At 49.4% G+C, this 140,510-nt stretch overlaps 1 protein-coding gene, 1 long non-coding RNA gene and 1 other non-coding gene across 8 annotated transcripts; 2 read left to right on the top strand and 1 right to left on the bottom strand.

Annotated features, from left to right (window-relative positions):
• The first annotated feature begins 26,451 nt into the window (after window positions 1-26,451).
• Window positions 26,452-37,438, top strand: LOC143821897 (uncharacterized). Of its 2 annotated transcripts, XR_013225957.1 has the most exons (5): window positions 26,452-28,343; window positions 31,716-32,613; window positions 33,353-33,536; window positions 34,136-34,196; window positions 37,055-37,438. It is a non-coding gene; the product is annotated as an uncharacterized LOC143821897 (long non-coding RNA). The 2 variants fall into 2 exon arrangements; XR_013225956.1 differs by lacking the exon at window positions 26,452-28,343 and having other exon boundaries at window positions 30,745-32,613.
• Window positions 37,439-55,877: 18,439 nt separating this feature from the next.
• Window positions 55,878-140,297, bottom strand: SORL1 (sortilin related receptor 1). Of its 5 annotated transcripts, XM_077305149.1 has the most exons (50): window positions 139,686-140,147; window positions 122,368-122,484; window positions 120,424-120,549; window positions 119,519-119,680; window positions 117,926-117,993; window positions 116,094-116,274; window positions 113,452-113,553; window positions 112,246-112,415; window positions 111,942-112,134; window positions 111,295-111,412; window positions 110,294-110,367; window positions 106,499-106,587; window positions 104,310-104,488; window positions 100,846-101,032; window positions 99,722-99,850; window positions 99,202-99,287; window positions 98,182-98,354; window positions 97,223-97,354; window positions 94,662-94,753; window positions 93,522-93,768; window positions 91,484-91,622; window positions 90,975-91,148; window positions 89,413-89,526; window positions 88,244-88,366; window positions 87,230-87,349; window positions 84,811-84,936; window positions 84,234-84,341; window positions 83,486-83,617; window positions 83,143-83,274; window positions 82,229-82,363; window positions 81,561-81,716; window positions 80,560-80,709; window positions 79,716-79,844; window positions 77,761-77,887; window positions 77,098-77,267; window positions 76,418-76,530; window positions 75,644-75,748; window positions 74,234-74,306; window positions 73,678-73,760; window positions 72,513-72,609; window positions 71,572-71,756; window positions 70,752-70,871; window positions 69,918-70,082; window positions 69,575-69,749; window positions 68,454-68,560; window positions 67,286-67,478; window positions 65,765-65,977; window positions 64,291-64,390; window positions 61,587-62,428; window positions 59,703-61,469 (listed from the first exon to the last, which is right to left on the bottom strand). In XM_077305149.1, exons 1-48 carry the CDS (start codon window positions 139,959-139,961, stop codon window positions 64,323-64,325), a joined length of 6,633 nt encoding a protein of 2,210 aa, XP_077161264.1. In that variant the 5' UTR covers window positions 139,962-140,147; the 3' UTR covers window positions 59,703-61,469; window positions 61,587-62,428; window positions 64,291-64,322. The 5 variants fall into 5 exon arrangements, with proteins under 5 accessions (XP_077161266.1, XP_077161264.1, XP_077161267.1 ...); XM_077305151.1 differs by lacking the exons at window positions 59,703-61,469; window positions 61,587-62,428 and adding an exon at window positions 55,878-55,895; XM_077305152.1 differs by having other exon boundaries at window positions 61,587-64,390; window positions 84,811-84,933; window positions 139,686-140,297.
• On the top strand, window positions 135,153-135,225 carry TRNAA-AGC (transfer RNA alanine (anticodon AGC)). Its single transcript has one exon. It is a non-coding gene; the product is annotated as a tRNA-Ala (tRNA).
• Window positions 140,298-140,510: the final 213 nt, after the last annotated feature.

Below are 140,510 nucleotides of genomic sequence, written 5' to 3'. Positions count from 1 at the left end.
GTCCCTTCCCTTCCCAAACCCTGCCATCCCCAGGCTCCAACCCCAAAATATAAAGCAAGGCCTTCAGGACATGGATTTCCCTGCCTTTTTCTCTCTTCTCCCTCCATCCCGAGGGACCTTAAAGCCTTCTGCCTGGTTTTTAAAAGTCATGGGGAACCTCAGATCTTCCATGCTGTTCTGTACCATCTAGGCTGTCCTGATAAAAGGCTATTATGTGGCTTTTGTGTTTGGATTTTGGAGAAGCACCGTACCTTCCCAAAATATCTGATCCAAACTGCCCTCTCTTAAGAGCCAATTTGTTCTCTTGCCAGATCGATATGCTTATCTGTAATTGCTCCGGCCACCTGTGGCAACTCAATAACGAATTAACATTCAGTCTGATCTCTGCGGAGGAGCAGAACAGGGAAGGCAGCCAGGGCGAAAACAGTCCCAATTTAACCATTTACCCTGCGGAAGCAAAATACAAACAGGAGTAGCTTGTGTGTGAATGCCAACCAAAAGATGCATGCCCCGCCAGGAACCCCGTGGAGAATTTCAGTGAGGGTTGCCAGCTCTGGATTGGGAGAAACACGGGGGGGGGGGGGGCTTTGGGGGTGGAGCCTGCAGTGGGCAGGGTTTGGAGAGGGGAGGAGCTTCTATGGGTTTTAACACAGCCTTTTTCAACCTTGGAGGAACTGCTGAAATATTTCCCAGGCTTCGAGGACATGCCTCTTCCTTGATTCCCTTTCTCCCCATTTTATCCTCACAACGACCTTTTGAGGGAACAGGCTGAGAGAAAGTAAAAGGGATTTTAATCCTATTCTTCCCAGCCTTGTATCACATCTCAGTACTGTCCTGGCTGATCACATGAAGTCTGTAATTGATTGTGTGTTTGTTTCTTTGAAAATAGCAATCCCAAAGTCGGAGTTCGGTAAGATCTGAGCAAGGCAATTGCAGAGCTGTCTTGGCAGGAACTGGTCTAAATGAAGAAAAAGAGGAGGAGACGGGTTTTTATACGCCACTTTTCACTACCCGAAGGAGTCCCAAAGCAGCTTACAAACACCCTCCTCTCCCCACAACAGGCCCCCTGTAAAGGGGGAGGGGGCCGAGAGAGATCTAAGAGAACTGTTCTGTATGGAGAGCTCTAAGAGAACTGTGACTGGCCCAAGGTCACCCAGCTGGCCGCACGTGGAGGAGGAGTGGGGAATCAAACCCGTTTCTCCAGATTAGAGTCAGCCACTCTTCAACCACCACACCATGCTGTCTCTCAAGGCTAGAGCTGTCTGCTCCGGATGGGTACATTCTTGGAGATTTGGGAGGTGGAGCCGGGGAATGTGTGGTTTGCGGAGAGGAAGGGTCTCCGCAGAGTAGGGCCCCATACACTCCACCCTCCAAAGCAGCCATTTTCTCCAGGGGAACAGATCTCTGTCGCCTGATTGGCCGTAGGAGTGGGAGGTCTCCGTGCTGGCCACCCTAATCAAGGCTTTGCTCTCAAATGAAAGAAAAGTGAAGGGACGTACCCCAGTCCAGATCCCGGCTTCCTGGTAAACGGCGCTGGCTGTCAAATTGCATTTTTTAAAAGACGTACCAGCGCAGTAGGAGAGCCTACTGGCTGGCGATAGGCAGCGGTTGACCCCCAAATTCCTTTTGATGCCGCAAACGCCCAGACAATTGCTTTTTCTTCTTCTGACACTGCTGCAGCTCCCGCAAACCGTTATCCGTGTCCTAAGTCGTTTGTTCTTTTTTGGGGGGGCGGGGGGGGGAATAACATCTCTCCTTCCATTAACGTTTTAATTAATCCCTTTTAGTTATGAAATGTAACTTTACATTACATTAAAAAAAAATTACATGCAGCCCCTTAAATCAGCTAATCCTTTCTCCAGACAAACTGGTTCTTTTTAAATCAGCTGCCATTTTATCAAGCCAATGGAGCAGAGATCCGGATGGGATGCTGTTGAACAATGCATTCTTTTCACGAGGGGCCGGCCGGACTAATATGACACCACAAAGGGACTGAGGAACTCCAAACACGCCAGCTCTTTGGATTAAAAGCGTAATAATCCCATGCCGGTTTTTGTTCTGAACTGATAGAATGGTTGTCAAGGGAGTCACACTTGTTTGAACTTATCAAAGCGACAATATATCAAGGCAAAGGCTCCAGCCGATGGTACTTCTCCTCTCAAGTCAATCCGGTTTCTTTTAATGGGTTTGTCCCCCCTCCCTCTTTCCCCCCCCCTTCTTCTCAAGTATGTATTTCATATCATTACCGTGCTGCTAGAAAGACAGGCAATTAGCCCGGACGGCTAAATATCTGTTTACTTTACTCCGATCCGGGTTTTTTGTCTGTGTGATGCTGCTGAAGTTCATTTGATGTTCATTTCCTCGCGGTCACGAATAATCACAACTGGCCCATCCTCTTTTAAGGGGAGATCTTAGCATATGCCTTCTCTGCATTCCATGCCCTTTCGCTCTGCCGCATCTACAAACACGCAGCTTGACAACCGCTGCCCGCAAGACGTACATGACCCCCTGGTACATGGATACCGCATTCACACAAAGACTCTAACAGGTGAGGGCGGCGTGCGGTCCCTGCTGAGCCCCTGTCTCCTCGCCGATGGCACGCAGCTTGTGCGCTGGAAGTTTGTGTGTTAACTCCTGAGCAGTTGGAATGTTCATAAAAATTCCGTAACACCTCAGTAGCTAAGCCAATAGCACAGGAGGGTTCATTAACAGACTGAAACCAGAGCTCTAACGGCTAATCACTAGGGAAGGATTTAAGACTGCAGCTGGCATTGATCTCATTCTGTTCTTCTCGCAGATTTAACTGATTTGGGAATAAATTGGGGGTTGGGGGAGGGATTCCGTTTTTCCGATAAACAATTCATTCAATACCTTATTTACCTTTCTGCAGCCGTAATAAGCACTCTGATAGATTGCCCGGAGATAATTAATCTTTTCTAAGAATCATTGCCGGTCAGAGTGAAGTCCTGTTTCAGGTCCCGTTGATTCCAATAGAACAATGAAGCAACAGGATTAATTCACACCCATATAAATCCATGGGCCTTTTTTATTTTACGGTCCACTAATAATTCCTGATAATTCTTGCATCTGGGTACCCTTCCGGTCAGTCTGTGCTCTCATAGCAGCTTTGAACTTGTGCTGTTCAAACAGGAGGCTTCCTCTGTGTTGTGCGTTAAACTCTTTTTTTGTGTGACCTAAAACACAGAAAGAACTGGCGGTCAAAGGCCAGAGGCTGTTGATCAGCGGTCAAGAGAAGAAAGAAGAGCTGAGGGGGGGGGGTGTTGTACCCTGCTTTTCACTACCCAAAGGAGTCTCAAAGCGATTTACAATCACCTACCCTTCCTCTCCTCACAAGAGGTACACTGTGAGGTAGATGAGACTGAGAGAGCTCAGAGAGAACTGGGATTGGCAGCCCAAGGTCACCCAGCTGGCTGCATGTGGAGGGGGAGTGGGGAATCAAACCCGGTTCTCCAGATTAAAAGCTGCCGTTCTTAACCACTGTGCTGAACTGGCTCTCAAGCAGGAAATCCCAGGTTCAATTTCCTGAACCTGGGACTTGGAAGAGCGGCTGCCGGTCAGAGTAAGCCATAGTGGTGCTGAAAGACCAACGTTCTGACTCTACAGGAAGCATCCATTCAGAGGAAAGAACAAGCCCTCTCTCTCTTTGCTTGCGTGAACTGGATGAGTAGCCCATAGCTCACTGGTAGAGCCCAGGTCCACCCTGTCAAAAAGATCTGTGCTAACTAGTGTTGGAAAATAGAACCAAGTGGGTAGCTCGATAGAGGAGATGGAACACCCCCTTTTTTTGCTGGGGGTCCGACATCATGCAGTAGCTTGATCAGAAGGTTCAACAGAGCATAAAACCTTCTGGGGAAATCTGAACATTTTTCTCCTTAAAGAAAACCTTTCATTTTTGCTAAAGGGTAGGTTCCTTGCGCCTTCCTTTCTATGCCAGTGTGACTTCTCTGCCATTGAGTACTGGGAATCTACTGTTGTTAGACCCGCTTGAGCCGTAGAAAGGCAGGGCATCAGGGCATCTGCCAAGGCTTCCTCGGGAAGGCTGCCCTGCCTGTGAAATGTCCACCCGCAGTGGCAGCCCGGATGAGAGACGCAAGAAGAGCAGCAGATGCACCACAATGCTTCTCGTTGGCTCCTGGGTGACACAGAACAGCCCAAAGACAGCTGGCTCTTTGTCATCTCCTGGAGCCCTCTGGGGCATTCTCTTTCCCTCCACCAGAAGCTGGGAGACATCACGGGGGAATCAGCCGGGACTTGAAAGGATTAGGAGGCCTTCAAGACGATGCGTTGAGACTCACGGTGGGCGATGCCACCAGCAGCAGCCCTGTGATCTCTGGAAGCCTGAGAAAGGCGCAAGGGGAGGAGGGAGGGAGGGAGCGGAGCAGGCCGCCCTGGCTCGGAATGTGGCAGGAGGCTGTGGGTGCTGCTGGGCACCGCCAGAGAATGCAGACGTGCCCAGGTGGGTGCAGGGGTGCAGAGGTGAGGCAGCAGAAAGCAAAGGGCATACATGCTGGAGCGGTTGGGGCAGTGCGTGAGAAAGAGGAACCCTGGAACGAAATTGCAGATTAAACCTTCAGCCTGGCTCCGGGTTCTGTCTCAAGCTGTTCTCCTCTTCATCAGTCAGGTAGAGTTCACAGCCCGGTTCTTTAATGAGGGATCCAGAGCACTCGCAGGGAACTGCAGGTAAAATTTAGAGCAGGTCTCCTGAGGAACGAGCCCTGCGCCCACTCGAATTCCACGGTGTCCCTGCCTATTTGCTCGGGCCCAGCAGGGAAGTGAGAAGAGAGATTGTTTGGCATCAGCACCCTCCTCTCTGCCCACCTCTGCTTCTTCTCCTCACCTCCCCCAGGCTGGGAATCTGAGGCATGCCGCAGCGTGTAATTTCAGGTGCCACCGTCCACAGCTAGCATGTGGGGGGGGGAGAGGGGGAGTGTTGCCTCCTACGGCTGCCGGAGAGATATCAGCTCTCATCTCTGGTTGTCTTCAGTCCAGTGCGAGGATAAGAATTGGCCGAAAAGAAAATGAGAAGAGAAGCGGCAGGAGTGGCTTGGCGGTAGTGCCATGTCCAAGTGGAGAAACGGCGTGGAGAAAGGCATCCTCCAGAGGTGGGGAAGCCAGAATGGCAGGCCAGAGGTCTCCTTGCGGGCCAGAAGGATGCTTTCCAGAGCTTTGGGGACTTCAACTGGGAAAAGTGCAGTGCAAGCTAATGAGCCTGTGGGATCTCCTACCTCGGAACCCCCTTGAGACAGAAAGAGAGCAACATCGGTCCCTGCAATTGGCTGGCAGCACGAAGGCACTGGATTGGCCAGGCGTAATTTCAAGAAGCCATCTTGTTGTTCTTGCACAGTCAGCAGAGTGCCCTGACCTGGCTGGCCCAGGCTAGCGTGATCTCATCAGATCTCAGAAGCTAAGCAGGGTCATCCCTGGTCAGTACTTGGATGGGAGACCACCAAGGAAGCTCAGAGTTGCTGGGCTGAGGCAGGCCATGGCAGGCACCTCTGCTCATCTCTTGCCTTAAGAACATCAGAAGAGCCCTGCTGGACCAAGACCCAGGGTCCCTCTAGCCCAGCATCCTGTCTCCCACAGTGGCTATCCAGTTCCTCTGGAGGGCCAACAACAGGAAATAGAGGCTGGGACCTTCTTCTCAACCAATCCTGCAGTCTGGAGATGACCTCATATTCCAGGGGATCTCCAGGTCCCACCTGGAGGCTGGCATTCTTGCAAGGAGGTTATTTTTGGCAGTTCATACCTCCAAGTTCTTAAGAACAGGAAGTGGCTGCTCATGGCACTCCCTGGTTAGTAGGTACCGCGTGAGCCGTATCTCAGCAGGACGGCCATGTAAAACCCTCATTCTTGCCAAGATTTTCTCTGGTAATTGCTGAGGCAAGGCTATAAAAAAGGAAGTTTTAATACAGTGTGGCATGGGGGTTCTGCTTTTTATGGGCCCAGAGGGGCATGTGGGACTATATAGCTTTCAAGCACAAGGTTGCCGACTCTGGATATTGTTAACTCTGCATGCGAGAGGATCTGGAAGGAAAAGGATTATGAGAATTCTCTCTCATTGGGGTAGAGTTGGCATCGGTTAGATGCTGGGCCTTTTTGACCCTTGCTTGCCTTCTGTGTTTCATCTTATATATAGGATCTCTCTGCAGCAAGTTTGTCTTTCTGAAGCCGATCTCTTCCCAATACGTTCCAACTACTCGCGTGAATATACCAGGTAAAATGTGCTTCTTCTCTCTGTTTTTTGTAAGTAAAGTTTCTTTCTCCTGTTCCCACCGGAGTCAGATCTTCTTTGTAAATTGTTGGAACAGCATTTCCCCCTTAACCTGGAAGCGTGGAGCATCCTGGGATACTGCCTGAGGCTTCTGTGCCTCCTAAGCAAATGATTTTTTTTAATACCTGGAAATTTGAGAATAGAGTTTAGGTATGGCAGGGTTCAGGGATGGAAAGAGATTTCAGCAGGACATAATGCCTGGCATAATGCCTTCCCAAGCAGCCATTTTCTCCAGGCCCCACCTGGAGATCTCCAGGCCCCACCTGAAGACTGGCTCCCCTATTCCAGCAGTCCATTCTGACCCTTTGCTTGCCCCGTCACAACCTCCACCCCACCATCTCAGTAAAGCACCTCAGGGTCCCCCCCCCCAGAGCGACGTTCAAAGCAAGGTGCAGCTGGCTTCTCTGCCTGCCGTTTTTTGGCGTGAGCCAAGGTGGAGGGGGGAGGGAAACGAAGGGGAAGGTTCATTACAACCTCAAAATTCGGAACAGCTTCCCTGAAAAGATCAAGGGCCTTTCCGAGCCCACGAGGACTGGTTTCCATTTTCTCGCCAAGACGCTTTGCATTCTTTCGACATGAAATCAGGTAGAACTTGGGTGGTTTACATGGAGAGGGTTTTTTTTTTTTTTTTTAAACAAAACTCCCAAGAGTCCCTCAAATCCCTCCCTCATACCGGACCAGAAAAACTCTGCTGCATTGGCTGTGCTCAGCAATGCAGCCATTAACGGAGCAAAGAGGCGTGCTGTTACGAAGCAGGCCGCGCTGGCCAATCAAAGGTCAGATGTGAGCTGTGAGATGGACACACGGTCAGCATCCAGTAGGGCTGGTGACCACCAGGGGGGAGAAACAGGGATGCCATCCTCCAGGTGGGACCTTGTGCTCCACTGAAACTGCAGCTCATCTCTGGATTTAAGAGATCAGTTCCCCTGCAGAATACCACTGCTTTCGCAGGGGTAGACAACCTGTGGTCCTCCAGATGTCCATGGACTACAATTCCCACGAGCCCCTGCCAGCAAGCGCTGGCAGGGGCTCGTGGGAATTGTAGTCCATGGACATCTGGAGGACCACAGGTTGACTACCCCTACTTTAGAAGGTGGGAATCAATGGCATTACACCCTCCTGTGGTTCTTCTCCTCTCTAAACCCTCTCCTCTTCCTACTCAAGACACTCCAGCCTCAAAGCTCCGGGAATCCCCCAGTCCAGAGCTGGCAAGACTAGCAGGGAGAGGTCTGGGGATAGCGCACCAATTGCAGAAAATGAGGAATGCCGATTTTATGTTTCATGAGGTTAACCAAAGAGGGAACAAAATATCCCAACCTGTGTCTACAAGCTAGGTGCCTTAGAGACTGAACGGCAGAATATGCTAAATGTTAAAATACAAATGTTTATTACGATTCGTGTGCACATTTAAGATTTTAGAAACACCAATATTAATCATGTAGAAGGGACTATCAGGTAGTGAAGAAGAAAATCGAAGCAGAGATTCCTACTAGTAGAACCTCCAGGTATCTCTCTCTAGCAGCCCCCTGTGCAAAATATTTATTTCCCAAAATTCCACTCTTATTACGGACAAAAATCAGCCAATTGCATGTGCAAGGTGGAAATCCGAACAGGAAAATTCATTTATAATTTTGCTAGCAAGACTAGACAAGTCAGTCAACGCTCCTAAGTGGAATCTTCCAGAGTTTCTCTGTTTTGTCTTGGATGCTGCAAAATTGCTTCCCTGGTGAGCAAATGCTCTGGGAAACTGTGGATTTAATCATCCTTTTGCTATCGGGAACCTTTCGATTCTCTCCCAGTGGATGTAGATCTTCTATTGCTGACTTTCCCCCCTATTGAAGTAAAGGTTTGGGCTGTGTGCCGATTGATCCTAATTGCTTTCTGCAAACATTGAATGGCCAATACCTCAGGCATTTGACTTTGCAGCAAAAACAGAGAAAGTGACCGATGGTCCTCAGTGTAGGGAGTTCCGAAAATAGTTTCCCGTCAGAACCATCGGAGATTTTGAGTGGCCAATGTGCTATGATTCGCCCTGCTCTTCTACTTTTAATGATCTCCTGACCATGAAAAGTTAGTTAAGAAGCTGAAGGTTTTATTGGCTGTGAAGCAGAGTGATACAAAGAACAATGGCTACTTAACTGATGCACACCCTGACCTGAGGCTATGATGCACATACTGGATAATGCACTTTCAATGTACTTTGGCAGCTGGATTTCCCTGTGCGGAACAGGATCATCTACTTCTAAAGTCCATTGAAAGTGCATTATGCAAGTTTTGTCTAGCCCAGGCTAGCTTGCACTCATTAGATCTTGGAAGCTAAGCAGGGTAACCTCTGGTTAGGACTTAGATGGGAGACCACCAAAGTTATCAGTGCCGGGCAATAGCAAATCACCCGCTGAGTGTCTTTTGCCTGGAAAACCCTGTGGGATCACCATAAATTGGCGGCAACTTCACAGGACTCTTCACCATCAGTTGATGCACACTAAACTGCTGGTTTATACGAGCAGAGCAGTGGGGCCAGCTCTGGATTGGGAAGTACTGGGGGACTTTGGGGGTGGGCTTTGAGGAGGACAGGGACCTCAGCAGGGTATCATCCCATAGAGGTGACCTTCCCATGAAGCCATTTTCTCCAGGGAACTGACCTCTGTAGTCTGGAGATCAATTGTGTAAGTGGGAGGTCCCCAGGCCCCACCTGGAGGTTGGCAACCCTGGAGCAGAGCCAGGAGGCTCACTGGCAAATCCTCTGAGAGCACAAGCAGGGGGATCTAGTGATCCGCGGAGAAGCCCCTCGAGCCATGTCGAATGACGGCTCTAAAAGGTGCTTTCTCTCCCGACCACCTCAGGAGGCGGGCTAGAGGGGAAGTGGTTTACAAGGCCTTAAAGACGCTTTAAATAAACAGCAGGTGTGAACGCTCCTTGGTTTTACGGCCCTTTAAATGGCTTATGGGACTGTTTTGGCGGCTGGGAAGTCGCTCTCTAAGGGCTAGCTTAGAGGAACAGTCCCCATAGCAGAGAAATCAACTGGCAGAAGGGCTGAACATCGGCCTGCTAAGGGAAGGAAACAAGCTTCCCCCCCTCCCCCGACCCTTCCCGGGCACTAATTTGCTCCACCTACATGGCAACCACCATTTAAATAATTTAGAGCAGGGGTAGTCAACCTGCGGACCTCCAGATGTTCATGGACTACAATTCCCATGAGCCCCTGCCAGCATTTGCTGGCAGGGGCTCATGGGAATTGTAGTCCATGAACACCCGGAGGCCCACAGGTTGACTACCCCTGATTTAGAGGCTCTTTTCATAACCAAGCCAGGATCAAGGAGACCCAGGTTCAAATCCCCCCTCCGCCAAGGGAAGTTGCTGGCCCATCACACACTCTGAGCCTGGCCTCCCTCACAGGTTTGTTATTGCAAGGACACATTGGAAGAGAGGGAGACAGTGTTAGCCGCTTTGGGTCCTCCTCAGGGAGGAAGGTAGCACAGATATAAAGGATGGAACAGCGGGGAATCAAACCCCATTCTCCAAATTAGAGTCCGCCGCTCTTTGACCACTACACCACGATGAGCCACAGCCCCTCCCCAGAGTGACACCCTAGTAGGTGCACGGGAGTCAGTGGGTTTAGAAGGGTGTAACTCTGACCCGGCTAGCCTGATCGCCTCAGATTATGGAAGCTAAACAGGGTCAGCTCTGGTCAGTAGTTGGATGGACTTCTGAGAGATACCAGGGTTGTGATACAGAGAATCATAGAATCCTAGAATCATAGAGTTGGAAGGGGCCATACAGGCCATCTAGTCCAACCCCCTGCTCAACGCAGGATTAGCCCTAAGCATCCTAAAGCAAGAAGCAGGCAATGAGAAACCACCTCTGTACATTGCTTGCATTGGAAAACCTAGGAGGTCTCCATCATTGGGCTGTGACTTGGCTGTGCTTTCTGCCACCCCCTCTGCTTAGGCAGGTACAGCCAGCCTCTGGCCAGATTTAGGCAGGGTGCTTCCCTGGGTTCCTTTCCCATCCCGATCCTCCAGAAAAGATACTTCAGCAACTTTCCGAGTGCTGCCATATTCTCTGATAAATTGAACACAGAGCGCCATCTAATTATCCATTATGCATGGCAGAGAGGATAAAGGAAGAAGGATGGGAGAGCACCGGGGCCATATATGCTATGAATAGATTAGAGTCGTCTGTTATAACTCCATTAAAAATTGAGTGCACAGTAATGCTGAGCTATTCTGAGAGCTGATAAATTTTTAGAGAAAGGTTAAGTGCAGCACATTTGATTGCTGACAGCAGAGCTCCCGGTTCTAATGCGGTACGGAGGGGACGACTTTCTGCGAGTTGCGGCAAATGATTGGAAATGGGAAGACTGTAATTCTTGGAACTTTTAAGGTTATCGATCGGTTAAGTAAATCATCGGTTAAATGGCAATCTAATTTGAATGGTATACAGTGAATCAAATTAACAAGTCGACCTAATTAGGCTCGGGGGCGAACCGAACTTCTCTTGCCCCAGCTCGCTTATACCTGTAGACCTGGAAGCTGGAAACGTACTAATACCTTTTCCTTTCAGGGCAGGCAAATATTCATTCTTAATAAAGCGACAATGGCCAGAGCGAATGAGAGGCAATGGCAAACCACCTCTGGCCTTGAAAGCCCTGCATTTGCTGGCAGGGGCTCATGGGAATTGTAGTCCATGAACATCTGGAGGACCACAGGTTGACTACCCCAATCTCATCAGATCTTGGAAGCCAGGTAGGGTTGGCCCTGGCAAAGAATATCGGGGTTGTGATGGAGCCAGGAAATGGCAAACCACTTCTGAACATCTCAAAAGATATTCCTTATGAAAGCTAATGCTGCAGGAGGTCTTCCCTCTCTGTAGGAATTGCAAAGCAAAAGGTCTTCAAAGGTAATTTGTCATTCCCTGCCTCTGCATAGCGACCGTCTTATTCCGTGGTGCTCTCCCACCTAGCTTGGCACTCTCCACACCTCCCCACCGCAGGGTCCATCTTTCAGGGATCAAAATGATATCAATTATGTACAAGTTGGCCATTTTTTTAATTTGGCACTTAGCATAGACCCAGATGACGTTGTAATATGACTGATCCCGAGAATTCTTTTCAGCGCTGGAGTCTAGACGTTGTAATTTGGGTAATTGGTCACGTTCTCTGTCTCCGCCTGGATAGGACACATTGATTGGTAGCCCTAAAGTGGTGTTTCTGCTCTGAGAAACCTGCGAAAGGATTGACTTTGGCTTGCCCTTTTGGCAGCTTTACTCGTAGCTATTAGAAATCACCTTTTGTCAACATATTTATATTGATAGAAGAAATATTCATAGGGTTGGAGGATGCCCAGTCAAGCAGATTTCTGCACCCACGTTTGGGGTTACTTGCTCTTTTAGGGATGGGGGAGGAGGGAAAAGAGAGAGTGAACAAAAACACAGATCTTTACATATTCTAGGAAAGATTTGGGGTTGGGAACGGAGAAAGAGAGAAAGGGGAGAAACTCAGCAACATTATTTCAGCACAGAGGGGGAGGAAAGATGAAAGCTCCGCAAACGAATCCGTTGTGACAACCTTTGTGGAGAGTCTTAGCATTTGATCTCAAAAGGTTTCATAATTCTTTTGATAGATTAAAGATTGAGCTGAACAGGGGGGAGGACAAAGTTAACTTCCTCCCCTCCCCACTTCTAGCAGAAGAGTAAATAAAATTAAAGCAAGCCAAAATCGGATTGTGAGCTATACGCCCACCCCCAACTTGACACATGCCCAACTGGGCTTCCTTCACGTCGTGACAAAGACTGAGTTACATCGAGAGCATTCAACAAGAGTTTGTTCATTTCTGAGCCCCTTCCTGGTGCAAACATCACAGGGTAACTGTCTTCGGGGCTCCTGCCCCCCTCGCCCCGTGCCAAATCAAATACTCAGATGAATTAAATATCTTTGCAGCTGACATGTATATTTATGTCTCTGAAAGCAGCCCTTCTCAACTCTTTTACCCTTGAGAAACCCCTGAAGCATTCTTCAGGCTTCCGGAAACCCCAGAAGTGGCACAATCGTGCAGAATACGGTTAGAAGGCATAATCGTGAACAGGCCACCCAGGGCCCCTCCCGTTCCCACCCCCTCCAGGCCCATCATTGGCCATGGAGGTGTGTGGCATGACCATATATGCTCATATTACCTGACAAATGTTTTAACAAATTTAAAAATATATGAACAATTAGTCAACTCCCATTCATTCAGGAAACCCTTCCAGAGCTGTCAAAAAATCTCATGGCTTAAGTGCCACTCGGCGCTTAACACCCATTCAGGGTGGCTGTCCCACCTCTGAGTGCCTCCTCCTCCAACCAGCTTGCCTGTCTGTCCAACGGCCAGCCAATCGCCTTCCATCCTCCACCCCTGACCACCCCCTCCTCCTTCCACTTCCCACTGAGGCTCGGAGGCTGCAGATCTTCGCTGCATGGGACCTGCCTCTGCCGGTGGTTCCCTCACCACCTACAACCGGTGGTTGTAGGGTCCTGGTGGGAGGCTGTCCACAGAGATCTTCCCCCAGACTTGCAGCTCACCTCCAGACTGCAGAGATCAGTTCCCCTGGAGAAAGGGGATGAAGGAGGATTCTATGGCAATGTACCCCACTGAAATGCCTCACTGTCCCAAATCAGAGCTTGGGGAACCTAGCAGAAACTACCTATCCTTGGAAAGTCCGGGCTTATTCTTTTTATGTGAAAAATCTCCTTTCTCCAACTATTGAAAATTCGTGGAAGTATCCTAATCACAGCCAGCTAATAGCCTGTTTAAATATTTAGACTGGTAACAGCTGCTGAGTGAATTGAGTAGAAGCCCAGGAACAAAAAAAAATTATAATCATTTCCTCATCAGATGTTGAATAGTCCTCCATACTATAAGACCCCAGGGTCTTGTCGAATGAGCTAAGGGGGCCCATCTGGACCAAACTTATACAGGAAATACATGAGTCTGTAGGCACTTTTGAAGCTTCCCCCCTCCAACATAATGAAGATTAATTGGAGTTTCTCCACCTATCAAAAGTTAAACCTACTGAGAAGGTCTCTGCTTTCCTCCTTCCCATCACAGGGGTAGCCAGTCACGAAAAGCCAAGACAATTAACAAAGGGAAAGACCGTGCGAGTTTTGCAAGTGAGTTGATAATAATACCAGGAAATGGAGTGCATAAACAACATATCCAAGCCGACTTCTGACATCCCATCATACTCAAGAGCAGCATTTCTCAACTTTTGACCATTGAGAAACCCCTGAAACATTCTTCAGGCTTTGAGAACCCCCAGAAGTGGCGCAATCGTGCAGAATAGGGTTGCGAAGCAGAGCTGGGTATATGTCCATCCACTGAGCGTCTTAACTGGAAAGTTCTCAGCAAACCTAGAAATATCCTGAAAATAGTCACCATCTCCAGTTCACAGAGGAATATCTGGGGCAGCCCACTTGTTGCACTTCTAGAAGCATTTGTTTCATCCTGCGCTGATCCTGCGTTGAGCAGGAGGTTGGACTAGATGGCCTGTATGGCCCCTTCCAACTCTATGATTCTATGATTCATTTGGCAACAAACAGATATGCGTAGCTTGTCTTCCGTGCGTCAGCCACAACTAATGGTAAACATCAGGGACGACGTCAGCGTGTAAAAGCGGGGGTGGACTGCAGAGGAGCCAGATGCATATGACATGAAAAGATAAATTGAGAGCAGAGGATTAAAAGTAGGAGGACTGAAGTCCGAGGAACCATCACCAAGAGAATTCGTTCCAATCACCCAAAGTAGACATAGACAAAAACATCAAGGCTGTCAGCCTCCAAGAAGAGCCTGTAGACCTCTCTGCATTACAGCTGATCTCTATTCCCCTGGAGATAGTGGCTGCCCTGGAGGGTGGAGCCTGTGACTTTATACTCTGCTAGGGACACTTCCTCAGACCTCGCCCCTCCCAAGGCTCCACCCTCCAATCACAAACATGAAACCACTGTGAACAAGGCCATCTACTGCCTGGAACCTGGGCACCAGGGCCTAGTCTGCACACAATGGATAATGCACATTCAATGTGCTTTGGCAGCTGGATTTTCTTGTGCAGAACAGGAAAATCAACTTCTAAAGTGCATTGAAAGTGCATTATCCATTGTGTGCAGAATAGGCCCAGGAAAGACCAATTACGGAGGTCCTGTTTCACTTTTGTAGGGTGCGACAGCATCAGAGAACATGGCCTCCTTGGTTGTGGCACCCTGGTTCAGGAATGCCCTCCCACCCTTATTTACCTGGCATCAAGTCAGTGTAATGGTTGAAAACGACAACCTCTAACCTGGGGAACCAGGTTTAATTCCACACTTTCACATGCAGCCAGATGGATGGCCTTGGGCAACTCGGAGTTCTCTCAGAGCAATCTCAGCCTCACTTAGCTCAGAGATAGGGATACTGGTCCCCAAGTGGGATCTGGGGACCCCCCAGTTTTTCAGCACATCTCCAGGCAACAGGGATCAGTTCTACTGGTGAAATGGCTGTGACGTACTTCTTCTTTGGGTTCTGGGCGTCAGTTCTTGACTTTTTTTCCAAAACATATTGCTCATTTGTTACGCATGTTTCTATCTGTCTGTGGATATGTCTGTCTGTCAATCCATATATGAAGGTGGAGCTGGACCGGATCCATATTCCTTCTCCATGTTTCCTGGTCCATTCTTCTCAGCCTGATATGGCTGCCAGCTGGTGCCAGCCGTGCTCACAGCAGTGACAAAAAGTGACCTCGTATCATGGGTGAAACCAGCCTTGGGTAGAAGAATGCACTGTAAGCTCAGTCATCCAATGACACTGCAGTGTATTATTGATACCACTAGGGGCAAAGTGTGTTGAATTCAGGAATACAATGGGCGCTAGATTGGGGTATGTGTGTGGAAGAACTCTGTGGATGGCCTTTCCCTCCCCCCCAGGACCCGTAAAGGCTACAGGCTACAGGGGACTCATTGGCAAGGGCAGCTCACACACAGCAGGGATCTGCAGCCTCTGAGCCTCGGCAGGAAGTAGAAGGAGGAGGGGGTGGTCAGGAGATACAGAAGGTGATTGGCTGGCTGCTAGACAGACAGGCGAGCCGGTTGGAGGAGGAAGCACTCAGGGGCGGGACAGCCGCCCTGAGTAGGTGTTAAGTGCTGAGTGGCACTTAAGCCATGAGACCAGCTCCTCCTCCAAGGCCTTACCAGAAATATTAAGTAGAACAGATACCTACTATGGGAGCAGATGGCCCATCAAGGCCATGCATACTGGGCGTGTGTTAAGTGCCATGAACCGTCAAATGCTTGTGACTGATGGAGACCCAAAGAATTAGCAACCTCCAGAACGTCGTATTGTTAACAGCCTTGTCCAGGTCTTGCAAACCGAGGGCCGCGGCTTCCTTGACAGAGTCCGTCGTCCATCTCCTGCTGGGTCTCCCTCTTTCCCTGCTGCCGTCAGCCGTCCCTAACACACTTGTCTTTTCCGTATGGATCCTAGAGGCCTTATGCAGAGAGGAGAATGGGGAAATGACAGGCGCTGACGGAACCAGGCAGACTAAAGCGTGCAAAGCGTCATTGTTGTGCGAGGTTCTTGAAAGCACTTTTAAGGAGAAGCAGAACGCGGCACAGACTCCTTAACCCCGAAATGTGCACAGGGGACATCAGCGCCAAGCAGTTGAGCAATCGACGATTTCTTTTCTACGGAGGAAGCGCAAACTCTGAAGAGGCTGAGGAGATCTTCATGGAAAGCAGCTCCGAGGAAGTGTCTTCGCACTTTTCCGCCTCCCAGAAAACTCAGGACGAAAGTAAGAACGGAAGAAAGGAGAGGAGCTGAGAGCTGGCAGAGTCTACAGAAGAAACGGGTGGCAGTTTAGTTTGAAAGGTGCCGGTTCCAAAATAAAACACCACATGACCCTCAAAACTAAGCTTAGGAATTTGGCAGCAGAACAGAAGTGAATGCGTAGGGGGACTTAAATTCAGTCAGCGTGCCCTGGAAGAGAGAATTAAGAATCTGGGAGCGTTAAGAAGAAGAGCTGGGGGGTTTTATACCCTGCTTTTCACTACCGGAAGGAGTTCCTTCCTTTCCTCACCACAGATACGCTGTGAGGTAGGTGAGGCGGAGAGAGCCCAAAGAGAACTGCTCTGTGAGAACAGCTCTAAGAGAACTATGACTGGCCCAAGGTCACCCAGCCAGCTGCATGTGGAGGTGTGGGAAAATCAAAACCTCCAGATTAGAGTCCGCTGCTCTTTAACCACTATGCTACACTGGTTCTTAAGAGGATTAAAAGAGTAGAATTCAATATCTGGGGCCCTTTCTCATTCCATTCTCTTCAAGGTGTCCTATTTGTATCCACCTTTCTTTAAAACAATTGCTGGTGGCTTTTGTTTAAAAACCTTCACACTTTTCCAGTGTGGAAGATTAGGCTCAGAGAGCGAGGACCATCATGCTTAGCACAGACAATGAAGTACACGAGACAAGAGTCTGCAGAATCATAGCGGTCAGTTCCATCTCTGCGTAGATGCACAAAGGTCTTTGCGGAATTCTCATTTTCCTTGCTCATATGGGCCTGTTGCTTTGAGGCAGGGGAGGGGGTGTTTTGCTCCCTCTAGAGGTCGATTTGGTATTACCTCAGTGTATATCCAGCATGTCTCTCTGCAGATTTAAACACTTTCTCTAGTCCAGCCTTTTTCAATCTTTTGCCCGTGGAGGAGCCCATGAAATAATTTCTCAGACTTTGAGGAGCTCTGGAAGTGAGGTCAGCTGGCCACATCCCCTGCCACACGCCTGGAAGTGACATCACTGCCTGTACCTTTAGCTCCCCTCCCCGTCTTTACTACTACTATGGCAATTCTGCCACATGTAGTTTGGAAAGAATAGGAGCCAAGAAGACAGCCCAGACCCCAAATGCCATGCCACTTCAGAGGTCCTGTGGATCTCCTTCAGAACTCCTGTGGACCCTCAGGTGTCCACAGACCTCTGGTTGGGAATCCCTGCTCTAATCAAACATCCGTGGCCAGGATGGCCCACGCTAGTCTGTTGGCATCCAATTTTGGCTGCTAAGCAAGGTTGACCCCAGTTAGTACTTGGATGGGGGACAATCAAAGAATTCCAGGGTTGCTGCACAGAGCCAGACAATGGCAAATGGACCCTGAGCATCTCTTCTCTTGAAAACCTTATGGGGTCTCCATAAGTCCGCTGCAAACCTGCAGAACTTTCCCCCACCAATCAAATATCCATGGGGAAAAAATGTTTTAATCGCCTGTTCACATATAGACATGTGCATGCCCATAGGGGTCAATGTGAGCAACCCTTTGGCTACCTTGAAGCAGTGCTTCAGTCCTCAAACTTGTTCTTGGCTGCCAAGTTCTACAGAAGCCTAGAGAATATTGAAAGGTCTTTGTCCAAGAATGGATCCAGGATTGTTCTTAGTGCGTTGCAGAAATTGGTCGTTGAAACTTTGTTTTTAAAATAAATAAATGGTCTGTTTTTGCAAACCCTAAATACATGCGCCACGGTTTATTTCTGCAGTATTCTGTGGTTCAGTTTCAGCTTTCTAGGAAGCTATAAATCAAACGCAAACAGTATCAAGTAATGTTAATAGAGGCTGGCAGTGACCCAGAGTCACTTTACACCATGTGCAAGGAGTGGTTATTATCTTCTATATAGCTCATTTGCTGGATGGGGAAGCACGGAACGTGAGACAAAGACGTGAAATAATTTTACATTGCTTATACACAGAAGGCGAGTTGCACAGTGTGTGAAGCTACTTTCCCTCCCTTTCTTCTAAGAGAGAAATCTAAATAAGATGGTGTTTCCTTTTTTAAAAATGTGTACTAAAAAATCTTTATCTAGGAGAAGCCCAGCTAGTTTCTGAATCCCAGATCCAGATCGGTGTGGAGAGGGCTTGTGGCTCAGGGGAAGAACCTCTGCTTTGTGTGCAGAAGGTCCCAGGGTTCAGTCCCCGGCATCTCCCAACCAAAGGACCAGACAGGAGGTGATGGAGAAGACCTGAGATGCTGGAGAGCCACTGCCAGTCCGAGCAGACAGTATAGACCAGGGGTAGTCAAACTGCGGCCCTCCAGATGTCCATGGACTACAATTCCCACGAGCCCCTGCCAGCGAATGCTGGCAGGGGCTCCTGGGAATTGTAGTCCATGGACATCTGGAGGGCCGCAGTTTGACTACCCCTGGTATAGACCAATGGTCTGATTCAATACAAAGCAGCCTCGTGTGTTTATATGTGTCTCTACCAATGATTGGGTGGCCAGCTGTGAGACTAGAGTGGGGTGCAGGGAGCCCCAAAGTGTCTGGTGCCATTTCCAGATTCTGGGGGACAGAGCAGTTCAAAGGGCTGGGGAAAGGAGAGGGGGGAGCTTAGAAAAGAGGGCTAGAAGACAGAGGGGTCTGGAGGAATGGGAGAAATAGAAGCATGGGCAGGTTTCTTGATCTAAGCCTTGAATTCTGCATGTTTTTCTAAGGTCCCTTCAAAGGGAAGAGAGGCCGGAGGACACCCTAGCCGAGCAATCCCTTAAGCGCCAAAACACTCCAACACATGTGTAATCCCATAAAAGTTAATGGAAATAAACACACGTGTGCAGAGTCGCACACAATCTTAAGTGCTTTTCTGGATCCCGGCCACGGCCAGTGGGAGGAAATCCAAGCCTTCTCTGCCGAGCTCCGCCAGTCACCTGTGCGGTGATTCTAGCTAAAGGAAGAGGAACCTTTTTTTTGCCCTGGTGGTGGGGTTGATTCATATCCTTGTTAGGTTCGGGGTCAACATTGCCATCTTACAAGTTACATCTGATGTCAAAAACTTGCAAAACTAAAAAAGACGTAGAAACTGTGATGAAATACCCTTCTCGAAAACCACGTTATCAGTTTGGCAATGACAACAAACTATTCCTTTAAAAGCAACATAATATGCAAACTAATGTAGTTCTGGAAGAGTACTGCAAGTCTGGCCTTCTCGCTGGAGCTGTCTGGCCACCAGAAGAGGGTGATGCAACCCCGTCCTGTCACAGACAAGCACAAAGGTTCCCCAATTGCACTCCTCTGCTCTTTCTCGGGAGGGGCAGAGTCCTGTTTGACTCTTGCGCTTTGTTTTCAACAACCAGGCTCCCAATAAATGGTACTCCCCCACCCCCCCAAAATAAAACCCCAGTTTCTTTCAAATGAAGAGACTAGAAATGAAAGCGACATGATGCTTTATGGACCGCTTGAAAGAATTCTCTGGAGGCCCCCCTTAAAACAATGTGTTAACAGAGGCCAAATGACTTTGTTTTATTAGCAAACAAAATGTTAAACATGTCCCGAGCCAGGTTTGCAACGTGTTCCATAGAAAGATGAAAGGGTCAGTCCTTTAAACCCGCAGGACAAAAACATTAATTTCCAGGCTCAGGAGTTTTCAGCACAGCCTCCAAATCTAACAAGCTTTCTCCTTAACTTTTTTTTTCTAGGAGGGAGCGTGTATTCCCAGCCCCCAGCCCCCAGCCCCCAAATGCCACAAACAAACTGTTTTGAGTTTTGTTTGTTTGTTTGTTTGTTTAGTTGGTTGGTTGGCTTCTCTCTTGTCCAATACTTGATGTCATCTCCTTGGGAGCTGTATAAACATCCCCTTCAGTGAAAGATAGAGGGATGGTATTGCTGTGTTAAGACTCTACTTCATCGGAGATTTTGCCCTTGGGTGATCTTACGGCTTCAGATTAAGCAGTCAGTTCATTCGATGTCCAATTTGCATCTTGCAAAACCCCAGTGATTCTGGGAGATTCTGGAGGAAAGGAGCAGTTTCACCTTGCGATTAGAAGGTCAAATGTGCCATCAAGTTACAGACAAAGTACAAGGTAAGAGAGGAGCAGAGGTAGTTTGCTGTGATATTCCCCTCCATTGCAACCCCAGTCTTTCTTGATGACGTCCCATCCAGAACCAATTCTCACCCATCCCGGGCTGACCCTGATTGGCCTCTGATATGAAGAAGAAGACCAAGAAAAGTTGTCTTTTTTTATACCCCGCTTTTCTCTACTAGAAGGAGTCTCCAAGCGGCTTACAATCACCTTCCTTTCCTCTCTCCACAACAGGCATCTTGTGAGGTAGGTGAGGAAGCCCTGATATTACTGCCCAAGGACACCCGGCTGGCTGCATGTGGAGGAGCAGGGAATCAAACCCAGATCAGAAGCCACAGCTGTTAACCACTATACCACAGTGGATCTCTGGGTATCAAATCTGAACCAGTGGTTTCCTCGGGCATCCCTTAGAAGGAGCAAGAAACTATTGTGTCTATGCAGCCTTCATCATGACTGATCCTATGAGTTATGGGTTAGGAAATATCTGGAGATTTGGGGAGTGGAGGCTGGAGAGGGAAATGTTCAGGGTGGGGAGGGACCTCAACAGGTCACAGCACCCTATGATCCAGCCTCCAAAGCAACCATTTTCTCCAGGGGAACGGATTTTCATTGTCTGGAGGTCATTAAGGAGGCTGACAACCCAGTGCAAGACCTTGGATTCTCAGCATTGCTGCTGATTAATCAGGGGCCAAATTTTAACCTGTCGTTAAAGGTGGAGTCCATAACAGCTCTGACTATATGGAAGTCCATAGCCTTAGGTACACTGCAGAGCTTCTGTACTCCTTTATCTCCTTCTCCTTTGCCTCGTATGTGCAGTCCCTTCCTGCTTTGTTTATTTTCCCTTTTCAATAATGGGGGAGAAGCAGTTCAAAGGGCAGAAGGGAAGGAAATGAGATGCCATTAAAGCACAGCCTACGGCAAGGATGTTCTGTGCAGAAGAGAAGGATAAAGGTGGTTTCAGGACATCTGACCGCTCCTCTCTGTTCTACCAGCCAGTGGCTGAAATGCCCGATTCAGGACCCGTCACAAATCGCCCTGAAATTCTTTCCCAGAACTTGCCATATTAAAGACCTCACTTGCTTGTCATTTAAAGTCTTCGCCTCCATACATTTCTTGTGCTGGTGACCTGCTGGTTGTCCACCGGGGGACAGCGCTTTTTAGGTTGGTGAATCCACTTTTTGGGATTCACCAACCCGTGCTTTAAAATGGCAGATGTAGCAAGCAGTTTGCTGTCCAGACACAAGAGGTTGGCAACGTCGTGCGGAGCGGTCAAAATATAGCGCCTTCAGATGGTAAGCATGACGCTAAATTCATGGAACGCAGGAAAGCCGTTAGTTTCCAAGTTCAGGGTAGTCTGGGCTATTTTTTCATCATTTCTGACCTCCCACTTGCCATTTCGTGCTGGGGAAGGGCAGAAGATGGCCTCTGTAATAAACCAGGACTAATAATGGTCATTCATGTGCTCAGTGACCAATTCAAACTTGTGTCTCTATTGAAAATCCATCTTGCAGAAATCCCTATGATGCACACTGGGAGAGAATCATAAAAACATAGAGTTGGAAGGGGACATGAAGGCCATGTAGTCCAACCCCCTGCTCAATGCAGCCTCAAGCATCCAAGAATCTCTCTATAAGGTTGCCAGCTGTGGGGGTCTAGTCTGTGGAGGTCTGAGAAGAGGAAGGACTCACGGTAAATTCCACAGAATTAACTCTCCAAAACACCCATTTTTCTCCAAGGAGACTAATGGTTGTCTGTAAATCGGTTGTAATTCCAGGAGATTTCCAGGGCTCCTTTGGAAGTTGGCAACTTGAGCTATATCACTGTGGCATTTTTTGTCCTTGAAAAAAAACCATAAACTGCTTCAGAGCTTCAGCCACTTTAGAATAAATAACTAAATTTTTCGAAAAGGAGCGCTCGAGGACTCCAATTTCATGGAGGTTAGAGAAGACTTTCCCTCTGCGGTTACAATATTCAGGGGGAGTCCGATAGATCAAGAGAATCTTTAGAATATTTTGGAAGCTTGCCAGGGCCCAGAGAAATTCCTTTCTTGTTCCAAAAAACGAGGGTTAAAAGGATAGAATGAAACCACCACGGTCCCCTGCCTAATTCTGATTTAAGCTTTCTTTTGTTACAATGAACGTTTTCTGAGGAAGGTGCCTGTACGCCAGCTAATACAGAAGCAAAACTGTACTCTTTTTTTCTAAAACTCTTGACAGAAAAACCTTTCTTGGGCCTCCCATCTGCCTGCCAGATTCTGTTTCTGTACCAGCCCCACAGCTGTCCACAGCTGTATGCCTTCCAGCTTCGCACAACTGGCTTTTTCACACAGAAACGGTGGTGTGTGTGTGTGTGTGTGTGTGTGTTTTAAAATTGTATTCTCTCAAACAGATTGCTCCAGTCTGACAACGTGTAAACCTGGTACTTCAGGCGGGGTTACAGTTTTGTTGTGGGGTCACGGGGTGTGCTCTGCTTCTTTCTCCGCTGTTCTTTGTGCCCTCCGAAGCAGAAAACCTTCCCCAAGTCTTCTCCCGCCGCCCCCAACGGCACCTCAGCCTTTCCCAAGAACGGCCTCTCCAGCCTCAGCTCAGTTCCAGGAGATGGTTGAACAGGACTGTGGGTTTTGTTTTTTTGTGTGTTTTTTTTCACTTCCCCCAAAAGGACTCCCTCGCCACCAAAAGTCTGGCTTCTCTCGGAAATCCCCCGGGCTTCCTTTTCCGACTGAAATATTTCACGAGAATATCCGATTTGCAAGTGGTTTGACGGATCAGTTATATCTCAGCATTTCCCACAGAGCGCTCTTTCATGCCTTGGTGGTGGAAACGGCCATCAAGTCCAACCCAATATGGCCAAGTCAAGTCAAGTCAGATTTCATTGCATGTCGCCATAGGCCATAACGATACAAAAGGAAGATATAAAAGGATTTTACCTCCGTGCGATTTCAAACAATGCCAACAGCTGTACCGAGTGGGCGATACCATAAAACCCAATATGGAGGCGCCAACGGGGTTTTCAAGCCAAGAGACGTTAAGGGGCGGTAAGCCATGGCCTGCTTTCTGTGCAGTGACTCAATGACTTTGGTGCTTCCCCATCCAGGTGCTAACCAGGGCCAACCTCACTTTAGCTGACAAGATGGGCCATCCAGGTCACAGCTTCCTCCCCTTCCCCGTCCCAGTTTCTTCGACTTCTTCCTAACAAATTCTATATTAAATCCCCTGCAAAATACCCCGCAGTCTAAAGGGATCTCATATCTCGTGTCACCTTGAACCGTCTCTGCACCCTGAAGCAGTGTGATGGAGGGTGTTATCCTGTGAACTGGAGGAATACATCAAATGTGTTGTGTGACACATACGATTCTGTGAGCTTAGGCAGATGGTGAGTGGGTGGGCAGAAGAGATTGCGTCTGAGCTCGGCTTTTGTGGCTCTTTCTTGCATGCCCAGAGAAATGCCGATCAGGAAGTGAATTTCTTCCAGGCCAGACTGGCCAGGGATCCTGGTTTTGGGGAAGGAGCATCAACTGGGCATTGAACTGGGATCCTGTGAGTGGACAGATAGTCATCATAGCCTTGGATGAGACCAGAGGTCCCCAAGGCGATTCCTGTGGGCACCCAATGGCACCCACCAAGTGTTTTTATAAATTGGGTGGGGCCAGGGGAGGTTCACACCTAGTAAGGGCTTTTTTGATTGGCCATCAGGGATCTGATTGATTGCACAGATCAAAATATCATTGTTAGCCCAGCAGCTACCGACAGCGTGTTAGTTAGATTCTCTCTCACGCTCCTCTTTCTTAGTGCACCTCCAGGAATTTCTCAAGCTGGAGTTGGCATCCCTCGGCATAACGATAGCCTTCTTTCACACCTCACCATTAGCTTGAACTTCGCGAGGAATCCACGTCTCCAAATCTTCTTTCCCCCAAAAAAGCCTTGCAAAGTAAGTACAATGGCGTGTGGATTATTTTAAATGTATAACCCCTTAGCCTTCAGGTTCCATACAGTGCCGGATTCCTAATTAACGCAGCTTCGGTTTTCCCCCAGAACCCCCCCCCCCCCAAAAAAAAAAAGAACCGACATCGCCTTGCACATGTAAGACGGGGAACCAGAATTTGACTCCTGAATGGCCCACCTGTTACCAATTACTTTTTATTCAATTAAGACTGGCAGTATATTGCACGCATACCATACCAGGGCATACCAGAGCACGTTGATAAAAGGGGGCCTCTGAATTTAGGGACGTTGCATTATTATAAGCCCTGACTGAAGGGGTCTTTTGAATGGCAAGCTGCCCAGCTCTTCAATGAACTCTTATGAAAAGCTTCTAGGAGGTCTCATAAGAATACAGCTGTTCAGGATTATTTAAAAAAAAAAACACATCTTTTTAACACTAACCCCCAAACCCCTGCCTTCCCCAGCCACTGGGATTCTTGTACCACCTTGAAACTGGGCATGGAACAGACCTTCAGCAACTAAAGCTGACAGAGTAGGGTTTCTAAACGTGGCTGGTCTTATAGTGAGCGAGATCGTGGGGCACCCGAGGTCCCAAGCTGAATCTTTTTCTGCTCCGGCTGGCACAAATTCTCCAAGAACCGTTCCAATATTCAAGCTCCTTCTTTACTGGTTCCCACTGAGATCTCCCCTCCATTTGGCTTCTAAATCAATGCCACGGTGAAAAAGGTAAAGGTATCCCCTGGGCAAGCACTGGGTCATGTCTGACCCTTGCGGTGACGCCCTCTAGTGTTTTCATGGCAGACTCAATACGGGGTGGTTTGCCAGTGCCTTCCTCAGTCATTACCGTTTAACCCCTAGCAAGCAAGCTGGGTACTCATTTTACCGACCTCAGAAGGATGGAAGGCTGAGTCAACCTTGAGCCGGCTGCTGGGATCGAACTCCCAGCCTCATGGGCAGAGCTTTCAGACTGCATGTCTGCTGCCTTAAACTCTCGAACATTTTGTTTATTCTCATCCCCCCCCTGCCCCCTTCTCAATCCATATATTCCTAAAGCTGGAATGCAGAATTCATTCTGATTATGCAAGAAGATGAAAACATAACCTAGAATAGGGACACTTCCATCATAGCTAATAGTCGTTTACATAAAATTCTAATTGTTCATATAACTCTTCACCTTGTCCTCATTTTCTCTCTCTCTCTCTCTCTCTCTCTCTCTCTCTCTGTAATCTAATTAACTGGGTTAAGCATAAATAACATATTGTGATTTTGTAAATCCATTTTCCAACTGGAGGACCACTTAGGGTTGTCTGTTCTTATGAAAGGTCAATTCTGAACTCCTGGGTTATTATTTGTTGTATGTATTTCTTGCTTTTGAGGTCTTGTTTTCTCGTTTTGCAGGCCATTTTCTGCGCTTTCTGGTGGGGGAAGGGGTGCCTGCAAGGTCTTCTAATTTTGTAATTCTAGTCCTGACTAGCCCAGAAAGGTCCAGCTTAGATCCCAGAAGCTAAGCAGAGTTGACCCTGGCTAGTATTGGGATGAGAGACCACTAAGTAACTCCAGGGTCGTGATATAGAGGAAGGCAAGAGAAAACCACCTTTGCATGTCTCTTGATTTAAAAACCCAAAGAGGTGGCTAGAAGATGAAGAAGAAGAGCTCGAATGTGGCAAGCTGGGTAACCTTGGTCTAGTCACAGTCCTTTTAGAGCTGTTCTCATATAGCAGTTCCTCTCAGAGCTCTCTCAGCCTCACCTACCTCACAGGCTGTCTGTTGTAGGGAGAGGAAGGGGAAGAGATTGTAAGCCACTTTGAGTCTCCTTCAGACAGTGAAAAACGGGTATAAAAACCAACTCTTCTTCTTCTGACTTAACACAGCAATGACACCAAGAAGTAGATATAGAAGCTTGCTGCATTGATCCTCAGTGCAATCCTGTACAGAATTACTCCGCTGCAAACCTGTTCCTTTCAGCAGGCTCAGACTGGAGCAACTGTGCATGGGATTGCCCTGGTGTGTGTATGTACAGCAAAGGAAAGGGCTCTCGTAGCCTGCTGTTTTAACACTTATTAACAACTGGTTCAATTAAAGATTCAGTTTGATGTCTTGTAAGATGCACGCTCCTTATTTTATCATACATCACGGAAAAGGGAACAATTATTAAACATTAAAGGGCAGAGCGATTAAAGATTCAAGAGCATTTCCAGATGACTAAAGAAACCCAGATTTATTATCTGTGCTGCAGTACCCTGGCACCAGCATGGTGGACTCTCTCTCTCTCTCTCTCTCTCTCTCTCTCTCTCTCTCTCTCTCTCTCTCTCTCTCTCAAGGCAGGTTACACAGGGGGAGTCAATACAACTCATAGGATGGGTCCTTCAATAAACGGTGCAACAGTGGGGTCGACCCCACCAGAAGTCTCAAAAAGAACGGAAGTGAATCCATAGGAACAATCGACATTAGACCAGCCTTTTTCAACCTTTTGACCATGGAGGAGCCCCTGAAATAATTTTTCAGGCATCGAGGAGCCCCGGAAGTGATGTCAGCTGGCCACACCCCTGGAAGTGACGTGTCACTGGAAGTGACATCACCACCTGCATTAACAGGCAGGCTCAAGGAGGGCTGAAGGGAGCTAGGGTTGTCAGATCCAGGTAAGGAAACTCCTGGAGGTTTGGGGGTGGAGCCTGGGGAGGACAGTGGGGTGTATGCCATAGAGTTCACCTTCCAAAGCATCCCTTTTCCCCAGGGGGACTGATCTCTGTATCTTGCAGGTGAGATGTAAGTCTGGGGGATCCCCAGATCTCACCTGGAGGCTGACATCCCTACTTCTATCCACCTGGATTAGGCTTTCACCCTTTGCCAGGTAGGAGCAGTTCTTTGTACGAGTGTCTTAATCTCATCTAGTTGTAACCCGCTTACAAGAACAATGATAATGTAAACATCCTTTCAATGTTGTTTTGTTTTGTTTTATTGGCTAAGGAGGAGTTGTCCTAGCCAGAAGCGCACATATTACATGACAAATCAAATCCTTTCAAGACATGTTTAAACAAAGCAGTGCAACCTTCGCACTTTCGATCGAGGAAAAAAAAATTATATCTTCCCCTTTTATTTATACAAAGTAGTAGAGGGAGCAGATATAAATCTTGTTTCCTTCTGGCCCTTTCGTCACTCAGTGAGAGATGCAGAAACAAGATGAAGCATTGTACAAACAATGTGTAAATTTAAGGCACACGCCCTGCCTGGCAGAATGCCATGCGCATGCAGTAAGAACACAAGAAGAGCCCTGCTGGATCAAACCAGTAGTCCATCTAAGCCAGCCTCCTGTCCCATATACTGGTCAACCAGTTCCTCTGGATGGCCAACAAGGCCTTCCACACTGTTGCCTCCCGGCTCTAGGATTCATCTTTCTCAACTTTTTTAACATCAAGAAACTCCTGAAACATTCTTCAGGCTTTGAGAAATTCCAGAAGTGATGTGGCCATGCAGAATATGGTTGGGAAGCAGAGCTGTGGACATGCCTACCTGGGGCCCTTCCCCTTCCCCTTGGCACCTCCAGGCCCATCATCGGCCAGTTTGGGAGGGGGAAAGCAGATTGACATGACAATATATGGTCATATCACCCAATAAATGTTTAACAAATTAAAAAATATATATTACAAATTAAGTAATTCCCACCCATTTGGGAAACCCTTCCAGGGCCATTCAAGAAACCCCAGGGTTTCACGAAGCACTAGTTGAGAAAGCTAGCTCCAGATGTTTAGTACTCTTAAAATTGGAGGTTCATCTCATTCACCATGGCTAGTAGCCATGAATTTAACCTCAATGAATCTATCTAATCCCCATCTGACGCTGTTTGTTCCTGTAGCCATCAGATTTCTAGAAAGCAGCAGGACGCTGCATTCATGTCCTCTGAGGACAGTCGTATATTGCGGGAGGGAGGGACTCACTCTGTTAAGGATGTGTCTGTTGAATTGTTGGAGGCTTTCATGGCCGGAATCAACTGGTTGTTTTGCATTTTCCAGGCTGTGTTGAGTGGTCTCTAGTTCAATCCCTGATGGACCACCTGGCCCAGAAAACCCACAGAAGGAGAAGGAAAAGAAGAGTTGGTTTTTAAACCGTTTTTTACTACCCAAAGGATAGAATCATGGAATCATAAAATCATAGAGTTGGAAGGGGCCATACAGGCCATCTAGTCCAACCCCCTGCTCAACGCAGGATCAGCCCTAAGCATCCTAAAAGAGTCTCAAAATGGCTTATGGTTGCCTTCCTCTCATCACAACAGACAACCTGTGAGGTAAGTGGGGCTGAGAGAGCTCTGTCAGAACTGTTCTGCTAAAGCAGCCCCAAGAGAACTGTGACAGACCCAAAGTCACCCAGCTGGCTGCATGTGGAGGAGTGGGGAATCAAACCTGGGGCTCCAGATTAGAGGTCGCCACCCCTAACCACACCACACTGGCTCTGTTGGGTCTGGCTTGCTTGCCGACGTCTCCTGCACTGTTCTTCACACACTTGCTGTTTGAGCAAACCTGTGTGATTTGAGCATGGGGTGCATACCTGTGCCATTGGGAACTGAAATTACATTTTTGTTTCCCTTTAAGAAATACTCAGTAGGTACACAGGTAATCACGTATCCCAATAGCTTTGCTAAGATGCAAAAATCAGAAAATTGGAAAGCTAAGGAAGGGGGTGAATAGGAGTGTCATGTCTCTATGGGGTTTTCGGACAGACTCGTTTAAGCAAGGCAGAAAACTATTTGTGGGGTTTCATTTGGTGGATACACACAAGAGAGGAAGAGGCGTTGACAACATCCTGTGTGTTTGTGCACCTGAGCTGTAGGCAGACGTATTTTTAAAGATCTCACCCTTTTTCTCTAATACTTGGTACACAGAAAACCCTTGAGCTATGATACATTTGTCTTTGGGAGACAGATCATTTGTCTGTACGCCAGCTGCTTAGCCTGGTTTCCCATGCTTGAAAATTTAGATTTATTAGATGCCACAAATAGAAGTGGACACCATTTAATCGGCTCATGTTCCATGAAGGGGAGATGTTGGTTAAACAACGGAAGAGTCAAGGGGACGGGGGAGGACCAAGGTCTCTGGAGATGGAGAGATGGAGAGAAGATGGCCTTGCCTATCGTTGCCATATTGGGACCGGTGTGTCAATAAAAGGATATCGTATCCTAGTCCTATGCTGGTGGAAGAACTCTGTGGATGGCCTCCCATTCCCCACAGGACCGTGAAATGCTGCAGGCAGCTATTAGGGAACTCACCAGCAGGGGCAGCTCTCACGCCACAAGGATCTGCAGCCTCCGAGCCTCAGAGGGAAGTGGAAGGAGGAGGGGGTGGTCGGGGGAGGCGGAAGGCGATTGGCTAGCTACTGCACAGACTGGGCAAGCCCATTGGAGGAGGAGGCACTCAGGAGCGGGACAGCCGCCCCAAGTAGGTGATAAATGCTGTGGCACTTAAGCTCCTCCTCCAAGGCCTTACCGGTAATATATTACGTGGAACAGATTCGGGCAGGCAGTCAGCTCACTGCTGGGGAATCAGGGGCTGGGAAAGGAAGGAGCTCAGGAAAATGTGATTCCACAACGTCCAACCTCCAAAGCAGACTTTTTCTCCAGAGGAACCGACCTCTGTGATCTGGAAATCAGCTGGGAATCCAGGAGACCTTCAGGAATCCCCCCTCCCAGAGTTGGCCACCCTAGGGAAAGGCGAGAGAGCTTTGCAGCTTGCATGCACACACCCACCCACTCGGTCTTGCCGTGATGTGGACCAAGGGCCTCCGAGCAGCATTAATAAAAGGGGAAGCAAGCCTTGTGAAAGGGTGACCTCATATCAAGATGTGATGCCAGAAATGGGCGGGCCGGAGCGATTGTAGTTCGGCTCCTCCAGCTTGCTGTGGAAGGTATAAAATAAACAACCTGACAGCAGCTTTGAGGTTTTTGCGGCAAGATCACGTGGGGGTCTTTCAGCTGCAAGAAATAATAAACAGGCGAAAGAAAAGAATAGGCTTGCTTAAAAAAAAAAAAACCCTCACCCATTGAATTATATTTGTATTTGTTTTATAAACGCTCCGTTCCCACTTCTATTTTTTTTTTTTGAAGAACAAAAAAATCAGCAGAGCATTTCAGCGTGTAAGTAGGAATGCGTGTGAGAGACCGGTAAAGGGTGTCTGTTGGAATCTTTAACACGGCCTGTTTCTGTGCCTTGAAGTTGGGTTGTCAACTTTGGGCTGGGGAATTCGAGAAACCCCAGAAGTGATGCAATCATGATGAATATGGCCCCTCCCCTTCCCACCCCCTCCAGGCCCATCACTGGCCATTTGGGGAGGGGGAAAGGCGGATCAACATGGCCATATATGGTCATATCACCGGATAAATGTTTAACACATTTTAAAAACTATATCAAAAATGAATCAGCTCCCACCCATTTGGGCAAGCCTTCCAGGGCCGTGAAGAAACCCCAAGGCGTCACAAACCCCTGGTTGAGAAAGCCAGGTTCAGATGGTCCTGGCATCGTGGCTGCAGAGCATGAACTATGAGCAAACTCATCAGGAAGTCTTTAGAACAGGGGTAGTCAAACTGTGGCCCTCCAGATGTCCATGGACTACAATTCCCAGGAGCCCCCTGCCAGCGAATGCTGGCAGGGGGCTCCTGGGAATTGTAGTCCATGGACATCTGGAGGGCCGCAGTTTGACTACCCCTGCTTTAGAAACGCAGCTTGTCCTCTTCGCCTAGACATGCCCTCTGTAACACGGGGCTATCAAAAGGCAGCATCTCTTTCAGAGATGCCGAAACGATTACCAAGAGCTTCTCCTGCATCACCTTCAACAAAACCCCCAGTGATTTGATCCCCTCCCTCCTTTCTGATTTTAACTCCTCTGTTTAAAAAAAAATTGGGGGGGGGGGGAAGAGATCCTTTTCAGGGAAGCTGAACTGGCTTCATACGAGGCCGAGGCCGCGACAATGCCATCCCATAATACACGCCAGACTGTGGGTAGTCGGCATTCCTTGCTGAACCTTTTCCACCACGATGCTGTTATCTCTGGCGCCTTTGTTTTCATTCCTGAGATTTCGTCCATCAGCACTTTCTCTCCTTGCTACTTGCTGTTCTTTCATCGGGGCTGTTTGCAAACAGGTTTGCCACGCTCTCTTTCGCGTTTTCGTTGCCGCGGATCATTTCCCCGATGGCTCAAGGGAAGCTGCATAGGTGAGGCCCTTTCTGCACTGAGAACCGTTCCAGTTATTCCGTCACGGTGTTACTGGTTCTCTTCTGCACATCTTGAGGTGTTGGAGAGGAGGTGATATATCAGAATGTCTGTGGCTAAGGGCAATGGGACAATTAAACGTAAAAGAAGAGTTGGTTTTATATACACCGCTTTTTACTACCCAAAAGAGTCTCAAAGTTGGGAAACTCCTGAAGATTAGGGGGTAGACCCTAGGGAGGTTGAGGCTGGGGAGAGGAGAGACCTCAGTTTCATGACATAGTTCCTCCTCCAAAGTAGCTATTTCCTCCAGGGAAACCTCTCTCTTTAAACTGGAGATCAGTTGTAATTTCTTGAGCTCTCCAGCTGCCACCTGGAGGTTGGCAGCCACGCCATCAAAGACATCAAGTCCAACCTCCTGCATGCATATGGACAGAGGTTGACTTTGGCCATTTTGCAGGTTGGCACCTCGCTTGGAGAAGAGAAGCTGCTGTGGTAGAATGCGGGGGAGAGGCGGTTTTACAGGTATGCAATACTATGCAATAGCGAGAATTGCAAAGGGCAGAAAGAGGGAGAGTCAATGCAAAAATGAAAATAAACCAGTTCATCAATATGCACAGCAAAAATATTGAGGGATCCCCCACCCACCCAACAGTGTTGAGAGATCCTCAAAGTGTCTCTGAGGCTACACAACTTTTGTTGATGATGCGCAATTTGTAGATACATGAAACTAGTCTGGAAACATTTTACATGCCCAGCTGAAAATCCCCCTCAGACATTTTTGTTTCCCTCAAAAATTCTTCACTGCTTTGACTCAAAGATTCTCCAGATTCGCTTTCAGTTTCTTACGAAAGAGAAAAATAATTCCGGCAACAAGTTAGAAATGTGAAAAAATGGCCCAGTAAATTTTGCCCCGTCTTATTGCAATTCTTTGGTTTCCCTTTTCTTCCAACGTTTTGTTTGAAGAACATCTCCAACATTTTATTTACATTTTGCTCGAAATCTGGAAACATGTTAGACGGTCACATGGTAATAGTTTGTCACCACTCAGATGGCATATATCTCAGAGGGAAAAAATCTACAGAATTTTCTCAGTCCATTCTGCATTGCTGACTGAAGATGCGGGACATGATCCAAGAAATCTAAAAAATGTTATTAGTAATTGTAAATGGTTATGTCGCTTGGTCCTTTCTTTCTCAAGTATGCTTTACAAATTTAGCTCCCTTCAAAACCTCCAGAGCTGACCCAGTAATGGCCTTGACTTGTCATATTTGGTCTCATCCATCACTCGCAGCAACATGATCTATCAGCCATGAAAATGCAAAAAGAAGCAGCTTTCTGTCTCCTCTGATTTGCTGGTAAGAGGAAAGCAACGCTTTTGGGCAGAAAATACCCATATCTTACAATCTTTGTATTGCATGCTGCCAGTATATTCTTATTCACCAAAGAAAAAATAATTTCTGCCTGAAATGTAATCCAAGATGAAATTTACAGTTCTGTTAATGTACAGTTGAAAGTCCTTTCATTAAGAAGATAAGAAGAGCCCTACTGGCTCAGACCACTGGTCCATTTAGTGATCCAGCAACCTGTCTCTCACAGTGGCCAACCTGAAGGGCCATAGAGGTCGAGGCCTTCCCTGCAATTTGCTTCCTGGCTCTGAGATTCAGAGTTTTCGTGCCTCTGAATGTAAAGGTCCTTCTCAGTCACCATGTCTAGTAGCCATCAATAGACTCAATCTCCCGAAATCTGTCAGGTTTTATGTAGTTCATAGGACATATGAACATCCACCAGGAAGGCTTATATATTGTACGGTCTGATATTTAGACTGATAAAGTTTTTAATGTTATAGGTGCATGTTATATAATAAATATTTCATTTGTTCTAGAATTTGCTGAGAATCATAGAGTTTTGCCCACAAACCAGAGAGTCCAACGACCCTTACGTGCTGATGTCACTTCCGGGTGATGTCAGCATGTTGTGTTAATTTGTGGCATTCTTTTTTGGGGGTGGGGCTTGGGGGGATGTGCCAGCCTGGTCCCGTTCAAATATGTTCATTGCTATGTTTTTTTTTAAATAAAAAAACACCATCCTTTTTAGATGGTTTCATGTTCCTCACACGCTTTCCAAAGCAAACGACTGTGGCCAACAAATATCACAGGAAATGAAAAGCTGACAATTGGATTGACAGAAAGTGCGAGACGATTTCATTAACCAGCAATTCTGGGTTTTGAAAAATAATGCCATTTCACCCTGCTTGGAGCCAGGCCAAGAGCTGCTGCTGGTAACTTGGATTTCCTCATTTTATTTCAGAGGGTTATGCACATGTACCTGAAGCCTCTTTGTGGTGGTTTGTAAGAAGGAGCAAATGTTTGTTTTCTTTTTATATTCCTTTTGAGGGTTTTTTTTTTTTGCTAATGTTTTCACATCATTGCTTTTCACTGTTAGATTTGAAGATCTGTTTGTATATCTCAATTTGTTTACTATTTCTATGGTGTTTTTGTTTACTGGGTGTACCATTTATACACAGAATCGATGTATAACGTTTATGGATCCCCTCCCCCATGTACCATTGAATAAGGCAGGGGTAGTCAAACTGCGGCCCTCCAGATGTCCATGGACTACAATTCCCAGGAGCCCCTGCCAGCGAATTCCTGGGAATTGTAGTCCATGGACATCTGGAGGGCCGCAGTTTGACTACCCCTGGAATAAGGTGTACATTTTATAGAAGGTGGGGAGTTGGGCGATGAAACAGGAAATAAGCACCAAAATGGCTTCCATGTGCACAGAAGCGAAACTGGGATTTTCAGGCCAAAATAACAGATGAGAAATTGGAACCCCTCTTTGGCTCCTTCCCAAATGATGTCTGTTCTTCCTTTGCAGTGAATAGATATTGAATCCACCGCTCGTTCCACCTCCTTGGGAGGCAGCAAGTATCTCTGCGGTAAGCACATGACCAGATTCTGCTTTAAAAAAAACAACCAAAAAACGGGTGCTCATTGGGTTTACGCTTTCCTTCGGCTACACAAAACATGGTCTCCTCTGCCACCTCCTAAGCCAGGCCAAGCGCTCCGAATTTTTATTGGGAAAGTATAAAAGAGTGCTGCATTTTCACCTCCCTTTCAAGACCTCCTACATGCAATGGGAAAGGTAAACATAAAAAGCATTGCTTCCTTTCAATGAGTTGTGGGGAGGGCCATTTTCTCTCTACCCCCCACAAGCTTCACTGTCGTGAAATCGCTGTTTTCAGAAGGCTCACAAAGACTTGAATCTCAATACACTCGGAATAACAGGCACATGGTTTTAATTTACAGTCGTGGGTCCCCCCCTCTCTCGCCTTCACCCCTCCCCTCCCCCTCCCTTTACCACTGCATACGAATCCTATAAGCAAAATGTGTTGCTACAACGAATCCCACCGGGAGAGCCCAGACCAAAGTTGAAGAGCAGCTGGAGTGCTACAGTCCACCAAAGTCAGCTCCTGACACGGGTATGAATTATTATTGGGTTAGTCGGAGAAATACGTCACTTTTCCTCCCGACAGGCAGTCACAGACAGCACTTGGAAAGAATTAAAACCTTCCCTTCACCTCTGGCCAGGAATGATTAAATGAAGATTAGTGTGTTCTTCCTTTCCTATTCTTTCCCGGCTTCCCCCCGCCTGCCCATCCATCCTTATTTTAATTTCCCTTCCAAGCTGAACAGTCAAATCCCTTCCTCTCAAAAGAACCTCGCCCTCCTCCTCGTTTCCATTCTAGGTAGCCACCACAATGGGACATAATCCACATGGCCAGGGTCAGGGGGTGGCCAGCCGGTGGCTCGCCAGATGTCCATGGACTGCAATTACCATGAGCCCCTGCGCGACAAACTAAGTTTTGCTATTGGCGCTGGAACACCCACACGTCCAAATTGGAGGGATGGTGATCCCAGACTTATTCTTCTGAGATCCCCTGCCTGCAAACGAAAACAATGTACTTGTGGTTCTTCACGGCTGCTTAGGGGCAGAAAGCTTCTAGAACCTTTCACAACAATGTCAAGTGAATTAATCAGGTGCCAATATTCTCGTTCTCGACCCAAGCTGCCTCTTCTGGTGGTGGGAAGTGCCATCGAGTCACAGCTGATTTGTGGTGACCCAGTAGGGTTTTCAAAGCAAGAGATGCTGAGAGGTTTGTTGGCCATTGCCTGCCTCTCCATCAGAACCCTGGGCTTCCTTGGTGGTCTCCCATCCAACTACTAGCCAGAGCTGACTTTGCTTAGCTTGCAAGATCTGACAATGTGACACTAGCCTGGGGCCATCCAGACCGAGGCAGGAGATAAGCAGAGGTGGTCTGCCATTGCCTGCCTCTTCATCACAACCCTGGACTTTCTAGGTGGTCTCCCATCCAAGTTCTAACCAGGACTGACCCTACTTGGCTTCAAAGATTCAACGAGATCCAGCCATCCTGGACCATCTTCTACACCAAGCTCCAAGGTCCTTTGGGATGGATCCAACTCCTTTCAGCTGGACCCCCCATGTCCTCGGGATTTTCTCAGGAGCAGTATTTTGTGGAAATCAATGGGCTGCAATGTAGGGGGGGGGAGGGACAGGACAGGAAAGTCCTGTTCTGCCATGGGAACGTGCATTGTTGGTGGAGATGTCTGTTTCAAAAATAGCAAATGGATATGGTTTCTGATCCCCTTTAAGAAGTCCACTTAATACTCCCCCTTCCAGCCACTTTGGGGCTCTTTTGAGAACAACCACCACCACCCCAATCCGGGACCGGCAGCCAATGCTGCTTTATCTCATTATCTCCTGCTTTGCATTTTAATGTGCCTTGGTCTGAAAAAGACCTAATTGGTATTCTGTTCCAGCATGTGTTTGTTTGTATCTCTCGGGGAAATTTGCTACAGTTATTACTAAGTCAAAAGCACATCCAGCTTTCTCCACTTCTTTGTAATTTCTCTAACGGAACACAATGAGATATTTCATCCCAGGGCGGAGGGGGGGAGGGGAGCCCTTTGGGTGTAGGATGTTGGGCTCCCCCCAGGATATGTACATCGCGTGATCATTTGCAGCAGCAGCAGATTCCATCTTATAACATGTCAGAGACATAGGAAGGGAGTGCCCATGGGCAGATATAGCACCTGTTATGCACACGTTGGATAATGCACTTCAGAAGTAGATTATCCTGTTCCGCACAGAGAAATCCAGCTGCAAAAGCGCCTTGGAAATGCATGATCCAATGCTTGCCAAATTGGGATTTCTATAGGATGGATTTGGAATGGAGCTGCAAGTTTGAATTGCTCCCTGAACATGACCATTGTGAGTCATGCCTTATTGCAGAGGTCAATTGGCAGTTTCAGTACCAGCTCTGACCCAGGTTAGCCCAATGTCATCAGATCTCGGAATCTAAGTAGAAATGGCCCTGATTACTACTTGGATGGGATATCTCCAAGGACGTTGAGGGTTCTGAGGCAGAGGCAGGCAATAGAAAGCCACCTCTGAAGGTCTTGAAAACCTGAAGGCCTTGAAAACCCGACCGGGTCACTGTAAGTCAGTGTGTGATTCGATGGCACTTTCATAGAATCATAGAGTGGGAAGGGGCCATACAGGCCATCTAGCCAACCCCTTGCTCAATGCAGGATCAGCCCACATCACCCAGGATAAGTATCTGTCCAGCTGCTTAAAGACCGCCAGTGAGAGGGGGCTCCCCACCTCCTTAGACAGACCATTCCACTGTTGAACTACTCTCTGTGATATCTAGTTTGTATGTTCTACACATTGTTTAAAGTCATTATTGTGAGTCCTCTCCTCTGCTGCCAACAGGAACCTTTCCCTGCCCTCCTCCAAGTGACCACCTTCCAAAGACTTCAAGAGAGCCCTCCTGTCCCCTCTCCGCCTCCTCTTCTCCAGGCTGAACTTTCCCAAGTCCCTCAGCCTTTCCTCCTGGGGCATGGGTTCTCTCTCTTCTTTCGACCTTTGTAACGTTTTCCTAGTTCAAGCTTTGCCTTGGCAGGCGAACTGAAACACAGAACCGCGGTTGGGCAAGCAGAACTTCAAGCTTTTTGGCAATGCTTATCTTGATTGTCTTAAGCAAACTTCAAATCCCTCTGATTACCTGGCTTAAAACAACGTAAATACACGCCATGCCTGTTTGGGAGTGTTTAAAGTTTAAATTCGAAGCACATTGAAGTGTGTTTTCTCGTTCACGTCCTGTCGCTCTTCACGCCAGTCTGGACCACCGCATGCGTTTTGAGATTCACGCAGAGTTCTTGCGCGCAGACATGGTTCTTCCTTCACAGTGTATGTCGATGACCCAGCTGATGCGTTCAAGGCAGATTGCACCTCCAAACAATATGCTTACAGGTGCTGTTACCTTCTCCAAGCCCTGCGGATGGTGCAGGCTAAAATCTTGCCATATTGATCCCCGGGTGTTAAATCCATGGTTTCAGAGGCGGACACAGGCACCAGAAGCGATTTGAGCTCTTTATTAGGACCCAGAATGGTAAAGAAGAGCTGAAATGACAACCCCCCGCCCCCGACCCCCCCAAAAAAACACAACTTAGATACACAAGCAAGAAGTAGATCTTCCTGCCTTTGCCTGCCATTATAATATGCTGCCTACCTTGTATTTTATCTTTTATCTGAGAGACAGCCAGAAGAACACTCTGTTCTTTTAATACTAACCAGTTGGGGGTCCCTGGCCCCAAGGAGGTACATCTGGCCTCAACCAGGGCCAGGACATCTTCTTTCCTGGTCCCTGCCTGATGGAATGAGCTCCCATAGCACCTCTGGGCCCTACTGGAGTTGCCACAATTCCACAGCGCCTGCAAGATAGAGCTCATCTGCCAGGCTTTTGGTTGGGACCAAAAGGAACACCTGTCTCTGACCCCACCCGTTCCACCTGTCCATTATCTATCTATGCATGCCTGGACCAGCCTGACCTGTTTGGAATAACCTCGATAGCTGCTATGGAGAAACTGTTGCTCTTAGTTTTAAAACTAATTTTAAACTTTAATTTTATTTTATTCTCTAGGGGAACTGATCTTTGTTTTTTATGCTTTCATTTGTGGGGGGGAGGAGAATACTGCAAACAGGGGAAGGGGGGGCTTCAATGTCAAGGAATGAGCTTAGAAAGTTTTGCATTTTGTGCACTTGGCAGATTCCTGCTTTGGAGCCAAGTGTCAAAAGAGAGATGGATTATTTAATTCTTCCTGTCACGCAGCAAAAACACCAGCCAGAATCTGTATTCCTCTTGAGTGACTTTAGAAAGGACGCAGATGAAGTTTCTTTCTTTCTTTCTTTCTTTCTTTCTTTCTTTCTTTCTTTCTTTCTTTCTTTCTTTCTTTCTTTCTTTCTTTCTTTCTTTCACCTGGCCTATGGTGCCAAAGGAAAACTGCAGCGAGGGTCTATTTCCAGAGGCCTTGGTGAAGGAATGTGGTGCTCTTTTTTTCCTTAACTGCAGATACAATGACCGTCATCCTGCGGACCGCAGTTCCCATGTGGGAGCTGCCAGAACCTTATGAAAGCCAGCTTTATGAGCTGCGCTCGCAGGTGTCTACAGGAGGTGGGGGGGCGTGTGTATGGTGTGCGCGCGCATGTAATCGTTAATGAATAGCTGAGAGAGACAGAAACTCTAGGCAGGCCCTGGCACACAGAGCTAGGCTGGGCCTTTATCTTTCTGTGAGAAAAGCTGCATTTCTCTCTCTTTCCCTTTCTCTGCATACGGTCATGCCCGGAGCGCGGCCGACCTTGGCTTTGTGCTGGTCAGTCACCAGCTCCTGCTAGCATTATGCGCACCAAGGGATGTTTTGCTGCTGAAAAGGATGTGGAGGTTTGTGGCTGAAAGCAAATGGCAGAACAGTGGCAGTGCCTGTGAAAAGCACTGAAGGGCGTATTTGTGCTAGAGACATTGTGAGCACTGCTCCTTCTGACTGTCTCTCATACTAGCATGTTTCTCAGAAGGCAACTGGAAAAGCGCCGAGGAAAGGTTGCCATTTGAACTTCCATAGCAGGCAAGTCTTTACCACAGAGACTTGGGAGATTGCTAGAGTGCCACTTCCTGTGGTGACGTCACTTCCAGGTCTTCACTCCTCTCCATGCCCCCAAATCTCCTCCTATTGCCAGGCACAGACCAGGCAACCGTATGCAGAGGTGGTCCTACACATGACTATGGAGAGTCCCGTATCCCCTGGTCTTGTTACCTGCCACCGTTAGAAGTGGTGGTACAGAAAAATTACCGAAGAAAAATAAGACCTGTTTATAGGAAGTTCTTATGATAAAGTTCCTGAAAATTCCTAGAGCTACCCAGAAGTGAAAAGTGATAGAAGTGACCTCTATGGTAAAAACATTCGACTTTATCATAGAGTTTTTGACAATGTCTAGACTAGTAGCTTTTCTCAAGCCAGAGTTCCATGAAACCCTGGGGTTTCTTGATGGCCCTGGAAGGGTTCCCAAATAGGTAGGAGGGGACAGGTCAACATAACCATATATGATCATATCACCTGGTAAATGTTTAACAAATCTGAAAAATAAATACATTTATTTATTTATTCACCTGGTAAACGTTTAACAAATTTGAAAAATAAATTTAAAATTAATGTATTTTTCAAATTTGTTAAACATCTCCCAGGTGATATGATTATATATGGTCATGTTGACCTGTCCCCCCCCTAAATGGCCAATGATAGGCCTGGGGGGTGGAAAAGGGAGGGGAGTTATGTTTCCCAACCATATTATGTTTCCCAACCATATTCTGCACAATTGGGCCTCTTCTGGGGTTTCTTGAAGCCTGAAGAATGTTTCAGGGGTTTCTCAATGGTAAAAAAAAAAAAAAGTTGAGAAAGGCCAGTCTAGAACTTTTCATTTCTGAGTAGTTCTAGGAATTGCCTGGAAGTCCCCTGCTGGGAGACCCTGGCAAACAACTGCCAATCGGAGCAAATTGCATTAGGCTAGATAGACCAATGGTGATACCTGATCCAAGGCAGCCTCATGTGTACCCTTACTCATTAATATATTAAAAGTTTTCTAAACTACCTTTCCCTGTTAAAATGTGAGCTCATTATACAATATAAAAATCAACGTGAGCCATAAAACACTATATAAAATCCAATAACCATATACTACATTTCCACATCAAAAAAAAACTTTAAAACAGCAGTAAAACAGCAATAAAGTCTACCTGCTCTTAGAAATTCGGCGATATTGACTGCACTTAAATAAAGGACACTTTCATGAGCAACTTCAAGAGGTTATAGGAATCCCGGTAGAGCTGTGTGTTTGGGGGTGGGTGGGTGTTGATGTCAAAAACTTACAAAAAAACAATGCCTCCACCCGCCTGCATTCTTCTTAGCCCTCCTAGAAGCTGTGCATTATAGGTCAATGAGAAAAGGGGAAATTGCCATTATGTTAGTCCCCATGCATTTTTTTTTCCAAATCCTGATCAATTTAGAGACCGGGTCAGATCCATCCAGCTTTTCCAGGGATTAGTAACCGGCTCTGCAGATCCTGGATATCTCCAGTGGGAAGCAAATATGGATTCAACCAAGGCCACATGACCACATGAAACTGCCCTGTAGCTAATTAGCCCATCAGTCCATCAAGGTCTGTGTTGCCTTCTCAGTCTAGCAATGGCTGTCTGGGCTCTCAGGTGGCGGCCTTTCACATCACCTAATATTTGATCCTTTTAACTGGAGATACCGGGGATTGAACCTGGAACCTTCTGCATGCCAAGCAGAGGCTCTACCTTTCAGCCACGTCCGCTCCTCTAGCTCTGCTTTTCCGCTGAAAGACCCTAGCAAGGAGTGGCCATTGCCAGCACCATGTCCCTCAAGAATTGCTGAACAGGGCATTTGAGCTGGCAGATTTGCCTAGCTGCTACAAATTGTTAGGTGACTATTAATTTATCTATTGTGTGGCAGAATTACACACAGGAAGCATATAACAGAATCATATAAAATATGTAACCAAGCAGGTACAACCGTTATGCAGACGGATTGGGCAATCCTCCTAAATGCTAATATCTAAATTTTCAATCCACTACCTCGCAGCCAGTGGGAGTTCAGAGGGCATTTCCGCACATTGGTAAAAATAGCGTTACGCCAGCTGAATGGCATAGCGCTAAATATTATCGCATCTCCCGGCCACCCCACTGAGATCACTCCCTGCTCCAAATCGCACCCACTCCCACCTCCACTTCTAATGTCTCCAGGTATTGCCCAACCCAGAGATGGCCACCCTAGGGACAAGTTACAACACAGACTTCTGCCTTTTGGGGCATTTCCACACATCAGAAAAACAGCTTTCGATGGGGGATGAACCAATTCAGTGATCTCATCCAAAACAACCAAGTTGCTCTTTCTTATGACCGGAGTTTGTCCACTTCCTCCTCGGCGAAATCACCCTCAGATTTTAAAATCTGGCTGTTTGGAGATTATGAGACGCTCACAGGCAAATGATCCGGGCAGGCCCAGGGTAGAGGCAATAATTTCCTGCTTGCAATCTCGTTAGCAATCTCTCCTCTCGCAGTGTTGTTTTTCCGTCAAACAAATAAACAGAGCATCACATCTTTTTATTTAATAAAGGACTTTATTGAAGCCAGATGGCACGAAGACAACAACGGTCTCGGTATATTATGGGATAAACCTTCGTGCAACGGCTCGATGTGAACGGAACTTCCCTGGCCTCTTGATCGAAAGGTTGCTTCTGCTTCTCAGTCCTGTGTCTCCATGCTCTCTTTGCTACTTCTGTGTGGTGGGAAATGATGTCAAGTCACAGCCACCTTACAATTACCCCATAGAGCAGCGATGCCCAACCAGGGGTCCGTGGACTCCTGGGGGTCTGCGGGAGCTTTGGAGGGGGTCCGTGGCCTTTCCCCTCCTGCCTTAACTGACTCAGCCACAACAAAGGAAAATGCCCAATTCCATTGCTCCCCTCCCCCTCTCAAGCATGAGCGAGTTCTTTTGTGGTTTCTGCATCTGGGAGGGGGTGGAGCCTGCAAGCTTGCCCCCACCTTAAACCGCCTCCTCTTCTCTCCTCCCTCCCTCAGTCCTTGAACCTGCCTGTTAGCACCAGTGGTGATCTCACTTCCAGGAGCATGGCAAGAGGCGTGGCCACTTCTGGGGCTTCTTGAAGCCTGAAAAATTATTTCAGAGGCTCTGCCATGATCAAAAGGTTGAAAAAGGCTGCCGTAGCGTGTTCAAGACAAGAGACACGCAGAGGAAGTTGGCTGTTGCCGGCCTCTGGGTAGAAAACCTGGACTTCCTTGGTGGTTTTCCTTGGCCATGTGGGCTTTCCAATTCTTTGGTGATCCACAATTAAGAGAGCAGCATAACCCTCAGAGCGAAGGCCTCCAATGGACTGAAAAGCAAGGGGGAGGAGGAATCTTGACTTTCATACCTACCTTAAAAGAAAAAAAACTTGGATAATGCATTACCTAAAAATGACAACAGAGCTCCAAGAAATCAATTTATTGGCTTTATTGACTTCTTTAGAACATTTCCGTGCTGCCTTGCCACCCAAGCAGGGTCCCACAAGGTAGAGAATATTGAAACACTAAAACATCAAGAAATAAAAACAGCACTTAAGTGTATATAAAATCTTGAAACGATTCAATAAAACACACAAATGCACGTAACAACACAACCGGGGAGGAAGGCCAATAACAGTTATTAGGGGAACACCAAACCAAACAAAGAAGCCCTCACCCGCCGGTGGAAGTCGGCAATAATGAGAGACAGACATGTCTCCCTGGGGAGGGAATTCCAGCATTTTAGTACATGCCACCCATGTCGCTTCAGATAAGAGGAACATACAAAGCAGGGTCTCTAAAGATGACCAAGGTGGAATGTAAGCTCATATAGAAGAAGGTGGTTCTTAACGAAAGCTGGGCCTTACTCCTATAGGGCTTTAGAAGTCAATGCCAGCACCTTGAATTGGTCCCCAAAACAAATTAGGAGCCAGCATAGAAGGAAGAAGACTGGGAGTGATAAGGACCCTACAACCCACTCCTCAACATTTTGTGTGCAGCAGAACCTGCAGTAGCAACTGTATATTTTGGACAGTCTCCAAGGGCAGCTCCACAGAGAGCACACTGCAGTAATCTAATCTAGAAGCTACTAGGGCACTTGCTGCAGCGACAAGATCTTCCCCATCCAGAAAGTGTCAAAGCACCCTTGGCCACGGACACCAACAGAAAGCCAGGGCCCAGCAGCACCTCGCTGCTCTGAAGCCCATCCAGAATTGGAAATGTCTCTACTCCATTTCATTGGGATTAATTTTTGCAGTTGATTCTTGAAAAATCTCAAAAACAGGGTCATTAAAACATGCTGAAGACTCTACTGAAATATGAAGCAATGCCCCCAATTTCCTTCCTGCTGTCTTGATCTGCTCCCAGGCAAAAATCATCCATGCCCACTCGGGAGGTTTGGATGACTGCTCCATGGTCTGCTCGGAGCTCCAGTTTCACTGTGTTCTGTACTACATCCTGTCCGTGGTCTCCTGTGAACCAGTGTGTGTGTGTGTGTGCGTGCATACCGTGCGCATTTAAACCCATTTGGGATACTTGTTTTACATGGATTCACTTGTGTTCTGCGATCTGAGTTTTCACAGTCCTTCCACCTTATTCCTTGGGTCGTCTTGTGATACGCGACTGCACTTTCAAAAATTCTGTAAAACAGTTTGATCCGAATCTAGAAGGACCTTGGACACCGGCAAGAATTTCAGGGTACAGGCCTTTGAAGGTCAAAGCGCCCTTCGTCAGATACTAGTGGGAATGCATATCCCAGTCCTTTTATCCCAGGCAGAAGGTGGGAGGGGAGCTGTAAAGCATGCTCGTAAAGGAGGCAGAGCTACAAACGCAACTTGTAATCGGCTTGATTAGAGCAGAAGGGAAATGCCTGGAGGCAAATTCTGTAAAGTGCCTCTCAAGTCTCAGTGAAGAAGTCGGGGCTATAAATGACGTCGCAATAAATAAAGGATGTCCAAATGGGTCCCCCTTTCAAAATAAAAATCTGGACCACTCCACCAGAAAATGGTGCTTAATTCCACGGGAGTTTAATTCCACGGAACAGATTACTTGGGCTGGATTGGAGAATTCTAGGACCGGTACCTATTGGGCTGGACTTCTGAAGCACTCCTTCAACAGAAGGCATTTCTGGTGACGCAGAAGTTCTTATCAACAGCTGCTGGGAATGCACTGCAGTGTACAATCATGTATGACTAAGTGTTCTGTTCCTGTGGACCTGTAGTGGCCATGGCTTGCATCACAAAAGCCTAAGAGAAGGAGGGGGAAAAGAAGAGCTCGTGTTTGTACCCTGCTTTTTACTACCTGAAGGAGTCTCAAAGTGGCTGACAATCGCCTATCCTTCCTCTCCCCACACCCTATGGGATAAGTAGTCCTAAGTCAGAGAACTGTGACCGCAACAAGGGCACCTAGCCCTCATGGGTCTCTGCTTTAGCTTACAAATCACCTTACAGTCACCTCTCCCCACAACAGAAAACTTTGAGGTCGATGAAGCAGAGAGAGCTCTGAGAGAAATGTGACTGGCCCAAGGTCACTCAGCTGGCTGTATGTGGAGGAGGAGGAGGGAATCTCCAGATTAGAGGCTGCCATGCGCAACCACTATAGCAAGCTGGTTCTCATCTGCTCCCAGATGCTGAAAGTGGAATACATGATTCCCTGCCGAGACTTGTGGCACTTGGAGTGTACATCTTTCTCCAGGAGACGAGCTAGCCTAGTGGCAAAGCGGCTGGCCACAGTGTCATGTTCAGACAAATCTTCCCTATTCCAGAATGCTGCTATACGCTTCCACTACTGGTTTCTGCAAGTATCGCATTCCTCTGGAACGCAAACGAGGCCACAGCCAAAGCCAAAGGCATGCGCTGAAAATGGAGCCAGCCTTCTGTCTTGATAATCTGTGAACAGGACGCTGTGAATGAAAGGATTCGCATGATGATGGGCCGAAGGTAACTTGAGAGTCAAACAGATCTTTGCTTCTTCTTCTTCTTCTTCTTTTTAAGAATGAGAAGCATTCTGCTGCTGTTGCATGGAGGTTGGCCGTCCGTAACTGCATCCTTGGAGTTGAAATCCCATGTTAAAAAGATAGCTCCTTGCTGTTTCCTGGGGAGAGTCAACAGGTCTCATGCTGTCCACTTGGCATAATTTAAGAAACCGCTCCATACACATTGCATTTCAGATTGTACTCCTTGGGGCTACGTTCTTTCCCCCTTGAACCATATCTTCTTCAGCAATAAAGCACCCTTTTATATCAACCAGTCTCAAGTCCTGAGCAAAGCCACTGAACAGGCAGTGGTTGGACAAGTTCAAGCTTTTTTGCACGAGACAAATGGTTTAGATCTGGCTTTACGCCTGGTTATGGGACTGAAGCAGCCTGGGATGGGATGGGGGACCACCAAGGAGAAGCAGGCAGTGGCAACTCACCTTTGACAGTCTCTTGTCATGAGAACCCCACAGGGTCATCGTGAAGTGAGCTGTGACTTGGTGGCAAAAGGGAGAAAGGCCGGGAGAGAGCCTGCAGCCTCCCCCATATCGCTAGCTCCCGTTGCCCCCCAGAGCTGTAAATAAAGTTGGAACTGAGATGCTCAGGGAAGTATTTTGATGGATCAGGAGGGTGTAAACCCTTGGCACAATGAATGAATGAATGAATGAATGAATGAATGAATGAATGAATGAATGAATGAATGAATGAATGAATGAATGGACTTGAAGGAGACCCATGGCTAAGATGGATCTATAACTCAAAATACCCAGGGCACTGCAGACTCCAATGAAGACCTAAAAATACAAATCTTTTTGCACAAGGCCCAGCTGTGTGTGTGTTAGAGAGAGAGAGAGAGAGAGAGAGAGAGAGAGAGAGAGAGAGAGAGAGAGAGAGAGAGAGAGAGCACAAGGCCTAGCACTTTCTCCTCCCCGCACACTGAAAGATCAGAGCGATGTCAGGGGCCCTCCAGAGGTCATAGCGGGTACTGGCACCCGTTTCCTTTCTACGGCAACCATTCTTTGTATCTTGCTTTCTGCAGCGGTTCCCCCCTCCCCTTTCCGTCAGAAAAACCACCACAAGATGGCAAACCCAGTTCAAATGAGAGAACAATGCCGCAAGGGTTCTGATCGTGTTGCGACGACGGGAATCAAATCCAAATAGATTTTCCCCTTCCCCTTCCCGTGTGCATAACGTCTCTTTGCAATGAACAACGTTTAGAAACCTCCCTCCCTCCGGCAATGCAGCCTTTGTGCCAGCTGACGCCTTTGCAGTCGGGCTGCCACCCGCAGGGTGTCTCGCCCGCTGATTTACCCTAAGTCCTAAGCTCCAGAATGATGTACGGTCGCCTGAAACGGTCCCCCTTTGAAAGAGGGAGAGGACAACGATGCTCCCTCTCGTCCCCTTGGCATGGCTACAATAACATCCTTGCCCATTCCCCACTCCTCTCTGAAAGTACAATGCAAATGGGGAGGAGGAGGGATAGCGATTCTCTGCAGCTCCACCGGCAGTCCTCCCATCATGAATAAAAAATGATAGCCAAGAAAGAACAGGGAAGGGTTTGATCTGAGCCTCCAGGAGCCATGCGCAACCCGTGTCAAGCCTCCCGGGGGCCTGATTGAAGACACTGCTGTGCTCACAGCGCCGCCCTTCCCGATCAATTCCTCCTTCCGCCAGAGGTTCCTCGGAGCTGGAGCCAACAAGAAGACAGAAACAAGAGCCATAAATAAAGTGCTTTTGTGATTTTTTAAAAAAAGACCTTGGATCTTCTTCCCCGTCCCGCCCCTGATCGATCAGCATTTAACCATTCCTGTGTCTCATTTGATCCATCCTTCTCCTAGAAAGATCTAGATAGAATCATAGAATCATAGAATCATAGAATCATAGAGTTGGAAGGGGCCATACAGGCCATCTAGTCCAACCCCCTGCTCAACGCAGGATCAGCCCTAAGCATCCTAAGATGTGCCTGGGAATGGTTTTGCAGAATGCACACGGCATGGATTCAGATTCTGCTGCGAGCAAAAGTGAGAGACGGACCAGGATTTAAGGGCTATGTAGCTTTAAGAATCTAGACTGAAACACCTTAAATGAACTCTGCAGCAGACAGATTCCCCCCCCCTAATGTCTTGGCCCTTGTTGCTTGGCTTTTATTCATGATGTAATTTTTCAGGTGTCAGTTAGCTGGAGAAGGATTGGAACAGGGCTTGTTGCTAGGACATGAATGGCAAAGACCGTCCCGATTGGTTCGCGGGGGTTTCTGGCGAGCCAATGGCAGAGGCCAGGTTGGAATAGAAATGAGAAGCAGAGCCGCTGGCTGGCTCTTGCAATTAGTGCTTTTTGCAGCGTCAAAAGCAAATTGTAGAACAAAGTGATGGATGTTTTTTAAAAATCCCTTTTAAAAAAGGGGGGGGGAGAAAAAGAACCGTCTTTGCCCAATGTCAATAGATGATGAAACCTTTACTGGAAAAGAAGTAATTAAAAGATGTACAGTCAGATGTTGAAGCACACGATCGGTGGAAAAGACAAGTGCAAGGAAAAAAATTAAACCACCGAGCATTATATAACACGGGCTGGTGTGTGTGTGTGTCTTTTTTTACCTCTTTATTTTTGCTCTGGTACAGCAGATTCGTTTAATGCCGGCTGTCTTGTAATTCACGCATGCGGCTTTCTTCTTTCCTTTTCGGTCCCCTCCGGGAAACCGTGAAAATACTAAGAAGCAGCCACCGGTATAATCTCCCTCCGGTTCTAAAATGGTGCTTGCAAAAAGCATTCGTTCACCACGGTTTGATTTCTCGTTGCATTGTGACCGTACGGGTTGACCAGGGTGGTGGCGACGAACATCACGGAGGGGCAGAAGGTTGGAGGACAATCTAGGACGAGTCTGAAAGGGGAAGCCAATGGGACTTCCCCCCCCGTAAAGATCCAGTGACTGGTGCACAAAAGCGTTGTGTTTTATCAAGAGATGTGCTATTTCTGTTTCCGAGGGCTATAAAAAGCTCTGGCACTTCAGCTGGTATACAAAGGAGGCTGCCTTGACAGACGAATGACACCAAGGTACGCCTATCCTCCTTAATTGTTTGATTTCAGTGAGTCTGTCTCATAATATACAAGGGGAAATGGTGGATTTAGCGACACAGATGTGAGTGGACAAGGATAATCTTTTACAAGGGAAGAACTTAAACAACAGCGTATCCCTTGGGGGGACCATTTTTTTCATGCTAAAAAGGTAAAGGTAAAGGTATCCCCTGTGCAAGCACTGAGTCATGTCTGACCCTTGGGGTGACGCCCTCTAGCGTTTTCATGGCAGACTCAATACGGGGTGGTTTGCCAGTGCCTTCCCCAGTCATGACCGTTTACCCCCCAGCAAGCTGGGTCCTCATTTTACCGACCTCGGAAGGATGGAAAGCTGAGTCAACCTTGAGCCGGCTGCTGGGATTGAACTCCCAGCCTCATGGGCAAAGCTTTCAGGCGGCTGCCTTACCACTCTGCGCCACAAGAGGCTCTTTTTTCATGCTACATGGAAGATTTTGCCACCTTTCTGCTCTCGATCAGGGTAAATACAGGAAAAGTATCTCACACAACAGCTGGCCCAACAGTTTGAGGGGAAGAGCTTGGTCATCCAGTAGTAAGGAGGTGGTTACCACACATGGACGACAAATGTACGGTAGATCATTGTGTAAAATGATCAACTGAGTAGCCATTTACTGCAGTGTGCAGGTAGCCAGCTGGTCAAGGTGGCTGATTGTGCAAATATAGATGATCGTTTCTCACACATTCAAAACCATGTGGTTCACCACCCATCTGGCACATGATACATTGCAAAGTTCTCCTTGTCTCTTGGTAGAGCAGTAGAGATTTTTAAGATGACTTAGAAAGGGAACGCTCACTTTTCAGAGAGAGCCAGCTGGGTGTAGTGGTTAGGAGTGTGGATTTCCGATCTAGTGAGCCAGGTTTGATTCCCCACATGCAACAAGCTGGGTGACCTTGGGTTCGCCACAGCACTGATAAAGCTGTTCTGACCGAGCAGTAATATCAGGACTCTCTCAGCCCTACCTACCTCACAGGGTGTCTGTTGTGGGGAGAGGAAAGGGAAGGGGATTGGAAGCCGCTTGGAGACTCCTTCTGGTAGTGAAAAGTGGCATATAAGAACCAACTCTTTTTCTTCTTCATTGGGTGTTCACCTGCATGGCATTCCTGCATTGTCATGACAAGAGGCGAGAAGAATTTTTTACCGACATCCTTGCCTGTTCAGAAACCTACAAGAGCCAGAGGTCAAATTCCACCCAGGTTAAAAATCTGATGTATTTACTAAAGAAATACGAAGACGCAGGACAATGATAAAATTCTGCTTGTGCCTTGGCAAAAGATGGCCCTGTTAAGCAATTGGTGCTACAGTTCAGTAGACTCAGGGCCCCTGACCATTTTCCCACACATTCTGCCAAGCATATTCTCATTGGACACTGATGAATATATGGTACCTTTCCTTATCACTTGGGAAGGATAATATCAAAAAACAGCCTGCCATTATCAGCCCCCCCCCCCACTTTCTGTGGGCATTCTTTAAAATTGGAGTAAGGGTAGTGAGTGCCACTACAAAATAGCCACTGAGGAAGTAAGAAAACGGGATAAGAGGCCACTCCAGGGTAGCTTGGTCATCAGTAGTAGTTTAGAAGAAGAAGAAGAAGAAGAGTTGGTTCTTATATGCCGCTTTTCCCTACCCGAAGGAGGCTCAAAGCAGCTTACAGTCGCCTTCCCATTCCTCTCCCCACAACAGACACCCTGTGGGGTGGGTGAGGCTGAGAGAGCCCTGATATCACTGCTCGGTCAGAACAGTTTTATCAGTGCCGTGGCGAGCCCAAGGTCACCCAGCTGGCTGCATGTGGGGGAGTGAAGAATCGAACCCGGCATGCCAGATTAGAAGTCCGCACTCCTAACCACTACACCAAACTGGCTCTCACTACACCAAACCACTACACCAAACCACTACACCAAACTGGCTCTTTACTGAAAGATACCACTTGATAAGGGGTCCTTTTGTTTGCTCTCAAGTGCTGTACCACCTGTTGGGGGGGGGGAGAGCCATCAAGTCTCTTCTGAGTGGTGACCCTACGAATTAATGTTCTCCAAAATGTCTTATTATTAACAGTCATCCTCAGATCTTGGAAACAGAGGGTCATGGCTTCTTTCATAGAGCCGATCCGTCTCATGTTGGGTCTGAGAGAGCCAGAATGGGACAGTGGTTAAGAGGGGCAGCCTCGAATCTGGAGAACTGGGTTGGATTCCCCGCTGTTCCACATGCAGGCAGCTGGGTGACCTTGGGCAAGTCACAGTTCTCTCAGGGCTGTTCTCACCAGGCAGTTCTCTTAGAGCTCTCTCAGCCCCAACTACCTCACGGGGTGCCTATTGTGGGGAGAAGAAAGGGAAGGTGTTTGTAAGCTGTTTTGGGCCACCTTTGGGTAGTGAAAAGCAGGGTATAAAACACGCTCTTCTTCCTCCTCTTTCACTCACATTACTACCTTTTGCAGGGACTCAGTTTAGTCACTCTAGAGCAGGGGTAGTCAAACTGTGGCCCTCCAGATGTCCGTGGACTACAATTCCCAGGAGCCCCTGCCAGCGACTGCTGGCAGGGGCTCCTGGGAATTGTAGTCCGCGGACATCTGGAGGGCCGCAGTTTGACTACCCCTGCTCTAGAGCCTGCAATGAAAGCTGTTGGGCCTGTATAATTTTTGTCCCCCTGTGTACAATGCCTGATGTTGATTTTGGTCAACGCAATCCTTTAGGCCCCTTAGAAAACCAGCCTGTATCGCCACATTGAACAGGCAGAGTGGGGCCCTGAGCTGATACAAATCCAAGATTCAGATTCCTTGGTTGGGTGGCTTGGTGCCAACAAAATTCATTCCTCCCTGTAACTAGAGCACAGCCTCCAACCCCAGGCAGGCGAGTATTTTTACGGTCCCTTCTCCGGACAGAAGACGCACGGCGCCGTCAGGGCGTTTATGTAAAGATCCCCAAAGGACCCAGAGAATCAGGAGACCCTGTCTGCCAGGGGCCTACTGAGGGCCAGATGAAGCCTTTTTCTGGGCAACCCTCCCAACCTGCAGCCTTTCCTCCCTAGTTCAGACTGCACTGCCTTCCAAGTTGTATAAGCAACAGGTCCTCCTGCTACTGCCAAGTAGAGAAATAGCCATGCAATGCACTTCAAGACAGTGCAATTATCTCCAGTGCACTGGAATGAACTTTTATATAAGGCTAAGACGGTGGCAAGAGTCCATGGAAAAGAAAATCATGCTAGGAAAAGTTGGAGGTAGCAGAGAAAGTAGATGATCCAACGTGAGATGGATGGACTTGCCAAAAGAAACAACGGTTCTCAGCTTATGAGACCCAGCAATAGGATGTTTTAGAGCAGGGATAGTCAATCTGTGGTCCTCCAGATGTTCATGGACTACAATACCATGAGCCCCTGCCAGCAAGTCCATGAACATCTGAAGGGCCACAAGTTGACTACCCCTGTTTTAGAGGACATCTGGAGGAATAAAACACGATACATACCTAGCAACATTTAAAAGACAGCCATGCCTCACAACTACTGGTCATGCGATCTCAAAAAAGTGTTGTGGATTTAAATCAAGGATTCCCAGCCAGGGGTCCGTGGATCTCTGGGGGTCTGCGGGAGCTCCGGAGGGAGGCCGTGGCTTTTCCCCTTCTGCCTAAATGGAATTGGACAAAAGTTTGGGAATTGGCTGCCTGCAGCCAGAGGGTTCGGTGAGCAGGTTGTGGGTGTAAAAATCAAAGGGGGGGGGAAGGGAGTTGCTTTAAAGCAGGGGTAGTCAACCTGTGGTCCTCCAGATGTCCATGGACTACAATTCCCATGAGCCCCTGCCAGCATACGCGAATGCTGGCAGGGGCTCATGGGAATTGTAGTCCACGGACATCTGGAGGACCACAGGTTGTCTACCCCTGCTTTAAACTAACAAAATTATATCCTAGCTTAATCCACAGAACTTTCGGCCGGCATAAAGTTTGTTAAGTCTTTCAGGCACCACGACTCCTGCTTTCCCTTATTTATTTGTTTCTTTTGGTGTCGGGAGATTTGTGCAGTGAAGCCCATGGGCCAGTTACCGGCAACTTCGTCCGCCATGAAAGGCACACCTGACAGAAGTTCACTGCGAACACAATTCCCCCGAGCACGAAGGCGGGAGAGAGGAGTTCCATTCGGCTGCCTTCTGCCTGTTTAAGTGAGGGTAGGATTATAATGTGTGTGTGTGTGTGGCTTGTAGACGCACATCTACCAGCAGTAGCCCCGGGGCTGTGTTGCACGCTGATAGCAAATCGATGCCAAGCAGTGGAACAAAGGAGATTGTAAAGGAGCCGGGGGAAGGAACACGCAAAGTGGGGAGATGGAAACCTAATCAAGCAGGAAAGGCAAAAACAATGTTGGGAAAGGAAGCAAAAATGAGCACGGCCGCTGCTTGTGAGGCTGCTGGCGTTGTCCAAAAGGAGATGGGGCAGAAGGTCCCACTGCATTCGCTTAGAAGCGCAGGGGTGGCTGACAGCTCTGCTTTGCACACAGAAGGTCCCAGGTTCGATCTTCGGCATCCCTAGGAGAACTGATGCAGAGGTCAGTCGTAATTCCACGAGATCTCCAGGCCCCATCTGGAGGGTGACCAGACATTCACGCCGAGGAAGGTAGTAGTGCACATTTGTGCAAAATGTGCACAAATTTGCACATTTGTGCAAATAATCTCTCTTTCTTGAAGCTTCAATTAATGTGTGAGGCTGTCATGTGTCCTCGGCCTAGAGTTGTTGGATTTTTTTGCCTAAAGTTACATTTGAAGGTGATTTGAACATCCCTGCTCAGGAGAAACATCTGAGAGCTAAAAGACATGTGATCCAGGCCAAGGACAAAGCACTTTCCCTTACATACATGATCCCAGTTCTTCAGAGCCTCTTATTTTGTATGTTGGCCTGTGTACATGTCGTGCTACTGTGCTGCTAACAAGAAGAAGATGAAGAAAAGTTTGTTTTCATACCTCACTCTTCACTACCCGAAGGAATCTCAAAGTGGCTTACAATCATCTTCCCTTCTCCTCCCCACAAGAGTTGTTTTTTATACCCTGCTTTTCACTGCCCGAAGGAGTCTCACAGCACTTACAATCCACTTCTCTTCTTGTGAAGTAGGTGGGTCCGAGAGAGCTCTGCGAGAACAGCTCTAACAGAACTGTGACTAGCCCAAGGTCACCCAGGCGGCTCCATGTAGAGGCGTAGGGAATCAAACCCAGTTCACCAGATGAGAAGTCGCCGCTCTTAACCACTACACCAAGCTGGCTTTCTTAAACTCCACACCAGCAACTTGTGTGAGTCTCCTACAGCAGGGGTAGTCAAACCTGTGGTCCTCCAGATGTTCATGGACTACAATTCCCATGAGCCCCTGACAGCAAACGCTGTCAGGGGCTCATGGGAATTGTAGTCCATGAACATCTGGAGGACCACAGGTTGACTACCCCTGTCCTACAGGATCCTAGTGCTGCATTAAAACCAGCTAGCTGCCAAGAAATGCATTTCAGCATATCAGGGTGGTCCGAGTAAGATCACCATTTGTCGTCCAGAAGCTGCCTATTTCAGGGGATAGCGAAAGAAGATTTTAAAAGATAAGCATGTTTCTCCAGGAGGCCTCCTTGTCCTATCCTTCGTCAACCTTACCCACTCCGATCCCTCTAACCTGCAATCCCTTTATTACAGAATGCATCAAATTCTCTGACCGGGGAATCCCACTGTTTTTAGAGCTCGTACAAGAACCAATGATTGCTACCAAACCAATATATATATAAAATAAAACTCGAGAGAACAGAGGAGCCGAAACGGCACAAATGCACGTTGCAAACGGGCTCGAATGCTGCCCGCTTGTGTTTCCGCCCTGCGTGTCTCGGGGAGCCCCAAGAAAGGAGTTCTTGAAAAGAGCATAAAGAGAAAGGTGAACTCGGCGAAAGCCAAGTGTGTGGTCACAGTCGAAAGGCAGCGGCACAATAGCGGCGGACGTGACTCCCCGCATCCTGTCCTCCTAAGACAGACCGCCCCCCGCTTGGACTTAATAGCACTAATCTTCAAAGGGAAACCCAAGCCGGGGAATCCTGGTTCAATATGTACAGTCAGTTCCACTCCGATAATATTCCTGCCACAAAGTGCCATTGTTAGCCCTGGCTACACCTCCTCCGCGTTCAAAAAGCCGGGTAGCTTTCCCCCCATCCGAGGGCAAACAGAGCACATGTGGCCCTTTAAGAACCGAGGCGCTAGTCTATGAAAAGCACAATATTTATCCTGGTGCCGGCTTCGCTCGGAGCAGGTCGGGTTAAACCAAATATTACAATAGCAAGAACTCATCTGGAACAAATAATTTGCAGAGGCCCCCCGAAGTAGGACCGAAGGAGAAAGGAAGGATGCTGAATTTCGGGCCCGCCCGCCTGTCGCAAGGTCAGGTCGACACTGCCACCTGCCGAACTTGAGGGGTACTGCAGCAAAAGGGATGTCACATTTAGGATTTTTATTTGGGGCGGATGGTGTAGCAGCCCAATAGCCCAGGCTATGCTAATCTGATTAAAGCATGGAAGTTAAGTAGGGTTGGCACTCGAATGGGGGAACACCAAGGGGCTGGGGTAGAGGGGGAAACAATGGCAAGCCATCTTGGGCCTCAGAAAGCCCATGAGGGACGACTTAGAATCCTAGAGTTGGAAGGGACCTCTTGGGTCATCTAGTCCAACCCCCTGCACTATGCAGGACACTCACAACCCTCTTGCTCATCCACTGTCACCTGCCACCCACTTAAACCTTCACAGAATCAGATGGCTTTCTGGCCTCTGTTTAAAGATTTCCAAAGATGGAGAACCCACCACCTCCCGAGGAAGCCTGTTCCACTGAGAAACCGCAATTCTTCTGGAGGTTGAGACGGAATTTAGACTCATAGAATCCTAGAGTTGGAAGGTAACTCATGGGTCATCTAGTCCAACCCCCTGCACTGTGCAGGACACTCACAACCCTCTCGCTCATCCCCTGTAACCTGCCACCCCCTTGAACCTTCACAGAATCAGCCTCTCCGTCAGATGGCTATCTGGCCTCTGTTTAAAGATTTCCAAAGATGGAGAACCCACCACCTCCCAAGGAAGTCTGTTCCACTGAGAAACCGCTCTAACTGCCAGGAACTTCTTCCTGAAGTTTGGACAGAATTTCTTTGCAATTAATTTCATCCCATTGGCTCTAGTCCATCTCTCCAGGGCTTCGTGGGTTGAACTTCATGGATTGCTTGATATGTGAAGGCACTTGGCCTTATTTTGGGGGAGCAGATAGTTCAATTTAGCTCCTGACCTGGCCCCAAAGTATCATCTACCACCTGGTTTATTCTCCCCTTAATCCGTCACACATGATCCGTCTATTTGCTGCTTGCCCGACTGCAACAAAGAAAGTTCCCAAGGGTTTCCTTTTTATTTCAGAGGATCTTCAGCGTGGACAGCTTTGTTCTTGGTGTCGTAGTTAAGAGCGGCAGCCTTTTACCTGGTGAGCTGGGTTTGATTCCTCACTCCTCCTCCACATGTAGCTAGCTGGATGACCTTGAGCTAGTCGCAGTCCTGTTGGAGGTGTTCTTGCAGAGCTCACTCAGCCTCACCTGCCTCACAGGGTGTCTGTTGTGGGGAGAGGAAGGGAAGGGGATTGTAAGCCGCTTAGGGTCTCCATTGGGTAGTCAAAAGCGAGGTTCAAACCCAACTCTTCTACTGCTGTAACGTTTGAGCGAGTCTGGGTTTGACATGTTGGGTCCTTCTTAAAAACCTTGGTGGAGCCCTAATGCAGACTGTCGGTTTCATAAAGGACAAAATGACTTGTTCCAGACTGTTTGTTTATTGATCGCTATTATCATTTACCTTGCTCTACCCATGCACGAGCGTGTGCAGCATTTCAACGAAAGTCATGCGCACAGCAGAGACAAGTTCCTCGTCTCAACCGGTTTGCAATCCAAATTTCAGCAGGGTGCGAGAGGGTGGGAGGGGAATCCACGGGAGGAGAAAGAGTAACAGTCCGCAGAAAAGGGCCAGACGGGGGGGGGGGGGGCGGGGAGGAGGAGAAAGTAGGGGGGGGAAAGAACGAGACTAAATAAAGTTAGGCGTATTGAGGCTTCGTTTCAGATGGGGATAAGCATAAAAATGAGGAGGACAAGGGCGTTGTCCTTTTCAGGGGGGCACTTCTTGCAGCCCCCCCCTCCCCCAGCACCAGGGAGAGCTGGGACTTTAATTTAGGAAATGCAAACCAAAGCTTTAGGCGACTGGCACAGAGCTGATGGGGGGGGGGGGACATCTGTTTTTTGTCATTCGCAGTGCAGGCTGCACAGCTTCGCTTGCTCTCTGGCGCCACCTGCTGCAAGACCCTCCCTAACACATCAACCAAACAATGAAACCAGCCTGGCTCTTTTGTGAGGATGCCGTTGTGTTTGGTGTGTGTGTGTGTGTGGGGGGCGGGGGGAGGTTGCATTTCTCGCTCCCTGCAGTCAATAGAACTGGTATTATCATCATGGCCATTCATTCGGTTTTGGCCATGGCTTGCTGCAGTAGACTCAGTGGAAAAGGAGATGCATACCAAGTGCATTTCCATGGATCGGTACATGTGGCAGGTAAAGAGACCTTTCGGTCAGCATCTTCTTTTTGATCAATGCTTGCAGGACGTCTTTCCTTTCATCTCCCAGCTGGAAACTGCTTCCTCGTGATCTAACCATCAGACTTTCCTTATACATGTAGGGTCTGGTATGGGGTTGCCAGCTTCCTGGTGGAACCTGGAGATATCCAGAAATCACAACTTATCTCCAGAGCAGTCCCCCTGGAGGAAGTGAATGCTTTGGCGGGTGAACTTGAAGGCATTATACCCCGCTGAGCCCGTTCCCCAAATCCCACTTTCCCCAGGCTTACCACCAAATCTCCAGCGGGGTGTAGTGGTTAAGACTGGCGGCTTCTAATCCGACAAGCCGGGTTTGATTCCCCATTCCTCCACTTGCAGCCAGCTGGGTGACCTTGGGCCAGTCACAGTCCTGATAGGGCTGTTCTTACACAGCAGTACTGTCAGGGCTCTCTCAGCCTCACCTATCTCACAGAGTATCTGTTGTGGGGAGAGCATTAAAATCTTCTAAATAAACAACACTGGGAAATTCTCCTCCTTGCCACATAAACATATCGGAGACGGTTAAACAAGTTACTCTTCCAATCATGCATCTTGCTTGACAATATGGGCCCAATTCAGACTTCTGGAAGATGCAAGCAGGCCATGCACGTTCGGTGAAATCCCTCGGCCAGAGAGAAATCCCAGGCAGGTAAAAAGCTGTGATTATCCAGGGGCTCTTTCCCACCGGAATTAAGCAACTGTGTAAATGAATCCACAATTCCAGGGAATCAAAAGATAGCACAAAGTAAATAAAGTCTGCACGCAAACCCAAAGGGCCCAGGAATCGTACCCATGCGTCTGCGCAACTGGGATTTTCAAACCCAAGGCCACGAGCCTGCTGCAATGCTGATAGAGAACATAACAAAGTCTTTGTTCAGGAAGTAGAGTGTGTTTTTTTTTAAGGGTTCTTTTTATACGTAGCCCCAAGCCAAACATTAATGAACCACAGCATCCAATTCAGGATGCCTGCCTGGCGGAATTAGTTATATCTACCTTGCTCGTGTTGCCTTCCCAATTATGTTGGCTGTGAACACACATTCATGAAGTTTGCTCCCTCCTCATTATCTCGGATCTGTGGGGAATCCCTCGGTGCACTTCCCCCAAACTGCGTGGGTGTCTGGCGCATTTGCATACAGTAAATTACATTTCAAGCGCCAGCAACAAGGACCCCGATGCCAGGCAGAAGCTAGAGGCTGGATGTTGGCTGCAGAACGCAGCGAAAACTCATTAGGAAGGAAGGAAGGAAGGAAGGAAACCCACAACTGACAGCCCGGTTGGGCATGCTCCGGCACCAGCCACGGCGTCTTTGTCTGCAGACATGATGGGCAGGAGCAGAAGCAGCAGTGTTGGGGCCCCTGCACAGTGCGTGGTGATCGACTTTGCCAAATGTGCAGGGCTAAGAATGCACAAAGGTGCAGCATTTGACAGACACAAAGCAGCTTTGCAGGTTGCTGGGGAAGGGGGAGGTCTTTTGCATTACCTGCTACCTAATCCTTGAGCATGGAGAGGCCAGGGATTGAGGCCAGGCCCTTCTGCATGCCAAGCAGAGGCTCTTCCACTGAGCCACAGCCCCTCCTTCTGGGGATTTGGATTTGGGACTCAGCAGATTGTGCCTGGAGCATATTCAGGAGGGTGGTCCGCAACACACTGCGTTGGGCGTCTTGGAGCCCACGGTACTGAGAGCGCCTTCCACCTGCAAGGAAGGCCATGCTGGGGGGGTCCCTTGTAGCCACCTGCCCGTTACCAGTCAGCTCAGGGTAGTGGTTAACAGCCTCTAATCTGGAGAGCTGGGTTTGAGTCCCGTTCCTGCTCCACATGCAGCCAGCTAGATAACCTCTGGGCCAGTCATGGTTCTTCCAGAGCTCTCCCCGCCCCACCTACCTCACAGGGTGCCTGTTGTGAGGAGATGCACCGTGCACAGTCCCTGGAAGTGCAGGGCCCATAACCTGTGCTGCATAGATAAACCAGACCTGCCCCACCTGAGGGGATGCTGGCACCAGCTTTGTTCCCATCCTTGCCCGGAGGGGATCTCGCCCACCCATCAGTTTGAACGTTTCCAAAAAGGTAAGGGAAGCAACTCCGTTACCTGCAAGGTCTCCTGAGATGCTCCTATCTGGTCCCTGCGCCAATCCTCCCAGCAGCTCCTCCTTGATGCCCTTCACCGAGGCAGGTAAAATCTGCCATGGCATAGCCTCCCCCCCCCCCCCCGGGACTGAGTTGTAACTGAAAATCCAATTCTCATAATAACCCCTCAGAAAATCCTATACCCGCACCCTTTTATTAAGACTAAAAAGGAGTGTGTTTTTATACCCTGCTTTTCCCTACCCGAAGGAGCCTCAAAGCAGTTTACAAAGTCAAAACGCTAGCCAATTTAATGTCAAGGAAGTGAAACCGTGGCGCTGAAAACAGAACAGACACCATTTCTATGGCGAAGGGGAAGGTTTAGCAGGCATCAGAAAACAAAAAAATGAAGCATCCTAGAGCAGGGGTAGTCAACCTGCGGCCCTCCAGATGCCCATGGACTACAATTCCCATGAGCCCCTGCCAGCGTTCGCTGGCAGGGGCTCATGGGAATTGTAGTCCATGGACATCTGGAGGGCCGCAGTTTGTCTACCCCTGTCCTAGAGGAAGGTGTTTACCTTCCCCCCTCGCCCCCAGAATGACATGGGACCAGCTGTTGTTTCAAGCAAGGCAGAACCAATCTTAACATTCCCCTAAGATGTTCCGGAAGTCTTTCAGCTTGAGATTTGCGCACTACAAAATAAATGGACGGGGGCACACATTCATTCATTTGGGGTTGTTTTATAGCAGATTCCATTAGTTGATCATCAGGTGACCACAGATGACGACGACATTTCGACAGGAACACGTCCCCTCCCCACATTTTATTAAACGTTTCCTCCGCCCAACGTTCTAGTTTGCCCCCGGATCTTGTCGGGATTCGATCCAAAGTCTTTTCGGCAGTCCTTGGGAAAGAGCGAAGAGTGACTTGGCCATCTCACACATTTCTGATTTTGTTCCGAGGCGGAACGACAGTCTGGCAAGGGATTTTTCCCCTGCTCCAGTCCAGGGCGTTAAGATGAAGGCGGACGACAGAGAAACAGCGCCGGGGTGCGGATATCCTGCAGCGGTCTTTCTTCTTGGACTCAAGCTCTTCCCGAGTCCGAAAGAGACGGCAGATGCCACGGCTGGGAAGAAACTCGCTGGGCTGCAACCCAAGCAAAGCGAGAGACGGCACTGGAGTTCGGCTACCACAGGACTGAAATGGGGCTGCAGTCCTCTGGCTGGCCTCCAAAGGAAAAATGGCGCACGGGACTTGCACACTGGACCATCTCCTTCTGTACATCCCTGGGAGCCAGCTACGATTTTGGGCCCGGCGGCCCGGCTGGCATCAACCTGAGCCTGGGCGTTTTCCATCATGGCCTCCTGCTGGGTGGAATGGGCTCCCTGAAGAGGCGAGGGAGATCCCCCCCTTGGAGATCTTCAAGAGGCGCCACCAGGCTAGGTTGTTTGCTAGGGCTTTTCAACGGCAGGCATCTTTTAGAGGGGAAAGGGAGGCAGAGATTTGGGGGGGGGAGGGGTTGAAATTTTATTGTTCTTTGAACCGGAAATTATTCCCCCCCTCTCATTATTATCGTAATCAGCCTGGAAACACGATGAAGAAGGCAGAGGGTAAGCGTTTCAATGCTGCCGTTCTACACGGCCTGTTCCCTGGGCAGCCGTGGCCAGCAATCCAATGCTGATTTTATGAATTTAGGCAGGGAGGGATGTGCCAGTGTTTGTCTTGTGGCCCTTCCTTGCATCCCCAGGGAATTGCTGATTGCCACTGTGGGATGGTAGGTGAATTTCCTCCAGGCCAGGCTGGATTCTGGAGATTTTTGACTGGGGTAGGAGAGATCACTTGGGCCTAGAATTGAGGTCACTGCAGATAGGCAGCTAGTAGTGAGTTCCTGCATTGGGCAGGGGGTTGGACTAAATGACCCTGGAGGCCCCTTCCAACTCTATGATTCTATGATCACCACATTACTGTCTGGCCTGCCAACACCTTTACTCATTCCTTGTCCTCTTACAGGCTTTGGGTTTGGAGCTATGCTAGTGCTTAGACCAAATTGCTTTTACTCCCTAGGTCAGGCTTTCTTAACCAGGGTTTTGTGAAATCCCGGGGTTTCTTGGCCTTCTAGGAAGGGTTTCCAGAATGGCTGCGAGCACATTATATTTCACCGTCAACATTTATCAGGTAATATGACCATATAGGGTCAACACTGACCCCCCCCCTCCAAAATGACCAATGATAGGCCTGGAGGGCGTGGGAAGGGGAGGGGCCCTGGGTGGGTGGGCGTGTCCACAGCTGTACTTCCCAACCATATTCTGCACAATTGTGCTACATCTGGGCTTCCTCAATGCCTGAAGAACGTTTCAGGGGGTTCTCAGCGTTGTAAAAGTTGAGAAAGACCGCCCTAGCTGGACTTGGTGTTGGATCCCACTGGTGTCACTTTTTTCTAGATCTCAGATCCTGCTGTATGAATGTCTTCCCCATGGCAGGGGTAGTCAACCTGTGGTCCTCCAGATGTTCATGGACTCCAATCCCCATGAGCCCCTGCCAGCAAACGCTGGCAGGGGCTCATGGGAATTGGAGTCCATGAACATCTGGAGGACCACAGGTTGACTACCCCTGCCCCATGGGACTGGCTCCTAACTGGAAGTGAATTTAGCCGTTTTCTGATGCCCTGGCTGCTTGAGTCCGGGGTGGGGAACGCCGTCTGCCAGAGCTACCACCTCCTACTTTGGGAAGGAATTTAAAACTGGTCATTTCTACACGAGAACATCCGACTTCCCGTGGAACATTCCCGAAGGCTTGTCTCCTGTTTCCAAAACTACAGACATGGCAGAGAAACAGGCATCTGGTATATTTACAAAAAACAAAACACACACAAACCCCCAACGGGGATGCTCTTCATTCAGTTTTGTGCTTCAGACTTCCGTGAAAATATACAATTTACTCAAAATAGCCATCCCGCCCACATGTCAGAAGTCAAGAATGCCAGTCTTTATATAAAAATGCCCTAGCCCTGCAAAGAATCTTCTCACAGTGGTCTTTTTAATCTTCTTTTTTTTTTTTTTTTTTTGCATAAAGAAAAGTGTGTGCATGTACATGCTTAACAGGTTCAGGGAGTCTGGGGAGTGGAACTGGGAGTCGATGCTGAGACTCTCCCTCTAGCCAAGTAGTTCTTAGGTTCTGGGACTCTGCAAGACCACTATTTCCAGCCACGGGATCTGAAGAAGTGAGCAGTGATTCACGATAGCTCTTCCCCTGACACAAATTTTGATAGCCTTCAAGGTGCTCCTGGACACTTGCTCTTTTCTACGGGCACGGTGTGTGTGTGTGCGCACATGTGTGCATTGCTCAAGGGTGGCCAAACTGTGGCTCTCCAGGTGTCCATGGACTAAAGAGAGACGTGTCTGGTAGCCTGCTGATTTTCTGCGTTTGCAATATACCTGCCATGAAATAAAACTGGAGGGGAACAAAAGCAAACCAACAGTCTTGTGGGTGGAGAAGAGAGAGCCCTAGCATCTGAAGTGGGTCAGATGTTAGCAGCTGGCAAGACTATGAACATGTTGTAAGAAGCCCGTTGTATGCCACCCTGGCATGCCTTGAGATGAGGCCAGCACCACAAAAGGAGCCCTCGATTTTACTCACAAGATACAGGGGATTCTGGACCACGTGGCTCGTGAATTCGTCACAACAAACCGCGGCTAGCGCCAACCGAGGTTAGCAAACGGGCGACAAACCTGAATTTGAAAGCCCAGTTCTATGCCAAGCAACCAACTCAACTTTGTTGTGACACTGCACTTGAATGTTGCAATTCACTCAGTTTTTCCTTTTAATCCACTCATGAAAACAATCCATCCCTGGTGCTGCTCTTTTTATCTAAATCAGGAGTAGTCAACCTGCGGCCCTCCAGATGTCCACGGACTACAATTCCCATGAGCCCCTGCCAGCGTTTGCTGGCAGGGGCTCATGGGAATTGTAGTCCATGAACATCTGGAGGACCACAGGTTGACTACCCCTGATCTAAATGAATGGGGGAACTACTCATGTTCAATGATCTTGGACTGATGAATAGATGCTTCTTGCTCTCCGGGATCCAACACTGCAATCGGATGACTGCGCTGAAATCTCTGAAATCGTGTCCCTGCGCTTGTTTGCAAATATGCATTCCAAGAGCTCTGCCAAACACATTCCAGCCCTCAGCTTAGCAAACTGATGACCATCATGCCACTCTTGTTTTGTTGTTTGCTCCCTTGGAACACAAAATTATATAAGAATTTTTCAAAACCCTGACGTTATTTGCTTTGCTTTGCTTTTTACTATATCAGTACCTAATTTGATGACAGGATGAGGAAGGGGGAAGAAACATCCACTGGCCCGTGTCACAAAAAGATAAAAGTGGTACACCTTCCCACACAACTGGGACTGCTGGAATTCTGACCCAAAGCAGACTTCCCAATAAATTAATCAAACAAAAGCAGGGAGGTGGGGGAAGATCCTCACAGGAACAAAGTCCAAAGAATCCTTTAAGTTGCTGTAAAACCTTCAGGAACAATTCTCTCTTTCCATATATATATATATATATATTTGTTATTTCCTGAATATTTTTTAAATAAAATTTTCTCTTAGAAAAAATTTTTAAAAAGATGTGCCAGTTCAGACTCCGATCTTGAGAGAACAGGTCCTTTCAGTGACTGGTCCCAGGGGCCGCTGCACACAAGGACCCTGGAAGTGAGAGCGTCATTGCAACAATGCTGGGGCAGGGAGGGGAACTCTGCTGGGGAAAAACTTGGCCTAGCATTTTCCCCTCCTCCTTCCCTTTTGAACCCCTCCTCCACTCGACACCTTCATATAATGAAGGTGGCAAAAGGACCGCTTGGCTTTCTCGCACCTTGCCGCTATCTCTGGATAGAATGCACCACAGGGCTGCCACAGAAATTGGCAGCTTGTGTCGACTTCCATCTCCCCTACCCCTGATGCAAGTTCTCCGAAGAGCGGAGTCGCAGTCTACCAAAGACATCTCACAGACTTAAAAGCATGCCCAGCAAGCACGGCCTTGTAAGACTAAATTAAAAACTTCCAAAAACAAAACAGGGGGGGGGATTTGTTTTTTGTTTTTTTTAACAGGAATTGGAACTAAATCAACCTGGTTTGAAAGTTCACAGCTGTGTACTACAAAGGGTAATAATTGTGTCTTCTTTTTTTTTTTTTTATCGGCCCATACAAAAATAATATGTTGCAACTCAAAAGTGCATATTTTTTTTTCCTGGTTTTCGTTTCTTTAAAATAAACCGTTGGCTATTTTTATCAAATGAAATATTTACACCGTTTTGGTTTCCAGAGTTGGGCGCGCTCTTCAAGCTATCACCATGGGGACGTCGTCGGAAAAACCCGTGATCATGGCGGCTTCGTCGTCCTCATCCCCTGGGGAGGAAACATACACAGGCTAAAGATACGCGGCCTTAGCAGGGCTGGCCCCTTGTTCTGGGAGATCATCCACAGGCCAAAACCCGCTTGAGTTTTGCTGCACTTTTCAAATCAGGGGTTTCAGTTCAACGAGGTCTTTACTTAACCCTGTTTTATTTAATTCGATATAATATCGTATTTCTATCCTGCCTAGGGTTATGCGCTTTGGTGCAGTTCGACCGCAGGGGTAGTCAAACTGCGGCCCTCCAGATGTCCACGGACTACAATTCCCATGAGCCCCTGCCAGCGAATGCTGGCAGGGGCTCATGGGAATTGTAGTCCATGGACATCTGGAGGGCCGCAGTTTGACTACCCCTGGCCTTGGCGATCACTGAAGCCTACAGGCACCAGAGCTCCTACGCGTGGCTTCGGGCTCTGGGTGGGTCACAACGTACCAAAGTAAAAACGTTTTAAAATACTACAAAAAAAAAACAATTAAAACCCACAGATAATTAAATTCGAATCCCTTAAGCAGTTTCTCTTAAAAACATTTTTTTAATTAAAAAAAAAATTTTTTTTAAACAGTTTAATTTTTATAGATGTCTCTGTATCAAGGATAAGGAGAAGCTATGAAATCCTCTTGTAATTTTTCTGTACATTTTTAAGGCAAAGCCCTACTTTCTCTTCTTTCATTAGGGTATTGATGCAGGGCCAAAGCTCATACTGTTCTACAAGAAATGTTTAATGTTAAGCATTTAACTTAAACCTAGAAATATCTGTTAGGACAGCGCTTAGATTGTGTTAGGCAGTTAACGTGAGGTCTACGTTCTCTTAAGTAAGTTGATTATTAACAACTTTTCTTTTGTATATCTAAATAGGCCTCTTTTCTTAAATGCAGTGGAAATGTGGATGGCTCTTAGACTCAAACGTTTATAAGCGTTGGGCAAACGTTTATATCATTGTGTAGTTAATGTGGGGCAGTACATTTTCAAATGATGACTATATTTTACTATTCTTTGTATTAATAACCCATACTGTATCCTATATTTCTATCTTTATGAAAATAAAAAACTTGTATATATATATTAAAAAAAAAATTTTTTTTAAGGAGAGAAAAGAGAAAAAAAACTCTCCCCCTCCCCACAGCCAACAGCTGGATAACAAACAGGAGGGAAAAATCACTCCGGCCAACCAAAGCCAGCCTCCTCAGAAGGAAAAGGAACTTGACTTTTTCAGGCTGCACGAAACCGTAACACGTTACGGAACGAGAAAAGAAAAAGAGAGCCATTTTGAAGCTAAATGACAGTTAAAAGGAACAAATCCCCTCAGAGCGGAGTTCGGCATCTGCTCGGAAATTTAAAGCAAAAGACCACCCGCGTCTTGGATACGTACCTAAATCATCACCTGAGGAGAATATGGCTGACCCCAGCCGGGAGTTGTAATGGCTGTTGGCAAAGGCCGTGAAGCTGTTCTGCAGACGCCTGTGCCTCATGTACAAAACGACAAAGCCCGCGCCCACCGTCACCAGCAGCACAAACAGGATGGGGACCACGATGGCAGCAACATCCGTGGACCTGCCCCTTTCGAAAGCGCCAGGGTCTTCATCTACGGGAGCAGAGGGAGGCCAAGGAAAAGGAAGAGACTCAATCAGCAGAGAACAAGAAGTTCTCCACAAAAAGTGCCCTGTTCCAGTGGAAAAACTGATCTAGATCCAGCTTGTGTACTGCAATTCTTAAAACATTGATACGCATTCAGTGGCCTAGGAGCTACGTGGGGGTGGCTCTTTAGAACACCATTCCCTAATGTGGCACCTGCCCCATGTTCCAGGGAAGTCAGCAAGGACCTTGTCCAGTGGGGCTTGTGGCTGGTAGGCAGTTCTCCTCTTGCTGGACGAACAGGCAAGATGCAATCCACCCGGAGCAGAAGGCCTCCTGCCCAGGATGGAAGTCAACGTGCCTCCTTATATTGATGGAAACTGGCAATATGGCTCTTCCCAAGCTGCACAAGGACTGCCACCAGCTTATTTTTATCATCCACTCCAGGGGTAGTCAAACTGCGGCCCTCCAGATGTCCATGCACTACAATTCCCAGGAGCCCCCTGCCAGCGAACGCTGGCAGGGGGCTCCTGGGAATTGTAGTCCATGGACATCTGGAGGGCCGCAGTTTGACTACCCCTGATCCACTCCTTCACCTGGACTGCGTTTTCTCAGAACAGCCAGTTTCGAGACCAGTGATACCGTAGCAACAGACAAGTTTTGGCAGGAAAGGTTTGAGCGTTTGAGAGTACCCTGAAAATCTTGTTGGTCTTTAAGCTGCTACTGTCTTGAAACTGTGAACGGGCAAGGAAAACATGATCTCCTTTCCAGCAAAAACAGAGTCCAGTCAGGCACCCTTAAGACCAACAAAGATTTATTCAAGGCGTGAGCTTTCGAGTGCAGGCCCTCTTCCTCAGACGAAATGGAACAAGGATCATAAGCGTGCAGATACAAGGCAAAGTAAATTGTGGCAAATTAGTAAACTATGTCCAAATTAAGCCATGGGATGCCATATAATTCTTTGCAAAAACAGCTAAGCAGTCCTTTTGAGTTCAGTTGTCGTTCACAAAAACATTGGAGAAATAAAACTGTCCATGTTAGTAATTAAGGGCAGGCACTTTCCCAGTTGCCAGTTCTCCTTCCCAGTTCAGGATCTTCTTGAAGGATCCCTCTGCTTCCCCATGGCATTGAACCTCCCTTTTGACTGGTCTCCTTCCCTTCTGGCCAACTGACCATTAAGAGGGAAGGCCCATTGATTATTTCGGACCTTCCCAGAGTTGCTAACTCAGTATAGGAAAAAGCCAGAGATAAGTGACTCTACTATTACTACAGAAGGTGCGTGAAGGGAGTGTTCTACTGCGAGACCTACAGGCCTTACCCATTCCTAGTTCATCGTACAGCAGCGTAGCAGGCTCCCCGCACATCTGCCCGCTGTAGAGACATCTGGCCTGGACAGTGAAGGAGTAATTGTGGCCTATTTTCAGGTTGGAAACTTTGAAGACCGTCTCTGTCGTATTCCCTAGATAGGCAGTGACGTTCATCATCCGGTCAAACATGTGTATTTCATACCCCTGAAATCAGAAAGAGAGCAAGTCGTTTCAGCTGTGCGTTATTTTTAACTCAGTTATTTAAAACATTGGTACAAAGACCTTTCCGCTTTCTCAAAATAGTTCGTAACGGCACTACCTAAAAGGTAGCTTCCTGTCCAGACCACAGGGAGACCTCTTGACTGTTCCATCAATCAAAGTTGTACATCTGGTGAGTACACGAGAGAGGGTCTTTTTCAGGAGCCGCCCTTCGTCTCTGGAACAACCTTCCCAAGGGGGTGTGCCTGGCCCCCTCACTTTCAAGACTTAGGAACATAAGAGAAGCCATGCTGGACCAGGCCAATGGCCTATCCAGTCCAGCATTCTGTGTCACCTAATGGCCCAAACCATCAGGAAGTCCATCAGTGGGGCCAGATCGACAGAAGCCCTCCTCCTGGTGCACCCAAGAACACACAGTACCTCTGCCCCAGGCATAGCGTTCTATCTACACCTTGTGGCTAATAGCCTCTGATGCGCCTCTGTCCCATCTGTTTCTTCAACCCCCTTTTGAAGTTGTCTGTGATTGTAGCCACCACCATTTCCTGCGGCAGTGAATTCCACGTGTTAATCAAGTAGTGAGCCTGGGATATTAAATGCTGGTTTTATGTATTTGTATGCATGATGTATTCTATGCATACGGTAAGCCGCCTGGAGCTCCATAAGGAAGAAAAGTAGCTAGTGAATGTTTGCAATAAATGAATAAAACAGCAAGAACAGTAAAGGCCCCAATGACACACACTGATTGGTTGTGTTTTTGGGCTCTTGCTATTTTCACGGCTCTCTTCACCCTCTGTTTTGTTCTGTTTGCTGCTGGGGCGAGCCAGAAACAGAAAAGGAAAGGACAACTGTAAGCAAATGAAGTTACATGCATGTAGGCCGGCATGTGTAGTGTGTGCGTGGGTCATCCATATTGAAGAAAAAAGAGAGGAAAAACAGCATCCAAGCAAGATGCGAACTCACCCGACTTTCGCTGAAATGACTCTCCTTTAAGGCTAAGCTCTTCCAAAACAGCAAAATGTGATCATTTTCTGGTATAATCTTTAAGGCTTCTGGAGCAGCCAAGGAAGCTGCAAAAAGAGAGTGAGGGGAACAGTAGAACAGTAAATCTATTCCTTCCTCTCTATATTATCCCACCCTCCTTCTGTAGAGTTCGGAGTGGCAAGCACGGTTCTCCACCCTCCTTCTCAATGTTGCCTTTCACCAGGCATGTGAGGCGGAGAGCTGAGCAACCAACATCCACTGAGCTGCACAGGACTTGGTGGAGAATCAAACCCAGATCTCCCCAATCCTAGACAAGCTACACCACACAGGCTATCTCACTATGTTTTCAGTGGCACATTGTGGAAAGGGATGCACAGGTGGGGTAAGAGCCAGCTTGGTGCGGTTGGTTAGGAGTGCAGGTTTCTAATCGGGACTTGCCACAGCACTGATAAAAGGCAGAAGAGTTGGTTTTATACACCACTTTTCACTGCTTGAAGGAGTTCCAAAGCAGCCTTCCCTTCCTCCAGACTCAACATGCAATGGGCTGATTCAATCAAGGAAGCCACGAGGGCCCTCTGTTTGTAAGACCTGCAAGAGGGCTCTTAAGGACTGGACTTTTGAAGGTCATCAATTCATAGGGTCACTGTAAGTGACTTGATTGTCATTTCACACACATACCCCAAGGAACAGAAATGGACAAACTGCAGCCTGGTAGCCCCATTGGGCACTCAGAAGATTTCCCACTGTCTTTCGAGCTGCGTAACAATTTGCCTGGGGCATCCGTCCGCTAAACTGCAACATTAGGTCCTAGGCCAACACTCCCCCTGCACAGGCCAAAGCCACTAAGAACTGCATACTGGAAGAGAAAGACCAAGTTTGGGCCCCACATGCTTTTGAGGCTTCCAGGTGGGATGCCAGCTCCTCCGGTATCCAGCACTGGCCGCAGGAAGAGCTGGCTCAGAGTCCTCAAAAGTGGGCGGGGGCCCTTCTCTGGTCCTTGGGCTGAAAGATTTGCCCAGCCACATTCCCGAGGCTTTTCTGCAATGGACCCCCCACCCCCCGCCCACACACACCCATGCCTCCCAATGCGACAGACTTACCTGTGCTAACCTTCAAGCTAGCTTCTTTGCTCATGTTTACAAGCTGGACGATGATGTGGTACTTCCCACCTGGTTCCAGCTTCTTGATGGTGTACTCCACGGTGCTGTTTCGTGTTTTCACCTTGTAGTTCCTATCTGTTTTCCTTATTAAATCTTTCACTGAAACAGCGTATAGCTAAGAAAGGAGGGGGGGGGAAATCAGACAGAGAGACAGAAAAATTATTTTTAGAAAAATCACGCAAAGAGATCTTCCCCTCTCATTAGGAGCTTTTGAACTCTTCCTGAGTAGCTGGGACTGTGCTTTTCAGCCCCAGAAACTCATGGAGTGGCAGGGTGATCTTACCAAATCTTGGTCAGGGGAATCATAGGGTGACTCCCATTTAATGACAGCAAACGTTTTCCCCGTGTGCACCGTGTGGAGATGTCTTGGGGGCAGACGGTTGTCAGGGATCATCTTCACAACGATGTAGTCAGAAGGTGGGCCTTGGTACGGGGACACCACGCGCACCTGGAGAAGGACAGAGAGCAAGACGGGGAGCTGCGTTACGTCTGTCTGTGGCTGTAGAAGACAACAACCATTCTGCTCCCACTCTAGGTAAAGGTAAAGGTATCCCCTGTGCAAGCACCGGGTCATGTCTGACCCTTGGGGTGACGCCCTCCTGCTCCCACTCTAGAACAGGCAAAAAAAAATTTCAGATTTATTAATTAATCAGACCAATGGTACTAAAGAATGGGGACGACGTGCAACAGAGAGAATTGATTTGGCAATAGAAAATATATATCTTGCGAAGCAGGGCCATTATTCTGTATACATTTTGTATCGCTTTCTTTTTTGATTGTGTTGAACCACTTCTTAGAATGCGCAGCTTTCGACGATTTTTTCTTTTAATTTAAAGGAAATATTATCGACCCGAATATAAAACTCCAGATGTAAGATAATTGCTCCGGTATAAAAGCTGATTTGGAAGCCAATTCCCTAAGGAGGGGGCCACAAATGGTCGTATAACTCAACAAATATTTAACAATGTATATTAAAAAACTAATTAACCCCCACCCACTCAAGAACCCCTTCTGCGGCTGTAAAGAAACCACAAAGGTTTCCCAAATCCCTGGTTGTGAAAGCCTGGCCTCGGCTGTCTTTGTTGGGGGGAAAGGAAATGAAAAGTCACACTCCTACCAAAAACAAGTATTGCTCGTCTCTGCTGACAATGACTGTGAAGTTGTGTAGCATGGTGTTCGCGCTGCTGGGGTTCCTGTACAACTCCTGGAAGGACGTGGCATAGAATACACCATACATCTGCAGAGGAAAAAAAACGAGAGAGAAAGGCAAGCCAATTGTTAGGCTCGGGTTTTTTAAATTTATTCCCTGCCTATCTCCCTAAGAGGGACCCAAAGTAGCTCATCGATTGCTCTCTCCTCTTTCATCTTAGCCTCGAAAAAACCAGCCTTGGAGGTAGGTTAGGCTGAAAGCATCAGAGGTCCGGGGTTTATCAGTGAGCTCCTATGGCAGAATGGAGATTCAAACCCGGTTCTCCTGGATCCTAAGTGGTGTCTACACAGAGATGGGATTTTGTGGATTTCCTTTTGCAGGGGCTCATAAGAGCAAAGAGACAACGGGCCTCCATCTGACCAGTTTCTACACAGTTTCTCTGCCTCAGTTTCCAAGCAGTGTCTACTCCCCCCCCCTTTCCCTGGGGACATCTGCAGGTTTGTTTTTTAAAAATCACAACTAGAAGTTAATTATATCAACATATTAAAACAATAAGTGTAACAGGTTCTCTGAATTCCCGGCTTTCTTTTCTTTAAAAAGTCTTCCATCCAAGATTTAGTTTCCCTTATCAATTATTATTATCAGCCTTTTTTACAATGAAGAAACCATAATAACCGAATTTCTGGCATCCTTCCCCCACAATTACGTTGCCACAGGCAGAACGAATTCCCAGAATGAATATCCTTTGGCACGCTTTGCAAAGGGAAGACCAGGAAAGAATCCTTACGACGTTCCTCGGGCCGGTCCAGTTGCATTCGACGGCAGTTTGATTGACAGGTTTGGCTTTCAGACTGGGAGGGGGTGGCCTGGTGCCGCTGGTCACCACGTGTGCAAACGTCAGAGGACTATCTCCCAGTTCGGTCTTGGCCCAAGCGGAAATCTCGTACGGTGTCTGAGCAGTCAAGTTACTCACTGAAGAAGAAGAAATTGTTTTGGGGCTAAGCAGGAGTGTCTGGAACTCCCTTCCCCACAAAGGTTTTGTTATGAATCTACTCAGCGACAAAAATTCTTCATTTCTATTTTAAAGACTAGACCACGGTTGGCCAAACTGTGGCTCTGCGGATGTTTGTGGACTACAATTACCATGAGTCCCTGCCAGTATGGTGCTGCCAGGGGCTCATGGTAATTGTAGTCCGTGGACATCTGGAGTGCCATGGTTTGGCCATCCCTGGATTAGACCAACTGTCTTGAGCTTCATGATCGGTTGCAATTCAGCAGTCTCTCTTTATAACCTTGCTTTGAAATCCCTTTGTAAGAGAACTGCTACTCTTTGGACCAGGGGTAGTCAAACTGCGGCCCTCCAGATGTCCATGGACTACAATTCCCAGGAGCCCCTGCCAGCGAATGCTGGCAGGGGCTCCTGGGAATTGTAGTCCATGGACATCTAGAGGGCCGCAGTTTGACTACCCCTGCTTTGGACAGTAACTGAATCTCCTGGAAGGTTCAAATGTTCCTTCACTGGTTTTTGAAAAATCGTGGTTTCTAAAGTCAGACTTCTGTCCATTTGTTTTCTGTTCTACGGCCTTGTGGCAATGCAGAAATGCCTGACTCAGTGGGAAAAAAGTCTCAGCAAAGCCCTCCTGAAACTCAGACACTTACACCTCTTCAAACTACAGTCATTATGTGGGCTTCTCTTAGGCAAAAGGTTATTCTGCTGAATGGACTCACCGGTTTGGGCAGACTTTTCCCCCTCGATGAACAACACCCTTTTTTCTTGTCTGTGCGTGTCGAAGGTCCAGAAAATGTTCACCACGAAGCCATACACCTGTAAGCAAAGAAATAATGTTAATAGCGATCACAACAACAACAATAGCGCTAAGAGGAAGAAGAGATGAGCTCTGCCCACAGATGTTGTGTGGAGAGAAAGGGCAAAGAAGGAAGGAAGGAAGGAAGGAAGGAAGGAAGGAAGGAAGGAAGGAAGGAAGGAAGGAAGGAAGGAAGGAAGGAAGGAAGGAAGGAAGGAAGGAAGGAAGGAAGGAAAAGGGAGAGGCAGAAATCAAGGGTCAGAACCTCAGTTGAAGAGGGATGTTTTCAGGCAACATCAAGAGAAAAAGGATGGCAAAACACAAGTCAATCACCCGATAAATGTTTAACAAATTAAAAATATATATTTCAAAATTAATTAACTCACACCCATTAGGGAAACTCTCCCAGGACCATCAAGAAACCCCAAGGTTTCACAAAACCCTGGTTGAGGAAGTATGCTCTATGAGCACACATGAGATTTCTAAAGAAAAAACTTTCTAAAAGAAGACATTTGACCAATGGAGCTAAGTAAATAGCAATATTTGGAAATAATAAGTACAAATAAATCATGCATATTCCTGAGACCCCGAATATTCTCAGAGAGGAAACTACCTTGCTCTATATTTATTAATCTGCTTGTTCAAATATTTATATGCAGACTTTCCAGTTGACCCCTAGCAGTCCTCACATTTGCCGTTCACAGGATTCAGCTCAAAGCAATTGCCTGTAAGGTTTTGTTGGAAATTCTAAATGTAAAACATCTCAGAATATAATCGTCTAAACTGGGGACTGCATCTTGTTTAGTTTCCGCACTGGTGGAAAACCTTTCCAATGTTTCAGTTTTATACTGTTGGTCACATTGATATGTTATCATTCTTTGGGAACTGTGATTGATTTGGGTTGTTTCGGAGGGTTAGCTACGTCAGTCTGCAGGACAACGATTAGTTTTGGTGGGGGGTATGAATTTTTGAGAGCTCTTGAAAGCTCACACCTCGAAAGTCTTGTTGGTCTACGGTGCAGCCAGACACAAATCAAAATGCATTTGACTGGGTTTTCCAAGAACACACTGACAAAGATGCCAAGCTACCTGAATATCCGCTTCCATTTTTAGCGTGAAAGTTACGGAATCTTCATTGTAACTCTCGATATGGACCGCGGGTGGTGGGATCACTGAGATGGGAGAAGAAAGAAAGAAAGAAAAAAGGCATCACGCAAATCAGGTTAAATACACTTGAAGCTGCCTTATACTCAGTAAGACTCTTGGTCCATTGAAGTCTATATCGGGGTAGTCAAACTGTGGCCCTCCAGATGTCCATGGACTACAATTCCCATGAGCCCCTGCCAGCATTCGCTGGCAGGGGCTCATGGCAATTGTAGTCCATGGACATCTGGAGGGCCGCAGTTTGACTATCCCTGGTCTATATTGTCTACCCAGACAGGCCTCTGCTCTCCAGGGTCTTTGGTGGAAGTCTCCCACATCACTTGCAGCCAGGTCCTTTCAGCTGGAATTACCAAGGATTGAACTCTGGATCTTCCGCGTGCTCGGCCACCGAGCTGCAGGTCTCATTTGCCTAGATTCACCAGGATTGGGGATTTCTTGCATTGAAGCAACAACGCCGAAAGCAATGAATGACCCGTCTTACCTTTGCCTCGTATGGTTTGTATAGATTTGGAGTCGCTCCAATTTCCCACTCCCCGGCTGGTTACTGCCGCGACCTTTTGAAATTAGCAGAGGAGAAGGGTGTCAAAATGGCTTTGTAAGAAAATGAAAATTAAGTGGGTTTAAAAGGGAAGGAGTCATGCAAAGCGTCATCACTTTACAGGGACAGGCCTCTGGCATACACTGATGCCTGATCCAACTTGGCTTCTCTTATCTTCTTAAACAAGGAAGCTGACGCTTGTGAAATCACCAGGGCAAACTGGCCTTTGAAGCTCGGGGGTGGGGGTGGGACAGGAGGGGGGTCCCAAGCACTTTACTTATGGTTGGAAACCCAAGAAGCAAGTCACCCTGGGAGCACACATTCAGCTGGGCAGCTGACAGGCACTCAGGTCTAAATATGGGCACGCTGTAGACGTTCCAGACAGGCCCAACGTTGGTGCTGCAGAGGGAAAACCTAATGGCCCCATAAGAAACAAGGTGGTCCAAGGCAGTGGTCCCCAACCTTTTTATCACCGGGGACCGGTCAACGCTTGACAATTTTACTGAGGCCCGAACGGGGGGTAGTCTTTTTGCCAAGGGATGTCGCCGCCGCCTGAGTCCCTGCTCCGCTTGCTTTTCCGCCGTCCGCTGGGGGGCTCTGCCAGCAGCAGCTGCGCAGTGCCATGCCAAGGGGGAGCCCCAGCCATGGCGGCCGACGGAGAGCACCAAAGGTGAGCTAGTGGCAGGGCAGCCCCTGAGGCAGCAGCCAGAAAGGAGAACGAGGAGGAGTTGCGGACCGGTACCAGCTGATCCACAGGCCAGCACCGGTCCCCGGACCGGGAGTTGGGGACCACTGCTCCAAGGGAAGGCAGATGGAGGAGTTTTTGCATTGGCCAAAGGCACCAGGCAGGTCTTCCGAAGACAGCTGACCTCTCTCCGGCCAGGATGTGCAAGGGAATGTCCCAGGTAGAAGTGCTGAGAGCTGCTTCCTGTGACCGGCAGACCTGGTGGCCCCAGAGTGGAGTCTGATGTACAAGCAGGGTTGCCATGTCTGGGTTAGGGAATTCCTGGCGATTTGGGTGTGGAGACTAGAGACAGCAGGGATTGGATAGGGCAGGGGTAGTCAAACTGCGGCCCTCCAGATGTCCATGGACTACAATTCCCAGAAGCCCCTGCCAGTGAATGCTGGCAGGGGCTTCTGGGAATTGTAGTCCATGGACATCTGGAGGGCCGCAGTTTGACTACCCCTGGTATAGGGTATAATAATTGGATAGGGCAGGCATGCTCAACCAGGGTTTCATGAAGGGTTTCCCAAATGGATAGGAATTATTTTTTTAATATGTGTTTTTAAAACTTGTTCAATGTTTATTGTGTGCTACATCCACGAGAAAGCAAGCTTGAAAAACATACTCACTCTGAAAGTGTACAGCGTGTTGACCTCCAACCTCTCGATTTCCGAATAGTTGGTAGGGGCTCTCACGGACGACCACTCCTTGGAACCGGCTCTGCTGTACTCCACCTGACGGGGCGGAAAAGGAGGGGCCCAAGCTCACGACTGAAGGCATTAAACAGCCGGGGGTTGTGGAAAGTGTCGTCAGGCTACAACAGGCTTACGGAGACCCCCTAGGCCAGGGATCCTCAACCTGTGGTCCTCCAGATGTTCGTGGACTACAATTCCCATGAGCCCCTGCCAGCAAGGCTGAGGATACCTGCCCTAAGCAAGTGTCACTCAGAGGTAGTTTGCCAGGGCCTGTGCCTCTGCACAGCTACCCTGCGTTTCTTCGTTGGCTTCCCCTCGGAGTACTCCCCAGGGCCCACCCGGCTTAGCTTCCGCGATCTGATGAGATCGGGGTAACGTGGGCCACCTAGCTGCTAAGCCCCTCCAAAGTGGAAAGAGAAGGAGAACTCCTCCAGCCTGTGCTTGGGCCAAGCAAAGGCCCGGCTCTTGGGCACCTACGTAAACAAGCTAAGGAAGATGAAGTACACAGCTGGCTCTCTCAATAAATAATGGACACCATTGGTGGAGGAAGGGGGCTCAACAGTGGGTGGAAGAAACTTGCACTGAGACCAAAAGAGGGGCCCAAGAGCCCACCGCATAACTTGAGGACACGGATCTGTGCTTAGCGGCTACTCTAGCATCGCCCCCTCTGCTTAGGCTGGCCACAGAAAGCGGCTTAGCGACACCTACGATGTATTCTCTTATCAGGCCGTGGGTGTTGGCTGGAGGTGCCCACTGGCAGATCAAGACATCTTCCGCTTCTTTCTTTGGCGACAGTTGAAGGTGCTGGGGAGGATCCGGCACTGGCCAAGAGAGAAAGGGTTTGGGAGAGAGAAGGGGCAAATTAGGCCCAGAGCCTCGCTTGTCAGGATTAGGCAGTGGCTGCACAGGGGATATCTTTACCTTTACCTTTTACAAGCACAGACAGCTTTAAGAGGGCCCTGCATCAACAGAAGGAGCTGAGATGCATCAGATGCATCCAGCTCTTCATTCTGGGGGCTTGGGAGGACACAGGAGGGAGGGCTTCTGGTTCTGGCCCTCTTGTCCACCTTTTTCACTTAGGCTCAAGAAGGATTACACAGGCGGAGTCAATGCAATCAATAGGATGGGATATCCTCAAGAAGAGTTGGGTTTTGTACCCCATTACCCAAAGGAGCTTACAATCACCTTACCTTCTGGGAAGGTGGTATATAAATATAATAAATAAATAAACAAACAAACAGAACTGAAGTATTAACGTGACACATCAAATGATGCAAAATTTCCCTACTGGGATCCTGGTTTCAGCCAGCCGTGCCCAGTAGTAACTCCGGAACATTCTATCCCGTGCAACTCAGCCATCTTTGTTGCAGAAAAGGTTTGTGACTTACGTCCTTCCGGGGTGCGCAGGGTGATGATGTCATTGGTGTTGTACCCCTTGGTGAGACACTGCACCTGCACTTTGACTTGATAGGTGCAGTCCGGTTTCAGGACTCTCAAGACGCTGCTGGTTTTGTTGCTGTGCGTCTCCAGCGACTTCCACACCCCCTCTCCAACCATCCTGGGTTGAGAGATTCAAATAAAAATAAATAAGAACCAGGCTCTGCAGTCTGGACACCCAAGTCCCGCCTGCTCTGTAATCTGCCACCTGCATTTATGGTGCCACGGCTAATAAAACTGACACCTGCCACTCAGCCACAGGCAGCCCCAGGAGTGGTTTAAGGATTTGTGGGGCCTGCAGCACCAGAGCCCGTTTAAAGATTCGCGGAGCCCTAGCTGAGTACGATCGTGGCTGGAGCAGCAAGACTAGGGGCAGAGGGGCTCCCCACAGCGGAAAGGGGGTGTCACTCTGAGTGCTCTTAAGGAGGGAAAAGGGGACAGGCTGTGGCTCTGATCCATGGGGGAAAGGAGCCATCTTATGGGGCTCCTGAAAGCATGGGGCTCGTAGCGCTTGCTACCTGGATAAACCGGCCCTGTTGGATCCTGTTTAGATACCAGACCGGTCCCTGCAGGAATCAGGGCCGCCACCACCGTGCTAAAGCTGGCCAGGGTACCTGTAATGGATGTTGTAGACACAGGATCCAACCGGCATCTTTTTAGGTCGAGTCCAGGTTAGAGTGATATCCCCAGAGAAGTCGGCTGCCCATTGGAGGTTCTGCACTTTATAGACCAAGGTATCGTCTAGGGAACAGAATGCAAAACACGATGAGTTGGGGGAGCAGATTTTTTCGCTTTGGGGACAGTCAAAAGACACGTCGCTTTATTATTCAAAGGAACGGTCACATGGAGTGAAACAGTGGATCTGTGAATGCAGATAAATCACCGGGTACAGGTGAGAGAAGGCAAGTTTGATTACTCAGCCACAGCCTGCATGGAGAAAATTAAGCACGCCAGGGACTGAGGTACACAAATCTTCCCCTCACACGCTACTTTTCCATGAACACGGGGGGGGGGGGGGTTGATGTGGGGAATGGCAGAAGCATGCAAACATGTGTTGTATGATATCGCCGATATGCAGATCAGAGAGGAGTTAGTTTTTTGTACTCCGCTTTTCACTACCCGAAGGTGCCCCAAAGCGGCTTACAAATACCTTTCAAACATCTTTCCCTTCCTCTCCCCACGACAGATACCCTGTGAGGCAAGTGGGTCTGAGAGAGCTCTAGAAGAACTGCTCTGCAAGAGCAGCCCTAAGAGAACTGTGACTGGCCTGAGGTCAGCCAGCTGGCTGCATTAGCTGTATCTAAACCTCAAGGAAGGTGACGAAGTGCCACAAGGGCTATGCATCCCTGCACCCTGAAAAAGCCCCACGTCTCTTTAGAATTCCGGCCAGGACGGCAAGAAGGGGGGTGGTCTGGAGGAGCACAATGTGGGCAGTCTCCCTCAGATCAATATTTAATTAAAGAACTGCAAACTGATGGATGCTCTGCAGCCTCTGGGCTTGAGAAGCAAATGGCTGACTCCCAAGGCGCCCAGGGGAGGAGCGATCGATCGATGGCTATTAGCGTTGTCATTATCTAAGCCGGAATGAATCAAGGGCCGGGAATTTCGCTGACAAAACAGCATTTGGTCTGTGCGGGCGATCCAGGGAGGAGGGGAGGAAGATAAAGTTGGAGAAATGGTGTCCAAACACATCCCTCTGAGAGGCCCATAACTCACTGTGCAATCCTTGAATGGAGGGGACGGGGGACCCAATGCAGCTCCCCTGCAACGTGTCACTGCGGGGATCTGGAGAAAAGTGCCAGTTCTGCTGCTTACCTGGGACTACGTATGCAGGGCAGCTGAAAAGCACTTACGTGGGGGGTCACGTGCTGTGGAAGCCCCCTTCGGGAACATTTCTTTGACCCTGTTCTTCAGACTCTCCTTTGTGTATATCTAATCAGGCTGGTTACTTCTTGCTCTCTCCCTCTGCATCCTGGCTCCCACTGGCTTTTCTTGATCACAACCCCCCCCCCTGCCCCTCAACTTCTGACCTGGATATAAGGGTTCACGAGTCTTTGTTCCTATTTGAACCTGATGAAGCGAGCCTTAACTTATGGACAGGGGTAGTCAAACTGCGGCCCTCCAGATGTCCATGGACTACAATTCCCATGAGCCCCTGCCAGCGAATGCTGGCAGGGGCTCATGGGAATTGTAGTCCATGGACATCTGGAGGGCCGCAGTTTGACTACCTCCTGCTTATGGAAGTTAATGCCCTGGGAAAAAAGTTTACGTTGCTAGTGGGCTTGAATTTTGCACAACTGCTACAGGCTAACCCAGCCTGTAGCACACCTGAAACTCAATAGGGGAAGAAAAACATGGCATGAGATGAAACGGACTGGAGAGGCGGGATATACCTTTTCACAGAAATGTGAACAGGAAACGTTAAAACTACTAGATGAAGAAACAAGATCCTCCGAGCGTGGAAGAAAACAGGCATTTATGGATGCCGATTCTCTGCCCACAAGGAATACAACCGCACCTGAACGCAGAAGATGATACGGAGAGATCCTGCGGCCGCACACTGACTCACCGGTACAGTTTCTTTCGTCGCTGCTGTCTGAGCAATCCAGGAATCCATCACACCGCTCTGCCACCTTGAAGCAAGACTCCCCGTCTTCGCATTTAAGCCCACTAGGGCAGGTCAAGGTACTGTGCGTAGCTGGAGGACAATGAGGAAACACAGTGCTTCCTGATACTGTCACCCTGCTGGTCCCTCCAACCCCAGCAGTCCCCCAAGAAGAAGAAGAAGAAGAAGAAGAAGAAGAAGAAGAAGAAGAAGAAGAAGAAGAAGAAGAAGAAGAAGAAGAAGAAGAAGAAGAAGAGTTGGTACTTATATGCCGCTTTTCTCTACCCGAACGAGGCTCAAAGCGGCTTACAGTCGCCTTCCCTTTCCTCTCCCCACAACAGACACCCTGTGAGGGAGGTGAGGCTGAGAGAGCCCTGAGATTACTGAAGAAGAAGAAGAAGAGTTGGTACTTATATGCCGCTTTTCTCTACCCGAACGAGGCTCAAAGCGGCTTACAGTCGCCTTCCCTTTCCTCACCCCACAGCAGACACCCTGTGAGGTGGGTGAGGCTGAGAGAGCCCTGATATCAGCAGCTCTCTATTTCTCCGGCAGAGGTCTTCTCCATCACCTACAGCTCTGAGATGCTGGGGATTGAACCTGGGACTTGCTGCGTGTAAAGCAGACCCAATGAGCCGCAGCCCCTCCCCCAAAGGGGACAATTGTATCAACTGCCGCTTAAGAGACCTGCAAATGACTACAGGAAGGCGTGAACAGCCAGAGAAATAACGTGACGGGGGACACCTCTTGCGGGGTCTTGCTCGCTTATCCGATAAACCGGACAGGCCCAGCTGCCTGGAGTTCCACTTACGGCAGTTCTGTTCGTCCGTGCCGTCCTGGCAGTCTCGCGAGCCATCGCAGCGCTTCCAGTTGGGGACGCACTTCTTCATCTGCTGGCATTCGAACTCAAAGCGGCTGCAGCGGCCGACGGAGCTGGCCGACGTCGAGGAAGTGCCGGCTGCTGGGCGACGGGAAGGAAGAGCCGTTACACGAGGATCCGTTGTGGGGGGCAAAGCTGGACGGGCAGCGTTTGCACGGAGCTGTACCCTGGCCCCCTTTCCTACAAATTTCGCCGGCCCGGAATCTCCTCCGTGGCTTTGCGTGCCACCAGAGGGCAGCCTCGGCCCGACGAAGGGAGGAAGGCGCCAAAATTGAAGCAAGCCTCCCTCCAGCCTTTCCGGCTCATTCGCTTTAGAAGGCTGCAGCCCAGAACAGCTTCTGATCTGCTGCATTAGCCCAACCGAACCCAGTAGTTTGATTCAGATAACATATGAAACCCGGGGTTTAAGCAGACAGTCTAAAATTAGCGTGACCATCTGAATGCAGGCCATGGCACCAACGAGGGTGAACTAAGGGGGTCCAGGAAACCAGGAAACTTGAAGACGTGGCCAAAGTACGTTAACCACCCGCAGCCTTAGTTACGGCTTTGCCTCATGCACAAATACGGACGTGCCTTTTTGTTCTCAGATGTCACTCTCATCTGGCTACGGAGATGCTGGCTGAGAACAGCGCCCTGCTTCCAAAATTTGAGGGAAGCCAAGATTTGAGGAGTTGCTCTCTTTCTGTATTTTGGAAACCAAGATCGAATCTTCCCATAGTGGAACCCCAGAGAGGCTTCCGATCAACCCCACGGCTCCCCAGCATCCCTACCCAAAGTCACCTCCACTACTTAGCCGCAAAGCTCTGACGTCTCCCTGTACCTTACATGGGCTTCCAGGCCAGTGTGCAACAGAAGCCCCCTGGGGCACACCACCCAACGCACAGACAGAGCATTACAGAGAATCCCACCCGGAGTGAGAGGCGTGGTCTTACCAGCGGTGGGGCAGGCTTCCTCATCAGAGCCGTCCACGCAGTCTCGGTACCCGTCGCAAGCCCAGCTGTTCATGATGCACGCCCCGCTGTTACAGCGGAAGTGGTTGGGCGAACACGTGGCAGGTGCCGCCGTCGTGACGGGGACGATTTCGGAACCTGGGATGAAACCAACGATGTAGGGAGGCGTTAAGAAGGGTCTGACCGGCATGGTGCAGGCTAGTCACATCTTGGAAGTAAAACTAGGTTGGCCTGGGTGACTATTTATTGGCATTTATTATCGTACAGTGTAGAGCCCAGCTGGGAGATCCGAGGATCGTCTGGCACCAGGCAAGGGATGTTCAAAGGCGGTTTGCCGTTTCTGGCCTCTGCATCATGACCCCTAGAGTTCCCTGGAGGATCCACCACCCAAATCACAGCCCTGATAAAGCTGTTCTGACTGAGCAATAATCTCAGGGCTCTCTCAGCCTCCCCTCCTTCACAGGGGAGAGGAAAGGAAGGTGACTGTAAGCCACTTTGAGACTCCTTTGGGTAGAGAAAAGTGGCATATAAGAACCAACTCTTCTTCAAATCCTTGGAGGTCTCCCACCCAAATTCTAGCAGAATGGATGGGAGAAAAGTGTCCTTCCCTGTTCCAGGGTCCCAAGCGGGCGAGGCTCGCTGGCTCTTACCTCCGCACTCCTTCTCATCGGACCAGTCCCCACAGTCGTTTTCCTCGTCGCACCTCCACCTGTTTGGGATGCAGTGGCCGTTCTCACACTGGAACTGATAGTACCGAGAGCAGTTGGGGGCTTCGGTCGGGTTCTCTAGCAAGGGAAAGGGGTGCGGGTTAGGTCCAACCTCCTAAGCACATGGCAGGGGGGATGAGTCGCGGTGGCTGATTGCTCTGTCGCCCGGGTAGTATCCTGTGAGACATAGAACTAGAAGGGAGCCTGGGGGTCATCTAGTCCAACCCCCTGTACGACGTGGGGAATCCACGGTTTGCCCCTCCCTGGCAGAAGGAAGACATGACATCACAGAGACCAGCATTCCCCCCACCCCAGCACACATCTTGACCTCCTTCCTCACCCCTCCTGTAGTGGGGATCGGGGGGGGGGGGGGAGGTTCCCGCTATGTTCCATGATTTCATGTCTTTTAATTGGGAGTTTAATGGGTTTTTATTGGACAGTGTAACCTGAGTAGTAAACTGAATAGTAGTAGTAGTAGTAGTAGTAGTAGTAGTAGTAGTAGTAGTAGTAGTAGTAGTAGTAGTAGTAGTAGTAGTAGTAGTAGTAGTAGTAGTAGTAGTAGTAATAATAATATGTTGTAAGCCTGAGATGAGCCCTTTTTTTATTACGAGGTGCATCAGAGAGGCCAAAGGACCCTGAAATGGAAAGGCCAGGCGAGCCACCTTCTCCCTCTCTTTCTTAGAGGCCTCCCGGTCCATACGAGTGTCCGGCCAGGAAGCCTGTCCGATGCCTTCATGCCTGGCATTCGGAGGAGGAGTCCCGCTCCAAATCTCGCACAGTTGCAGCTGCAAAACCCCCCAGCAGAGCGAGTGGGGAAACGGTGGGCCGTCTGGCCGAAGAAGGGGCTTCCCACTCACCACAGTTGGCCTCGTCCGAGTAGTCCCCGCAGTCGTCCATGCCGTCGCATTTCCACACCAGGCTGACGCACATGCCGTTCTGGCACTGGAAGCTGAAGTGGTCGCAGGTTTGGTGGAACTCTGGGTCTTGGGCTGCAAGGGACACGGGACCCGCTTTCAAAACAAAACCCAACACACCACAGCCACGCGAGGGCCTCGCTCAAGAGCCGTTTCGCCTTCCCCGCACAGCCCTGAGTGTCCGTCCAGGGACTACGAGCCTGAACCGGAGCTCCTGGGGATCGGACCAAGGACTTTCTGCAGCCCCAGCAGGAGTTCTACCGCTCAGGCCCTCCTCTGTACTAACCACAGCCAGCATACGCAGGGTCTTCATCGGAGCCGTCCTGGCAGTGTCTGGTGCCGTCGCATACCATGGAGCGCAGCAAGCACTGCTTCCGGTTCTTGCACACAAAATCCATGTAGCGAGTGCAGAGGGGCTCTGCAGGGAGGTGAACAAAGAGAAGGTGAAAGAGGACAATTGTCAGAACACGAGAGAGAAGCCATGCTGGATCAGGCCAGTGACCCATTCAGTCTGGCACTGTGTCACACACTGTTGTCCCCACAAGGACCAAGAATACAAAGCATCACTTCAGAGACATAAGAATATAAGGGAAGCCTTGTTGGATGAGGCCAATGGCCCATCCTGTTCAACACTCTGGGTCACACAGTGGCCAAAGTCCAGGTGCCATCAGGAGGTCCACCAGCCAGGCCAGAACTCCAGAAGCCTTCCCACTGTGGCCTCCCCAAACACCAAGAATACAGGGTATCACAGCTCCAAACTTAAGAACATAAGAGAAGCCATGTTGGATCAGGCCAATGGCCCACATAGTCCAACACTCTGCAAGACACAGTGGCCAAAGCCCAGGGGCCATCAGGTGGTCCACCAGGAAGGCCAGAACTCCCAGTCTTCCCACTGTTGCCCCCCAAAGCACCAAGAATTCTGATTATATTCTGATAATTCAGGTGGATCCAAGTAGGATGATGAAGATCTGGATGAACAGTTTCGCACTGATTGCCCTGTCCCACCACGGACGCGCGTCACCAGGGGGACCTACCGCAATGCTGTTCGTCAGAGCCGTCTGCGCAGTCCCGCACCCCGTTGCAGCGCTTGCTGGAAGGAACGCAACTTCCGTTTGGACACTGGAAGCCGTTGCACTTTTTCTCTGCAATTTGTTTTGAGTTTAAGAACAGCAAGAAGACTATTAGCAATGTGAGCCGTTCAACGCCTCAAGACGCCTGCCTGGACGCTAAGTGTTCCTCTGGGGCCAGGCGTGGCGGAAAACGCGTGGGCCAATTTAAGAACTGAACCGAAACAAGAGGCAATGGGGATGCTCTGGCAGCAAGAGACAAATTCCTGGACTCTTTATTGGCCTTGTCTGGAATCCTGGGACAACGAATTACACAGAAGAGGGGTAAATCTGGCATTTGGGACTCCTGTCCTTCTAGGCCCCAGACAAAGTTCCAGGGAAAAAGGGGAAGGGAGGAAATTAAAGGGCAACAAAGATTTTTAAAAGGACGACCAATTAGCATTTCCTTGGCTGCAGGACGGAGTCACAGGGAGTTAACTGGCCTGGGAGGGAGGGGGGGTCCGTTTTAGCCCTTCCACACCCACCCGTCAACGTTTTGCCGTACCACAGATGGTCGGGTCCTCGTCGGATCCGTCTTGGCAGTCGGCGTCGCCGTCACAAACCCACCTCTGTGGGATGCAGTGCCCATTGTGGCACTGGAAACTGGAGGCTTCACAGGTGTGGTCCACTGCTGGAAGCAAAAACATCCGAAAGGCCGATGAGAAACAAGAGGGAGAAGACACCGCTGGTCAGCAAAGGAGACACGGAACAGGGTCAGGTGGAAAGCAAGAGATAGGGGAGCTAGGGGGGCAGGGAGGTACCAGTCGCGGGGAGGAGGGGCAGCTGAAATGGTGGATTACAAGCCCTGCCAAGTAGCTGAGAGAGAGTCTACAAGGAGTCAGGGCCATGGCTCTGTGCTACTGTATCTGCTTTGCATGGAGAAGGTCCCAGGTTCAATCCCAGGATCTCCAGGTTAAAGGACAGGGCTCTCAGCTTGAGACTGTGGAGAGCAGCTGCCAGCCTGAGTAGACAATACTGAGGGGATGAATCAGACCATCAGCCTTGTGTGGTGTAAAGCAAAGCTCAACTGATTCCAGACTCCAGGGCACTGCCTCAACGAGGAAGAGCATCAGAGAACTTGTGTTTTCAGCGGTCATTTGTTCTAAATGGCTCCTGAGGAGTCTCAGGAGAAGCTCACGGATGATGAGACTAGCTTTTTGCTGTGGCAGCCACCAAGTTAACTCCATTTTTCTGTAGTTAGCAACACTTTTGTTACAGCTTTGTAAAAACGCAATAGCGGGTGATACGGTTCAAGGGGGGTGGCAGGTGACAGTGGGTGAGCGATAGGGTTGTGAGTGTCCTGCATTGTGCAGGGGGTTGGACTAGATGACCCAGAAGGCCCCTTCCAACTCTAGGATTCTATGAGTGCCAAAAGAGACCCGAGGAATGCCTGCCAAGTTGGTGGGGGCATGCAGCCCTCTCATTCTTTCTAAAAATTGGCACTCCTTCCACGCAGGCCAAGCCCATTCAGCTTAAGTGGATTGCACGCTCCTTGCAGCTGACAAGCTGGTGATGCGCTCAGCCGCTGCTCTGAGTTGCAACACTCTTTTGGGCAGTAATATTCTATTAAGGATTCACTGTGAAATGGAATTATTTTTGATAAGAGGCATAAACGCAGCCAGCAGAGCTGGCAGATTAATGGTTGCCGTCACGGCGTGAAGACGCCCCCAACCTGATGTGGCCTTCTGCCATCTCGTGGGATGCTCTGTAAGCCAGGGGTAGTCAACCTGTGGTCCTCCAGATGTTCGTGGACTACAATTCCCATGAGCACCTGCCAGCATTTGCTGGCAGGGGCTCATGGGGATTGTAGCCCATGAACATCTGGAGGACCATAGGTTGACTACCCCTGCTGTAAGCGACAGGACGGGTGGGGCCCAGGCATACCCCCTTCCCACTTCCCTGGATCAAAGGACACATTTCACCACTCCAACTGGCTTCTGAGAACCTCCTTTTATTATTCGGCCACCTCCTCAGTCAACCCTGCCTCCTCTCTCTTTTCCCAGCCTCCCAGGGATAAACAAATTTTTAAAAAGTTAATAAAAACCTCAACAGGGGGATTTTGTCCGGAGGATGCCTGTCCTGCAATCACGAATTCTGGGCAACTCACAGGAAAGAGATTCCACTGCTATGTGTGAAACTCCTAAATACACTGGCAGAATATCAACTATCACACCTTGATGTGTGTTAAGCACTTGAATGCAAATGTGATCAACTCCCCCACCCACAAAAAAACACAACTTAGCCAGACAATAAAGCAACTTCAAAGGGAAAAGCTTTGGTTGAACAGCAAACAACATTCTAAAGAATACCTTCCCTCCTTTCCTCTCCCCTCAACAGACACCTTGTGAGGTAGGTGAGGCTGAGAGAGCTCTGAGAGAACTGTGACTGGCCCAAGGTCACCCAGCAGGCCTCATGTGCTTCAAAGAGGTTTACAATCGCTTACTCTTCACTTCCCACTTCAAACAGCCTGTGAAGTGAGGCTGAGGGAGTTCTGAGAGAACTGTGACTGGCTCAAGGTTATCGAGTAGGCCTCATCTGTCTCAAAGACCCTTATAATCACCTACCCTTCCTTTTTCCCACAACACACATCCTGTGAGGTAGGTGGGGCTGAGAGAGCTCTGAGAGAAAGGTGACTGGCCCAAGGCCACCCAGCTGGCTGCATGCGGAGGATTGGGGAATCACACCCAGCTCTCCAGATTAGAGGTCACCGCTTTTAACCACTACACTAAGCTGGACTTGGATCTAGGAAACCTAGGTTCGAATCCCCCCTATGCCAGGGAAGCTTGCTGGGTGACCTATGGCCAATCAAACACACACACTGAGATTACCCTACCTTACAGGGTTGTTGTCAGGATTAAAAATTGGAAGAGAGAACCATTTTAGAAACTGTTTTGGGGAGAAAAGGTAGGGTGTAAAGGACTCACTGGTGCAGTTGGCTTCATCAGACCAGTCCCGGCAATCATTGTCGCCGTCACAATTCCAAGAAAGGCGGATGCACATCCCGGACTTGCAGCTGAATTCGTCGTTCCGGCACTGGTGGGCTTCTGCAAGCACAAGGAAAGAGAGCCAGACGTTCCACAACTCTCCGTGGGCTGACCTTTCCCCCTCCTGCCCAACCAAAAATTAATGCCTCTTGCAGCAGCCATTGTGTGGCTGGCTCCGCCTCCTGCAGCAGCCATTGTTTAGCTGGCTCCGCCTCCTGCAGCAGCCATTGTGTTCTACCCATTTTGCGACTGGGCCCACCCCAATGGTTCCAAAGGCTCACGAAGGTTGGGGACCCTCCTGGTTTGAAACCTCCTCTTTGGGCACTCAGAGACCTTTTCTGGTTGGTTGTGCCAGATCTGTGCACCAGAGCTTCTAGGTCCTTAAGCAGAACATGGCCTCCTTGAAGCAGGAAGCCCTACAACCCTGCTTCCTCGTGGTTCCCATTTTGCTCGCTTCATATGCTTCCACTTTAATATCAAAACACAGAGTGGAGAGTGTCAAGAAATTGCATCACCAATGATGCAAGCATGGCCAATCAGATGTACAAGCATTCCTCATTTCCTGGGGAGAAGCCATGACTCAACAGTTCAGTATATCTGCTTGGCTTGCTGGAGGCCCTAGCTGGAATCCCTGGGCCCTCCCAGGTTGAACCCCAACATCTCCCAGGTTGAATCCCTGACACCTCCCGGATTCAATCTCCGGCCCCTCCCAGGCTCAATCCCTGGCACCTTCCAGGTTGAATCCCTGGCACCAGGGAGCAACAGGGGATGCCGAAGCCCATCTGCCAGAGCCCATGGCCATTCTGAACAGACAATACTGATCCTGATGGGCCACGGGACAAATTCGGTGTCAGTCAGTGCTGCGTGCATTTGCGCGGGAGCCTGGCATGGACACGTGCACGGAATTCAGCACGTGTGAAGAGCCCCCGAGAACAACTCTGAGTCCACGCTTACCGCAATGATTCTCGTCGCTGTTGTCACCGCAATCGTCCTCCAGGTCACACTTATAGGACAGCGGGACGCAAGTCCCCGAGCCGTGGCAGCGGAACTGAGTGTCGGCATCACACACGGTGGTCGCTATCGCAGGGGGAGGAAGCAGAGTGATTTCTTTCGTGCTGTAATCTTCTAATCCTGAGACACCAGCAGGCTCGTTTCAAATAAACCCACAGAGGAGGTGTGCAACACGTTTCCTGATCCGGCATGCCAGGAAAGCTGCTTCTGGATCAGGACTTGAGGGCACCGTTATCTGCAGCCTGTCGTTGACCAGCTCCTCCCCCTCCCGAAATGGCCAATGATGGGCCTGGAGGGGATGGGAAAAGGAGGGGCCCCGGGCAGGTGTGTACTCAGCTCTGCTTCCCAACTATGTTCTTTGCCACTCCTGGGGTTTCTCTAAGCCTGAAGAATATTTGAGGGGTTTCTCAGTGGTAAAGAAAATTGAGAAAGGATGCCATAGGGCAGTAGTTCTCAACCTTCCTAATGCCGCAACCCTTTAATACAGTTCCTCCTGTTGTGATGTCCCCCCAACCATAACATTATGCAGGTGTTCTTTCACAGAAATTAAAGCAAAACTGACCAATGGCGTGAAGATCCATGGTTCATGATTGTATATAAACTGATTTTTTTCTCAGGGCTTCTCAGTTTTGCCTCTTGTCCCACCATGCCAATCTCGCTCTTTTCCACAGCTCCAGACAGACGAACGCTCTATCTCGATCTACCCCGCAAGGCTGTTGTGTGGATGGCGTCCTCCCCCCCCCCCCCCCGGGCCAAGCTGCTTGCTCTGCTGCGACCACAGTGAAAGGGTCGTTCGACCCCAAAAAGGGGTCCCGACACCCAGGTTGAGAACCACTGCCATAGGGTATTATTCCATTGTCAAACCTCACAAGCTAATTTCTTGTGAAACGTCCTGCTCAGCCCATTCCTCATCCCTATCAGAACCACCAAACCAAGGTAAAAGGCGCGCAACTTAATATATGTGCCTTTCTCTGCTTCCACATCCCTGCCACATGTCTCTGTTGGGAATTCAGACTGTATGCTCCTCGGGGCAGGGGACCTCTCTGCTTGGCGGGTATCCCTCCCTGCTGTGCCCGCGGACAGGGCTAGGGTAAAACAACCCGCTAACGTACGGCAGTTCTTCTCGTCGCTCATGTCCCCGCAATCGTTGTCGTTGTCGCACTGCCAAATGCTGCTGATGCAGTTCCCGTTCGAGCATCTGTACTGGTTGGAGAGACAGGTGTTTTCTGGGATGCGGCAGCCAGGAAGGTGCAGATGAGCGAGAATCCGGGCACAGAGCAAAAGGAGAATTTTAAAGAGGGTACCGGTCAGGGCTCAAGGCAACAGGGCACAACTGACTACCTAGATCCAAGTCTATGCCAGTTTCTGAGACCCTGCCATGCTTTTTCACGTCTAAGAAAAAGGATCCAAGAAAGAAGTACGGAGGCAGGACTTGGGGGAAGCCTCCAGGGATGACGGCAACATATGGGGCTGCTGCCTAGGCCCAAAACCCCCGGTGGAGACTGCTGCTGTCCCCACCCACACCACTCTCCTGCCAGACCTCTGCACCCATTCCCCCCACTGCCCACTAACAAACTGCTTTCTGGGCCAAAATCTGCCTCTCAAGCCTTGAAAAGGACCAACTTTATCCCTATCTTAGGTGGTGTCCTCCAAGGGTCCCCCAGTGCAGGGGTAATCAACCTGTGGTCCTCCAGATGTCCATGGACTACAATGCCCATGTCCATGGACATCTGGAGGACCACAGGTTGACTACCCCTTCCCCAGGGGTCCCTTTTGGTATAAATCAGAAAGCATAATGTCTACCCAACACATTTGTAACCATCTTGAAAACAGATTTAACCACCATGGCTTCCGTTCAAGGGAACCTTCATGTTCAGAGACGGTCAATCTCAGTCTCTGAATCCTGGCACCAGGAGGCGACACTGGGGAAGGCAGTCCTGTTGCTGGACCTCCAGAGGAATTGGTTGGCCACTGTGTGAGACAGGATGCTGGACTGGAAGGACCACTGGTCTAATCCAACAGGGCTCTTCTTATACTCTTATAAAGGCGTCGGCCTCTCTGCCCTGTTGCTGGCCCTCCAGAGGAACTGGCTGGCCCCTGGGTGAGACGGGAGGCTGGACTAGATGGACCCTCACTGGTCTGATCCAGCAGGGCTCTTCTGATGTTAACTGTGGGATTGGTAGGCTGCAGTATGTTAGGATCACCAAACCGTCCCATGTAATTTCCCGCACTGGTAGAGGAAGGATTATTACACAGCTTAAGGCTATAACGTAACTTTTTCATCCAAAGAGTAATTACATGTGGAATTCACTGCTGCAGGAAACGGTGGCAGCTACAAGCAGACAGTTTGAAGAGGGGCCTGGATAAATATCTGAAGCAGAGGTCCATCAGCTTTTAGCCAAAAGGTATAGATGGGGCAGTGATGCAATGTATTTCTTGGTGCTTGGGGGGGGGGGGGGAAGAGTGGGAGGGCTTCTGGAATTCTGGCCCTGCTGGGGGACCTCCTGATGGCCCCTGGGCTTTGGCTACTGCTTGACCCAGAGTGTTGGACTGGTTAGGCCACTGGCCTGATCCAACATGGCTTCGCTTATGTTCTTATAGCTGTGCCTTGAGTGTGGAGAGATTAAACGTGGAGCCCCAGGCCAACCCCTGAATGCAGCTGTGTGTTCCTTACCTTCCTTTATGCAGGTGTTGTTTTTCAAGAGGTACCCAGGTGGGCAATCACACTTCATCTCCCCGGAGGAGAGCAGGTGGCCGGATACTCCCTCGGGACATTTACAGCTTCGGCTGTTGTTGGATTTCGGGAGGCACAACAGGCTGCAGGGCTTGTCACTGCAGGCGTTCTGCCCTGTCAAGAGAAGGGGCCGGAATGGTAAATGCCGGGGAACAAGGTGCAACTTCCGGTTGAGTGGTACAGCATTTGCTTTGCAAACGGAAGGTCCCTGGTTCAATCCCTGCTGGTTCCAGTAAAAAGGATCAGGAGTAGGTGAGGGGCAAGACCTGAGACCCCGGAGAGCCACTGATCTTTGAGTACCAACTTAGCGTTCGCTGGCATGGGCTCGTGGGAATTGTAGTCCATGGACATCTGGAGGGCCGCAGTTTGACTACTCCTGTTCTAAGGAGTTACCAAAATACAAACAAATCAAACGAATCAGAAGGCACTGAACACGCTCCCAGGAATACCTGCCGTCTTTCCTCGGTAGAAGATTTTCATATCCATCACGCCAGTGAGGTGGCCAACCAAAATCTCCATTCTGGATCCACTGTATTTGGACGCTCTGAAGATGCTCAGCTGAGACCAGTCATTCCAGTAGATTTCATTCTGAAAAGCAGACCTCTTTTAGCAGTAACATTTGGTGGAGATTTCAAATATAGATAATGCATGTATTAAAGTTAATGTTGTTATGAGATATGATGATCACTAACTGGCTCGGGAGCCAAAATTCGACATCTTATGCACTTTGTCTCATAAAAAATCTTACAATTCTGCCCGTCAGGTCGCTATTATTTGTCCCATTTTGCACCCTGGCACGGAGGCTGAGAACTGCAGTTTGTTTGAGGCCGCCCTGCAAATCAGTGGCAAGGACTTTGCTGATGCATCTCTCAATTTAGAATCTGATTTAGAAATCCAGGGCCTGAGGATAGAACTATTAGGGGGGAAAAGCCCCAAGCAACCAGAAGTTCACCTTAATAACTGCACTCTGAAATCCCCAGAGCAGAAAACCAGCCATTAAAACTTCTGTTCCTGATGGAAGTTCCGATTCTGCACGCAAGGACCTCACATCCTGTCCAGAAGGACATCTTTTCCTTATCAGTTGCTACGGGCAACCCCCTTAACCTGGATTTGAATGCTAGCAGCCCGAGGGGAACTGGAAACTAGATAAGCTTTATGGCTCATGCACATATTAAAGTCCTCCTGCAACTGCCTCGGGGAAGATTACTTTACTCTGACTTTGGCGGCAGCCTTTATAATCGTCCCCAAGTTGTCGTGTTCAGAATGATGAGAGTTCTTAAAGGAGAGGCTGGGCGAATTGTGCAGTTAACCGTTGGCTCAGGGGTAGTCAAAGTGCGGCCCTCCAGATGTCCATGGACTACAATTCCCATGAGCCCCTGCCAGCGAACGCTCATGGGAATTGTAGTCCATGGACATCTGGAGGGCCGCACTTTGACTACCCCTGACAGGAGTCCCAAATGCCAGATCTACCCCTGAAGGAAAGCTGCAGCTACTTCTGGAAGATCTGCATTTATAATGAAGGCTGGATCAGACGTAAGCGTAACTTGGCCAGCCCGTGTGTGGTGGAAACAGGCACCATCAAGACTTTAACTCTGGATCTTTAAGGTGTCACCCCACTTCACCCTTCCCCTTGTGGGTGCAAAGTGTCCTCAAGCCACAGCCAACTTATGGAGTTCCCATAGGGCAGGGATGACCAAACTGTGGCTCTCCAAATGTCCGTGGACTACAAAACCTATGAGCCCCTGCCAGTGCTGGCATTGGCTCATGGGCATTGTAGTCCTTGGACAACTGGAGAGCCACAGTTTGGCCACCCCCAGCATAAGGTTTTGGAAGCAAGAGGTGGTTTGCCATTGACTGCCTTTGAGGATCAACCCTGGTCTTCCTTGGGGATCTCCCATCCAGGTACAAACCAGATCCAATCTTGCTTAGTTTCTGAGTTCTGATGAGATCAGACTAGTTTGAGCCATTCGGGTCAGGGCTGTCTACATGTACCATAACAAAAATGCAACCTGACTTACATTGCTGTCAGCTGTTTGTGCACACAACTTTTGCCTTTTTTAAAAAAAATTGACTTCTCCGGTGCCCTCCGATTTTTACGTTTGACACCCCTGCTCTAATACATGACCCAATGGGCTTTGACTGGGAAGACAACACCACAGGTCGTGTTCTTCCTGAGCCTGCTGGTATCCCTTGGAATTCTGACACAGCGTGGTGGGCACAAAATGGCTGCCAAAGGGGGCAGAGCCAGACACAAAATGGCTGCCGCCGCTTACCTTCAGCCACACAGGGAAGGTCTTTGTGATGCGCTGAGGCGGCAGCTACAGCCAAAGCAAGGATTTTTAAACGCTGCACAGCCTCGCTGGGAAAAAGCCCCACCTGGCCCTGCCCGTTTTCTAAAAACAGTAGACACCGGGAAGGGTGCTGAAAGGCGCCATGGTAACCACGGCCAACACACTGGGGACGTAAAGGCTCACACGAGGCCTGTACCTTGAAAACAGCAATGGCATAGGGATGAGGGAGGCTATCCAAGATCACCGATCTCTGCATGCCGTTGAAATCGATTCGCTCGATCCTGTCCATGTAAGCCTCGGTCCAGTAAATCCAGCGGTCATCGACAGAGATGCCGTTCGGCCACCTCACCCCCTCGGAGACGATGCAGGTGGCCGAAGAGCCGTCCATCTCGCTGCGATAAATTCCGGGCCTGGAGTCCCCCCAGTCCGTCCAAAACATCAGCCTGTGAATAACAACCAGGAAATCATGTTCCTTGGAAGGGCAAAGAAAACAAACCAGGTTGAAAATCACTCAGAAACCCCCTGGTTGGTCTGATATCCTCATCCTGCTAGGTTGTACAGGCCTGGCATCCCTACCCAGGCCGAATCAGATAAAGAGCATGACTGTAAGGATGGCAGGGGTGGCCCGCTGGCAGGGTCTTATGGGAATTGTAGTCCATAGACATCTGGAGAGCCACAGTTTGGCCACCTTTGGGCTAGAGTCTATCCTTGTCACTGTCTGAGCTGACTGCTCATTTTTGTTGCTGCTGCTTATTGTTTGATAGCTATTTGGAGTTTTTCTGCCTTTTTAATGTTGTAATGCGTCTGTCTGTCTGTCTATCTATCTCATTTGTATACCGCCATCTTCCGGACCAGCCGGCTCGTGGTGGTTCACAAAAAAATAAAAAATAAAAACATATGATGACAAGATACTCTCCTGCCGATAAATACAATACAAAACCCAATTATTCCAATTTAAAATAAAAAGTGTAATCCTTATTGTTTTGTTTTTTTTAAGTCTTGCTTTGCGTTTCCAGTAGGAAGGCAGGGTAAATGTCTTAAAATAAAATACTATCCTGGAGCTTTAAAACTCCATCAATACCTCTTGCAGAAAGGAAACACCCTGTTTTCAAGCATCAAAGATTTGGAAGGGGCCACACGGGCCATCTAGTCCAACCCCCTGCACTATGCAGGATCAGCCTAAAGGGTGTTCCTTCTCCCCCCCCCCCCCCCCAATTAATTGCTGCTTAGAGTTCTGCTTTGTGATTTGCTGTTTAAAAACACTTTTCATGCACATATTGCACCTGGTTTCCCAGGTATGAGGCTTATCGGTAGCACATGTGGCATCCCCACTTACCCTTCGTTTGGTAGCAGAGTCAAAGCCCGGGGCCGCTCCAGCACAGAGGCATTCAGAATGGTCAGTCTTAAATCTCCATCGGGGTTGGCAACCTAGCACAAGCACCAAAAAGTGGAGAAAGATTAGTGGACTGTCTGGTTAAAACTTCCGGCGTTCCGCAGGGCCTGCAAGACGGAGCTCTTCCGCCAGGTCTATGGTTGAGGCTGGCATGCTGAGGAAGACCTAGATAACCCCTCTCAGGACCAAATATACTGCTATGTGAACCATGGGTTTTCATCTGCCCCATTTTCTTCCTCCTTCCTGGAGACATATTGGGAGAATAGGTTTGGAACTGGGGCTAATATGGTTTTTTGCCGCATTTTATTACTTATTTTTATTCTATTGTATTTTCATGTCTGTGGTTTTAGGCGGAAATTTACAGGGTCTTGTACAGACTTTGTAACCCGCCACGAGCCATTTGGAGTGGCGGGTAAGAAATCTAAAGAAGAAGAAGAAGAAGAAGGAGAAGGAGAAGGAGGAGGAGGAGGAGGAGGAGGAGGAGGAGGAGGAGGAGGAGGAGGAGGAGGAGGAGAAGAAGAAGAAGAAGAAGAAGAGTTGGTTCTTATATGCCGCTTTTCTCTACCCGAAGGAGTCTCAAAGCTGCTTACATTCACCTTCCCTTTCCTCTCCACACAACAGACACCCTGTGTGGTGGGTGAGGCTGAGAGAGCCCTGAGAGAGCTCAGTCAGAACAGCTTGATCAGTGCCGTGGCGAGCCCTAGGTCACCCAGCTGGTTGCATGTGGGGGAGCGCAGAATCGAACCTGGCATGCCAGATTACAAGTCCGCACTCCTAACCACTCCTAACCACTACACCAAACTGGCTCTATGCAACAAACCCCCTTCGCCTAACAATAACAATAGGTCTGAGACTGTCACATCTATGGGACCACCTCTCCCATTTCATCCCCCAAAGAGCTCTTAGATCAAGTAATAAAAACGTACTCGGGCACAGAGGACTGTGCTGCTCAGGTTTCCATTCTACCCAGGGAGAAGGGCACAGTCCCAATAAAGGGGGCTGCCTTCCAGGTTCCCTGCAGTCCCACCCTGACCTGGAGCTGGGGGGAATCAAACCTATGAAGCAGGGTGCGCAAAATGCCTTGTTACTCCATGATAGGCCCCTGGCTCTACCACAGTACGAAAACCAAACAAATGGCCTTTCTAAACACTCCGAAAATTGCTTCCTGCACGTAACTTTGATGAATCCGTTCATTTATTCGGCTTGCCAGTCGCACGTAAACCAAACCTTATTAGAGCAAATGGCTTTTGTTACCGGGAAGTAGCCGGGTAGCTTTACGCAAACCGACATCAACCCACAAAGCGAGTTCATAAATGCGCCGGGGACGGCTGTGCGCAGGGTATAATTTGCCTGCCATTGTACAATGTGCAGCACCGCTTCCGTTCTGCGGGTAGACAAATGAAGCTTTTCTGCAGGAACACGGTGGAGTAACAAAATCTATTTATGCACCCAAGCACATTTACGGGAGGGAGGACTTAATTTCCCTGCTGAATCAGTCCAAGGTCTACCTTGTCTAGCTATCTGGCTTCTGGAAGCTCTTAAGCCAGAATCTGGTAAAAAGAGATTTGTCCTTCAGGGTAATCCCCTCCCTTTTGTATTCAAAGACAGGCTGCCTCGATGCCAGGAAACGTCATTTAGCTACCATGGCTAGGAGATGAAAATCCTATACTATGCTCCTTGGACAAAAATGGAGTTTCCAAAATTATCATGAGCATGGAGTACAAAAAAGCATTCTCTTGTGTAGGGTCCTGAAGAACATCTTGTGGAGGTTCACACCCAACTCTGGTCAAAAGACTGCAGGGAGTTCCGCTGGTCTATGCAACAAACCCCCTTCGCCTAGCCCCACATAGTTGTAAACTGCCCTGAGACAGCTGTGTGAGAAAAACAAACATACATCTCTAAAGGCCCAGAAGACAGGTCGTAAGAACACAATAACAGCCCTGCTGGATCGATCCAGTGGGCTATCTACTTCAACATCCTGTCTCACACAGTGGTCAGCCAGTTCCTCTGAAGAGCCAACAACAGGGCATAGAGGGCGTCATAAGAAGAGCCCTGCTAGATCAGACCAGTGGCCCATCTAGTCCAGCTTCCGGTCTCACACAGTGGCCAACCAATTCTTCTGGAGGGCCAATAACAGGGCATAGAGTCCAAGGCCATCTACTGCTAAGAACTTAAAAGGAGTCCTGCTGGATCAGACCAGTGGTCCATCTAGCCCAGTGTCCTGTCTCACACAGTGGCCAGCCAGTTCCTCTGGATGCCCAACCACAGGGTGTAGATGACTTACCCTGATGGTGCCTCCTGGCTTTGGGATTCAGCACTTATTGCTGCTGAATGTGGAGATTACCCTCAGTCACCAGGGCTAATAGCCATTAATACACATTCTCCATTAATCTAATCCCCTTTTCCAAGCTCTTTATTCTTGTGGCCATCCCACCATCCTCTGGCAGTGGATTCAAAGGTGCGGCTTCTCAGGGAAGGGGCAGCCCAGCTGTGAAAAGGCATACCTCAATCTTCGGGATGCCGGCATTCACCCAGTACAGCAGCTGGCTGATCGGCTCGAAGGCCAAGGCTTCGACGGTCTCCAGACCTGTGCTGATGATAATTTCCTGTCCAGAACTCCCGTTGAGGCAAAGGCGCTAAAAAAAGAAAAAGAGGAAGGCACGTGAAAACATGGGTGAATTCAGCTCTTACAGACAGGGAGCAAAGGGAAGGAGCTACCAAAGGGACAGTGGTTAAAAGAGGGTCACCGTGAGGATGGCGGCCACTGAGTAGCTTTCACATCCAGGTCAAGCACAGGAAACAACGGGTCCCCGGTCAGGACAAGCTTTGGCTGGCAATGGGTTTTGCAGACAAAAGGCCAACTCAAAGCTGGCCACATTTCAGAAGTCCAATTCGTATTTTTCTGCCTTTTGTTCCCCAAAGGACTGTTCATCTTCCAGCACTAATCCTCCCCCCCCCCCAGCTGCTGTAAAGCTGTCTGTCCTCTCAGAAAAAGCCCCAAACATTTCTCTTTGTTGCTCCATATGGCTGACGACACCCTCACCCACCCCAAACACCTACATGGAACTTCCTTCAGGTAAATAAGAAGAAAAAGAAGAGCTGGTTTTTGGAACCCCGCTTTTTACTACCCAAAGGAGTCTCAAAGCGGCTTACAAACACCTTTCCCTTCCTCTCCTCACAACAGAAAGGAAGAACTGGTTTTTATACCCTGCTTTCCCCTGCCCGAAGGAGTCTCGAAGCAACTTACAATCGCCTTCCCTTTCCTCTCCCCACAACAGGCACCCTGTGAGGGAGTCGGGGAGCTCTGACAAAACTGTTGTGAGAACAGCTCTAACAGGACTGGTACTAACCCAAGATCACCCAGCTGGCTGCATGTGGAGGAAAAGTGGGGAACTAAACCCAGTTCTCCAGATTAGAGTCCACCGCTCTTAACCATGACGCCAAGCTGTTTCTCCTGACTTACCTGGATGATGTCGAGCGTGACATCTGCCCAGTACAGACAGTTGTGCTCGTAATCGAAATCCAGCGCCATGGCCCCTCGCAACCCGTTCAGAGGCAGCTTTTCACTGATCCCGGAAGACAGGTCGTATCGGTGGATGGAATACTGCGTGGCATAGAGAATGAATTCGTTCTCCTCTGCGGACAGGGAGAAAGGGGACATATGGAACGGTGTGTTTAACTGCCTCGTAGCTGGAGTTCGGCCCAAGGCAGCCAATCCGGGGTGTTCGCCAAAAGCTTGATGCTATCGCAATGGGCCTCAGTGGAGGGCGGCATATAAATATAAATAAATAAATAAATCGAGCTAACGGGAACAAAGGTGACTCCTTTGAAATGTGGTATTGAGAGAGAGAGTTTTAGGGATACCGTGGACCACAAAAAGACACACAAATCTGTTCTAGATCCAATTCAAGCCTGAACTCTCCCTAGAAGTTAAAATGACAAAACTGAGGTTATTGTACTTTGGTCATGTGATGAGAAGACAAGTCTGATTTAGGGTGTTATCACTGCTGCTGGGAACAATCGCTGGCCTGATTGGGTGCAAAGTTCAGCCTTGCAGAGAAATAGCATAGACTGCAGCCTCTTGCATTTCTCTACCTTTGAAACCGAGATTCCCCCCCACCCCTTTTGTGCCTGCACACGTATATGTGCCGGCTGAAAATATACTCCATTAATCTGAAAATGTAGAATCCAGTCTGTGAAACCTAGGCTTCAATACCTCCGTTTGTCTGGAAGGGGCCACAAGCTGTCTTTTTGCGTTAGCCGCAACAAACTAACATGGCTCCAGTTCTGGAACAAAAACTACACCAAGGGATGATAATTTGGGGAGTAGAAAAAAGGTTCATGATTAGATCCTTGGTGAGGGGACAAGAAAGAAGCATGTACCACACACTAGAAAGGAAAGGGAAACTGAGGCCAGAAACCAGAGCGATGAGGGGGAGATTTCCTCCCACCTATCACTGTAATAACCCCCCTCCCCATTTACCTGCTAATGGACAAGGCACCAGTTCCCCTTCTAGACGGGCCTCCACATCTCCCCCCGAGCAGACATCTCCCGATATCTTGCGATAACTAGCACACATAAACAAAAGGAATATTTACAAAGAATCAGATCTACTGCACAGCTTCTGTATAGGGCCGACGGTTCTGAGAACTGCTCCGCTTTACTGGAATATATCAAAATGGTTTCTTGAATAGAAAAATCTCACACAGAAAGCACTTCTGTACGGAAACTAGCTTGTAATCCTAAGGTAGATTTTCACACCGTGCAATCGCATGCTGAGTGCATGGGGGGGGGGGGCATAGCCCTAGGAGAGCACTCTTGGTCATGCATCACAACGTACCATGTGACCATCACTTGCAGGGGGCAAATGTGTGTCTGGAAACCCACATCTGCAGAAGTTAAACGAACACGTGACTGGAGAGGCTGACATTTCTCTAGGGAGGAATTAGCAGGTGGGGATTCAAGCTTCCCTCAATTACCCTCCCCATGAATGGCTCCCTACCCTCTTGTCCTCCTGTATGATGAGCCGACAGGACACGGCGCAGGGGGAGACGACAACTTGCCAGCAAATTCCGGGTCCGGCACGCAAACTTCCGATGACAAGTCATCACTTAGCTTGAAGCCAAAATCACTGAGCAGAAAGGGGGGGGGGGAGTAGAATCAGGAGAGTGAAATGTTATTTACAACAGCCATTGGATTTTCTTTTAACACCTTTTCTGACTGCAAAGGAGTGAAATCACAGTGTTGCAAAGGTTTAAATGGCTGCACTCCTCAACAGAATTCAACTCATTCACAGCACAGAAGATACAAATTAATTACAGAAGGATCCGCCAACTAGAGGCCAAAAAGCCAAATCTGTCTCCTGGAGCAATTTTATCCTGTAGCTCTTTGGCTGGGCATCTGCTTGATAGGAAGGTCCTAAGTTCAGTCCACAGCATCTCCATTTAATGCTGTAATGAGGTATGTGCATCACCTTTATCTGCTGCTCCCCTCTCTGCATTATATGTGAAATGTCTCAGCCAATAGAGTGCTGAACTGGGATCTAGGAGATGCAGGTTCAAATCCCCACTCTGCCATGGAAGTGAGCTGGGTGACCTTTGGGAATTCTCTGTCTCTCTCCCTCTCCCTCTCCCTCAGCCTAACCTTCCTCCCAGAATTGTGAAAGAGAAGCATATTTTTGTTTTGAACTTCTTCGAGCCAGGATAGAAAAATACATTTGTTAAGAGAGCCAGAATACCGGGCAGAGAATACAGCATCCCTAGAGAATCCAAGTACTGGCTGTACCTCAATTCCTGTGTTCCGTATCTGCACAACCCTGCCTGCCTTAATAGGGTTTCTTGCCGAAAAGTCCTCTGAGTACGAAAGTTGTAATTTGCAGGCTACTCAGGAGTTATGTTCTTTCCACAAGACTAGTAATCCCTATCCTTGCTAATGAATTGTAATATTTTTAAAAGTTAAAAACGTGAGGCCAAAACAAACAAAAAAGCAGCCTAGAGCTATAAATTATTTTTATTATATGTAATAAACCCAGCGAAAGCCTGAAATCCATTCCAGCAGCAGTAAATTGGACCTGGGTGGTTACATTCAATGCCCTTAGTCCCCTTAGTGTCTGTCTGGCACACTTACCACTCAAAGTCCTCTCTGGTGCAAGAGCAGTTGGAGACCATGACTGGCCTGTCGAAATCCTCCCCATTAAAGCACGTCGCGTGGGAGGTTCGCCTTTTGAAGACCGTCTTCTGGCCCAGGAGACATTCGTTGCCTCGCTCGTCCGAGGGTGACCACGATTTGTAATCATTTTCGGTGCACGGGACGCCTAGGTGAGAAACGGCAGGAGGGGGGTCTCAAAATGGGGGTCGAAGGCAGCAGATGGCGGAGCTAAGCCTGGCAACCAGGAGTTGGGCGGGGGCGCTAGGGGGCGGGAGCATGGTGAGGCGGACGTAACCTTGGCAACACTGCCGATGTCACTTCCGGGTGCGACCTGGAAGTGAACAAGGGTAGCTCTAGGAATAGATACTGGTGATTACTAGAGTTATCTTTTTGTCATCCCCGGGTTGTACCTGGAAGGGATGAAGCAGCATCAGCAACAATGCTGAATCTTTTTGCTCCTAATGTACTGGCAGTGGACAATACTGAGAGGCCATGTCAGCTGATAGGAAGAGGAAGGAGAGACACCAAAGTCATAAGATTGATTCTTATGGTTCTATAATCAAGGGAAAAATTCACAGTCAGAATAGTTTAGCAGTGGAATAGGCTGCATAAGAAGGCAGTGAGTTCCCACTTACTGGTGTAGGGTCAGGGGACAGATAGTGGCAGCTGGGCAGACATCCTGGATGCTTGAGGCTGGTCCTGCATTGAGCAGGGGGTTGGACTAGATGGTTTGAATGACCCCTTCCAGCTCTAGGATTCTACGGTTCTAAGAACTAGGGGGTTATTTGTACCCCACTTTTTACTCCCTGAAGGAATCACAGTGGCTGATAATTGCCTTCCCTGCATCTCCCCACAACAGACACCCTGTGAGGTGGGTGAGGCTGAGAGAGCTCTGAGAGAACTGTCACTGGCCCAAGGTCATCCATCTGGCTGCGGGCGGAGGAGGAGTGGAGAATCAAACCTGGTTCTTCAGATCAGAGGCCACCACTCTTAACCACAACTAAAGGCTAGCTCTCCAGCCATTCTTAGCCACAATACCAAGCTGGGCATATGAGCTACAGAGGATCACGTGCAGACCAGTTCTAGCCTGGGATGTGAATCTGGAGGCGCCTCAACAACCTTCCTACCCTGATTGCTGCTCTTCAGCATCCCCATTTCCCATCTCACTGGCTAGCTTCATCAATGCAGGACCTGGCTCTCGATGTTCCCCCTTCCCAGGTTCAGCCTTCTAGGCTAGGGGTAGTCAACCTGTGGTCCTCCAGATGTCCGTGGACTACAATTCCCATGAGCCCCTGCCAGCATTCGCTGGCAGGTGCTCATGGGAATTGTAGTCCACGGACATCTGGAGGACCACAGGTTGACTACCCCTGTTCTAGGCCATTCCTGTCAGGCTGCTCTCCGACATCTCCATGAACGACAGCCCTGAGACCGCATCCCTTCTTCAAGCAGAGCGGGTTTCAGATTTTCATGGCCACCAGCAAGCCCTTCAAGGCCAGGAGTGGGTCACTCAGGACAAAACAGCGGGCAAGCAGATGGCTGGTAATTTGCTCCTGGTTCCCAACGCCTCTCCCACACTGGCCCAGGTGAACAAGCAGATGCTGCAATTAGGAGAAGCGGCTGCCATTGGCTTCTCCGGTCCCTCCCCTTCTGGCTCTTCCCTGCAGCTCCTCGCAGTCATGAATCTTTGCGTGGGCAGAGAACAGTGACCTGCTGAGAGAGCTACAACTGTGTCCCAATTCCAGAGAGCCAGCTCGGTGTCATGGTTAACAGTGGTGGCCTCGAATCGGCAGAACCAGTTCCTTACTCCTCCACGTGCAGCCACCTGGGTGACCTTGGGCCAGACCCAGTTCTCTCGCAGCTCTCTCAGCCCCTTCTACCTCACAGGGTGTCTCTTGCGGGGGAGAGGAGGGGAAGGTGATTGACCTGGAGAGCCAGGTTTAATTCTAGGCTCCTCCACATGCAGCTACCTGGGTGACCTCAGGCTTGTCACAGTCCTGTTAGAGCTGTTCTCAAAGAGCAGTCCTGTCAGAGCTCTCTCAGCCTCACCTCCCTCACACGGTGCCTGCTGTGGGGAGAGGAAGAGAAGACGATTGTAAGCCGCTTTGAGACTCCTTCTGGTAGAGAAAAGCGGGATATAAGAACCAACTCTTCTTCTTCTTCAGTAATCTCAGGGCTCTCTCAGCCTCACCTCCCTCATGGGATGTCTGTTGTGGGGAGAGGAAAGGGAAGGCAAATGGAAGCCGCTTTGAGACTCCTTTGGGCAGTGAAAAGCAAGAAATACAAACCAGCTCTTCTTCTTCTTCTAACACAATCAACTGCCTCAGAGCCCAGCTCTCCGCAGGCCCCCAGCTAAGAGCTAACCAGTCCAGTGGACTGCAGTGCTATTATGTCTCAAGATTAAGTGACCACACAGCCCATCAGAGCAGGAGGAGTCCAACCGTTCCACAAAACAGCAACAGCGGCCCTTGCAGCGTCTCACTTAAAGAGAGCCATCCTGATTTATAAAGCAAACGGCCAGGAAGCCGTGATTCTACGCTCCATTCAAGTAGCTTCTCCTGCCATGCTTAACCGCCTCTTTCCTTTTACTCAGAGGCAGGCATGAAGTCCGGTTCTAAAGCATTCCTCAGAAAGGCCTGCAGCAGTGAGAAAGCCCCCTCCCCACACCAAACACTTTTGGTCAAGAGGATTTGGAGAGGGGAGGAAGGAAGCAGGAAAGGATGAATCCTCTGCCACAATTACTCAGCCTGAGACATCGCACAGCCAATCGGTTATCTGTAAGGGGGGAAGCAAAATGGCTGCCCTCTCTCCCCCCTCCTCACCATTCTGGTCCGAATAAGCTCCAACAGGCCCCTCCCTCCAATAGGAGCTCTAGGTCATCAAAGCAAGAGCTACTACCCCCACCTCTGCAGATTAACGTGTCTGATTTGAAGGGCTTGTTGTCGGGGTGGATATATTAGTCTGCAGTAGAAGAGACGAGAGTCACCTTAGAGCAGGGGTGGTCAAACTGCGGCCCTCCAGATGTCCATGGACTACAATCCCCATGAGCCCCTGCCAGCGAATGCTGGCAGGGGCTCATGGGAATTGTAGTCCATGGACATCTGGAGGGCCATAGTTTGACTACTCCTGCCTTTGTCCTCCGAAGAGCGCTGTGCTCTGCTTGTTCCAACCTGTTGGTGGCGTTTAAGTTATCTCTCCCTGTAACCCTACCTTGGAGGTGAGGTAGGTGATGTTTAGTGACAGGGCCTTTTATGGAGTGGTCCCTTGCCCTGGGAACACCCTCTCCCTTCAAGCTCACATGGTGCCTACTTTCCGGTCTTCTTTGCGCCAAAACACAAAACACTGCTGGGTGGAGGGGGGAAGCCGTGAATTGCCTGTATTCCATGTCCTTATTATCTGAGCTCCTGTCTTGCACAGAGTGCCAATGCGCTGCGCATCTCCCTCACCAAGCACATCGGTGGTGTTGATCTGCAGGATGATCCAGCTATGCCCGTTCTCTTTGTAAGAGCCGAAGATGGTGAAGATGGTGCTCTTCTCGCCGGGCTCCGTCAGGAGGCCGTAAACAAAGACCGGCTTCTCCGAGAAAGTAAATGTCTTCCAGGTCTCCCCTTCATTTGTGCTATATCTGGAGAGAAAAAGAACAACAGACACTCTGTGAGGCAGGTGGGGCTGTGAGAGCTCTGACAGAACTGAGGAGGGCCCAAAGTCACCCAGCGGGATGCATTTGGAGGAGGAGTAGAGAATCGAACCCAGTTCTCCAGATGAGAGGTTGCCGCTCTTAACCACCACAACGCAGGCAGGGTGGAGTGGAAATACCGAAATCGTGCAAAGTTTGCTTCCTCTTTACTAGGTAAGGACCTTCTGCAAAAAGGACACTTGTTTATCCAGTGCTCATAGGATCCTTCAGTCACCAACCAAAAGGGAGTCTGCAGCCAAGAAATCAGGGAGATTACGATTGGGGAGGGCAGCCACGAAGCAGCTAGAAAAGGTTCTGAAGGGTAAGGATGTGAGGCTAGCGACCAGGGTCAAATTAACTTGTGCCATAATATTCCCCATTACCATGTCTGGGTATGAAAATTGGACAGTGAAGGCAGCGGACTGGAAGAATGTTAATTCGTTTGACATGCAGCACTGCAGGAGAGTTCTGCAGACACCATGCAGCTCCAAAAAGACAAACAAGTGGGTTCCAGATCTAATCAAGCCTGAACTCGCCCAAGAAGCTAAAATGACTGGTCTGAGGCTGCTATAATTTGGTCACATTCTAAGAGACAGGAGTCACTGGAAAAAACAAGATGTGAGGTGGTGTCAATTATTCCCAATGAGCAGACTTCATTGTGGGAAATCTCTTTATTGAACAAACAATGAACTGATCGTCATGGGGCTCTTGCTAAGACTAAAGTCCTTTACCCCTCCACCCAACCGTTCTGACCAAATGGCTGGGAGTAATGCATATGCTGGCCAAGTCCCAAAGATGGTAATTTCCACTGCTTCAAACACAGATCCCTCCATAAAACCCAGTGCTGGCTAGCTACATTCACACCAGTGCTGATCATTCAACAGCGGGTCAAATACTCAAACAGGATCAAAGACCACAGTGACATGCAGATAGGACAGGAAAGCATCTGGGGCAGGTCAAGTGATACAAGCAATACAAGGTAAAAGTATAAAATATGATTATAACCTCTAAACAGCCCACTGAAAGGCAAGTGAAGAAATACATAGCAAAAGCATAAGGTATGGTTTTGACACAAGAATCCTAAGGAAATATGATGGCAGCCGGAAAAGGGGAAGACCCAACACAAGGGTGGAAGCTGCAGCCTTCAGTTTGTGGGACCTGAGCAAGGATGTGAACAACAGGACGTTTGGGAGTCGTGCCTGCAGAGGTTTGCCGACAGTTGGAAGCAACCTGACAGCATTTAACACACACACACAACCACTACCATTATGGTTCATAAAGTATGCCGAAGATAATCACAGCCCACGCTCCCAAAAACAGCGCTGTTTCCCTTCTTAGCTCTGAATGTATTGAGAGCAAGGCCTCTGAGGCTTGCAAAATACCTGGCTTCCCTGCGTCTGTGAAACCTCAAATGGCTTCCCTAAAAATTAGGTCCTCTCTCTTTCTCACACACACACACACACACACACACACACATCGTGCTTTGCCCAGTTGGTGAGTGGCAGGCGAACGCGTGAAAAGCAAAATATCTGAAGTGGTATGTGAGGAAAAAACAGACGTCCCATTTGCATTGACAAGCCAGCACTTAGCCTCTTCCGAGAGAGAAAGCAAACGCAAATTTCAGAGCTCCTGTTACGACAGTTTTCTTCGGATCTCAGCTGCAACTCAGATTCCTTCTTTGCTTGATTCCTTTTGTGCTCTCTGGCGCACACGGCAACGGGATTCCAGATGCTCCCTCCCCAAAGCTCCGTGGTTTGGCGGAAGGGTGGAGTCAAATGATTGCTCAGAGCCTCAAATTCTCCGCCAATGAAAACTGCAGCTTGGGCATCTCAGGATTCCTTTCCCTCGCAAATTCCCCGTCTGACTTCAAGCAGGTCCTTGGATGACTGATGATTTGCTATTTGACTGCATTCTGTCCTGGATAAAAACCCCTCAGCCCTTTCTTTCCCGGGGACTTACTTCAGCTGATTTGTCTCCGAACCCTGCGTCACCGCCATGAGGATCCCTCCGTGGTCTCCCCAAGTGTAATAATCCGGCCCGGTCAGGACCTGAAGAAAGAGGCAAACGCAGAAGAGTGTGATGAGAGATTTATCCCTCCCCACACAGACACACTCCCCCCTCAAGGCCAAGCACAGAGCAGCATTTTGTAATCCCATGACATGTCAAGGATGACAGCACAGGCGGCACCCCAAATGAATGAGCCTGGTTTTTAAGAGCCCGTTAGTCCACACAAAACCATGAGCCTGCTGAATAATTCCAGTGTAAAAGTGGTATTTTTAGGAACCGTCATTCAAAGTGGAATGGATGATTCTTAAGGGAGATCCCATTCTGTCCGCAGGGGTAGTCAACCTGTGATCCTCCAGATGTCCATGGACTACAATTCCCATGAGCCCCTGGCAGGGGCTCATGGGAATTGTAGTCCATGGACATCTGGAGGACCACAGGTTGGCTACCCCTGCCCCCAAAGGACACTAAGGTCCAGTGAGCAAAATTTGCTCAAGGTTCCCCGCCCCAAGGAGATTAAATGGAGCTCGGGCAGAGCCTTTTTGGTCCTGGTCCCATCCTGGTGGAATGTCCTGCCAAATGAGCTCAGAGCCCTGCTGGACCTTCGGTAGTTCTGCAAGGCCTGCAAGACAGAGCTGTTCCCCCAGGCTTAGAGAGATCAGTCCCCCTGGAGAAAAGGGTTAGTGGGTTCTACAGCATTGTACCCGCCAAGGTTCCTGCCCTCCCAGGCTCCATTCCCAAATTTCTAGACTTCCCAAAGCTGGAGGTGGCAACCCAACACCCCTAACCCACCGGTGCCAGAAGGGACCAGCCACCCCATGCTGTAAACCTTTGAGTTTCAAATGAAAACACACTCACACCCCCAACGGGGATTATCACGTCCAAAGATGCAGATACACACCCAACTGCAAAGCCATGCTCCACTCTGCCAGGGCAGGCCCACATTCCCAGCCCAAACCTGACATCATTCCAAGACAAGTTCAAGCAAACCAATGTACAGCCCCATCCTTCTCTCTCACGCGAATGCCTCCTGGCACCTCTGTTATGACTTGGGATTGCCCAGGTGGGGCCAGAAGATCTCCTGGAATTACAAGCCATCTCCAGAAATTGGTTCTCCTGGAGAAAGAGGCAACTCTGGCGTCCTCCGCCAAAGGAAAGATGCCGGCCTCCAGGTGGGACCCGGGGGTCTCCTGGAATTCCAGCCCATCTCCAGAGTTCAGAGACCAGTTCCCCTGAGGAAAACGGCTGCTCTGGAGGGTGGAAAGGGAGGGGCTGTGATTCACCAGCAGAGCGTCTGCTCGGCATGCAGAAGGTTCAGTCCCCGGCATCTCCAGTTTAAAAGATCAGGTGGGAGGTGATGGGGAAGACCTCACCCTGCGGCCCTCACCGTCTGAGGAGACAACATGGTCCCCGCTGGACCAAGGCTCTGGTTCGGTATAAAGTAGCTTCATGTATTCATTGTACCCCGCTAAGTGCCCTGGTCCTTCCCAGGCTTAATCCCCAGATCTCCAAAAATTTCTCCATACTGATCTGGCAACCCCCCCTACACCCCCATCTTCTGCTGGTGGCTGGAGGGGGGGGCAGCATCCATACACTGAAGTCCCTCATTTCCCCAAACTTTGCCCTGCCTTGGCTCCATCTCCCAAATATCCAGGAATTTCCTGGAGACGGCAACCCCTGTTCAGATTCATACCCTGCACTGAGGGCCAGCTTGGTGTGGTGGTTAAGAGCAGCAGCTTCTAAGCTGGCAAGCCGGGTTTGATTCCCTGCTCCTCCTCCACATGCAGCCAGCCGGGTGACCTTGGGCTAGCTACACAGTCCTGTGAGAGCTGTTCTCACAGAGCAGTTCTGTCAGAGCTCTCTCACCCCCACCTCCCTCACAGGATGTCTTTTGTGGGGAGAGGAAAAGGAAGACAATTGTAAGCCGCTTTGAGACTCCTTCTAGTAGTGAAAAGCAGGTATAAAAACCAATTAATCTTATTCTTCTCACCATTGGATGTACAATCGTCCAGATTATGGGCTTCTCTGAGGGTCCGAATTTCAGCCTTCCAGGTCACCTGGAAGTATCCTAACCATCCCTATTGCTCCAAAGCAAAACAAAATATGTCCACCTTTATCAACTTCGTTGTACACAGCCAGAGGCGCAGTTCCTGCCTGCTGCCATCCCAGAAACCCCAGCCGTCTCCAAACCAAACCAGGCCGCTCAGAGAAGAAAAGGAGATGGTTCTGCTTGCGGCATTTAAATACATGACAGATGCCAGAAAAACAGCCTTAGACTAACATCAGTCTAGAGAGGTCTACCGCAAACCTCTCAGCAGACCGGACCACCCAATCAGCCTCTAGCAGAGACAGTGCTCCAATAATTGGGACCACGTCCCACTCAGGTGGACGGTGCCAAGAGTCCTTGGCCGTTCACACCAGCAACGATGACCAGAAAAAAAGAAAAAAGAAAAAGAAACCCTGCCGTGTCTTGGCAACGCCTTTGAAGCTCAGCAGCCAAACATAACATCTAACCCCCACACATTAAAGTAAACCAGCCCAACCTTCTTGTTGAAAAGCTGCAATTTTTGGTGGGAAAAACTCTTACTGGCAACAGAAGTACAGCTATCATCGCTACATCTAGGAGGAGCCGAACATAATGTCTAGAAAAGGAGCGGATCCCAACCTTGCTTGTCGCTCACGCGCTCTACTGAAAGATGCTGATTTCCCCCTCTAAAGGCAGAGGTGGGTGAGCAGGTGGCAGGTATTCTGCAGGGATGGTTTTCGGGACATGGGACAAGTCATTACCTCCCTCCGAAAGTCACTTCCTCCCTCCCGAGGCTCCTATCAATCAAAGAAGCTTGTTTGGTAGGTACAAAGAAAGAGCCTTTGCAGTGGCAGCCTCAAATAACCTCCCCGAGGATGTACAGCATATGACCAGCTCCTATTTCTGTAAGTAAAAAATTTCTTTTTCTTGCCACCATCGGCATCAGATCATCTTTGCAATTCATTCGAACAGCATTTTACCGTCACTGAACAATGTAGAGAATCAGGGATATTGGCGAAAGGAGCTTTTGTGCTTCCAAGGCAAATGATTTTTATTTATTTATTTTACATTTTAACCCAATACATTTGTGGGCTGAGCTGCTGCTCTCAACTAGAGAGGCGCAGTACAGAATATTACCACAGCAATACATATCCCAAAAAAACAGATGTTCACCTCCTGTTCCCGACAATGCAAGGCAGGGAGGAGCCCACTTTAGACTGCAAGAAGGAGGCAGGTTCCGGAGAGGAGAAAATGAAGGGCTCTAGGCCCATAACTTGCATCCCCTGGCCCTGTGTAAGCTGTCCCAGGGGAACCAACACCCATCTAGGACATTTGCATGGCCCATCTGCTGATCTGTGCCAGGAGCGGGTGTATTATAAATAAATTAAAATAAAATATTCTATACTGTCTTCTATACGTGTTTAAATATTCTTATGGCTTACATGAATTTTGCTTTGTATGCTGCTTGTGAGTACGCAGTGTGGGGGAAAAGCAGAAAAAAACCTATTTAAACAAACCAATGCATCCAAATCCTTTGGCACACAGATCTCCCACTAGCTGCGAACATCTGTGCTGGTCAAGCTCATTCCCTGCCTGAATGCACTGCAGGTGCAGGTTGAGAAAGTCGCAGCATCTTCTAGGGGTTTTTTTTCCTCCCCATGGATTTATTTTTGGAGCCCTCAAGCATCAGATCAAGGGATGTCCTGCAGAGACCCACCCCTTACCTCTCGCCATCGGACGCCGGCGCTGCTTGAAATGTACACGTTCATTTTGCTCGACAACTTCTTGCCAACCGAACCTACGAAAAAGAAGCACAGAGGGAGGGGGGTTGTAATTCCTCCATTGGGTGTCCACGATCGCTGCACCATTACGCGGCCTGCTTAAGGACCTGCTTGCTGACATCGATTTCCATTTCAGTTTTTAAAATCAGACGGGTAAGTTAAGCCAAAGAACCGTGTGTTTTTTTCCATCTCCAGCTTTCAAATGCAGAGTTGTTCTCTCTTGCCCCTGGCAGGACAGACCAGAACCAATGGGATGAAATTAATCCAAGAGAAATTCCATCTAAACATCCGGAAGAAGTTCCTGACAGTCAGAGCGGTTTCTCAGTGGAACAGGCTTCCTCGGGAGGTGGTGGGTTCTCCATCTGTGGAGATTTTTAAGCAGAGGCTAGATAGCCATCTGACAGAGAGGCTGATTCTGTGATGGCTCAAGGGGGTGGCAGGTGACAGTGGATGAGCGAGAGGGATGTGAGTGTCCTGTACAGTGCAGGGAGTTGGACTAGATGACCCATCGCACGAGACTTCAAGAGATGGATCCTGTTTCCTATTGCTTGCTGAGTTGAATTCGGTGCGCTGCGGAGTGATCCACAAAGCCAGAAACAGCCTAGACCTCACAGCTGAAAAGGTTTCATTCCCCACCCCCACCCCCACCCCCACCCATTTCACTGCAAGGTTTGATACAGGAACCCCTGCCTACGTTGACAACCTGTGCATCACCTGGGCAGCAGGAACAAACAGGGAGGCATCCCCAGTGGCTGCCCATCGACATCCCCTGGGGTTCGGCCAAAGTGACAGTACATGCCTCTTCCAAGAATGATGCAAGATAAGGGTTAACCACAAAAACTGGAGTTCAGCCGCATGGCTACCCCAGGTGCTTGAGACGGAGGAAAGTAAGGCAATGAATTAAATACAACCTGAGGGGGGGGGGGACACAAAACCACCTGTACCTGTGGCTATGATAAGCCCCGGAGCGGATTCTTTAGAAAGGATGGGCATCCGACGCAGCTGGAAGTTGAGGATCTGGCTCAGGCGCTGGGCCAGGTGAAGAGAGCAGCCTTGGGAAAGCTGGAAGAGTCCAAGCATGTAAAGATCACTTACTCTGCCCCAGGGGTAGTCAAACTGCGGCCCTCCAGATGTCCATGGACTACAAGTCCCATGAGCCCCTGCCAGGGGCTCATGGGACTTGTAGTCCATGGACATCTGGAGGGCCGCAGTTTGACTACCCCTGCTCTGCCCAAAGGGATGCTCTGGGCGAAGATGCCTGTGCCCCATTGGGCCCAGCATACTGGGTTGAGTGCTGAAGGGCCTTCATCCAAAGGAGGCCTGGGCCAGAGGGCCACAATTCAAAGTTATCCCAACAACACAATTTGGTTTCCTTGGCCCTTGCTAGGGGTGGTCCTCAGAAGGCAGCCAGGAGTCCTTGAGAGCTCAGGGTAGTGGTTAAGAGCAGTGGGCTTTAATGTGGAGGACTGGGTTCGATTCCCCACTCCTCCCCCACATGCAGCCAGCTGGGTGACCTTGGGCCAAGAACTTCACAAACTGCCTGAAAGCCCTTGAAAAGACGGCAAGAACCCTTCGCAGCAGCATCACTCACCTCGCAATTTATCTTTTCACCGTAGCGCGTAAACTCCGGAGGCTGGAGAAATTCCCAAGTCCCTCCTTTGTCGAATGTGATGACAGACCGCATGTTCTCTTCACTGAACGAGCCATTGATCAAGGTGGCGATATAGATCCCTGGCACGCCCTCCACCCGGTGGAAGTCTGCAAAGGGCTCGTTCGCAAAATACCTGCCCAAAGGAACAAAAATAAAGTGAGAGCTGGACTGCCTTGGCGTAGCTGCACCAAGCAAGGCAGCCGCTAAGCATCTTCCCTCCATGGATCGGCAGGCCTCTCCTTACCTGACCAAGGTGTCGCTTCCCACTCCCCCCGGGCTGTAGTAAAGGATGTTCTCTAGAGTCAGTGAAAACCGCAAGCCGTCTGCTTCGGAGATGTAGAGGTTGGTGCGGTTGTTGCTGTGACAGACGCACACAAACACCTGGTCTTCCGAGGCGTCTGCGATGTAGTACTCCTTCCGGGAGACAACAAGGGGCAGGGGGGGGATTACGTAGCCACGACAAAATTAACAACACAGCGGCAAAACAGAATTGTTATAACGTTTAGGAGTTAAAAACATCCTTTTCGTTTGGATTTTAGTTTTCTTTGAGCATTAAAAACTGTAAAATTCTGCAAACATTTGCATAAATTGTAAGCTGCAGGTTCTGCCTTAAGAAGACGCATTCCCTCAAGTCTGTCAGGTAGTTGGGAATGCCTCTTCTAAGAGGGCAGCCCCAGCCCCACCTTAAAAATTGCAAGCTTCTTTGCCTCATAATTCCTGTTTCATTTTATGCAAATGCACATATACAGCCAATAAATTAAGGCATCCATTCTGGTTTGTTGTGCTCTGATTTTAGGGCAGCAGCCTTTTAAAAAAGCAGTCTTGGACCATGAAGGTGTTTTTTAATAGATTCCACAAGGCCTCCCCATGCCTCTTTAAGAGTCTCACAGTGCAAGTCCAAGCAGTAACTTTCTTGCTAAGTGTTTTCAAAAGTGGGTGGGGCCAGATGAAACTTTGGTCCAGCAAGACTTCTGATTGGCCATTCGAGATTTCACTGATTGTGCAGATGTTTTTGGCAGTAGGTGCCACTGTGGCACAAGGGCAGGGGTAGTCAAACTGCGGCCCTCCAGATGTCCGTGGACTACAATTCCCAGGAGCCCCTGCCAGCGAATGCTGGCAGGGGCTCCTGGGAATTGTAGTCCACGGACATCTGGAGGGCCGCAGTTTGACTACCCCTGCACAAGGGTGTTCATTGTGTGACAGAAGGTAAGCCGCAGCAGCCATTGTGTGGCTGGTTCTACCCCCTGTGGCGGCCATTTTGTGGTCGCAGCCACCACACGGTACCAAAATGCCGAAGTTGTCCATGGACTCAGATAAGTTGGGGACCCTTGGGCTACGTCCTTCTGAGTGACTTCAACAGACCCTTCTAAGTCCAGTGAAGTCCCCAGGCTTGGAAGGAGGTTCTGTTTAGGACCAGACTGATAAAACATTTGTGCATTTTACAAAATACCTTAATGGGATGCCTCGTCACAAACTGGGCGGCTTGCATCGGCTTGCGGTTAAAGGATACCCAGAGCTGAACGGAAGGCTGTGGTTGAGAGCCCAAAAGGTGCTAAGGAAAAGAAAGGGGAGGAAAATCCCGTAAGGGTCTCTCTTTGATCCTACATTTTGAACTGTTTATAAAATGCCCTCACGTTAACAGCAAACCCGCCATTCATGATACAACAGAAACCCGTCTTCCACAATGATGTATATGCTCCACCCAAACCAGAAACTGAATTAGAATAGTTTGGATCCACCTCCCCCCGCCCCCCCCCAAATTCCCATGTCCATAAACTGGCCAAACTGTGACTCTCCAGATGCCCCATTACTATGAGCAGTGAGATAAACTGTCTACGGAGGTTGCTAGAATCTCTTTTTTGAGGAATCTGCAGAGCCATGTCCTCATTTCTGAACTTCTCCAGTCACTCAGTGGCTCACCTGGGGCAGGTTAAGGATTACCACCAGGAGACCAGGCTTCTGTAAACTGATCCAGAGCAGGTTCTTTAGCAATTTTCTTCTCTTTCAGTTTTTTAACATGCTGCAAGCAACTGTGACAGAGCAGGCCAGCCAGGATGAGTTGCTTTTTATACCCTGCTTTTTATACCCTGCTTTTTATACCCTGCTTTTCGCTGCCCAAAAAAGTCTCCAAGCGGCTTTCAATCTCCTTCTCACTTCCTCGCCCCACAACAGGCACACGGTGAGGTAGGTGGGGCTTAGGGAGCTGTGACAGGATTGCTCTGAGAGAACAGCACTACCAGGGCTCTGACAAGCCCAAGGTCACCCAGCTGGCTGCATGTGGAGGAGCGGGAAATCAAGCCCGGCTTTACCACATCAAAAGCTGCCGCTCTTAACCACAACACTACAGTGGATTCTCCTGCAATGTTTGAACAGTTACACAAACACTCTGCGGTTTGTCTTAAAAACGAAATGGAAATGGCAGCTGTGTGAGTCTTTGCCGCTCCGAAATCACTCCAACCCCACCCCAAAAGGACACTGCACAGGCTTGACTCGAGTGACTGACATGACAGTGGTTCTGGGAATGCTGCCTAAGCCAACATTCCCTCTGCTCTCTGGCTGCCACTCGAGCCATTAAGAGAAGCCGCAAAACGGCAACTTGGCCGTGAGCTCTCTTCTACTGGCTTAAACATGGTCCTCGGATGAGTGTCTATACAGGATTTCCCCACTAGGGGCACTGCAGAAGCTTTCTGTACTCTGGTTTTACTGGTGGATCTCCAGATGGCAGCTGGGTTTTGGCCACTGTGTGGCACAGATCTTTTCACCTTATCGTTCAAATGTTATTTGTTGTTGGCCCAATTTTGACTAAAGTGATACAGGGACAGGGGTTTCACACACAAAATTTCCTTCAATGAGCTGTATCTGAACTGCTATGATCATCTCAAACCGTGCCACCCTTTTCCGCCCTGACCGTTTATGCACTGGAGGTTTTATGCTGGCCTGCAGGCTAGAGTTTTAGTCGTGGCAGGTTGGCACACCTCTTCCTGCATCCACACAAGGGAGTTTTTGGCCCGGTGCACCTCATCCGTCCCCGATTTGTGCTCCTGCCTGGGAGCTGGGGCAGTGAAGTTCCCAGTGCATAAACAGTCCATGTGATCCTCCTTGGCGTTCTGTGCTTTTTTGAACATTTGATGTTGAGTGCTATAACTCTAAAACAATACAGCGCTGATGTGCTAGACTAGCACCATGAGCTGCTATAGCGCTGAAGTCCTGGACTGGTTAAATGCTACAGTGTTCAATTTAGGATGTTTAAAAACAAAAACAAGGGAGACCACACAGCAAAAAAGGAGCAGGGGGGAGTGGCATTGCAGGAAGCGCTATGGACATTTTAAACAGCACACCGCAGCGATTCAAAAGCACAGTGAAAAGGTAGAAATTGGACGAATGCGTTTTCCCTCAAGAACGGCTCAACCATGCTTTGCTAACCAAACATCAGCGGGTTTGTCTGAACAGGTAAATAAATTCTGCCAGCAGCCAGTTACTAAGACGAGTCCGTTTGAAATGACAGGAAAAAATCCATTAGCAAGCGGTTACTAAAACTGCACCCAAAGGCAATTTGAAAACAGCTAGATTGTTGGTCAGGATGGGCCACTGGTCTGATCCAATATGGCTTCTCTCATGTTGTTCTGAAGGGAGCACACTGGCAGTAGGAACCTCACCACCACGACCGTGATGCTGAGCAAGCTCCTCTAGGAAAAAAAATCTGGAATCTGAAGGCCTTGCTCAGGACAAAGGTACCCACTGATACACCTGTGGCTGCATTTCTTCTATGCTATTTTAAGCCCAGTTAGCTGAAACTGTCCTTCGCCAGGCTGCCTGCCAGATGCCCCGAAGCGGCAATAAACTCGGATTACACAACACAAATCAGGAGAGCCCCGTGGGTTCACAGCACGTTCCCTTCCTATTGTTCCGGTGACTGGCAGAATGAGTCTCGCCATACAGTGTCTGGCACAGAACGGTCCCTTCCGTGCCGCGAACCGGCTCCACAGAAGTCGGAGTCCTATCTCAGCAATCTTTCCTCTGTCAAAAGTTGACCTCCTTAAAGGGATAATAGGGCTGCCACCGCCACAAGCTACCTGGAGGCAGGTTCCTTACCACAGACTTGGTAGCAAAAAGGTATTTGTCCCTGAGTTGGAAGTCTTCAACCTCCTCCAGAATGATCTCTTTGTTTTCCCGGGTTTGGAAGAAGTCAGTGCTGCGAAGGATGGTGGACGACCCAGACGGTTCGTGCCGCTCGATGTAAACAGTGTCTTGCTGGTCGTAGGGATCCACGCCCCTGTGGTGGAGGGAAGAAAGGCAGTGAGGACAGCTCACTTCCCCATCTTCTTTGTGGCAGGCAAAGGGAGAGTCCGGTCCAGCTGCACTTTGATACCAACAAGGCCACAGGCTTTCAAAAGTCAAACGCTCCCTTCATCAAATACAAACAGGAACGCACACCCCCAAAGCTCTTCTATCCTGCCTTCAGAAAGGAGGAGGGGTGTTGCTAAACAGGGAAACAAGATGCAAAGGTGCAATGCAGTATTGGGCTGCGCTCTTTGCAACCGCCTTGTAAGGTAGGCTGGGGAAATCTCCTCCACGTTGCAGATGGGAGTGGCTTGCCGGAGGTCTCGTCAGGAAATTCCTAGAGATTTGAGGGTGGAGCCCAGGGAAGGTGGAGCCTGGAAACCCAATTTAGCAGACATGAGATTTTGGGGGGTGGAGCCAGGAGTGGGCGGGATTTGGGGCAGGGAAGGACCTCAGTGGAGTAGGATGCTAGGGGGTCCACCCTCCAAAGCAGCCATGTTTTCCAGGGGAACTGATCACTCTTTATTATTTATTTATTATTTATTTATTGGATTTGTATACCACTGCTCCCAGGAACTGGCTCACAGCGGTTCACAAAAGAAGAAAACAATGTACAAGTCACATCTAATCTAAAATATATCATAAAACAATTCCCAATAGCCTTAAAACAACCCCCAACATCATAAAATAGGCGGTATACTCTATTAACTAATAAACCCACTATTCCTACATTGGACCATCGGGGCTGGTGCTGATGTTAATACTGAATGGCAGTTTCTGATAAGATGACATAGGGTCCCTAATGTCGTCTAATAGTGACATAGGCCCCCACCCAAAAAAGTAAACTGGTGATGAGCTGTAATTCCGGGGGATCCCCAGGTCCCACCTGAAGGTTGGCAGCCCTCCTACTGGGATAATTATCCTACTGGGATATTTTTTTAACATCCAGCCTGACCAGGAATTCTTGAAAACTTTGAAAGCTGACATACTGTTTTGTGTTACTTTGATTGGTCCTGATAAAAGGTATTACATGGTGGTTGTTCTTTTCCTTTCTTTGGAACAGAGTAGCTACCTGAAGTCGAAATCTGAAGAAAAGGAAGCTTTTATACCCCGTTTTTCTCTACTTTAAGGAGCCTTTCTACTATCACCTTTCACTTCCTCTCCCCACAATAGGCACCTGGTGAGGCAGGTGGGGCTGAGAGAATTCTGAGAATGAAGGAATGGCCCAAGGTCACCCAGCTGGCTTTACAGGAGGAAGAGCAAGGACTCGAACCCAGTTCTCCAACTTAGAATCTGACACTTTTCGTCACTATACCACTCTGGCTCATTATTACAGCAATAATGACACTGTATGTTTGTTTGGGCATGATTAGAAACCTGGTGGGGAGACAATCGGGAGCATAACAAAAACACAAACAGACTGAGAGAATATACATCTAACAAATAAGTTTCTAGCCCTCAAGGTACAAAGAAATCCAGGGAATGTTTTTACAGGAGACAGAGCATCCAAAAATATGACACACATATCTTGAGTCTGACGTAGGAGACTCCATATTTTGAACTACGCAGGGATCACCTGGTAATGGCTGTGAAAGGAATCAAAGGCCCCACCCCAGCCCCTTGTGAAGAATTCCAAAACTTACCAAGAAAATGATTTCACGTGTTCATGTATCATTATCCACGTCTGTCCAAAATCATCTGATTTCCAGAGCTGAAAAATCAAAACATAAAGAAAGACACTGAAAATCTGTCAATTGGCTGAATCTAGCTATGTGGGCCCATGGTGTGGGGAGTTAATTGGTTCTTTGGTTGTATCCATGTGGGAAACCATAGCTATCGAGTCATTTGGAGAAATGACTTTTTATTGTTCCCTCGCTATCTTAGTTGTATTTTTTGGGTATGAATAGTGTAATGTAAGATGTTTTAAATTGTTGTCTTAATTCATGTTTTATAATGTTTATTGTGAACCACCGTGAGCCAGCTTGCTGGGAGCGGCAGTATACAAATCGAATAAATACATAAATAAATAATAACAATGATTCTATCTTGTAGTTCTAATAATTCCTTCCTTCTGCTGCTGCCGTGGAGAACGCCCACGCTGCAAGGAAGACCGGGCCTGAAAGATGAGACATTATCTTTATGCCCTTCCGTCGCTCCAGCCACCAATTATGACACAACAAATATCCAAACTCGGGGGGGGGGGGGGGGGGAAACCCACACTGTGCTGGTATACGACCATCCAAGACAAACACCAGCATCTCTGCCAAACGGCGAGCCAGAGCCGTCTGCTAACTGTCTGGCATTTCTTAGCTTCTCAGTTCCTTCTCCATTCAAGCGGCAGCGGGATAATAATGCGAACAGCGACCTGGCCTAGAGAGGGACAAAGGCACACTTCTTGCTGGAAAGCGGTTGGCCTACTTTCTTATTTTAACAGCCCGGCTCACAATGAGGTCGGACAGGGGAGCAGCGGAGTTGCCGGAGGCCTTGTTTCTACGGGCACCCCCTCCCTCCCCCCTCCCCAGGAGCAAGCATGCATTAAAAATCTGAAAGGCTCGGAGAAACTGCCACTGACGACTGGTCCACTCATTTTGCTGCGTGCAAAAGCACACGCACGTTCCAAGAGGGAGAGAAGGCTCTTCTGCCGCTTATCCCTGGCTGGAGCGACGTCATTCAGAATGTGTAGCGGCGGCTGCTGCTGAAAATGGCAGCTGTGTGTCTCAGGCTTTGTTGGTGCTGCTTCACGCAACTTACCTTCTGTCACGATATTCTGCATTTTCACATAGCTGTCTCCAATGCGAAATGCAGGCAAGCACAACACTGACCTTGGTGATTCAGTCTAAAGCATGCGTTCAACCGACTAGATAGGAAGTGGTTACTATCTGTTTTCATTAAACAGTCTCTTTGTATTGTGCTGCCAGTGTGGAGTCATAGTTAAAGAGCGGTGGACTGTAATCTGGAGGACTTGGTCCTCCTCCACATGCAGCTAGTTGGGTGACCTTGGCCAGTCACAGTTCTCTCAGAGCTACTCTTGCAGAGCGGTTCTCGCAGAGCTCTCTCAGCCCCACCTACCTCCCAGCATGTTGTTGTGAGGAGAGGAAGGGAAAGGTGCTTGCTGGCCGCTTTGGGACTCCTTCGGGTAGTGAAAAGCAGGGTATTAAAAAACAGCTCCCTCTCTCCCTCTTGCAAAACAGCACCAAACGAATATTTGGAAGTCGTGTCCTTAAAGAGCCACTCACCTGTTTGTTGGGATGCGACCTATCAAAGCCCAGGATCAGGTTTGGATTCCGGCTGTGAAGCAGCAGATCCGCTGCCCTGAACGGTACTGAGAAGCCCTGAATGGTGTTGCAGAAGTCCATGGTGAGCCAGAGGTACTGGGTGGAAGCATTAATGAAGATATACTGGAGAAGGAGGGAGAGGGGGAGACAGCAAGGAAGAGAAAGAAGAAGTCACTTGGCTGCCACAAGACCTTGCAAATTGGGAAAGATGCCCCCAGGAAAGATAAAAGCCCACCTCTGGTAAATCCACAGAACTCTATCAGCATTTGGACACACGGGTAACAACTGCACATTTTGATATTTGGAAACAGTTTAGAGCAGGCTTTCTCAACCAGGGTTTCATACAAAGAAACATGTAGCTGCTGACAATAATGGAAGCCACGTATAGCCCCTTCTTCCCCGTTCCTTCCAGCACTGAAATCTGGTAGACCCAAATTACTAGATTGGGTAATGCCAAAGCTGTTCTGCAGCTCATCTTGGAAAACTGGTTACTTGTTCACTGAATTACCCTCTGCATCAATAGCGGAATCTGACCGGTTACAATTTTATTTACTGACACTCAGTGACATATCACATTGGACGCAGCCATATGACATCATCCCACTCACCGTATGATCCCCAACTGGGCCAGTTCACCAGTGCAAGAAGGATTAAAAGGGCAGCAGATGCCACCATGGGAAAATTCTGTACCAAACCAATGTGAATATTCGCACGACGACTTTTTAAAGGAACAATTTCTACTGTGCCCAAACCACGACACATCAGCCCCCAAGATGGATCTGGCAAATATTCAAAGTGCCCCTTTTTTTTTTCCAAACTAGGACAGAAATCCTGTGTTTTCTCTTTTGGATATTTTCCTTTCTTACCCTTTTGTTGTCGGCTGGGCTATGGTAGAACTGCGTAATCACCACTTGGCTGTTGTTCCCCGGGCCAAAATTGAATCTGTCCGATATCTTCTTAAATGTTTTCCCGTAATCATAGGAGACGTAAACCTAGCAAAGGAAGAGGCCAGCATTACATATCAAACAAACATTGAGAGTCCCCAATACGTGCAGATGTCTAAAAAGCAGCTTCTACAGCAGTGGCCGACAGAAGGCCAGGGTCTTCACTGAGAAATCTGCAGGGACGTGATAGGCTGGGGGAAGAGAGGGGTACAGCTATCAGGGGTAGTCAAACTGCGGCCCTCCAGATGTCCGTGGACTACAATTCCCAGGAGCCCCTGCCAGCGAATGCTGGCAGGGGCTCCTGGGAATTGTAGTCCACGGACATCTGGAGGGCCGCAGTTTGACTACCCCTGGTATACATAAATACGTTTGGCTTTTTCTGTGTTGCTGTGATGTGAACCTGTGTTGATTTTACTGCCGCCTTCAGGTAACGTTCAGGTATCTTCTTGCTGGATCGACACTGCTGTCAATTGGCTTTGCTGCTTTTAGTGTTTTGTGGCTAATCGTGAACTTGTTTTGTCGGTTTTTGTGAGTTCACTCCCCTGACATTGCATTTTCATTTCTCTTCACGTACCCTTACCCCATGACACTCTTTGGAGTCGGAACGTAGATAGAATTTTGCCAGGCGGGCTTATTGTTTGAACTGCTTAAAAGAGTTCCTGCCCCTTCATCTTCTTCTAATTCAGGGGTAGTCAAACTGCGGCCCTCCAGGTGTCCATGGACTACAATTCCCATGAGCCCCTGCCTGCTCATGGGAATTGTAGTCCACGGACACCTGGAGGGCCGCAGTTTGACGACCCCTGTTTAGTTGAACACCTCAGCACACCTCATTAACATCCATGCCTCTTGGGACAATATCCCACAAAGCAGCAGGGTACCTGGTTGCTATGGGGAAGGGGGAGGAGGTGCTCACTGGAGACGCTCCTGGAGGATGCTGGGAAAAAGCTCTTTCTCAAGATGACAGAATACAGCATCCCAGCATTTCTAATATATTACGGACCCCTCCATCAGGAGAGGACACAGCCCAGTGACCGACCAACAGTGCAAATCATGTGAAGATTTAGTCTTGGTAGGTTTAGACTGGAGGAACTTTGGATATTTTTTCAACAGTGGCCCCCACATCAGTAAAATGGGTCCACCTCACAGGACTGTTGTCCGGACTCCTGTGGCAGAGTTATTTACTTAGTGCATTTATATGTTATCTTTCCATTCAAAATTTAAAAGGTGGACCTCTGGGACAGAAAGAGCTATAAAGATGCTACTCTCCCCTTCTCTACCAGGGGAAATCAGAACTGGAAGAAGCTGTTTTAATCCAACCAATATAATTGTTGGAGGTCTTATTCCTACCTGTTATTAACAGTTACTGTGGGTCTATGTACTGTTTTTATGATTATGTGTTATGATTCCAACTTTTGTAAGAATTGCATGTTGTAAACCGCCTCGAATCTGCTATGCAGGTAGGGGGCAGCCTAGACAGTAAATAAATAAAATAAAATTATGTAATTTTTAATTACTGTATTATGCTTATACTTGAAGTGGGTGGAAGGAAGGAAGGAAGGAAGGAAGGAAGGAAGGAAGGAAGGAAGGAAGGAAGGAAGGAAGGAAGGAAGGAAGGAAGGAAGGAACGGAAGACTCAGTTCTGAATGTGGACCATTCCAGAAAAGATGGTAAATTAGTGCCCCGGTTAGAGCTCAAAACCTAAGCATAGGTAAAATAAACCACCGTTTTCAAAATGTCTGACTGGAGTCACAAGCTGCCAATTCAAAAAAGGAACAACTGTGAGCAAACGAATTCCAGGGTTCCATCAATGACCCCCCCCCCTCCTCCTGCAACCCCATGGACAAAACCGGCCCAGCACATACTTACGTCACTCAGCTTGGGTCCCAGCAAAGCTAAGCTGTCTCTGGCCAGAGCGACAATCACGTTACTCTTCTCTCCCGCCCAGTGAACCACCATCTGGTTGTGTGAATCATTCAAGCTAACCTGGAAGGGGGCAAGAGAGAAACCTTTTGGGGAAATGTTAAAATTATGGGGCGCAATCATGGGGCGAGGGCCGAGAACGCTCCTCCGGGCAAAGCTGGCTATTGCAAGCCGACCAGAGAGTGGAGAAGAGGGCAGACGTGGAGTCACAAAGGAAAGCATTCAATTGACTCAGAAGATTCTGTTTGGCAAGGAGGAGGAGGAAGAGGATAATTAATTAAATAACTAATGATAATAATAAGTAGCAGAAGGTCCAGAACCCCTACAGAGGAGACACAGTGTCCCCCTGATGAGTGTCTTCCACACAATAGAGGAGGCAGAGGAAGAAGAGTTGGTTTTTATAACCCACTTTTCTCTACCCGAAGGAAATTCAAAGCGACTTTCAATCGCCTTCCTTCCCTCTCCCCACAACAGACACCCTGTGAGGTAGGTGGAGCGGAGAGAGCTCAGAGAGAACTGTGACTGGCCCAAGGTCACCCAGCTGGCTGCATGTGGAGGAGTAGGGAACTGAACCCAGTTTTCCGGATTAAAGGCTGCCGCTCTTAACTACTACCCCCCAGGCTGGCTCACTGGCTGTACTGTCCATGAACATGGAGATCAGATTTAGCCCTGATGGTCAATGGATACCGGTAGCCACCCATCTACCAAGCTGTCTAGTCCTTTTTTAAGATCATCAACATAAGTGGCCGATCACCACGCTCTGTGGCAGAAATTTCCACAAGTGAATGCAGCCTTTCTCAACTTTTTGACCCTTGAGAAACACCTGAAACATCTTAAGGCTTTGAGAAACCCCCAGCAGGGGCACAATCATACAGAATAGGGTTGGGAAGCAGAGCTGTGGACATGCCCACCCGAGACCCTTCCCCTTCCCTTCCCAACCCCTCCAGGCCCATTTAACAAAAATAATTAACCCCCAACCATTTGGGAAGCCCTTCCAGGGATGTGAAGAAACCCTGAGTTAATGATAAACTGTGCGAAGAATTTGTGCCTCTCCATGAGACAGACATGAGAACCCATGAATCAGAGTGAGGTTTGTTTGTGCTTCATCGCGGGGAATGAGAACTCCTGAAACAAAGGAACGTTACGCAGAAGACACTCCTGTTTTCTGCCGGATCACCTTGTGTTCACTTGCTGTTGAGCTCTTTTATTAACTCTGCCACCAGCTATTGAGAAACAGGTTTTAGTATTGACACACAGAACCCACTCCAGGCGCTGCAAACAAGCTCCAGGTTGTACAGACCTTTGCTGCGGCAAACAATTGCAGATCCTTAAGTTAGTTCCTGCCCTGAATGAATTCAGATGACATTATTTATAGCACCTGCCTATGCATGTTGACACCGACCTACCCTGTGCTGTGCTACATGGCAATGGCTTCTGAGAAGCATGCACAGGGCTGCAGTGAATCCACCAATTTTTAATAGGTTCACTATTTTTAACTTAAATATTTCCAAATGCAGAGGCCCTTCCTTGAGAGCCAGCTTGGTGTAGTAGCTAAGAGCGGTGGCTCGAATCTGGTGAGCTGGGTTTGATTCCCCCGTCCCTCCACGTGCACCCAGCTGGGTAAACCTTGGCTAGTCACAGTCCTGTTAGGGCTGTTCTTACAGAACAGTTCTCTCTCAGCTCCACCTACCTGGCAGGGTGTCACAGGTTGGAGGACCACAGGTTGACTACCCCTGCCCATTAAGCACCACTGGGATTTCGGCCAGCAAAGGACTGCTGCAGGAGGCAGAACCACACGCAGAGGAAACCCAAAAGCATGGGAGAAGAGGGGTCGTTTTAAAACAAGGTGGGGAAGTGGGGTGAGAAAGCCAAAAGTAACCCCATGTGATAGCAGCTACACTGAAGCAATGCTATTGTCGTCTGCAGGACCAATCAGATCTTCAGTGGCCAACCTGGCCTCTCCCGCTTTCTAGAAATACTTTGTACATGCCCAGAAAGGTGTTGGGCAGCCCCCGGGCACCACGTTGGGGAGCCCTGCTCTGCCTTCTTAATAAAACCGCTCTCAGAAATAGGCCAGCCCTTCCAACTCCCTTAAACATAACGTTTCCCGTCCCCCTGTAAATTAGGTCGTGCATGTTTATCATCGGCTGGCCCTTGGTCTTCCTATACAGTGTGTGGGTTCATCATTTTGTGCCTGGAGAGGTCTTCCGCGCGTTGAAAACCCCAAGCAAATTCTGGACAAGCTCTTTTTGGGCGGGAGGAGGGGATGCTGACGTCTGTTGTTGTTGTCGTTTGTAGCTGTTTGCGTAGACAAAGATGCACTCGTTCCGTCCGCAATTTCCGCCTGCCCCAGATCCTGTCCCAGCTGGCTGGCTTCTGTCACGTCAGGTCAGCCCAGACCACTGAAATGGGGCTGAGATTGACACATGAATACGCCACCGCTCAACCAGAAAGGCGAGCTGGGAACAAATCACTGGAAGGCCCAGCAAAAGCATCGGGCGGTAGGGATCCTAGAAGCACGTCAACGTTTGCCTGCACGAATTCAGACTATTCTCTCAGCAGGTGGTGCCTTTTTAAGCAGAGGCCAGTCTTTGGTGAGGAGGGTCGGCCAGCAAGAAAGTGGAGCCGAGTCCTTTAAAAAGAGAAGGAGGAAAGGAGCTGGCTTCTTGTGTCTCGCTTTTCACTACCTGAAAGAGTCCCAAAGTCGCCTTCCTTCCTCACCCCTCAACCACCCTGTGAGGTGGATGGGGCTGAGAGAGCTCTGAAAGCACTGCTGTGAGAACAGCACTAGCAGGACTGTGACTAGCCCAAGGTCACCCAGCTGGCTGCATGTGGATGAGGAAAGCCAAGAGCATCGCATCACGAAGCTTAAGGAGAAGCCTGAAATCTGGATATTTGGACAGAGAAGTGCGTAGGCTCACTCATGCACCAATGTATCCTGCACAAGCTTCCAGCCATCAGCATTTTGTTGTGGTCAATTCCCTGCAGAATGCACATGTACATTTTGTTGCAAAAAGACTCACAGTCCAGGGATTTTGGGTTGGAAAAAGACAAGTTGTAACTCCAAAGCATAACGTTTCTTGGGGAAATCCTTTTAAACGTCTCTACGCTCAGGGACATCACTGCACCCTTTGGCAGCAAATTCCACATTTTAATCACGCTCACTTTTCTGGGTCTGTGCGCCAAAACAACAACAGAACGACCTCGTGGAAAAAGGGAGGAAAACCAAATGACGTTTGACAGCCCACTGATTTCCAGAAGGGCACGTTTTCAATGGGAAAGGAAAACCGAGCAGACAGAGGAGGGTGCGTAAAAAAAAAAGGGATTCCAAGTGGCATAGATCAAACCTCACTAGGCCTCAGAAAGGTTCCGGGGAAGAAGACCCTTCCAGTAAATTAAGTCTGCGTCTCAGAAATCTGCGACTCCTGCCTCCTCTTCCGGCTGGTAAAAAGCCGCAGGGAAGGGCATGTTTTCTTTTGCAAGGCGGAAAGGAAACAGCTGAGGCCTTATTACCAACCTCACCCAGGTGACATCATTATCTTCGAACAAACATATTTACCTTGGGAAGGTACCCCGGAGTCTTCCCCTTAACTGTGAACCCGCCGATGCCGAAAGGCACACGGTATGAATCTCCTTCCCAAACGCCCCTTCGCTGGGAGAGGGGTGGCCGAGGTGCTTACAGGTGAGGAGGGATGCAATTTTTTCTCCACTGGTGAACCTTCTCTTGTGCTTCTCCTTTCACATCCCAGGCTGTGGCATTTCAGGCTCATTACAAGCTCTCACAATAAGGACTTTGTTGGGGCCTGGAGATTTTTAATAAAGTTCCCAAAGTCCTGTCTTGCAGGTTTAAAAGAAGGTGCCAAGACCCAGCTACCAGCAGGGGATTTCAGGATGGCCTGTTTTTGTCAATCATAGAACCATAGAGTTGGAAGGGGCCATGCAGGCCATCTAGTCCAATCCCCTGCTCAACGCAGGATCAGCCCTAAGCATCCTAAAGCATCCAAGAAAAGTGTGTATCAAACCTTTGCTTGAAGACTGCCAGTGAGGGGGAGCTCACCACCTCCTTAGGCAGCCTATTCCACTGATGAACTACTCTGACTGTGAAATTATTTTTCCTGATATCTAGCCTATATCGTTTCTTCAATACTTAAGCATGTATGTTAGTAAGGCCTAATGAATGCACCAGACAGGGGATGCTGCCGTCCCTAAAAGCTTATGCTGGAAGAAAATCCTGTGAATCGTTCGACAAGACTCCTGCTCTGAGTTCCCAGCGCATGGCCTGCTAGGGCCAGAAATGCCAGCTGTAAGAAAACCGGCACAATTTGGGGTGACATCGAGCTGGAAAGCTGAGGTCGCTTCCACTAAAAACCCAATGACATCATTGCATGGGGGGAGGGGGAGATCTAGGATTGGCCAAAAACATCACCCAACAGCACCTTCCCCAACAGCATGACATCACTTGTCAGTATGGTTGCCAACCTTCAGGTAGCACCTGGAGGTCTCCCACTGTTACAACTAATTTCCAGATGACCCAGGTCTGTTCCCCAAGAGATAATGGCTGAGAGCCAGCATGGTGTAGTGGCTGACTGGTGGCCTCTAATCTGGAGAACCAGGTCTGATTCTCCACTCCTCCTCCACGTGAGGCCTGCTGGGTGACCTTGGGCCAGTCCCAGTTCTCTCAGAGCTCTCTTAGTCTCACCTGCATCACAGGTTGCCTATTGTGGAGAGAGAAAGGGGAGGTGATTGAAAGCTGCTCTGAGACACATGACGCCTGCTGCATGACCTTGGGCCAGTCACAGTTCTCACAGAGCTCTCCAAGTCTCTTGTGGGGAAAGGAAGGGAAATGCTTTGTAAGCCACTTTGAGACTCTTTTTGTTAGTGAAAAGCCCCAACTCTTCTTCTGTGGAGGGTGGACTCTATGGCATTAGACCCTGCTAAGGTCCCTGAAAAACCCACCCTCCCCAGACTTCACCCTCCAACAAATCTTTAGATGTTTCCCAGCCGAGAGCTGGCCACCCCACTTGCATTATGCTTGTCCACACACCCCAAATACCCTGCAGGAGGTATACGCTGGCGACCCTTGTACATCAAGTTGTGTCTTATTCCTAAAACTTTATTCTTCCTACAGGTCTCTCCCCTTCCATACCTGCCTGCTCCAACATCTCCAAATCTCGCTCTAGCACTTCCAGGAAAATGCCCCCAGGATCCGTTCCCGCCTGACCAGAGCACGAGCTACGGCCATGGCTCAATAAATACTGCTTAATGAGGAACTATTTGGTCTCCTCCGAGCCATGAAGCCGGTCTAGGCCTCCTCAGCTGACTGCCAGGAGGAGGGGGACCGGATTTTCAGCAAGCTCAACAAGCGACTGTTAGTCATGTGTCACTCGGAACCAGACAGCCTCCTCAGGACCCGGCTTTCCTGGGGATGAGATGGCAGCAGTTTATTCAGGATACAAGTGGCCAGGAGGACCTTTGCTTTGCCAGGCCCCTGCTAGGTCACGGGGCCTGACAGTAACCCAGAGATTCACATGATGCCTTCAGAAACCGGTCAAGACAGGTTCTGTGAGGCCAACGTGGCTTCGCCCATTCCCATCCAGGGGTGACAAAATTCAAAGCGCACCGCAGGAGAGGAAAGGCAGCAAAGCAATGGGACATGAAAGGGAAGAACAGGAGCAAGAAGCACCCCAACTGACCCACCTCTCACGTCATAACCCAAATCTCTAGGTTAGCATCTGGCTAGCTATATAACAGCCGCCCCCACATCCTGAATGTCTATGCATGCATATAGGTTTCTCTCTCAAGGTGCCGTATGAGATATTCAAACCCCAATGCTTCTTCACCCAAGGAACAATTGACATGTAGAATTCACTGCCACAGTTAGCCTGATCCCATGTGGCTTCTCTTCAGTCTGAGGCAGTGATGCTCTGTCTTCTTGGTGCTTGGGGGGCAACAGAGAAAACTTTCTGGAGCTCTGATTCAACTGGCGGACTGCCTGATGGCCCCTGGGTTTTGGTCTCCATGTGACACAGAGTGTTGGACTGGATGGGCCACTGGCCTCATCCAACATGGCTTCTACTTTGTTCTTAAGTCTGGGACAGGGATGCTCTGACTTCTTGGTGCTTGGGGGTCAATCATGAGAGGGTTTCTGGAGCTCTGGCCCTGCTGGGGGACCTCCTAATGGCCCCTGGGGTTTGACCATTATGTGACACAAAGTGTTGGATTGAATGGACCATTGGCCTGATCCAACATGGCTTCTATTTTGTTCTTAAGTCTGGGACAGGGATGCTCTGACTTCTTGGTGCTTGGGGGGCAATCATGAGAGGACTTCTGGAGCTCTGGCCCTGCTGGGGGACCTCCTGATGGCCCCTGGGGTTTGACCGCCGTGTGACATAGAGTGTTGGATTGGATGGGCCATTGGCCTGATCCAACATGGCTTCTGTTCTGTTCTCAGATTTCATTTAGGGCTCATTTCTTCAGACCTTCCTAGCATCCATTTTGCCTTCCAGACGGCATGTAGAGCCATGCAACGGCCGTGACCCAAAACCCGGTCATGTCCAGCCCGTTACCTTCTCCTGACCCTTGATGACGGCAAGACGCCTCCTCTCAAATCTGCACGTTGTTTTAAAAATACGGAGAGATTATTACACGCCCGTGACAGACAGCACTCAGCCCAGTGCCAAGACAATGACGCCTTCACACCTACCCCCGGATTTATACTTAGCTCCCAACAGATACCACCCGTCTGAGGCGCTGTTCGCCTGTTAATTAATCACTTGATTGTGACTCAGACAATGTGGCTGAGCCCAGAAGCAACACTCTTAATCAAAAGCCTCCAAGGAATAAATAAGAGTTGGCAGCAGGTGTTTGGCTGCAGGTGATGCAAACCCCACGCTGGAACCAAATACTTGGCGCAAACTACGAAGTATCTCCTATAAGCAGAGCTGCCGTGCAGGATCGGCGTCAAAAGGAGCAGATGACATTAGAGCTTGTTCGCGTAGAGTGGTAAAGCCTTATTATCGGCAGATATACAGGTAGAGCAGGTGGAAAGCAAACAGACGACAGGCCAGCACTGATCAGAGAAGCCCCTACAACAGGGGTAGACAAACTGAGGCTCTCCGGATGTACGCGGACTACCATGACCATGAGCCCCTGCCAGCTGACAGGGGCTCATGGTCATTGTAGTCTGTGGACATCTGGAGAGCTACAGTGTGGCCACCTCTGCAGTATTACCCTCCAGAAGAGAGGAGAACATCAGACCCGCTTTGGTTCCCCCCCCCCCCCGGCGAACAATGTAAACAAACATGCAGTGGGGGGGGGGGGACCTGAAGGCAGATTGCCTCAATCTGCCTAATTAGTTCTGGGAGGAGGCAAGATTTGAACCCGAGTTCCTTTCCAGGTTACAGTTCAATCCAGGAGGTCAATCCGGGGGATTTAGAAAGGCCAAGGGACTGTGATGACGGCTGGCTGACCCGCTCCCACGGGTAGGGGCCAAGAGAGAGGTGTGCAGTTCTCTCCCTGGAGCGCACCGGGGAGTTCAACCAATCGCAGGCTAAGCAGAGGGTGAGCGTGACAGAGGGAAGGGAGCCAGGAAAAGAAGAGAGAGGGAGAGAGCTAAGCCGCCTGCGAGCAAAGCAGGCAGAGAGAGGTTCCCGGGGTCCCTTGAGGATCCGACGTGAGGCTGTCCTTCCAGAGCAGGGGTAGTCAACCTGTGGTCCTCCAGATGTCCATGGACTACAATTCCCATGAGCCCCTGCCAGCGTTCGCTGGCAGGGGCTCATGGGAATTGCAGTCCATGGACATCTGGAGGACCACAGGTTGACTACCCCCTGTTCCAGAGCATCTCTGCATGTCTGCCTGCTTGAAAGCAAAGACCGCCAAGGTGTCTAATTCCCCACCACTGTCTCCTCCTGAAGGAAGGGCAAGCTAACAGCTCTCATCCCTGAGACTTCATACTGCTGGGGAAACAGCGCTGCTGCTAGGGGTGGAAAGCGCCACTGAGCCAGTCAATTTATGGCGACCCCATAGAGTTTTGAGGGCAAGAACAACCCTGGACTTCCTTGGGGGCCGCCCATCCTAGTACTAATCCGTGGTGATCCTGCTTAGCTTCTGAGAAGGCTGGGCTAGCCTGGGTCACCCAGGAGGGAGCCGTCCTGCTGCAGTCAACTTGCGGGGACCCCTTCACGGAATTTTCAAGGGTGCCTCTGCGTAGCCATCCCCAGACTTCCTTGCCAGTCTCCCATCCGACGACTAACCCAGGATGACCTTGCTTAGGTTTGGAGATCCGACAAGCCCTGGCTAGCTTGGGCCACCCAGGTCAAGGCAAGAGATGAACAGAGGTGGTCAGCCGTTGTCTGCCTCTGCACAGCGACCCAGGGGGTCTTAGGTGGTCTCCCAGCCACCTACTAACGGGGGAAACAGAGCAACCCCAGGACCGTGGGGTTTTATTTTTATTTATTTTATAATTTAATTTATATACCGTCATTCTCAGAAATTCTGGCTCGTGGCAGTTTACAACACATCTAATGAAACAGTAAAATCACAATTCATAAAACAACAACCCAATAAAACACCCTAAGATTGCTGATCTCCTAATATTTCAAGGCAAGAGATGAGCAAGAGGTAGTTTATAGAATCCAGAGTGGGAAGGAGCCATGAAGGCCATGTAGTCCAACCCCTGCTCAAGGCAGAATCAACCTCAAACATCCAGGAGAAGGATCTGTCCAGCTGCTGCTTGAAGACGGCCAGTGAGGGGGAGCTCACCACCTCCCTAGGAAGCCCCTTCCACTGATGAACTAGACTCCTAGAATCCTAGAGTGGGAAGGGGCCATGCAGGCCATCTAGTCCCACCCTCTGCTCAATGCAGGATCAGTCTCAAGCAGCCATGATAAGGATCTGTCCAGCTGTGGCTTGAAGAGGGCCAGTGATTTTGCACAGTCTTCCCTGGCGGTCTCCCATCCAAGTACTAAGCAGAGCTGCTTAGGTCCAAGACCGGATGAGACGGGGTCAATTTGGGCTGTCCAGGTCAAGGCATGTTAATGCTAGCTGTTTGCAAAGGGGCAGCTGCGTGACCAAGAGGCCTTGGGATCTAGGGAAAGTGTCTTTCTTTCGTTCTAAAGATGCAAATGCCGACGAACAAGGCGCAGACGCTGGAAGGTTTGGAGGGAGCAACAAGGATGTGGGCAAACCTGCATTGTGAAGCGCGAAGCTTATTGACAAAGCCTGAACAGCGAGATGCATGAGAGGGCAAAAGCGGAAGGGAAAACCACAAGTAACAAACCACACGTCATCAGACCTTTTCCTCTCGGGAGCCGCTTCTGAAATCTTTACAGAACGCAGAGCCCACTAAATAGCAGCAGCATCGTTATTATTTTTAATCCCATTAATAAAATGTGGCTTTATAACTTTTTTGCCACCCACTGCTGTGGCCCAATTTTATGTCAGCTGAGCAGCTTCAGGTTTTAATATTGTCGTGAAACCGTATTAAACAGTCAACCTCAGGTCGCTCCTTGCAGGATTAGTTTTCTACCTGCAGGGACTTTTTCCACATAGTGCATTCCAATAAAAACCAGGCTAAAATGGTATCTCCTATGCCGCCTCACCCCCCAAGGCATCTCCATCAGGGAGGCTGCCTGCAGAGCCGTACTGCATCGAAACCTCCACCGTTAGCCCATTTCCTCCAGAGAGAGGAACGTAATTAATCCTCCTGCCAATCAAAGTCTAAATGCTGGCGGAAGCCTGCTGTTATGTAACAAATCCCTCCCGGATCAAAATGACGGCCCCGTTACCTCCCTCCCTCTCTCTTTCTCTGGAGCAAGTGAACGGAAGCGAGGGCAAATTCAAAACCTCGGCAGTCTCACCTGCCCGGTTTCAGCAAACAATCCCAACACAGACCTAAGAAGAATTCAGCCTCCTGTCTCACCGGAAAAGCCATGGGTGTGGGGGGGGGGGGAGACACCGTGTGTCAAGATCTGACTTCCCACCCCCTTTGTTAACAGAACCCAAAACAAGGATATACAAATGAGGGATGGAGCTAGGCAAATATCCCCCCCCCCTCCAATGAAAGTAGCCACTTTTCATGGGCCTGATGCAGCATTTACATCCTCCAATTCACATTTTGGAGTTCGAGAACACACTGCAAAGTTTGCGACTGTCTCTGGGGTAGCCCCCCAAAACTGCTTCTGCAAAAGCAGCTGGTGGTAAGACAGTCAGAGTCAAAACCAGACAGAAAGCAGAAGCAGAGGCCTTTGGCAAAAGAGCAAAGCAAAAGGCAGCAAATGGCCAGTAAAGGTTCATCATGGAGGGAGGGAGGGAGCAATGCTTTCCTCAAAGCATCATTTGAATCCAGTGCCACAAGGGAAAGAACAAGGCAAAACTTCCTAGAAGAGTTGGTTTTATACCCTGCTTTTTACTGCCCAAAGGGGTCTCAAAGCAGCTTACAGTCGCCTTCCTTTCCTCTCCCCACAACAGACACCCTCTGAAGGAGGTGGGGCTGAGAGAGCTCTGACAGAATTACACTCTGAGAACCGCTCTAAGAGGACTGTGACTGGCCAAAGGTCACCCTGCTGGCTGCAGGCAGAGGAGGAGAGGGGAATCAAACCTGAGCAACTAGCTCTAATCTGGAGGACTGGGTTTGATTCCCCACTCCTCCACATGCAGCCAGCTGGGTGACCTTGTGCCAGTCACAGTTCCCTCAGAGCTCTCTCAGCCTCACTTACGTCACAGGGTGTCTGTTGTGGAAGGAGGGGGTTGAGTAGGTGATTGTAAGCCACTCTGAGACTCCTCTGGGTAGTAAAAAGCAGGGTACAAAAGCCAGCTCTCCTTCTTCCCATAAGAACACCCACATGAACTTGCCTTCTACCGAGTCAAGACACAGTTCTATCAAGACCGCTCTTGTTTCCTCTTCAATGTCTCAGGACAAGGTCTTTTATTTATATCACCCACTACCTGAGAACCTCTAAAACTGAGATGGCAGGGACTGGACCCAAGACCTTTATGGGCAAAGCAGATACTCTGCACTGAGTCGCAGAAGTTCCTCTATGATTTTTTGAACCAATCAGCACACATGCAGTTCCATCCTGCAACATAAGAAACACAATTTAGGTTTGATTCCCACTATTCCATGTGCAGCCAGCTGGGTGACCTGGGCAAGTCCCAGCTCTCTCAGAGCTCTCTCAGCCCCACCTATTTCACAGGCTGCATGTTGGGGGGAGAGGAAGGGAAGGCGATTGTAAGCTGCTTTGAGGCTCCAAGTTATGAAAAGTGGCGTATAAAAGCTAACTCTTCTTCTCATTCTCCACAATTTAACAAACAGGAATTTGAAAGCATCCCTATACGCAAATGAGTTCAGCGTGTGCCAAGCCACATTCAGGAGGTGCCAGGCCATGCTCTCGGTTCCTATAAGTGGAGTAAAGCCCAAAAGACTCCAGGGAGATGCCCTAGAACATTCAAAGCATGCTCTGCAAAACAGGACTCCGTAAAAGACAAGGAGGAAGCTTTCACTAGAGAGCCTGATGCAGAAAGCATTACAGGACAGCAGAAAACTCTGAGTGTCAATGACCAACCCACTCTGCTTCTCCCTTGTCTTGAAAGCCTGTTGTTGGGGTCACCGTAAGCTGGAAACCAAGCAGGCCTTGAAAGCCCCATAAGTTGGAAGCTAATCAGAGTCAGTCCTTGGAAGGGAGACCACCAAGGAAGGCTCTGCAGAGAAAGGCAATGAAATGACACCTCTGCTTCTCCCTTGCCTTGGAAGTCCCTATCTGGAGTAATCATAAATTGGAAGCTAAGCAGGCTCGGCGCTTGGAAGAGAGACCACCAAGGAAGGCTCTGCAGAGCAAGGCACTTGAAATCCCCTTGCTGGAATCACCATAAGTTGAAAGAAGCTAAGCAGCCTAATTCCTTGGAAGGGAGACCACCAAGGAAGGCTCTGCAGAGCAAGGCACTTGAAATCCCCTTTCTGGAATCACCATAAGTTGAAAGAAGCTAAGCAGCCTAATTCCTTGGAAGGGAGACCACCAAGGAAGGCTCTACAGAGCAAGGCACTTGAAATCCCCTTGCTGGAATCACCATAAGTTGAAAGAAGCTAAGCAGCCTAATTCCTTGGAAGAGAGACCACCAAGGAAGGCTCTGCAGAGGAAGGCACTGGCCAACTTCCTCTGCTTCTCCCTGGCCCTGAAACCCTCTTGCTGGGGTCGCCGAAAGTTGGATGTGGCTCAGCAACACTTAACCCACACGCAAGGTCTGTCAGAAGAGAGTCTTCGATGGAAATGTTCAACACAGATGAGCCTCAATGCCTCTGGGAAGCAATCACGGCAAAAATTTTCCCCCATGCTTCCTTCCCAAGACATACTGGCTGGGCCAAATTTAGACACGAGGGCGATGGGAAAATAATATGTTCTTAGCGGCCTTCATTGCCTGCAGATGATCTCCCCGCAACTCCCTTTCATCCATATCAACAAGGATCCTCCCCAAACATAGACTGTGTCTGGAGTTATGCTCAATGCGGGGTGGGGACACAACCTGGGATCCGGCCCTCTAGGCATGCCACTGTGTTGGAGCAACTGCTTGGCTTGCAGGAAGCCCCAGGTTCAATCCCCAGCACCTCCAGTTTAAAGGATGCAGTAGAAAGGTTATGCGGAAAAAAAACCTCAGCCTAAGACCCCGAAGAGCTCTGAGCAGACAGTACTGCCCTTGATGGACCAAGCGACCGGATTCGGTAGAAGGCTGCTTAGATAGGGGGCTGTGGCTCAGTGGCAGAGCATCTGCTTAGCGTGCAGAAGGTCCCAGGTTCAATCCCTGGCATCTCCAGGCTAGAAAGGATCAGGGCATAGGTGATGTGAAAGACCCTCCGCCTGACATCCAGGAGAGCCGCTGCCAGCCTGAGCAGACGATGCAGATCCTGAAGGACCTGATTCAGTAAAAGGCAGCCTCATGATGGAAGGAAAGTAAATAAATGCTGCATAAGACAGCCAGGCAGTTGACAAAAACAGATTCATTACCGCCGCAGGGTCATACTGACATATATCCATGAGTCATGCAATGGATTCAGAGAACCTGAATCATCTGTCTTGTATCCTCTTCGAAAGCTAATTGGGAGTTTGGCTTGCTTCTGACTGGGCACCACCCCTGGGACTAATTCGGTCCCACTCCTAGAGCCAGGACTGCGACAAGTAACAACTCGACTAAGGGGACTTTTCTTTCTGAAAAACACTTCCTTGTAGAGTTGACCTTCTGTCAATCGCTTTGAATAACAGGGGCGCGGAGAGGATGCCTTGCCCAAAGCAAGGAGGGGCGGAGAGCAAAATTTGGCCTGCCTGACTGGTGGTTTGCCAATGAGGCCCACCAGCAGGACACACGGACTACTCCGGCCACTGTCCTGGGACTGCGGAAAAAAACAGGGGCATCAATCAACTTCCTGGAAGAAGAGAAAGAACAGCTGGGCCTTTTAGACTCCGATTTTCACTACCCAAGGGAGTCTCAGAGTGGCTTACAAACACTTTTCCTTCCCTCTTCCCACAACAAACATCCTGTGAGGTAGGTGGGGCTGGGAGAGCTCTGTGAGAACTGCTCAGAGAACTGTGTTTAGCCCGAGCTCACTCAGCTGGCTGCATGTCGAGGAGGAGTGGGGAATCAAAACCAGTCCTCCAAATTAGAGGGTGCGGCTTTGAACCCCCACACCACTCTGGCTCTCTGCTTCTCATTTGCACCTGTGTGGGCCACAGGCCTTCCTTGGCACGAATACATATCAGCATGTGAGATTAGGGTCACCACCTCCAGGTTGGGAAATTCCTAAGATTTGGGGATGGAGGCTGGAGGGGACAGGGTGGTTTTTGTTGTTGTTGTTTTTTTTTGGGGGGGGGGGTCTTCAGCAGGGCATAATGCTATTGGCCCCACCCTCAGAAGTAGCCTTCGCCTGGAGAATAATTGTAATGCTAGCCCATCCCCAGGTCTAACCTGGAGGTTGACAACCCTCTACTGAGCTGGTGCCCTGAATTTATTGGGGGTCTGAATACATGTCTATGCACATTCTGCTTGGATCTATCCTGCTACTCAAAGTTGAGTTTTTTTAAAACCAAGTCCTCTCTTTCCAAGAGATTCAAATCAAAAGCTTCAATTTCCAGGGTGGGGGAAAGGAGAAACAAGCTGGCATTTGGATTCCCATCTGCTTTGCCACTCATTTCACCCCGGAAGTCCCCAGCTCTGAGTCTCCCATCTGCTCCACAAAGTCACCATCCCATGGGCCAAACAAACCCATCACTGGACAACATGATTTGGTGAATGAGCCAATAAAACGTGTGTTTTTAAATTATTTATTCAATTCTCCTGGGTCCCAATGGGGATGCAACGCGGCTCACCTCATTTGCCTCTCTTCCATTTCACCTTCACAACAACCCTGTGAGGTGAGCTGGGCTGAGCGATTACGACTAGCCCACTGTCACCGAGAGCGGCTGCGTGGCACAAGTCAGAAATCGAACTTGGGTCTCTCAGATTCTCATCCGACATTCTTAGCCACTACGCAGCTCTGGCTCTCCACCCCAGTCTCTACCTACAATCAGCCACCATGCTGCAAACTGCATTAATGAGGCACAACCGCCTTGCAAACAAGATCATGCAAGTCATTAGTCCAGAATGACATTTGCCTTGAAACAGAGACTGGGAAAGGCCAGCCGAAATCATTTCCCGAAAAATGAGCCAGATAAACGACAATCTGCGTAACCCCGTAGGAGGCTTGGGAACAGGGTGAAAGCATGGCACATGTTAAATGCTCCTTCTGCTTCTCTGGGAAACGGCGGCCATGTCTGAAAGGAGACCCAACAGCGGATTAGAAATGCAGCGAACTCTGATTTCGGTGTGGATAAGAACTGTTGTTTTCCGCCACCGTCACCTGAGTTCTTCACCTGCTGAGCACCTCTTGGAAACAAGCACCTTTCTCTCCTCCCCTGAGCAGGCAGGTCCTCTGCCAACTCCCCTTCGGAGCAATCTTATTTGGGGGGGGGGGGGGAGGTGTGTGAAGAGATAATAACAGGGCAACATTCACTCACAGACTCGGAAATTTAAATCCCTCATGCAGATGGAATTTGCCCGATCACTTTATGCACCAGACTGAGAGGTAATGGGGTGTCTGGGGGCCAAATGTGACCTCATGCACGGGTGCACAAATACTACACACCTGAGCCTTTTTCTGTCACGTGGGAAGAGAAGCAGAGCCTCCCCTGGGTTGCCTGAAGATCTTTGTGACCGTGAAGGGGTCAAAGAGCCCTTTGCCGGGTTGTGGCCTGCATGAGTGAATGCAGAGAACCAGGCCTTCCCCCTGCTTTCATGGGACACACTGGACGTCCCATCCCTCCACTTCCCTGTTCTGTTTCTAAACTGCACACGGAAGGCCGAGCCCAACATGTTCATAGTTCTGCACAAGCCAAGAGCCAGCAAAGGGCTCTTTAACCCCTCCAGCCCTGCAGGAACAGTATTTCATGGCTTGATTTTTCGGCAGGGAAAGAACATCAGGAACCGAGGGAACCTACAGGTGGGAGAAAGGCGCTGAGGTATACAGTGCATGTGCATCTATGTTCATGTATGCACAATTCCTGGTACTACATCAGGGCTCAGAGGGAAAGTTTCCAGGGATCAGGTTTGGTCTCTGTTTACTTATGGGGGGGGGGGCAGGAAACTTCCATCTGCAGAGGTGCAGAGACAACATAATCCTAGGTAGAGCTACATCCTCCGAACTCCACTGAAGCCTATGGGCTCAGAAGGGCATACGTCCCCCAAGGGACTGCCCTGTTAAAATCAAAGCATTGCACTAAATGATGTATTATTCCCTTCACAGAATCATAGAGTTGGAAGGGGCCTACAGGGCCATCTAGTCCAAGCCCCTGCACAATACAGGAACTCACAACTACCTGCCTGCCCACAGTGACCCCAATTTCATGGCCAAATGATCCCTCCACCAAAAATCTCTAGAATTCAGCCAGGCCTGGAGGGAATTCACCTGCCGTTCCACAGTGGCAATCAGCAATTCTCTGGGTATGCTAGCTGAAAACAGACTCTGTAGCTCCTAAAAAGGTTGCAGTCAATTTCAAGGGCAGCAAGGGAGGAAAATGACAACCGGGCCACATGAGCAAGTTCAAGGGGCCAGTGGGGTGTATTGGGATAGAGCACGGGTTCTCGACCTTCCTAATGTCACGACCGTTTAATACAGTTCCTCATGCTGTGGTGACCCCCAACCATAAAATTATGCCAGGGTTCTTTCACAGAAATTAAGCCAAAACTGACCAATGCTGTTTTTTTATGGGCTTTCTCTGTTCAGTTCTACCTCTTGTCCCACCATGCCGATCTCGCTCTTTTCCACTGCTCCAGACAGACGAACAGACGTCCCCCAAAGGGACATGGGCCAGAGGACACTGGTGTCGGGTGCGATGGCTCCAGAAAAGCCAAAATGAGCTTGTGACTTATGCCGACAGCCATAAATCTGGCTTGGAAGACCGGCTCTCCAGGCAAACAGGGAAGTCTGGCAGAAGTTCTCTCCTCCCCTCCTCCCTCTGCCTTTCAGTCCCCTTCATGTGCAACTAAAGGGCTCCAGCAAACCCAGTGATTCCGGGCTAGTGGCTTCTCCACCAGGCCTGCCTCCCTGGCCCCCCTCCAGAGCAAACTAGGAGCCCCCGGCCAGTGACCTGCAGAGGACTGAAGGCAGGCAGGGCCAAGGGGGCCCGGCAGGGCCAAACCCCCCCCCCAAGCGTCCAGGGGAAGGGGGCCGCAGGACTCCCCCTGCAGCTCGTCCTTCGGGCACCAGAAGGGGCCATTTCCCACGCACGTCACTTCCACAACCACCGGCCCTGCCTGTGAGTCACCCGCCTGCAAAGCCCCCCCCCCCTGTCCCCCCAAAAAAGCCACAGGGAAGATCTGCTGGGGTCAGAAGGGACGATGCAGTGCCCTGGGAGGCGGCAAACGGCAGGTGCAGGGGGGAGACTGGGGACTGCAGCTTTACGGGTTGCAGGATCCAGGCTTGCCAGGTGTCGTGCCCCCCCCCCCACGAGCAGCCCGGCCGCCGGATTTGAACCCAGCCCGCATCCCAGGGGCGAAAATGCAGCCCGCATCGGCCAGGCTCCTGCCAAACCCCCCTTTGCGAATTTGGGGGATGGCGGGGGGGGGGGGTTGCCAAGAAAGCACGCTTGCAAGGACCGGCTCGTGCCCCCCTCCCCAACTCCCAATTCCGCGCCGGGGGAACCCCTCGAGGGCCGGCGGCGGGGATGGCCCAGGCGGGCGCTCACCTGCCCGTACACCTTGATGGGCTCCGGCGGCGGCGGCGGCTCGACGCTCCTCTTCCTCCGCGGCGGGGGCGGCTGCAGCGGCTGAGCCGGCGCTTCCAGCACGGCGAAGCCGCGATCCTGAGGCCGGGCGGCGAGGGCGGCGCGCAACAGCGGGCTCCTCCGCGCGTCGGCCGGCCGCGGGCTCCAGGCGAGCAGCGGCAGCAGGAGGAGGAAGGCGGCGGGCGGGCGGCGGGGCGAGCCGGGCTGGCCGGGCGCGCTTCTCCCGCCTGGCGCCATGTTCCCTGCCCGCCGCGCCGGGGCTGCAGCTGCAAAGCGGGGCGCCGCCGCCAGGAGAGAATGCGCAAGCCGGCCCGCCGCCCGCACGCCCGCCCGCCCCGCCAGGCGCCGCTTCGCCGCTTCGTCGCCCGGCTGCACAGCTCCGCGCCGCGCGGCCAAGGGCGCACGGCTGGCCGCTCTCGCCCCCGCCCGCCGCGGCTCCCGGGAGGAGAAGGGGGGCGGCCGGCGGTCCGTCACGTGTGGGCGGCACACAAACAGCGCCACGCGCTCGCGCCCCACTACGCGCCTTGGCTTGGTCCGCTGGCCCTCCGGCGCTGCCACCCGGGGGCAGGAGGCGCGTCCCGAAAGCGAAAGGGCCCCGGGGGGGGGGGAGGGAGGGGGCGCGGGGTTCCCCCCCCCGGTCGCCAAAGAGGAGGGACCACAGGCGTGCCGGAGGCCGGGCTGCGCAGCCCCGCGCTCTCGCCAGGACCCCGGGATGGGTCTCCGGCCCGGGGAGGGGGGATTTGAAGATCTGCGGGGGGGGGGAGGGGGGGGTCTGGAGGCACTGCT

The sequence above is a fragment of the Paroedura picta genome, chromosome 12 (assembly GCF_049243985.1).
Source record: "Paroedura picta isolate Pp20150507F chromosome 12, Ppicta_v3.0, whole genome shotgun sequence".
NCBI lineage: Eukaryota > Metazoa > Chordata > Lepidosauria > Squamata > Gekkonidae > Paroedura > Paroedura picta.
The sequence above is the reverse complement of the archived record's forward strand: the minus strand, read 5'-3'. Positions and strand labels throughout refer to the sequence as shown.

Coding starts and splice junctions, on each gene's coding strand:
- SORL1 (XM_077305151.1), bottom strand. CDS start 139,961: ATGGCGCCAGGCGGGAGAAGCGCGCCCGGCCAGCCCGGCTCGCCCCGC. Junction 117,994..119,518: donor GGTCGCATCCCAACAAACAG/GTGAGTGGCTCT, acceptor TTGATTTTTCAG/CTCTGGAAATCAGATGATTT. Junction 77,888..79,715: donor CGACGAAAGAAACTGTACCG/GTGAGTCAGTGT, acceptor TCTGTTCCCTAG/ACGATACCTTGGTCTATAAA.